Source organism: Platalea leucorodia (assembly GCF_965183815.1).
Source record: "Platalea leucorodia genome assembly, chromosome: 10".
NCBI classification, from domain to species: Eukaryota; Metazoa; Chordata; class Aves; order Pelecaniformes; family Threskiornithidae; genus Platalea; species Platalea leucorodia.
The window spans coordinates 8605737-8723043 of NC_138832.1; the positions used below are offsets into that span (position 1 = coordinate 8605737).

A 117307-nucleotide genomic window follows, 5' to 3' on the forward strand; every position below is an offset into this window, starting at 1 on the left:
AGATTTCAGTGGCAGACCCTGCCCCTGCCAGCTTTCCCTCTTCCACAACCTCTGTATCTGCTTCAAGAAGAGCCTGTGTGGGGTGAGTAGGCAACGGCATATGCATGGCTACAGCTCTGTCCACTCCTGGTCTCAATTGCGGCAGCAGTGACTCAGAGGCTATAGACAATCCTGTTGTCCTGAGCGGTGGAGGGTTCCCCGCTCTCTGTGTGTGATCCCCAGCAACACACAAGCCCCAAGAAGAGAAAATATTGCAGAGACTCACCACAGCGCAGGCGACGGTCCGCAACGGGAAGGATGCTGCTGAAGTTCCAGTACTCTTCCTTCCAGCTGATGGTATTGCCCATGGCGCAGTCCAGCAGCTCTTCCTGACCCATCACACGGTCCCACATTTGGAAGTAGTACAAGCTGCCGATGAAGCTGTTGCTTACCCGCGCAATAAAGCCATCCTTTCTTTTGTGCAGGTGACCCAGCACCAGGCTACCGTTGGGTTTCAGGCACTCAGCGCTGCCAATGGTTTCGGTGTGCACGAGATGACCATTGCAGTAGACCTCCAGCAGTTGTTTCCTGCTGTCCCACAAGCAGCACACGCTATACCACACAAAAAGGGCCTGATCCATCACTATGTCTCGTCTGGTGCCAAAAAGATACAGCCTCAACTGCTTGTTTTCTCCAGAGAGTCCAAGCTCTATGTCATTTATGTCAGTGGAGGTGTTGTTAGCGTCATAGGAAAATGCTGCCCAAGAGCTGACATTGGCAGTCCGGTTTAGGTAAATGCACACCGTGAACTGGCATAGCTGAGGGATGCTGAAGTTGACCAGAGACACATATTTATCATTCCTTCCCAGTAAATCCAGTCTTTCTCCATGCAGATAACGTGTTTCTGTAAGCAAACGGCATTAGGAAAGAGGGTAAAGAAGGGAAATAAAGTGTCACTTCCAAAGAAAAAGCTGCAATATGACCTTGTTTGGGTATGTCCCTGAATGACAATTAAAAAAATTAGAAGTTTCTTCTGTTTCTACTTTGTGCTGCCTTTAAAATTTAATTCTGAGACCACCCACACTAGCAGCAAAGAGAAGATGAGTTTAATTCTGCAAAGGAAAAGTTGAAGACCTCAAGACATGCCAAATAGGAATCAATACAGAATTCAGGTCTAGGGTCCACATGGTTCAGTATCAGGACAGGTGTCCAGTGCAAAGGTCTTGGTTCAGGACACTCTGGGTAAAGAGCTGTTTGCAGGTTTGGCTCCCAGGTGACACATCACATCCCCAACCTTCAGTTTTTAGGTCAAGGTTTCTGCTAAAAATAAAAATCATAAGGACTATCCTTTTCTCAGGCTCTGGAGAATTCGTTGGGGCATCTTTTTTCTTCATTACTTTAAATTATCTCATTATATCTTTACAACCTACTCAAAAAGTTTTGCTGACAGAGGCAACCTCCCTGAGTAACACTAACCACAGACCTACACAGGCAGTGAGTAACTTGCCCACGTGTGGCCCCAGCTCTGACTGCAGAGTAGCAGAGTCGTAGCTGCAATGGCTCTAACTCAGCCAGCCTCGGTCCCTGGAGCAGTTTGGCAGGGGCACCAGCAAGCTGTGGAGGGTCTTTCACTCTGCTTATCCGGGTTTTGCACTCCACGCTAAGTGTCTGTTGTATATCTGGGCAGGAGGCAGCCCAGTGCAATGCTAAGACACATATCTCCATTCTGGATTTGCCATGGTCTCTTACTCAGCGAGTCCCACTGCAGTCACCGCCAGCCACGACAAAGTCCCTTCCCCAGGCACGAATCTCTCTGAACGTGCACAAAGCCGCAGAGCAGCACGGGCGCACAGGCAGCACGCTCAGACAGCAGCACACAGTCACCGAAGGCAGGAGCCGATCTTTCCACCAGCTCCCTCTGCCACCAAAGGAGTGTTTCTGTAGGGGCTGAGGTGGCCCCACGTACACCATCAGGGTGGTAATCAGTCAGACTGAGATTGTAACCCAGGCCCCTCCTGTACAGGTGACCTGCGTCTTTAACTTGCCATTACGCTCACGTGTTTACGTGTGCTTCACTAATTCAGGATATATTTCTTCTAGATAAGAATTGCCATTCTATTGAGCCTTTTATAAGCACATCTAGGGGCTGTTTTTACAGCATTTTCCTCAAATGAATTTAAATTTTTCCAAACTTGATTGCCAGCCGTGCAAATCAGGTATTATAAATCCCCCAAGTCTAACCTGACCAATAAATCTCCAGTGACTATTTGCACTTCTAATAAAGGTTATACATGTCGTGGACTGCAAAAGTAGCTGGCACTTCTCCCCATCTGCTTCACACGCTTCAAATTGGAGGCAAGTAGGAAACGATCCATCCGCAGAGTCCAGTTCTCTGTAGGTGATCAGAAGTGGTGCATTGCTGGCCTAGCGTAACCTTGTGCACTCGAAGCGTAAAGAGAACATTTCTATTACACATAACAACACTCTGCTATCTTTCATGTCTGTCTCAGCTCTAAAATCAGCTCCACTGAGCACCTCAGTGTGTTGTGGAGCATGCACCCACATCCTGGTCTACCTACCACCACTGCAACTCTGCTAAGACGGTGGTTTGCATCTAAGATAATTATTTTTCCCTTGAGTGGGAGCACGTAGGACTCAGAACAGCAGTGTGTAACGTCCATTCGATGGAGGCCCCTGGGTGGGATGGGAGTTTAGCACCTCTGCACTAACACGCCAGCCTCTGCCTTAGTGGGAGCACGCCCTTGCAAATGAAATCCCATGGCCAGTGCTGGGACTGCAGGAGAAGATCTACGGTGGAGCTTTAGGGGTGCAGGGAGGTGGGTGTAGCTACTCAATTACAGCTCAAGCAGTGAGTAATTCATTACGGCACACGAAAATGCAACAGCCATCTTCAGCTGTGCTTTCCAGCAGCTGCAGGGCCCAAAAGGGTAAGAAGCCAGTTCCCATGGGTCTCTCCCAGAGATGGGAATCCCTGTGGGATGTATGACTGGCAGAACTGGCACCCATTCCACGAGTGACCAGAGCACCACTGCACCCCAGCAGAGACACACTGAGAAATCACCCTTTCAGGGGTCAGGCCTTCCAGTGTCTTATAGCAGACAGATTAGGAGCCTCCGGCCAAAGCGGAGAGAAAGTGGGTAAATTTGGCAAGACCTAGACATTAATTCAGTCTTTTTATTATGGAGGCTTTACTTGGAAAGAGCTCATTTTTTTCTCGACTTCACTGCGTGCTGGAAGTGACCCCAGTGCTGCAGGGTGCATTTTAGAAGCATGAATGATCTCTGTGCCCTGCATTGTTCTTGAGGAGGAGTCAAAGAAAGAAATACAAAAGCCAATATAGAACTAATTATTGTTTTGCTGGGATTTACGGTGGAGGGAAAGGGTGTTGAGTGTGTTCATGAAGCACAGCTTACTGTGTTTGACTCAGTGCCTGAATTATTACTGGGGAATTTGGTTCTGCCAGTAGCTTCGTTATTTTCCCAGAACACCACGAAGTGAATAAATGCACAGCTCTTATTTTACAGTGACCAAAGTAAAACTAGAAAAAACCCTACAAAAATGCAGGAAGACAGCCAGGAAGGAAACAAGTGAATAATGAAAAAACCAAGAGGCTTTTCACCTCCAAGCTGTGATGCAACCAAAACCTGACATTTCACTCCTTGCCATATTTTCTCATTTGTACTGACTCATCTGCAGCCCCAATTGAACCAGCATCCCAGGAGAGGGTGTGCATCATGCCCAGACCCATAGGTCTGCAGGCCAACATATGCTCAGGGATAGACAAGGACCCCAGTACCAGTTGCAGTGAGAAGGGAGAGGTCCGGAGCAAGAATAACTGCCGCACTGGGGCAGAACAAGAAGAAAGTGGGCTCTTATATACATATACTGTGTGTGCAAAAATCAGGAAAGCAGCAGACATCCCCTGGGCTGGGGGATGCCCAGAGCCCACTGGCAGCACCGTCCCTGTGGTTAATGCTGAGGGGAATTACTGTACCTGCCCGGAGGAAAAGACAAGCAGCAACCATCAAGATGCAAAGCGCCTTGTCAGAAGAGTGCTGTCCAGGGCCACACATGAACCTCTTCATTCTTTAGGCATGTTCTGAAAGAAAGGTGTTGGTGAGCACCCCCTTACCACATACTTGGCTGAGAAATTCAAACTGCTCCTGCAGTTTGCTGAGATGGCATTCACAGCACAGGAGCCCAGCAGTCCTCGCTCCCCGTGACCGAGCTGAGTCACTAGATCGGTAGTCGCTGTAAAGGCCAACAGCTATACAAACCCTCTGGTTTCTGCTAGTTTCTAAAAGAGATGAGGTTTATGCAATTACACTGTGCATGTTTTGTCCATCTGTCACAACTCTGCAAACCTGTTAGCAGCTTTCAACATGCTTTGACAAAAGGAGTCCATGTCTGAAGTGGTGAAGTTCCTACAAATGTGGGGAAAACAAGAAGAGAAAGCCCTACCAGCGAGGTTAAGCTGGATGTGCTGACCCGCAGTTATACCCCCAGACTCCCGTGGGATGGGAGACCACGGGGCAGCAGACAGGGCAAGAGGCACACGGAGAAGCAGGACACAAGGCTGCTCATGGACAGCACAGTCAGAAAAAAGTATTTGGTCTCACCACTGGGTTTTGGCTACAAATAAACTTTCAGCAGTTTAATTAAGCCCTGGGAACATACTCATGATTGGGGAAGGGCTAGTTGCGGGGTGTAAACGTACGCTGAACACTTAAAGCAAAATCCAAATATGCCACTCTAAAGTGGAAGGAGTTTATCCTATTTTGTGCTTCAGTTTGACAAAAGTTGCTTCAAAGATGGCTGTAGTTAAACCAGAGCAACTGAGTGGACAGACAGCCTCGATGCCCGAGAGCCCCGGACTCACTCCTGGTGCCCTGCACGCTCCTCTGTCGTGCTCTGCTTTCTCTACTCACTTCACCAGGCATCAAAGGCAAGGGCTTATTCTTGGTTTAGGACCACACTGGATTAAATCTTCAGCTACTAATGAGGTACATAAAATGGGTGTAAGGGATGGACTGGATCCTCAGATTGTCTAAGTTGGCCAAGCTCCATTCAGTGGAGTCGCCTGGCTTCACACCAGATGCAGCCCTCGCCTGGGGCTCCCCACTAAGGGTTACTACACTCTGACCACTGGCAAAGTAGAAATTGTCCCTTTGTGTCCAGACATGTAAAATAAACATTAGAAAATTATAAAAACCCCGAGCTAGTAACAACTCTCTCCATTTCCTTTTAAAACTGCACTTTACAAAACTTAGAAAGTTACGAAATGTCATCCAGTTTTCCACTTACTGCTGTGACAACAAATCTCTTCTCCCAGCCTTCTCCTTTATTACTCCAGCAGTGATTCTCTGACTTTCGCAGTAACATTTAAGGAACAAATCATTATGCTCCCAGCCTGTGGTACCTAAACAAGACTTCTTACATATTTCAGGTGATTCATACTTTCTCCTGAAAACACCATAGTCATTAAAAGGTGCTGCTCAAAAACTCACCTCCCTGTGTAGCACAGAAATCAAGGTAGATTTTTGCCAAGTGCTCCACACTGTTTCTTCCGTCGGATGCCAAAAGACCGGTGAAGACAAATATGAAGAGAAAATCAGGTGGGATGTTGTGATGGTTTCAGTAGGTCAGGCAATGAAGAGCAAGTGATTTCTGTTCTGCAACCACATTTCTTAGGTCCTTGAAAACTTGCCGTGACAACAAATCTCTGCTCCCAACCTTCTCCTTTATTACTCCAGCAGTGATTTGTTGACTTTTGCAATAACATTTAAGAAACAAATCATTATGCTCCCAGCCTGCGGTACGTCACAGGGTTGTATTAAGTTTTGCCCAGAACAAAGTCCAGAACATGGAACATTATAAAACACAAATTAGAAAGAAATGACTGAACTGAAGAGTTCCCCTTGTTTCTGATTCAAAAGTGACTGCACTAAAGAACATTAGTTGTAATTTTCCCACAACAGCTGTCTAGCCTCTATTTGTAGTATATAGCACTATAATGTAAAGATCAACCAGTATCTTTCTTCCCTCCTGCAAGGTATTAATCAGTCATTGCCAAGTTTAAAAAAATATTAAATATTGCTTGCTGCTGAGAAAGGCTTTGTGAGTTGAGACCAAGGAGTGAACAGCACCAGGAAGGGACGACCCTGGCTACAGCTTAGATGGAGGCCCAGTCTTGAATTTTGTGAGTTAGCTCTGGAGGGACGAAAGGGTTTGCACAGGGCCCTGGAGGGCTTGCTCCCGTCTGCTGCAGGAGCGTGATCTTCAGTGTTTTGGCAGTGGCTCCCAGCAGTTCAGCTCCCCCACTGGATCTGGTTAGGGACATAAGAGGAACTGGAGAGAGCCTGAACCTCCCAAGGCTGCTTGACACTGCAGTTCGCCCTGCTCCTCCAGACACTCCAGTCTCCAAACAGGATGGAAGCGTCCCTCTCTTCTGCTCTCCTAAATAATCCAGTCATCCATCTTCACCTTCTTCTTGACAAAGCTGTTTCCTCTTCTCAGTTACCCCTGTATAAAGACCCCAGACTTCAGGTTTCTCCCCTAAAGATGACTACAGCACCCCTTAGCCAAACTGCCCCGTGTCCAGGAGCTCCTCTCCTGCCTTGGCTGCACCAGCACAGCCGCTCTCACAGCCAAGCAGCGGCGGCTGAGCACCCTCCTGCCACCCACCAGCCTCAGCCGCCGGGGTTTGTTTTCTTTCTCTTATGGGCAGATCATGTTAATGGAAATTGCTAGGCATGCACTGTTCGTCTCGTCAAACCCATGCTGCGTAGTTTCTAGTATTCACATAAACTCTTGCATGGAGAGCCTTTCTTCAAGCATGGGACTGAACAGGACTTTTCAAGGGTGGGTGCTTCAGAAGTCATCTTTTTGTATCCATCAACTTTTTGTATCCGTTAAACCAGTCTCATGGACTCATGGTATGGAAGGAGTTTTTGCTGCAACCCCAGAGCAACTATTGAGAAGGTCTAGCTGTCCCCTTTCTCTGCTCCCTCCGTCGTCTTCTCTCTGTTTCCCTGTTTGTCAGTTTAGTTTGGTGTTTTTCATTATTCAACACAAGTTGTTTATCATCAGCTTCGCTAGAAATGATTGCAGAAGGTCTGGAATGCCATGTGAGGGCATCTCCTCTTTAAGTCACAGGCAGAGCCTGATCTAGTAACCAGCATCCTGCATCCATTGCTAGTCAAAACTTTCCTGGGAAGTTTTAGAAGAGGACACTTAGGACTCAGAGCAGGAAAAAGCTCTGTGATTAAGGATTACAATGGAACGAAGAGAAGCAGAAAATGAAGACAGAAAACATTCAGACTCACTGGGGCCATTCAGATAAAGAGAAATTTTGCTTTACTTTGGATGTGCGAAGATTTTTGCCAGGAGGTTGCTATGGCGACTTTTCAGCTCTCCCAAACCTCCTCGTACTGTAATTACATCTCAAAGCCTGTGAGCTGGGAATCTTTGATTCTTTGGAGGAAGAATGTGGGTGGCTGACTCTTCAGGATGTTTTTCAACCGGCCATTTTTATTCTAAAACAAAACAAAAAGATTCATATACTTGTGCCTTTAACAGCTGCTTACAGTTTCTATGAAACCTTCTGGCCTCTCCGGCTGCCATCCTCCCAAGACCTTCTTGAATAATTTTTAACTAAAAGGCTCCCTTTTCAGAACACCTCAGTCCTGCATTATGCATCAGCGAAGGTTATTTAGAGGATATTTAGCTCCCAGCTGGACTGCGCTTTCTTCATACCACTGGTGATTTAAATTTGGTCCCTAAACTAAAACGTGCATAATGACGGGAGTATTTTCGCATTTCCTCAGCTTTTGTTATTTACTTCAGTTGTCACTGAGTGCTGAAAAGGCTCTGCAAATATTCTCCACATTTTCTAGTCTACAGATCTACCCAGTTCTGCACAGCTCTGCTGAGATAACGTGCCATTAAAAAAGAGTTAAAACCCCAAATACAAATCCTTTGAATCCGAAACATTCAGACCACTGTTGTTCAAAAGAAACAGTATAAAATATTTAACAGCAAAGGGATCCAGTGTTAAGTTTTAGCCAACAATTGTTACTCTTTTTCTTCAAACCAGAAGCGTCGGGGCGCCTTGCACGGCCAGGCAGCACGGAGACCTGGCGGCACGGGGCCACGTAGAGGGAGGGCTGGAACTGCCCTCTGGACGCTGGTCTGTAAATAACCTGCTTGATCATAAACCATAATCTTGCAACCTTTATTGTAAAAGATTAGATTAGTTCACTAAATAAGGGCAGGAATAGATTAGCAGGGTGTTAATCTTCTCTTTCAAAAACCTTGAAGGACGAAAATATTACAGCGTGGTTTTGGAGGCAGCTAACAGCTAGCCCATACAAACTTCTAGGTTACAAATTGGTTTTAATACAAAATTGACTTTTTTCATTCCTTTTTCATTTCAAAGCTAGGAGAAAATCTTTTTGACCATGATTTATTGAATCCTGTAGTAGGTATTTTAGAAACCTGGGTAAAATCCTTATGAAGTTGTAGGCGTTTAAGAAATACAACTTTAAGAGTACAACCACACCTTCAGGTTTACTCAGGTCCTTTGCTACAGGCTGCTTCTAGAACGGCATATGTTTCATTCCATCAAAATATCCCAAGCAGGTATTTTTAGAAGGAAAAAATTTAAATTTTCTACATTCATTTTTTATTTTTAAGAAATTATACTTTTAAAACTCAAATTGGAACAAGGATTTTGAGTGACCCAAACGAATGTGTTCTGAAACATGTTTTCCTTTTTCTTTCTTCGTTATGTTTCAGCATGAGAAGTGGTAGAAATTTTAATGGAATCAAAATCCTGTTCCCCCCCCGAGTAGTTATCAATGGTTCCTGAAAGAAACCTAGTGTCAGCGAACATTTTGCACCTTGTTTATCGCAGTCTGCTGTGCCATCACCTCACATTGCCTTTCGACGTGGCAGAAGCGCTGGGTGAACTTCCAGAACGTGGTGTTCAACAGGATCGCGGCCGCTCTCTTTCTCTTGCCGCTGCGCCGCAGCGCCGCTCTTTCGGCAGAGTCCCCCGGGCATGGGCTTTTGAATGTCTGTCTGTGCAGCCCTCACTGGGGAAAATACGCCCCAGTTGTTTATCCACTTGCATCCAGCTCATTGCCATGCAATCGCTGAGATGCTACTATCACTTTACTCAGCAGGTATTACAGCTGCAGTAGTAGGTGCAGTGTGCAGTCTCGTATAACCACACATGAGCAGTATCTGTTCACTCTTAGCAGCCCTTAATTTTTTCTCCATGACCACAAAAGACATATCTGTAAAAAGTGCATCTGGACATCTGTTTTGCAGCGCTAAGGACCAGATTGTTGGTCTTTCTGCACCTCTGAAGTCCTCCCAGGTCCCCCAGCCTGGGGAGTCCCCAGCTGGTGTCCAGGCACTGAGCCCAGGGCTATTCCTCTCCCCCCAGCCAAGCACCTTTCCAGACATCAGTGCCAGGAGCGTGGCCACAGCACGCTGCATTTCACGTGAGATTCCTGAGTCACTCGGCCCTGGCCTTTCACCTGTCAAAAATGCTGCGTTATCCCCAAGGATCAAGCCTCACCAACATTTCTCCCAGCAAATTAAGCGGAGAACCTTCTGCACGACCGATGAATCTCTCTGCAGCACCTAGCAGGTGGTGCATCGATCCGGTCTGCTACTGCTGTTACAGCCACAACACATAATTGCTGGAACGGAAAGTGCCACTTCCATGCAACACACCTACACTCCACTCCCCGGCTTAATGGCCCCAGGGTGACTGCAGCACGGAGACGGACACAAATTACAATGTCAATCTCATAACTGATTTTATTAGTAGTGTCGCCTCCTAGTCCTCTGGAATTATGGATTATGAAAATTGCCTTGAAAGTAATTTGATGTTATGAGACTTTGGAACAGGACCTTTATGGCTTGAGTGGTTAATATCGTATTAGACTCACGTTGTGGGACATTTAAGTAATGAAAGAGGAAAGAGAAGGAAAGGTGAGGTAGGTATGAATGGCTGTGGTGGGAGTTTAAAAGATTGATAGATTTGTAGTAAAACCTGCATGAAATGAAGACAGATTCTAAAATGACCCATTTAAACCTGGCTTCTCTCCACAACGTGGTACAATTAAAGACACCTGGTCTGCTCTGAAAGAACTAGCTCAGGTGCACTGCTCTGCACAAGCTGATTTACCACACTTCTGTCTGGAGCACAGGAAAGATCAGAAGTCCCAAGCATATCCAAATGCCTCATCTGAGTCCCCAATAGGGACTCCGATCAAATACCCCCACCCCTGTCACAGCAGTCTTCACCATGGTGAAATGGTGATTGCATTTAGCTGCCCTTGATGAAGCCAGCTTTGCCTTAGGTGCTTCCCCCGCCTTCCCAGGAGAAGGGGACGCTCGTAGACATGCACACACAGACTGGCCTGGGGAGCGGACTGGCAGGTACAGGGCTTTGGACTTGCTGAGATGGAGGGGATATTCCCCACTTTCCCTGAAATCTTCAGTTTTCCCCTCCGGAGTCGCAATCCCAGGCATCTGCCTACCAGGTGATAAGGAGAAGCAGCAGTTCTTTCTGTTGCAAAAGAAACTTAATTAAATACATCCCCAGACACTTTTTACCTGCAGAACTCTGTGACTTTAAACTTTGGCTTGAGAAGCATGAAGACTGGGTCGTTAGAGTAAGGGTTCAGCCTAACTAGACCTCCTAGTAGATGAGCACAGCAAAGATATACAACAACTAGCAGAAGGACCTACAGTCACACACCATACATAGTTATGCAGATAAGCCACCAACACAGCTTTTCTTTTATAAAGTATTTGTGACACATAGGAGGAAATATTTCTTATGCAATTTCATTTATATCTTATTCTGAGCAAGTTCTTGTCCTTCCTTTGTCAAGGGTGTAATCATGTTACAGCCAGGACAAGGCATGCAAGGTCTTAATTACAGTGGGTGAAATTTAAAGAACTTAATTTAACAACTCTGTTAGAGAAGCGACAAACATCCATTGACTTCAGTGGAGACCCCGTTTTACTCATCACACAGAGCTGAACCCTGGCAGAGTAATGCGTGCAGATGTTTGCAAATCATGGGCTGTCTTGGGACCACTGGATGTCACTGTTGCCACACACAAGTTTTGCTGAGGGGCCTTTTCCTGGGCACACAGCAGGTGGCTCTTGCAAAGAAAATGCTGTCATTGAAGCAAGAGTAAAAGCAGCATAAAAGGATGAAAGCTGCTTGTTTTTCAAAAGCAGCATTAAAAAGGAAGAGTAGAACTGCAAGAAACAGGGAGTGAATTTTGCTCAGGGTTCATTGCTGTCCTCCGAGGGTGGCGTAAGCTCATCTCCTTGGGGTTTGCAGCAGCACGAGCTCAGAGCCCAGCCAGACACACAGAGCCCTGCAGAAGGTAACATGTGCCAAGCTGACACATGCTGGAATGAGATACGGATTGCATCCCTGTCAGCTATGCGTTATTGCTTAATGTATGAGCCCAAGAGACTGAAGAGGCTGTTAAGCACAGCTCACGGTACACTGTAATCCATCTGCAGAACAGGAGAGCTGATCTGCAGCATCAGTCCCCCGCCTCTCCTTCAGCTCCTTTTTAAATATGCTGCTGTCCAGATCCTGGGCACATGCATAGTACAGGAACAAAACCAGAAAAACAAACATAACAGGAATACTGTCCAGTGGTTAATAATTTCCACTGTCATTCTTCCACAAGCCAGAAACGCCTTCTGGAAGAAAAGTAAGAACCGTAAGCTGGGCTCAGATATTTCTTAAAGTTACCTTTAGAATCATTTGTGCCGGTGAGACAGAGTCCCTTTTGCACAAGACCACCAAAATTACAAACCAGAGATTTGGCCCTGTGGCTTTAATCTGTGCCAGGTTACAATTTAAATCACCCCTTCCTTGGTAAAATCTTAGTGATATTCATGTAAATATGATGGAATAATGGTTCTCGTCTGAGCCGAACACCACTGTCCAGGCAGGAGTTCAGAAAGACGGGGACCTCCAGAATAGTCTGTAGAAGGATCTTCCTTCAAATTACTGAGGTCTGATTCTTCTCTTTGTTTTTTTCATGCCTGGTGGTTGTGGTTTCAGGAAAAACAATCCTCTGCTCTGAGGACCATGGGACCATTGCATTGGAAACACGGACCCACTCTCTGGCTGTTCCTCCCCACGTGCAAAGGGACTTTCCCTCTTGCCCTTCTCGTTCGATCTGCTCCATCAACTGTGCAGGAGGGCATTTCTGATCAGTGGTATTCCCAGACAGGGTTCCTGCTGGGATTCCTAAATTCTCCCACATTTGCAGCTTCCCTCTGTTGTAGAAGTCGCTTTTTAGCTCAAACAGAATCCAATAGCGTTAGTAGCAAGGCTTGCTAAAGCCTTGGAGGAAAACCCTGATGCTGAGTTTCCTGATAAATGCATCTACATTTAGAAGTTACTTAAAGGCTGCAAACTCACTGTTCATAACTTGAGGATTTCTACATGGTTACAATGCTGCTGGTCAAAACCATGAAAGCTCCAGTTACTCCAAGAGCCACCAAAACTGGGCAGTTCAGCGGTGATAACAGACTAAATATTTCAGACAGTCAGCTGGGGCTGAAAACAGCCCAAAGCAATAGGAAGAAATCTTGTTCCATAATAGTGCATGGACAAACGGCTGCAGATGTGGAAGAGAGCAGCACATCAGCGGCAGGATTTCCTCCGTAGCCACTGCATCCAGCTGGGGAGCCGGAGCTGCCTGAACTATGTGAACTATTCTGCTAGGAAAATACAGATGACACAGAAACTCAAATAGATAAATGTCATAGCCGAGATTTTTTCCACAGCCTGAATTCAGTGTGTCACATCATCGCTGCTTTTCTCATTCCCTGTGGCTGGGGAATCTCTTAAAGTGACAATAACTTTTTCACTAGACATGAACCAAAACCCTGTAAAAGCTTCGTGGTTAAACACACTAGGGTGAGATTCACATCTCACGTAAGTGGATATAAATTTCTCCCTCTGCTTACACTAGACCTGGTTGTGCAGCCAGGGACCCAGACCCCAGGGGCCGTTACCAGCCAACGGCACAGCACGCTGTCACATCACCCTTTGGTTCCCCCAGGACAGACTGAGCTGCTAAGAGGCAACAGCTCTTCTCTGTAACACACCTTACAGGCTAGGATTTATTACTAGATTTTATTTTATTACAAGCAATGCCAGGAGTCTTTTTAGTTAGTCTCCTGCTTACCAAAGAGAAATGTATTTTGCCCATTAATTATGGGTACTAGATGTGTGTGGGAGGAAGAGCTTTTGTTTTCTCTCCGCTCCAGCTACTTAACTGCATGTAGCTGGTGAGAAGGAAAAGCAGTCATGCAGAGGTACAGCCTGGTAGATGGAAACGTTGCTCTGTGGCCTGCCTTGAAGATGCTGGTGATTTTGGTCCACGTCTCATGCAGATAGTGTGCGTCAAACATACAAACTGTGCTGGCAGATCCCAGTGACTCCCCATTTCGCGAGCTGAAAAAATGGACCATGCCTATCCTTTCCCACCAGAATTTCCTCCAGGCTGAGGCTGCAAGTGATCTGCAAAGGCAGAAAAGGAAGATGGTGCCCTTTTGTAGGATGGATGAAGGCCAAAGGTGTTGGTTGTTCTTCAGCTAAATCTCAACCCACCCTCCCCATCACGCAGGGAAAAGGGGCGCGGGGGTGGCCAGCGGGAGGGCTGATGTCCTGGCTGCCAGAGGGCTTCCCTCCCTGCCCGCAACGGCCAGACCACGCTCACAACACTGCCCACATCGCCAGTGTTTGCTGAGGGTGGAAATGGGCTCGTCCTGTGGCTTCGGACTCCTGCCCATGACTGCGGCTGACTGTCTGGTTTATCCCTGCTAGCACGGGGCAAACCTCAGGCAATTCAGGGGTTTGATCCGTTTATTCTAAGTGCATCCTCATGCCATCCGCACTCTGTTCAGAAAAGTTTGATTGGAAATTTCATAAGACACCCCTTTAACTTTTAATTCCTCTGTAAATAGGCAACCGCCTTTACTTAGCAACTGCCTGACTCATTTCCTCTCTGAGCGATCCCCTGGGTTCGCTCGGCAGTACTTCCTCTTCACATTTTCTACATCTTCTGATATTTTTCCTTTTTTAGCTGAGGCAGGCCGTTAAAAATAGCAACAGGATTGCACTGTGTTTTTGTAAAATCAATACTACCACCCCAGAGATCTTCTCAAGCCCTTTCTCAGAATCATTCCGTTTTCAGTTGTATAATTATTGTTAAGTCTTGAGGTGAGAGAAAGGATGCATTTTAGCAGTCCCAAAAAAAATTCTTTATGAACACACAAACTTGTTCAATGTGATTCAGATTTATGTTTTGAAATACTTCTGAAACAATATTGACATTAACAATCTCACCAAAGTAGAAAAAACAGACTTAAGGGGTGAAAGCTTTTTGCCATCTTTGTATTTTCCCCAGATGCCTCAAGGATATACTGGTTTTCGATGCACTCTTCTACACTAGTTTACATTAATTATCACCTAGAACTGTCCTAATACAGAGTTAATTTTTTGCTATAAAGAGAGACCAGAATTCTAGTACATGAAAGCCCAAACCCTGTAATAACTACTCAGTGGAACAAGCTGTGCTGTGCCAATGAAGATCATTTCAGCAAAAAAATTAGCCCTGGTTTTAGGTAAAGAAGGAGTTTGGGATTTACCAGCTATAGTAGCACTGCTTGAAAAAAAAAAAGAAAATTGAAAATAGCAGTTATTTATATTTATGATTATGTTTACTGTAGACATGTCAGCATGCAAGGTGCTGTATGCTCACACTGCACACAGTCTCTCCTATGTAGAGCAGACGATGATCTGCGTTCCTAAAGGTGACCCCGTACCCATTTCAGGGCAAGGACCTTGCTCAGGCTGTAAAGAATAAGGCTTAAATCTGAGACTTCACTACACGTTCAGTAAAATGTCCTTTCTGAAACCAGAAAAGTCGACAGCTAGTGGTATTTATGGGATTGCCATTCATACTGGCAGAAGCCCAGCCTGCGCCGCTGCTGGGTCTAGCCCGTCCTCCAGGAACGGTGAAGGAAGCATCTCTTCCAGGAGCACTCCATTCAGCCTGTCACTGCTCTGGGCAGAAACGAGCCGTGGCCAAAAGTGTGTCTGCAACTCCTGGGGCCCAGGAGATGCTTAAATCCAAACCTCGACCTGAACTCTGCTGAAGGGACGTACCTTCGCAGCCCCTCAGAACATTACATCTGCTCTGCTCAGGGCGTTTGGGAGCCAGCGCTAGCCTTTAATTGCGCTCCCCCAGCTCACTTCTAATTGAATTTTGCTTTAACGTTTGTACATGAGAAGGAGTGATAATTGAAGGGGAGGTGACCCTGCTCGAGTCATAACTGTATCTTCAGCTGATTTATAGCAGGTAATAACCACGGCCTCACTGGGTTGTTCCCATTGGGATGACAGGCTAAAGACACAAGTCAGGTATTTACAATACGGAGCCTTGTTTCCTTCCTACACAGAAGAAGAAAACCAAGCAGGGCTTCTCCTATTCACCATTTCCAAATCAGGGTCATTAGCATGGCCTACGCCCAAGACAGTCTGTCCTGTTATTTCAGGAGTCCATTAGATGACTCCTTTTTTCACTGACACACAAATTTGGCTTGCCTCAAATCCTCTAGCTTTTTACCTTTGCAAGTACAAGCTTTGACATGCAGCCCATTGCTTTGACTGGGAAACCAAAGAGAAACATGGACTCTAAGCTGTCATTACAGAAATAGGTGGTAACTGGTCTTTCTATTCAATTTCCAAGAGCACAGCGGTAAGTGAACCACCAGCTTTAACCAAGTCTGCAGTTGATGTACCCTGCACCACAAATGAAGCATTCATAATTCCTGATTGATTCTGTTCTGCCACAGCCTGCTGGAGATAAATTCCAGATCGGATGCTACATAGCATCCTTCTGTGCTGTATCCCACATTTAGTCACTCCGCACAGGCATGCACCTTATTTCATTTCTAGTGGTAAACCGGGCAGTGTGTTCAAGTGAATGGTTTCTTAAGGGCTGTACTGCATCAAAGGCTTTCAAGGAAAATTGTCCCATGAAAGCAGGATGAAATCTGAATGAAGAATACAGCTTTGTGCTTGTACCACTTCTCTCTGGAAATGAGGTATTTGTCAGAAAAGCAGCAAACAGGCATGAGTAGTTCTCTCTTTATTTCTGCAGGTGGCACCAAGCATTTAGTTCTGAGACATATTTGTTCTTTTAAAGCTATTTTGAATATCTAAAAGATGATCTCTGTGCTATTCTACCAACCCTTCCCATATCACAACCTATATACTAGAATGATGCATAGACAAAGCAATAGGGTCTGTTTTGATCCTCATCCTAGGTGGTGGTGACATTAGCTACACCTCACCGAGGTGATGCAACACTTCTTCCACCAGCTCTGAGTCCCACCTCTCTGTTCTGTGCCAGTCCCCACTCCTATCTGTAGGATTTTTTTTTTACAACCTCATAAACCCCATTTAATTTTTCAAAATCTTAATATTGTATTAGTTTCAGGCCCTTATTCCTCTGCTGTGGTCCTGTGAGCTGGTCTCCACAAGAAGCGCTTCCTGACTGATGAACACCACAGCCAGGCACGGCTGGGATGTGTCAGTCAGCAGGTGGAAAAGTCTCATGGTGAAACCTGCTTTGCCATAGCTTCTCCATCCAGAGTGAAGGGGATCAAAACCTCACACTGACATTAGCCAAGGAGAGGAACGAAGGGCACAGGGGGAGGAATGATGAAACTGTGCAGCCTTCCCTCTTGCATAGGTACCTGTGCAATATAAGGCACATAAATAGGGGTAGAGAAACCACATTATAAGGACATTTAGAGGCAAGACTGTTGTGCTGCACCGCACAGAGCCTCTTGTAGCTAAACACCCTGCTCATCTGCACAGCACATGGCCTCTCTCCTGCTCTGGGACCCCACGTACCAGGCCCAGCTGGTCAGTGGTTCACCCATCAATCCTTGTTGTCTCTGGGATCGCAGTGGGAACCGAGGTGTGAGGCATAGATAGCCCCAGCCAGGGGGAAGACTGGACAGAAGCCAGTGGCATGAGCGAGTGTGGGATTACAGCTGGGGCAAGCCAACAGCTCGCTGCACTCAGGGAGGGGGTATCACTAACCAGTCCCCCATCCCCAGCCCTGCAGTCCTACCCACGCCTCGCACCATCCACCCAGCCTTGCCCGAGCTGCTGCAGGAGGCTGTGCCCTCAGACCCCCGCCACAGGGTCAGTTTTCTGCCGATTTAATCCTGCAGAGACGGAGACACCGAAGGGCTGGTACCGCACGCCTGGGGCACGCTTGCCTTTGGGCAGTGGAGGTCTGCACAGCCGGGTACCGCTCAGACCACACCAGAGCATCCTGCTCCATGACAGCTCTGGCTAACCTGCACGCAAACACCAATTTGGTGAACCAGGGAAAGACCCGGGACTAAAAGTGGACCCTGATCAAGAAATATAAGCTATATATCCTTATTCCTAACCACTTGCCATCACTGTAAAACTTCGGTGCCACAGTCACAACTCTCAGATTTGCAAATTATAAGCTCCCCCACAGCTAGGCCGGGTGCTTTGAGTTTTCGAGGCTCAGTTGGGGATTATCGGTCTTTGCCGGTTACCTTTTTGGGTGCTCCTTCACACAGATGGCCTGACTGGCTGCATTGTGTCAGAACCAGATTGCATTTCACTGCAGCCTTTTGGAGCTGTTACTCTATCCCTAGGCTAACATATCTCCCATACTCGCGTGCAAAGCAGAGAGAGACAGCTTAGTGGCCCAAGCCCAAAAACGTTATGACTTATTAATTTAGCAACGCAGTCTATTCACCACTGGCAGCATTGGCTGAAGAGCAAAATGGGGAAGCCAGATTCATCCTTGACTCCCATGTTTCAAAATAAATGAACCCATCTATAGCACTGTGCAGTCACGCTCAGAGCAACCATGAGCTCCAGGGCTGGACATTGAAGGAAACCACTGGAAACAGAAGATGCTATACCTGTCCCGTCCTCCTCCCGGTCCCGCTCTACAAAGCACTCTGCTGTTTGACTGGATTGTACCAAGGTTTTTGCAGCACGTCCATCACTGTTATATTTGACAGCTATTTGTACTGTGCTTGATTTTCTTAGCTGGGCTATCCATGTACTCAAGGTACATACACGGTAAATTTAGAACCAATAAAGATTTTCCTTGATTTCCTTGTGTCATTGAGACACAAAGTCCCAGATTATTTCGCTTAGGCAGCATTTCTGGCCCACAGCCGAGTGTGCTGCTGCGTACTGAAGCATGTACTTGTTACAATATGTTACAGAAACATTATAATACTTAAAAGGTAGGTAGTGTCTTATAATTTCAAAGCACTGTATAACCACTAACTAATTGAGGTTCATGGCAGATAAGGAACTACCACTGAAAAGTAAGTAGCAGCCAACTTCTTATTACCCTGAGGTCTGAACTACAATAGTTATTTTTCCAGGTGTGGAACAGCAAAATAATTGAGTTTGCTCAGACGCCACTGTACAGTAATAGCTGGCAAATATCAGTATTTAAATGAAAACTTCAAATGGAAACCCCCCACCCCCATCCACTCTTCCACCCCCTCACCAGCAAAAGTTGCACAGCTAAAATGCTTCCATCGCAGGACTTGTCACAGCTGCTTTTCACATAAATTACGCAGCCCCGATACCGCCTTGAGTCAGTGGGGTGCAGGCTCTCTGAAAATCATGCCCCCGGGAATCCCCTGAGAAAAGATAAGGCTACAGACCTGGTAGGCTGAGCAGGTGGTTGTCATACTAAGAAGAAGAACAAGTATTGCTGGTGGAAAGCAAGCACCTCATGCTCAGACCTACCGAGGCACTGGGTGCTTCTTTCTTTTTCATTTCCTATAGCAGAGCAAGCTTCAAAGGGCCTCTGTGTGAGCTGCCTGCTTTGATCCAGTGCTAAAACACCTTGAAATTGGGAATCTCAGATACCAAAGCAGGCGCTGCATCGCCACAGTAAGGCAAAGGAGAATCTTCAAGGCTTTTCAAACTTCTCTCCTTTTTCTCCCTTCACCGGACAAACCACGCAACCTCAACAACACGCTGGCAGCTGAATTTATACACATATGGGTATTATCGCGCTGTGTTCACAGTAATTTATACTAGGCCACTTACCACAGGATTTCAAACCACTTAGGGCTCACCACTGTTGACCTGAGCCAGAAACCCTCACACGTGTAAGCAGAAGTCATGGCAAATAAACTAGTAGAAACTCTATTAGCGATTATATGACCTGTGCTAATAGCAGTCATACCGAAAGCCATTAACTCCCAGAAAACAAGAGCCCTAGAGGTTTCTGTTAGCAGGGTAAGAGGGTTGGGGAGTACCAAAACTGAAGAGTTTGCCTTGAAAAGCTCACTAGAGTATGCGCTCAATGCTTTACTGAAGCTGGCTCGCTGGCTACTGGGCGTTCAGGTGGGTGGCGGTGGTGGTTGTGCATGGCTCGCTGTGCACGGGTATGGGAGAGAATTACGGCGGGTCCTCTTGAGGGTTCTTCTGGAATTAATGTCATTTATATGATCACCCAGCATTGCCACAAAATGTATCTAAAGGATTCCCACAGGCTATTCCTATGTCTCATTTATTTCAGCAATATTTAAATATCTCGCTAGTTTGGCACTTGGATTTCTCGAAGAAAGAAATCTGGCTGTCCCTTGAAAAGACGTAAATAAATGCGGAGCTAGAAGGTAACAGACTGGACAGAATGGATTTCTTGGGGGGGCCTAGAGTCCTGCATGTTGCTGAATCAATAGCCCACAGCACCAATTTACTCATCAGGATGCACTTACCTGTTATATTACACTCGCAATGCTATGAAGAACTGAGCCAGTGCTCATTACAGGCAGCTACCCTGGAGGCCTAATTGCAGAGTACCTCACTGATTGCATTAGAGGGGGGGTAATAACTGATTGGCTGTGCGTGCAAAGTGGAGCTGGCATACTTTTAGCATCTGCATGTTTGGTATCTCTCATTTAGAAAACTCTAGTTACCGTAGACATATAACCTCACATATACCACCTTGGCATAGTCCAGTCCCTTCGGCTGGGGCTGCACGGCTAGAAGGCGCATCCCCTGGGTGGTGGATAGGGGATCCCTCTCTGGAGGGTGCACAGGATAAAATTGAAGAAGGTGCCGCGAACCAACGCAGCCTAAGGGAAGGCCACCCTGACAGAAAAACCGCTGGCCCTCCAAGTCATGGGGGCTGGGCAGGAGGCCAACTACCTCCTCCCGGAAAAACAAAACAAAAAAAAAAAAGTTGCAGAAACGATGAGCATCAACTTTCAAAAAAAACGAAATGGCGGAGATGGAGAAAATCAGTAATGATGTGAGGAGGAGGAGATGGAACTGGATCGGTCACGTCCTGAGGAAAAAACCAACAGAAGACTGCGCTGTGGCCCTTGGGTGACTCCAGAGCACGCAGCCGCAGACCGATTGAAGTGGAAGAACGATGTTCGCGCCTTGTGTGCCTCCTGGCACTGAGAGAATTCAGATCAGATAGTCCAGTCAGGGACATCTTGTTACCTGCCTGTTAAAAAGTGATCATTTTATAATAGTACTTTTGATTAATTAATTTCCTTTTTCGTAAATGGAACATGTCCTTTTTCTGTGGTGGAAAGCCTACTTCTGTTGCAGCTCACAGCCGTATTTTGAAAATTATTTCTGCTAGGAAAACTCTGCATGCATGTTCCCTAGTGCTTGGTGATACCCTCAAACAGCAAAGCGCTCCTTGGTTTATTGCTTTGAAGCTGAAATGCTTTCTTTAGATTTTAATCTTGAAGACTTCCCAAAACTGAAGTTAAATACAGATGTGAAGCCAAAGGAATTGTGGAATGGTTAACTTTTGGGGGAGAGACAATTAGAAAATGCTCAAGGAGAAACCTCTGGCCTCTCTCTTCCTGCTTCATGCCACCGTTCGGAGCTTTAAATGAAGAGTAATCCAAATGGGAAAACATGAAACCTGCTTATGACAGATGCTAGCAATTTGTTATGGCTGTCCCTGCAATGCAATCCACAGTTTCAAGAATAAATGGCACTGCTGTGATTCTGTAGCAGCAACTTCACAAAAGAACCCTACCAGGCAGGGAAACCAGCCGCAGATGGGCTGATGCTTCTGTTTTAAGGCGCTCAGCTCCAAATCTGGCTGCTTATCACTCCTTCCAGAATCAGAGGTCCTGATTTTTTCAGTAGCACAGGTGTTGTTGGGTTAGTGTTTATTAAGAGCTGTATAATGGGTCCAAAATTGACTTTTGGGTTAAATTCAGGAAAAAAAAAAATATGTAAAAAGAGAGTTTTGTTTGTGTAAAATGAGCAGAATTCTGATCAGAATCTGACCCTGCATCTCTCACTATGTGTGCATGGATGTGTGGGTGCAGGGAGGCAGAGGAAATATGTGAGAGAAGTCATAAAAGCTCCTAGATAATGCCTCTAAAGTATTTCTAAGCCGTTGCACAAGTAACAATATACAGAGACTTAAATTCAGACACAAGGGATCTATTTTACGTGGACAGAAGAATACTCATGTGGAATACGCTTACAAAGAAGCTTCTTTAGGCAAAACAAACAAACAAACACTGGAGTCATTTATCTCCTTGCCCTCTTTTTGTGCTGGAATACAGGAGCTTTACAGTGTTACAGTCTAAAACCGTAGCAGGGGCCTCCCGCCGTCCCTGCCGAGTTCGTCTGCAGAATCCCACTTCAGTCCGTTCAGCTGGTCAGGAGTAGAGGGCCCATTTCATGGGAGGACAAGGTAGGGTCTATGGCAAAGCAGCCTGTGAGACCAGGGTTTTTCCAAGCCGTGTAAGAAGACAGTGGGAATTGCCAAAGCAGCAATCTCCAAGCCAAAACAGGAAGGAACACCGTAGATGTCAGTGACAGCTATACTGTTAAAGCCTCTTCGCTAAATACTTTTCTTACAAAAAGGAACTACTCTGTGTTTGCCCAAGCATTAGTTCAGTATGAAATTGGTCTTTAAAAACTGATTAAGTAATCCAAGAGCTAAAATCTTTCTTGATACTGCTGAATAGGACCCATAGTTTTTACCCCATATTGAACTTGGTACGGTTGGATTTATTGAATGGGGAGAGGCAGATCCAGCAGCAGAATTAACAGATTGTAACTCCCAGACAAGAAATGGAACCACAGCTTCTCGACACTGTGAATACAGCCGGCACCTATCTGTGCCAGGATCGCATACGGTCTTTTATTGTGCAGCCCTAACAGTATCCATCTAACACCAAGAGCATCTTTGGCCTCTGACAGAGAGGAAGGCAAATTGGGTGCAGTCATCCTAAAACACAACTTGTTGGTGCCCGCTCCCATGTGGAGGGGAAGGGTCCCCTTACAAGGTGCTTGGAATGGCAGCTAGATGGCATTGAGATAAAGGAGGGTTTTTCAGGTAGGTAAATCCCAAAATACTGTAGGAATTTGAAATTTGGATTAAAGTAGCTCCAGCTATTAAGTGCATTAATAAAATAATTGTTGGATTTTTGAGTTTTGGTGGATTTTTGTTGCTGCTGCTGCTGAAAAGCAGTTTCTGCCTCCTCTTCCCCTTTGTGAGCAGGGTTTTGTAACCGTCACTGCCAGGGTTCTCCTTGGCTGGAGTTCACTTTCCTTTGGCATGGGAACAACCGGGCAAAAGGCTGCACGTTGCCTATACCGAAGCTGCACAGGGAATCAAGACAATGTAACGAGGCTATTAATCTAGGCCTGCCAAGAAATCTAGGAAGAGCAGGTGGCAATATGAAGCAAAAGGTCTACATGGAGCTTGGGAAATGGGAGCTGTTCCTGACAAATCTCGTTCTTACTACAGGCAAAGCCACTCTTCAAACTCCGAGCAAACATCTTACATCAACTTAGGAAAGCAAAGACTTCAGACAAAGCTTCTAGCCTTGCGCTAAGAACCTTCGTCATCATCACTACAACCTGCTCTTTATTTTTACTTCTTCCAAAAGCAGTGAGGCGGTTATCAGGGACTCTCCTCCGCTCTGCCAAGGAGCTTTGAACATAATAAAATTGGCATGACTGACTGCTCTCCTTTTCTGTCCAAGGACACTTCTTTGAAAACTAATCTTTCAAAAGAAGCCACCTTTGAGCTGTTAGAAAGAAAAACAGCTAAGCAGCGTTGAGTTACTGAGAAATATTTTCACGCTCAGAAAACTGAAAAATTATTCTGTATTCTCAAATTTCACGTAAGTACTCACTTCTAGGCAGGGATCAGTCAGAAGGATTTTTAGATCATTACACAGATTTGAGGAGTCATCTAACAGTTTTCAAAAAATGACCTCTCAGTCAGATGCGCAGCACTGTTAGCATAATACCGTAACTCTCCGCAATGGTGTTTTATCTCAACACCACTTGGAACAATACAATATTCATAAAAAGCCACTGCTGGAATATATTATCTCATCAGCATATGATGATAAGATTAATTTGTTTGGTGTTAGAAGTGATAAGGATTACCATATCAGTGTTTAGCTTGTTGGAATTGTATTAGTGCCATTGACAGCAATCACATCAAAATTCTGGATAATTTCAAATGATTCAGTAATAATTACCAAATTGTGCTGTAGGCAAAGGGAAATGCTGGAATCTGCACAGCCAGTGCAGCATTTGTACAATGACTCAGTGTGATGGGATTTGTACCTTAAGAAAATTGACCGAGCTGATTCTCCTTAATCTGTTCTTCGGGGAATGTACTGCTCCAAATCAGAGCAGGACAAGACAGAAGCAAATATAAGGAAAGTATTTTCAAAACTAGCTAGTATTTTCAAAACTCTACAAATCCTGTAACAAATTCTGGACCTGATCTGGGCTCTTTGGGGCAGGGAGTAGCCTACCGCCGTCCCTGTTTAGCTGCTATTACTGGAGGCTCCTAGACGCTGTGGCAATACAAACAGCTAGCGATGACAGCATTAGGTGTCTACACACGCAGCGAGCACTTGAGCACAGAGCGTCTCGGTTTTGTTGAACAGATAAAGCTTCTGCACACACTTTAGGCAGCCACTTTCACAAAATTGGCCCAAGAGCTTAACTTTCATTATTTACTTTGTTTACCATCTTCAGCGTGCTCAACCTAACAGACACACAGGCATACACACATAAATACGGGAACTGTCAATCTCGGAGAGAGCTTCTGCTTGATGGAAAGCCATAGAATAAGTAAGTAGATACATAAATGCTGAAAAGACAAGAGATGGTGAGAACAAACTTCTATAGCCCTATGTTGACCCCAGTAATAACTAAAATTTGGATTTCATGGGGAATATGTATGCTAAAGCAACACGTAGGTGTTATTCTATGACATGAGAACGGTGGGCACGCAGAGGATTACAGACGGGAAAGGAGCAGACCTGTTTCCACATGTATTACCTGTGCATGTTCTTTCTCACTTTATTCCTTTCTGTATAAATCGGTCTCCTGTCCTTACAAAACTGGTACGCAGCAAAGGATGATCTCAGATACGGAACTGCAGTCACGCAGTGAGGCAGTCAAACCTTTTCTGCCGGCTTCCCGAGGCAGCCACATGATCACTGCGCCTTCCCTTGAACTCTTTTATCTTTTGTCACCACTTAGTATGCTCTATCTAAATTTAGAAGGCAGTTTTGCAATCCTTGCATTGAATAATACTTGTTCTGGCCAATAGTCCCAAAACCCACAAGCAGGAATTGTAGAATCACAGAAACCCAGAGCTGGAAGAGGCCCCAAGAGGCCATGCAGTCCCTCCTCTGGCCAGGCCTGCCTCTCTGGGCCGATACTCACCCAGCCACGCATCTCCCGTGGCAGAGCTTTACCGCTTCCCTGCAATCTGCCCCACTGTGCTTTCCTATCCCTACCTGATAATGTTTACCTTAAAAAGAAACATTAATCTTCTCTGATTAAAAACAAGTCTATTCTCTTTTATTCTCTCTGCTTCAGTCAAAGAAAGCAGATTATCACCCTGCATTTGCCTCTTCTTTAGACTGAAAAAAACCAAATCCCAGTTCTTTAACTTTCCTCATTCATCTTCTCATTATTTTTGTTGACTTCCTCTAGATCTTCTCCAACTGGCTTCTATCTTCTAGCGCGGTGCCCCGACAGCAGGCCCGCTGATGCCTTACCACCGCTGCACCGAGCGGAGCACCGCTGTGTGTCCGAGCGGCTACCCTTCTGTCCGTGCTCGCAGGCAGGGCGCTGCCCCTTGCGCAATACCATGGCACTGTTGACTCATCCTCAGCTTGTGACATCCCAGATTATTTTCTGCTCTATCTGCTATTTAGCAAGCTGTTCTCTGTCTTGTCTTTCTGCAATTAACTATTCCTGTCTAAATGTTTTATCTTGCAGCAGTCCCTATTTATCCTCATTTTCTCCTGGACTGTATTTCTAACTTTCAAGATCATTTTGAATGCTAAGCTTGTCCTCTAACATATCAGCAGTGCATATAAACGTTACAGGGATGCTTTCCATTCCGTCGTCCAGGTAACTAATAAACATACTGGACCAAGGACAAATTAAAGGCTTCTGTATCTCTAATATTAAGCAATATTGTCTTATAACTTTTTATCTAAGGAATTATTCACCCAGATAAATACAAGCCAACTTGAGCCACGACTGAGAAATGAGGTCCTCAGAGTAGAGATGTATTAGTAACACAGACTGTTGCAGGTACTTGTCCCAGCAGGAGAGTAATAAACAAGAATGTGCAGTTAAAGCCCATTTGGAAAGAAGATTGGACGGCTACAGTAATTTTCATGCCACCAATTTTCTTTCCATCGGCCGTGGCAGTTACATTCACCACAGGAAACCCGCTATAATCTGTCACAATATATGCCTTACGCTTTTGGATTTAGAACATTTTGAAATACTTTTTCATAATTTTTCAAAATCCTGAGCACGGATATAAATATATAGATACATCTAATTTCCCTGGTTTCTTGTTTTAGCTCTTACTCGGCGAGACTCTGACACAAATGAAGCTGAATACGCATGAACATTTTGCTATTAGGTACTTCAATGATCAAAGCGATTAGGATCTGTAGGCTCACAGAAAATCTGGGGGCTGTTTTTTTTAACTAAAGTCTGAAAACTGTTGTACCAGATTTCAGACTAAGTCCCGTCAAGCACAACATCTAATACTGTGTGACACTGGATACTTTGGGAAACAGGGTAAGAAATAGATTAATGGGTGGGTGCTTCTTCCTCTAACCCCCTCCCTGGACCTACCAATGGCTTAAATATTTTCTGAGCTAGGTGTTTTTTTGTTTGTTTTTGGTTTTTGTTTTTTTTGCATCTGGGTCATCACATGTGCAAGCTTCTACTCGACTAATTTCAGCTACTATTATTTTGATATTTCTTAAACTGAAATGGATGGTATAAAACCCCTGGAATCTCAAATTGCATGCAGTGCCAGGGCTCTATTGATTTTCATCTCATAATGCCAATATGCACCCATCAGTGATTTGCCCTGAAACATTTTTTAAAGGTTTGTCAGAAACTATCACATGAAAATGAAAAGGACAGAAGAAATGACTCTAAAGTTACATTATTCACTTTTCCACAGGGACAATGGAGAAAAGGACAGTCTTTAAAGGTTTAGAATAAATCACCTACTGCAATCAAATCTGCAAATGCTGCAAAATTGAACGATGATTGCAAGTGCTGCTGAAGCCACGCAAGGTCAAAATTTTAATGAAGTTCCACTAAAAATGCATAAGCAGTAATTGCATGACTGAACTGAAAATCTGAGAAACAAGGTTAAACACAAAATAAGATGGAAGTTACAGTTACAATGGCTGAAACATTAGCTCAAACCTTCCTAAACTGCTCATCAGAGAAAAAGATAACACATTTTCCACATTGGGGAGGATTTTGTCAGCTCAGTTCCTGTGTGCCTAAAGATAAAAGATATGCCTGTCAAGCAGTATGTATTTGTATGGAGAGCGGGAAGGGACAATGCCCCACTTCTACCTCAAGAGTCCTTTTCTCTTTCATGCATTTGTGTGTGCTTGGCCTTTTTATTTGAAGTTCACAGCCTCCACTGTCCCACCACAAATATCCTGAGCGTGCAACACTTGGTTTATTTCCCTTCCTGTAATTTATACCTTCTGCTCTGAAGCTTTGCATGTGCAGAATATCAGACGTGTTCAATTGCAAGCACTGAGGCCACTTGTATATGTGTCTGTCGAAATGGAAACCACAGAAAATACCATCTCATTTTGAAAATTAATTTTAGCTGCCCCTTCCATTTGTAGGCGTTCCCTTCAGCAGAGTGGTTCCTCCCATGCCAATTGTCTCATTTTTCTCAGAGGAACAAAAATGGGTAAATAGACACTGACTTCTCTTATTGTACGCTGTGTTAAAGAAATTCTGTAAGTTAAGGAAAATATATGTAACCTAATCAAAATTCAAAGGCACCCAAAACATTCATGAGCACTTTATTTTTACAGATATGGGAAGTGCAGCCTCGTAACTACACGTTACTTATGGATTTGGCAAAAACATTAAAATTACATTCTATCAGGTAGTTTGACCATTTTTTTTTATGACGCCTATTGTACTTTATGCTGTAGTGAACCAACATAAACTATTCTGGTGATATTTTCTGACAGTTATTGATGAAAGGAAGATGGAAAAAGACATGGATAGAGAACAAGGAGCCAAGAAATCTGGGCTGTTTTTTTTTTGCTGTCCTCCTTCCTTCATGACATAACTAGAGACTTTGATGTCAGTGACTCAGTTTTCTCATCTGTAAAATGAGGATAACATCTGAATGTCTCTCAGTGGAATGGCGGAATTTAATTTCAGCACGTGTATAAAGCACATTGAGATTTCTAAGTGGCAAGGTATTATTACTACATATTATAAAGATAAACTTGGGAAATTTGGCACAGAGTGGTTAGGGGTTTTTTCCCCTTTAGCTGCCCTTTTGTTTTAAGTAATAATAATAATTGGCATTCTATTAACACTGAGAGGAAACAGCAGACAAAGAATGCTCTGTACACGCATGCTGAAGTGGGGAAAGCCAACATAACAAACAAGAAACAAAGAACAGGGCAAGTCGGTGATCTGGATATTCAAGTTAAAATGGAGCTCTGCTCTGAATTTTTGTAAGGTTCCTTTTTACTCTCTTGAAACACTACGTGATCTTACTGCTACTTTTTCTGCATTCTTCCTATTTATGGGCTAATTCTGTGGCCCTCTGACAGATAAACTTTCCAGTTATGATTTCAAAGAGATTTTTCTGCACAAGGCCCAAAGAGCCTGCCCTTTAACATGGCCATGGCTGCTGTTTTATCCTCACTCTTCCCAGAGCATAAACCCAGAGGCAAAATGAGAAGAGACTATTCCAGAATTCATTGATGACGAAGCAGGCAGCAAAATAACAACTAGGTGACAAATTCAGGTTAACATAGAACAATATCTGGGAATTCATTCAATGGGGTTTGAGTAATTTTTTTCCTGACTGGCAGGACCACCTCGCCCGTACCCCACTCTTCTTTTGGAAACACGTACAGAAGTGGTGCTTGCAACACAGGACTTAACCCCCGTCCCTGTCGCAAGCCGGTGAGCGCTCAGTCATGCAGCGAGTGCACCTGAACTTGTACATTTGTGGCTGTTTTCTTTTCAATCCAGTGAACCTAAATTTCCATAGGACCGATAAATCCCGGGATGTGCTTCATCTTTAGACCACAGGACACTCAAGCCTAGCAAATTGTCTGCAGCACCCGGCAGCGACAACCCTTGTGAGCTTGTCCAGCTGTGCGTATTTTCCATCGCTTCAGGCCAACGTTTGCTCCAGCAAGGTAACTCCGCTGAACCATCTCCAACTCTCGTCTGTCCAAGTTGAGACTAAAACTTGGTGCACGGTCTGAAAATTTAGCCCGCTTCGCCTTTGTTGGAAAAGTGAGTTTACAGACGGACTGTTTATAATGGCACATCACCCTGGATAGCTGGCCGAGGGCTCTCTCTTTGAGAGCTCCCTCTCGGAAGGCAACTCATCATCGTTAATGGCGGGATAACGTTTGCAGTTGTTGCGGGGCCATAAATTACCCCCCACACGCCAGCCCGTGGGCAGTTGAGTTGTCGCCCTCTGCCTCGCGCGCAGGCCGCAGCGGCAGGGCAGGGCAGGGCAGGGCAGGGCAGGGCAGGCCGCGTCCCGCTCTGAGCCGGCCCGGGCTGCTGGGCCCCTCTCAGGGCCAGGCCCACGGGGGACCATGACGGCTCCCATGGAGGACCACGACGGCTCCCATGGAGGACCACGATGGCTCCCATGGAGGACCATGACAGCTCCCATGGAGGACCACGATGGCTCCCATGGAGGACCACGACGGCTCCCATGGAGGACCATGACGGCTCCCATGGAGGACCACGATGGCTCCCATGGAGGACCACGACGGCTCCCATGGAGCGGCCGTTTCTAAAGGCTTCGATGCCCCTTTCCGTGAGTGTTCGCCATCCGCTGCCCCAGGCGGGCTCTGGGAGGGATGGAGCAAGGGCGGGAGAAAGCAGCCCAGACAGCCAGCCGTATCCTGGGCTGCATCACAAGCAGCGTGGCCAGCAGGGCGAGGGAGGGGATCCTGCCCCTCTGCTCCGCTCTGGTGAGACCCCACCTGGAGCCCTGCATCCATTTCTGGGGTCCTCAGCACAGGATGGACATGGACCTGTTGGAGCGGGTCCAGAGGAGGCCACAAAAATGATCAGAGGCTGGAACACCTCTGCTATGAGGAAAGGCTGAGAGAGCTGGGGTTGTTCAGCCTGGAGAAGAGAAGGCTCCAGGGACACCTTATTGCGGCCTTTCCATACTCAAAGGGGGCTTATAAGAAAGGTGGGGACAGATGTTTTAGCGGGGCCTGTAGCGACAGGACAAGGGGTAATGGTTTTAAACTAAAAGATGGTAGATTCAGACTGGATGTAAGGAAGAAATTGTTTTACAGCGAGGGTAGTGAAAACACTGGAAGGGGTTGCCCAGAGAGGTGGTAGGTGCCCCATCCTTGGAAACATTCAAGGCCGGGCTGGATGGGGCTCTGAGCAACCTGACCTGGTTGTAGACGTCCCTGCCCATGGCAGGGCATGGACTGGCCGGCCTTTAAAGCTCCCTCCCATCCCAAAGCACTCCGTGATTCTGTGAAAGCGCCTTTCGCGCCACCGCTGCTCGCGGCCCGCGAGGCCGCCGGCGCGCGGGGGCAGCCCCGGGGTTCGCTACGTCCCGGCAAGCCCCGCCCGCCGCCGCCCGGCCCGGCCCGGCCCCGCCGAGCGGCCGGGCCGAGCGGGCGCTGCGAGGGGCCGGCGCCGGGCGGGCGGCGCGGCGCGGCGCTGCCCTGCCCTCCCCCGCGGCGGCGCTGCCGGGCGGCGCGGAGCCTGCGCACTGCGCTCCCGCGTCCCCCTTCTGCCCGGCCGGCAGTCGCGCGTCCCGGCGCTGAAGATGGCGGAGGGCGGCGGCGGCGGCGCGGCCCCCCCGTCCTGCTCTTCCTCCTCCTCCTCCTCCTTGAAGGGGCTGCGGGAGCAGATGGGTGAGAGCGGGCGGCGCGGCCCCGGGCCGTGGGGGGGAAGGAAAGGGGGGCGTGGGGGGGGGTCCGTCCCGGCGGGGGCGGTCTGGGGACCCCCGCGCTGCGGCGGCCCAAGGGCACGGCCCGCCATTGGGGCCGGGTGCCCCCCGCTCGCCTTCCGCCCCGCAGCACGCCCGGCCCCCTTCCCGGGGCCGGGGGGAAGGGGCACCGGGAGCGGGATCCGGGGCCGCCGCAGGCCGCCGGGCTTTGTGTCCGGCTGGCGGCGGGCTGAGGGAGAGGCGCTGCTCCCGCCTCCCGCCGCCGGGGCCGCCCGGCCCCAGCCCCTCTCCCCGCCCGGACGGGTGCGGGAGGCTGCGGCGAGTCCTCCGCCCCGCGTCGAGGCGTTAATTGCTGGCTGGGGACCTCTCGCAGCTCGGAGGCAGCGGCAGAGGCGGCTGCAGGACCGCTTCGTTGCAGGAATCGCCCGTTTTTCACCGCTTCTTGACGGTCTGAACTTCTCGGTTCCTGCGGTGGCTCTTGCATTCAGGCCGGCAGCTGTTGCAGGTGGTTTGTCCCGGCGATGTGTCCGATGGCTGCTCCGAGCCCCAAGTGCAGAAGGCAGGGACAGTCTGTGGCATTGATTCCTAATCAAAAGATTTGCTAATGCCTTAAATTTTTTTTTTTTTTTAAACTTTTTTGAACCAGTGTCTTAAGAGCGCTGAAGAAACTCTGCTTTGGTTTTGTCCTCGAGTGTGTTTATGTGCCTATTTATACTGAAGGTCCTTAATAATATCATACTCTGAAATGAGTATTGTGCATGCATGATGTATGTTCTAAGCATAATTTCATGGCACATCTGCACATGTTAGCTTTGTGGGCGAGCCATTAGAAAAGGTAAACATTTTCTTATCCCAGACTTAAAAAAAAAAAAAGGAAAGAGAATCATGGTTTGATCTAAACTAACTAACCTGGACTATGTACAAAAGCTGCTCTGACAGCCTCTCGATTGATTGTTTTCAATGTACCTGTGTAATTACATAAAGAAGAGTGCTGGCAAAAGGTCCTGAATGCACAACTCTCATCTGACAGTCTTCTTCAGTGTGTTGTGTGTCAGAAATATTATTTAATTACTTTTTATTTCTCTTTCAAAATTAAGACAATCTAGTGCACCGGAAGGATAACGATCTGCCAAAAGATAGCGCTTGTCACCTGCACAGACCATGTCTATTTGATCCTTCTCCTCCCTGCTAGAACTGCTGAATTTTCTTTTGTGTATTGGATGTGCTTATACTGTGACTCCTGAGTTTTTCTAAAGACGGGCACCCACATTTGCTGACAGCTGTCATGACCTAGATTTAGTCCCGAAACCAGAGGTGAAATGTTCCTTGAACCAGGCAGCTCCGTCTCGCTTTAGATATGCACATGTTCTAATATGCACATCATGTTAAAAAAACAAAAACCCTCACTAGATCCTGGAAAGGCTAGACCTTGAATTTTTTTTCCCTGAGGGGGTAGAAGTCACTGAACCAGAATCTAAACTTCAATTTACATAGAATGCATTTCTAGCAGTTACGTGCTAGAAGATCAACTCCTTGCTAATGTGAATTGAAGCAGTACTGTCTGTGAGTGTACAGGCCACTGCAGTTCTGCTCCTCACTTCTTGTCAGTAGCACTCCCTCACTCTGGGGAAAGCAAATGATGTTTAGAAATCATCCTCACAATCCAGTGGTTAACAGTGGAATGTGCAAGATAATTGCCACTGTATTTGCTGCTGTTTGGAGAAGTTGTGAGCAGCAACCGAGTCTGATACCGCAGCTGTTCGGAGAAGATGTAGACAAAAAAAAGACAGCAGGAGGAACCTCGTTTGGTCCCACGCTACTGTTCAGCAGGTTCGGAGAGGGACGTAACATTCTGCCTTTCTGAGCTCAGTTGGCTGCGTGGGAAGCTTCTCAGTTCCAAAATACCTGCAAATTAGCATACTTGCACCCAGTTTCTGCTGGTCTGTGGGCAATTCTGTATGTCGCCATCTTAACCTGGAGAACAAACATCTGTGCAAAACAAATACAGTGCTGTGCACCTTTGGCCATTTGGCAGTGAACTTCTGGGTGGGAATCTCACGGTTAAAGACAATAAATATAAATTTGCAGCATCTTGCTGAGAAACCACAGCTCTTTCTGGTAGTCTGACGAGGTGGTGTACATACAGCTTTTGTATAGTTACCTTTTGCATAGGTTCCTCTGTGGGTCCTTACTAGAAGACACTGCTGGGTTCTTGTTCCCTGCTTCTGCTCTCTGTTGCCAGCCTCTTCATACTGGTTTGATCTGTGGCTGATTGGTGCTTGTTAATTATTTTAGGCCTTCAAAGTGTAGCATTCCATGGTGCCACTTGTTACTAACTTTCCGTACCAATGTGGTAAGTTTAAAGAGAATCTTTTTCTTGCCAACTCAAACTACTATTGAGGTAAGGAGAAGGTGTTTCTCTTTCTTTGAGTATCAACTGTAATTAAGATTCTGCAGGCCAAATCATGCCTGCTGTGTCAGTTCTATGATTCCTTTGCAGTAATTTTCTGCTCTTACACACTTGTCCAATCTTATTTCCTTTAGGTGGATGACAAAAAGCAGAATTCGCTACTGCAACTAGAAGCCAGTTAACATTTCTATCAGTGATGCATGAACATCACTTGCACAAGAAACTAATTGTGATTCTACACTGTGAACCAGCAATGCATAAATGGCAGTTGCTTACTCCGTTTTTGTCATCCATGCTTGCTGCTGTCATCCTTCAGGGATGAAGAGGAATTTTTGCTCCTATTCTAATACCATAAGCACTGCTGAGCTTGTTAAGATTTGAGGAGAGGGGAATAGTCAGTTACTTGTGGTTTACCCAGTAAGTGAGTTTTTTCTTGAGTGGTATGGGTAATCAGAATAAAAATACATGTAATTTAGACTGTTGTAGCCTACATTTATTGTTTTATCTTCATTTTCATTGAGATACTAAAATCTCCTATCCTGTCTTTTGTAGTATCAGTGGTAGAGAATGTGTATTTGCGTTTTGCAGAGCTTGGCTGCGCTGTTGCTAGGATTTCATAGAATCATAGAACAGTTTGGGTTGGAAGGGACCTTTAAAGGTCGTCTAGTCCATGCCCCCTGCAATGAGCCGGGACATTTCCACTACTGTATTGAATCACTGTTGTGAAGGTTGTTCAAAACAATATATGAAAATGTTATATGTATATTTTCCTTTCCAAGACCTACGTGATCTTTTGGGAAACCTGTTTCAGGTCATGGGACAAAAATAATGTGCCTTTTTCAACAAATCTAGCTGCAGGCATAATTCCCATGACCTGCATGGCCCAGCCCAGTTTTGTCGGAAGTTGTCTAATAAAATAACAGCTTCATTCCATCTAATCAGTTGTTTCTCCCTGTGTAAGTGACGCTGTCTGGCTTTGTCCATCTTGCCCGGAGCACGGTTCCTGGTAACCTCTTTACCTAACGCATATACACAGAATACTTGGCTGGGAAGCTGCAAGACAAGGAAGCTATTTCTTTGCCAGGTTTCTGATAGCACGGGGGTGCTACACTAAAAGCATCTTCAGCATTCAGCTGTCGTCTTGGTGGTGTTCGTGCAAATGACTCGTACATGTTCCATCTGTGGAGCAAAGGTGGCCCAGTGACTGGGGCATTCAGCTGGCGTTCGCTAGGTCTGGCTTCAGGTTCTTGTTTTGTCAAACTCCTAATAACTTTGGAGAAGGTCTTTAAGGTTTTTCTGTGCTTCATCTTTTTTCCCTGCATGGAAGTAGTATTTACGCTGCTTTACAGAGTGCCAAGGTGATAAATGCAAAGAGCTGCACAGAAATTGGATTCCACGTAGATCCCAGTGGTGAGAGAGAACATTCCCAAGTCAGGCTGAGAACTTAATGTAATTGTAATGGCTATGAGCCTTAATTTCATTTTCTTCTTGTTCATGGAAGTGCAGTAGTACAGAGTAGGGATAATTTCATGCTGATTCATAAAGATGTATGCTGTGTATTAGGTGCTTAACATTTTGAAGATTACTTTCAGTTGTAAGTGGTTTATAAAAAAGGTTTTACTCTAATTTAAAACTTTAAATTCTTGAGATTTCTCCAAATGCATTCAAGAAAGATATCCTCCTTGCTGTAAAGCAAAAAAAAAAAAAAAAAAATCTCAAAACCATATGCATATACAGCATATTTTTGGAAATTTCTTATAGAGAATGTTGCATTCTCTACATATTTCTTCATGTGTTGAAATTACAAAATATAAATTAGAATTCCATGCTTCAGTTTAGATGGAAGTATTAAACAAATAATGACTTGCAAGGATCGCAACTGATGGTACAGGCCCAGACATACTGTGCCTTGTACCGTCCCTAACTGTGCACAGCCTTAAAATGTGACTAGAATTAAGGACTGTTTCTTCTTTATACGTTTGTGTTTTTCAAAAAAGAAAGCAGATAGGAATATTTAAAGTACTGATATGCTATTATTAATTCTCAGTATTTAAAAGTGATAAGAGAGTTAAGAAGAAAAGCACTGAGTTACTATGAGATAAATGGAAGAAATACTCTGGGTTAGTCATAATCGTAAGGGTATCAAATGCTGCTGTCGGTCTAAACTTGGTTAAATAATTGGAGACGCTTGCAGTCCTGTTGTGAAAGGACACCCTGACAAATAAAATTCTGAGCATGCAATTTTAATGACTTCTCTCAATATGACTTATCAGATGACTTGCAATATTTTAAAAACAAACTAGAGACTTCAAGTTCCTGGTCTGCCACAAATAAATTAGCACCATTTAGCTTCCAATTACGCAGCTTACAACCAGGTAATTCTTAATTGATGATATGCTTTCTATGTGTTTGCACATGCCTGTCCAGTAATTAAAACTGTTCAGGATGCTGGTGATTAACTTCTTTGGAGCGTGGGATTCATGGAAGAAAAAATCAAGTGTTGCTCGATGTGTTTTCATTTGAAAGAGAAGCCTCGGCTGCCCTGCATAATGCCTCAGCCATCCACCCTGTATGCCTGTGCTGTTCACAGTGCACTTAAATGGACACAAGAGTTTGCTTTTAAAAAAAATTGGCCAGGTTGCTTGACATTTGTTTTCTTCTAAATTATTTTCATTTTCCAGTCAATTTTGAACTTCTGCTTTCTAGGTGGAGGATCCACAGCTGAAGTTGCCTTTGAAGAAAACAGTTACCACTAGCCGTGTTACCTCTGTCTTTCCCTATAGTGTTTTTTGCCTTCATAATTCACAGGGAACTTTTAAAATACTGTTTTATGAGTACTTAACTGGCTCTTGATTACAGACACCCTCCGTTGTTTAAATGCACTGACCTGAATCTTGGGAGGGAGCAAAGATACTGTAGTGGCCTGTGAATTGCCTTCTCTGGGCAAGTGTTTTAAAGCTTCCAAGTGTTAAAATTCCTCTCCCAAGTCCAAGAGGCATTGGCTATAAGAATACAGAAATCCTGTAGAGACCTTTATCCTTAAAGAACATAATCAATAGAATACATTTATTGATTTGAAAGTTTATCCTCTGCTTAGTTTTGCCAAGAGAATTTATTGAAGGAAGATATTTTTGCAGCACGGTGTTGATCAATGATAGGTAAGTTGTGTGCTGGACATTCACAACTGAGGACGGTTGTTTCCAGACCAGATCAGTGAGTGTCACCTTACTCACTTTCAGATTTCTCTGAAAGACTTTCTGCCACTAGCTAATGAATTAAGCAAAAATATAGTCTTTTTATTGGTCTCTTTTGCTCTTTTATCCTGCTTGGTTTTTTTTACACCCATTTGTCATTTTTCACTTACCCATTCTTTAAGCTCTTTGAGGCAGGGACTGATTCGTGATTACTTTGCTGGGATCTTACATTACTTGTAGTGGAATGCCTCAGAGCTTTCATTTATTAGTTAGTTAGGTTAAGCATACAGTTTTAAGAAAACTTGCAGTTTAATTCCTTTTACATTTTGTACCACTGTGTTCTGCTTTAGCCAGTGGGTTTGCTGCATTGAACACCCTGTGGACTTGTGAGTGTCTTGTAGCACTGTTCTGGTGCACGGCTGTACCGAGTGATTTGATTTGAGGCTGGTCTCTTGGTGGTAAATGCCAACACAGTCCCTCTTCTTCTGAAGCAGAGACACTGTTTGAATGAGCTCTAAAGTTGCCACGAGAAATTCATCAAGTGTAAAAGGCAAAAGCAGTCGTTTTCACTGCTATCATGTAAAGGAACTATTATCCTTCCATCTAAAGAAAGCTCAAAATGGTGTTTTCACAGGGTTTGTCTCAAGTTAGTTGTGACTTGTAGTGCTAGGCTGTGTTCTTTGCTGGCATTGTTTGGGCTGGGTGTATTAAACAATAGCCAGCCTGCAAACAAGAGGACAAAAGCATTTACAGGAACACGCTTCGAGCAAGCAAAAGCAACCAGACCGCTCAGGAAAGGGGGAAGTAGCGGATAGAAGTTAGCTGATTTCCAGCGTTAGGGGTAGCGCATTATAAAAGAAAGAAATAATACAATGGGGAAAACAGATGTGAAAGAGGAGAAGAGAGCAAAAGTTTGTCTTGAAGTTACTTTTTGTAGTGGCTATGCAGGAGTGGGAACAGGAGTCGATTTAGGGCGGCCTCCAGAGTTGGAGGAGTAAAGCAAAGCTAGCCGATTTCTGTCTGTCTAGCTTTTGCCGACACTTGAGCTAGAATTACGGCAGGAACTAACCTGCTCAGTGCCTGTTAGAAGTGGGACTGCTCTGACATATGTTAAGCCAGTGCAATGTGAGGGACAAAACATGTTAAAAAAAGTTTTTTTTTTCCTATTGTACTCCAGGAGGCTGAGGCATTGGAAAGTGTTAGTAAAGAAAGAAAATGATCTGTACAGCAGAGTGGGTACTAATAATCTTCTACTCTGTGTTTAAAACTCCGCCATTTTACCTTTTTTGTCCTGTAGCTGTAAAACCTTTGTCTAATCCTGTCAATTTTGGAGCGTTTAATCTGTACGCACCTATATATAAGCATTTAAGTTACATCACATTACTACATTTCACAGTGAATCCACCTGAAATGATGTATGGGCATATTTATTATATAAACTGCTTTCATTTTAGTCCAGTGTATTAGGATATTTTGGAATTTCCACTGTGCAGACACAGGTAAACACTGATTTCTGTTACGCTTGGGAAGGTTCACAAGGGACTTTTAGTCGTAGTTCATTGCATCAGCATTGCAGTCGGTGTCTAATATATCCTTAAAAGAAATCACTCAAGGTAGATGAAAGGAATTTCTGTTTGTTTTGCAGTTGGCAAGAAGAGTTTGTAGTTGCCAACCCACAGAAACTTTGTTCAGAAATATTCTCTTTACAACTAAAATGCAACCTTAATGTATTCTGGTGGAGAATTTTACAGAAGCATAAATACCTCGGTGCCTTGCTCTTTCACTGAGAAACATAACGAGCGTTCCAGCCTTTCCAAACCTCTGGCTTCCCTGTGGCTGTGTCTTAATAAGACTGTGCTTCTAGACAGCAAAGAAACAGCAGCAATGCATGGCCGTTTGCTAGAGAACGCAGCTGGGACTGTAAGGCTTGTATATCCTTTATGTAGGAAGCATCAGCTCTAAAGAGGGGTCCTTGTGCAGATAAGCTTGGTAAGCACAGTGCAATAAACTGATTAATAGCTAATGCCAGGTAGCGCAGGGAAATGATCTGACTTGCATTAAAGCTTGCAGAGGTTTGGGAATGTGTGAATTGGAGAAGTGTCCCCTTTTTGTACAAATCATGTTGTATTAAAAGGGATGGTGAAAGATTGTGTTCTTTTAAAAAAAAAAAAGTGACAAGTGGATCATGCTGAATGCAAAGCCTTTTGACGTTGCTTTGGGAAGATAAGGAAGAAGAAGAGGGTGGCAAAGGGGAAAGTGAAGGCAGCAGAAAGCCCGTGAGTGAGTGAGAATAGAGTATCTGCCGTGGTTCAGTTTCATTTCTTTCAAGTGGTAAGTAATAGCACACCTCACTAATAAAGAACCCCAAATTGTGAAGCTGGGTTTTTTCCAAAGAAGGGGGTGGATTTAGCTTGTCAGCCCCACGTACACAGTACAGGCAGTGCTTCTTACCAGCCTTATGACGGCTTCTGCAAGAGTTGGTGACATCTCTTTGTCCTCTTCAAGCCCTGTGCTGGCAGTTGGTTTTCCCATTAGGGAGAGAGAAGCGTAACTCTTGTCTGAGCAGTGTGAGCAAGGTTAAAGTAAGAGAATATGAGCGACAGCAGGAATCAGCAAGGCCTCTGTAGGAGATACGTTCACAGTATGTATCACTAGAGTTTGGACTAGGGGTGGTACTCATCTGATGCGGCTGTCCGACAATGGTGTAGCATCGCTGACTGTAGAAGGTTTTGGGAGATGGCTGCCAGTTCTTTTAAGGACAAATTTTGATTCCTCGGTCTGTGCTTATATTACATGCAAGTTGGTTTAGACTGTGTGCTTCCCCTAGGGAAAAGTGTACAGAGATCAACCCACAAATTACTCTAGCAACCTGCCTGGTGCCTCTCTGAGCGTGCCCTAGGCTGAACAAATACGGTAACATGTCTTTGAGATTGCTTCGGCTGTTATCCTTCTAGGTTTCCTTATGAGAAATAAGTAGTGTTTTGTTAATGATGTGATTTTTTTTTTTTAATGTTTCTAGTTCTTAATCTGAATGCGGATGTTTAAGGGTAGGTAAAAACTTATATTCTTGCAAATATGCCTCAAATAATTCATATACTACAAAGGAATGCTTGTGTCAAGCAGTTTTCCAGGGGAATCGATACTTGTGATGAACTGAAGCGATTATCCTAAACTGCCTTGAACATTGGGAAGAAAACCAGATCGTTGTACAGTATTAGCTGCAGAAATGGGCTTAAGGGGAGGAAAGCGCATGAAGGGAATAAAATATGTATCCCATGGAGGGAATAAATATACAATGAAAGTGTGCAAATAGAGTCTGGAGTAAGGATAAGGCAACAGGAAGCTCTTCTGGCCTGCTGAAGCTCAGAGACAGCGTGCGCTGCTTTCTGGAGATCTGTGCGCTTCCCATCTGGTGGCTGCCCAGACAGACCAGGAGAACCATCTGCCTTCCAGCTGGTCCATCGGAAGGTGCCTACTGGGAGGCTCACGGGTTTGGTTGTGGAGCCTGTCAGTCCTTGCAGCCCAAAGATGGGATGTGAGGATCAACGGGGAAAGACAGAAAGACAGGGGAAAGAAGGGAAAAGAGGAGTGCATGCAGAGAGGGCTCTTCTGTTCCTCGCTAGAAGCTTTCTGTGTTGTCCACCTCTTTGTTGTGTGGGAGCATCCTTCTCCTTTAAACAAGGAGTAATAGTATGAAACCAATACCCGATTTTGAAACCATCTAACTGTGATCTTGCATCCGTTTGTCTTAACCCGTGTTAATTAATGAGTGGAAATCAGCTTAAAGATAATACGCAGAAATCTCAAATTCGAATGCTGACTCCCCTCTGCTTTCCTGAAAGCATGTACAAAAATTATGAAAAGAAATAGGATCTGAACACCGTTACTAAAAAGGATTACTAGCAGCTAGACAAACAGTAGCTGCCTGTAGTGGAGCAAGACATAAATGGCATCTTGCAGATTTGACACAGTTTGCTATAAAATCAGAGATATTTGCTGGGAAGTTCAAATTTGTTTTGCTTTGATTTATGGATTACTTACTGGCTTCTTGTTACCTGCTTTAAACTTATTTGAAAACACTTTGATTCGTAATAATGCTTAACATTCAGGAGACCTCCTACCTTTCGTTTCAAAGGCTTAGTCTCAGATTTTTTTGTTTGGTTTGCATAATGAGTCATTAAATCATAAGAACCAGAAGGATTTCTGTGAAAGTCTGCGCTTTCTGCTCTCTTTACTGGTTCAGCACGGAAGAGCGAGCGAGGCGGCGTCCGGCTGGGTCAAAGATAGCGGGAGAGGCAATGGGGTGGAAGCCCTAAACCTTGCTAGGTAGGGGGACGGAGCCGGTTCAGCCCCTAATGAGGTTTACTAAGAACAGCAACTGTGTGGGTCCTTTGACAGTCTTGGCAAGGGCCAAGGGTATTAACTCAGTGCAAGGATTGAAATAGAAATAAAGTTTTATTTTTAGCATTGGTCTCCTCAGGGCATATCAGAAACCGGATCAGCGAAGGGAAGTGCCGTCATGCTCAGCGCAAGAGAGGTGCCAGCGTACCTGCGCGGTTAGCGTTATCGTGAGCTGGAAGGTGAAATTGGGAGAGTCGGCTTTTATTTGGCACGTTGCCTCCCACGGCGGCCGGTTCCTGGTGCTTCTGTTGGTTTGGTTTATCCGTGATACGCTTGGCCAGACACATAGTGCTAAATGGTGCTGAGGGTGCCGAAGGAAAACTGCTTCCCAAATTACCTAATGGTTTTATGTTCCAAATAGCCTTATTTTATTATGCATGAATGCAAATATTATTATTGGCCACATGTGTGGCTTGTACTTTTATTAATTTTAGCTGAAGTATTTAAAGGTAGACTACTGTAAAATATGTACACACATGCTGATCACAAATTATAGTTGTGAAAGCCTTTAGTGACTATTTTGGGAGGGGAAGCTCAGAATAGAAATGAGATTTAATTTGCCTCTAAGAGAATTTTTCTTCTCCAGGAAGCTTCCTGAATGTGTCCATGAAGGCACCCCCCATACTACAGCACGTGACACAGGTTGTAGTGAAACGGTTGTTAACTGGTTTCCCATTCCGGGGTATCCTGATTAATTACGGAAGTATTAGACTTGTTTTACAGAGATAGTTAGATTTTGTGGAAAATTCTTTTCAGTGAAGCTTTTTTCCATAGCAGACTGCTACATTCATTATGGAAAACCAGGCAAAAAAAATTATAAGCATCTGGGCCAAAGAATATTTAAACGTATTAAAAAGTTAAGATTTCTTTCATCATATTAAAGCAAAATAAAACCTGTGTTTTTTAAAAAGTTGCAGAGTACAACAGTATGCAATTCATCTTCTCTTACTGTAGTAGAATGTGGATTTTGAAAATCACAGTTTCATATTGCAAATTTACCATAAAATTGACAAGGGCTGTAAAACCTGTCCGTTGACCTGAGACTTGGTGAAGTTGAGCTCGCACATCCTGGGGGTGTATCTCATGTGATGGCTGTTCCCCTTTTAATAATCTTTTGTTCAGATCCCCAGTTCACTTTAATTCTAACTTTCTGTTAGTTAAATGGATTGCTTCAGTGTAACACGAAGGTGCCTTTAAATCTACTACTATCAAATTTGTAAGCACGTCGTTTCTATGCACATAATGAAGCACTGAAGTAGTGGAGGTAAATACTTTAACTGACATACATACAAAAAAACCCTGACATACAGAATCCTTTGGCAAAGTATTTCTGGACTTTTTTCACCTCTGTGTCCTTTGCAAGCTGTACTGTTTCTGTAACCCACTTTCCTGCAGAACCTCAAGTAATTTTTTGCAACCTTAATTAATTAATTAAGATGAACTGACTAATTGCTTTGCAGATATGACACATTTTTTTAAATGAGTGCCTTCTAATCATGAACATTATTCAAATGTTTGTTTATTTTAAGTGAATAAATAAATACATAATCCCCTACATCCATTATGACTGGTTTGTTCAGCAGGATTTCTAATAATAAAATACTTCTGCAAGTGAAATAACAGGAATGTTGTACCTGTTTAAATTGCAGCTCGCTTCTTACTGTAACTTCATTACAGAAATTTGGATGTTTAAACTTTTGAGAGTTGAGGCAAAATTCCGGTGTTGGTCTTAACTAAACCTGGTGTAGGGGTAGGGTGACTTTATTCTGTTGGGCTCCTTTCCCAGCTGGGCTGGGCTGAATCGGCTCCGTCTGCCTGAACGCCTCCTGCCGCTCCTCCCTTGCTGACGGAGGCTGAAGAAAAGACACGGCTGGGTTTCTGTATTTGTCTTACCTTTAAATGGTGTTTGAAGAAGCTTATGTTCTTGCAGCCTTTGTGATCTGCAAAGGTGTCATTGGATATAAATGCCCTGGCTGTATGTTTTTGCTCTCAGAAAAACCTGCAGTAGGCTGGTTTTCCTCAGGCTGTTTTCACATCTAATTGTGTTGAGAATATATAATTTTGTTGTTCTCCACTCAGTGAATTTTTGGGCTCGATTCCCATCCATGTGAGGTGCAACAGTGTGCAAAGTCAGCTTTTTACCTGACTTTTGGTCTACCTAGTGAAATTACAGTGTGTCCTTTTTTAGCTGTTCTCTCTGGCAGTGGGTAACCTTACCGTGCCGCAGTGTATCTGGTCTCTGACTCGTTTGAGAAGAGCCTCAGAGATGTATGGGATGAAACCGAGGAGGACTTTTGTTTGGTGCTGCAATGAAAAATTAATTCAAGACATGGCAACAGCTGGGGGTGACAATTTAGAGTTGCTGAATAAGTATTGTAATCGGCATTTATCACTGGCATCACACGGGATTAAACACTTTGAGGTGATTGTTCTTGGGCGCAGCCTTAGGGAGGGTTATTACCCTGACACCAGTAGTTGTCATGGCAATGCGCGGAGAGGAGGGAGACTCTGCCTTCCTCCTTTGCATTCTGCGCTCCTCCTAACGGGAAGCCTGAGAGCATTGGCAAAGCTGCCGTCGTCTTTTTTGAAAATGTAACCCCAATTTCTGCTATTCGTCCTTCACGTTATGGTTGAAATCAAGGCACGTTATGCATTACTTTTGTGGGTTGCCTTTTCTGTTTAAAACAGGCGTTGACTTCTGCTTTCTCGTGTTTGGTTGATTGCGTGGTATGTTCTCTTGCTTCTCCCAAAGTTGGGCTGTTCTGTAAGAACCAAGTTGATCTCCCCGTATCTGTCAGCCGTGGTGAGAACGAGGTGTCACTGCTGGAAGGACACTCCTGTTCAAAGCTGCGCAGTAAAATGGGGTAATGCTGTCTTACGGGTTGCCCTGCCGGCTTTCCCTGTAACGCTTCACCTTCACACCCTTAAAGGTGATTAGTCAAAGTGAAAGCTGATACCAAAATAAAGAAAATCTGTGGAAGGTGATACAGTAAATTAGTCTCCCTGACTTCTTAATGGGTTTCGTTATTTAGCGAAATTAATATTGCTAGCATTTCATTTCTGTATGGTTAACTGGGAGTCGTAGCAGTTCACTGCACTCAGCTTGGCGAAACTCAAATAAGGTGAATGGGTCTCTGCACAAATGCTCAAATTACTGTTTTGGAGGCTAATTTATAATTAAAATTTTTTTTTTTTTAGGATCCAGTTTTAGAAGTACATTGTAAGCATCCCTTAATGGTTTACTTTATGCAGCTAATCCACTTTCTGTTTCATGTTATGAAATAATAAAAGGTCTTCATAAACCTTTCCCTGCTTGGGTCTCATCAGAGTATGATTCTACCAGTGCTAATCGAGTATTACATTAATGTGTTCAGCCTGCAAATACATGTGCGGTAGCAAAGAGTTTTTATTATTAAGTGTAAGTCAGACTCATAACTTTGCTAAATATTGTTTTTCTTCTTAGAAAAGTTCTCTAATAAGTTTGATTTTTTTGAAACTCTATAGTCCTTTGCTACGCATTTTAAAACACAAGGCTTTGTAACTGTTGTTTTTACAAAAAAAAGCTGTGCCAGGTCTGAAGTCTCACTCGACAAGTTTTTTCTTCTTACAAGTTGAGCAGTCCCAAGTTAGTTATTTAATAAAAGAATCTGCAACCTCAAATAGAATTTTATGTATTTATTTTGGATATTTATTTCATGAGTTTTGGTTGTAGAGCTTTTCTTAATGTGGAATGATTCTTTCTTACAGTTGCTGCAGCCCAAGCCATAGCAGAAGAAAGAAGAAGCCAAAGTGGCGTTAGCCCTATTGCAGTCCAGACCTCAATAAATATAAAGACAGCAACTAAACCAGGTATAACTGTTGGTCATTGTTCTTAATGAAGTACTGGGTTCACAAGGGAGAGTTAATAGGGAATGAAAAAGAAGTTTGATGCTCTTTCTTCAGGAGGCATCAGAGCATAAAGCACCTGGTAGATGGTTCATAGATTCATTGAAGGTCTGGTTTTGATGACAGACTTCTGCTCTTGACTCCCTCAGAGTTCAGTTGGTGAAGTTGCCTATCTTTTCAGCAGGGCATAACAACAAAGATAAATGATTTTTTGTGCTCTGGTCAGGTTACCAGTTCACTTCTTGCTGAAATCCAAGTTTTTATACCTGCAAAGACTTAAACAGTCTTGGTTCTGCTTAGCCTGCAAACTAGCTGTCCTACAGCGCTTTGAATTTGTCATGACAGGTGAACTCTCTGTTCTCAGATTGAGTTTTCCTAGATTCCTGCAATTCTTGATCATAGGACTTAATATGTACAAGAATGAGGATCAGAGCTGAATTTGGAATAAGGGTCTGTTCTCACACATCTGACTTCTGCTCAGGCTTTCTTTTGACTGTATGCATTGGGCCACTTAATATTGTGTCTGCTTTCTGCTGCACCTATTAAAAATAGTGGGTTGGTTGTTGTGAGGGAATGGAAGGGGGGGAAAAGGAGGGTATTCAGCTTCCTATGAAGTTTTCAGATGACATCTTTAATCTCTATATAGAGTGTGCAGTGCTTTGGTGGTATGTTTGCCTCTCAGGAGGTTCCAGTATCCTTTTGATAGTAAAGACTTCTGAATTTTTATTTAAATTTGAATGTTCAAAATAACTGACAATTATATGTCTTCAATTTTTTTTTTTTTTTTTTTTTTGACAGTGATAGATGGTTCCACTCTGAGAACAGAAGAAAGACAAAGACTGGCCAGGGAGCGTAGAGAAGAGCGGGAAAAGCAACATGGTATTTTCATGTTTCATTTAAAATAGAATTTCCTAAAATGTTCGTCATCAAGGCATAACTTACTCTCTTACTTCTTGTTCAGCTTGCTGGGGACAAGAGACAAGGTCTGCTTTTGGTCTTGAATCAGTGACCATCTGTGAACCTGAATGGAGAAGTATTAGATTTGAGAGGAAAACATTCCAGAGATTTTTAGCTTCTTGAAGCTGTATGTTGCTTCTGACCTTCCATTTCTTAGTGACCACCACGCAAATTTAGCCAATTTCTTACTGAAAGCCTTAACAAAAACACTTCTGAAAGTGAAACTTTTAGCTTAGAACTGCTTCCCATAGCCCTGAAGACTGAGATTTGGGGAGTGCTGATTCAGAGAAAACCAAAAAAGATTTAGCTAGTTGAATGGCTTGATTGCCCTGAACACTGCTTCCCTTGTTTCCTCATACACTGAAATGACTCCTGGATTGAAGTGTCAGCAGTATATGCTTTATCTTAGCAAAGCATCTGAGACCTAGAGAAGAGCAGAAAACTCTTGCCCAGCTTTATGCTGTTTGTGACATGAATCGCTGCGTGTGTGTGCAGCGAGAGATGAAAGGGTCGCAGTATGCCCTGCAGTCCTGGTTCTCCTCTCGCAGCTTGTGAGGAGTGGTGTCTCTCTGACCCGTATGTTTGTTTCTTAACATAAAAGCAAAATCACCCAGGAACGGGAATGATTGTGTTATCCTAGGACAGGCCTAGGACACGTCCTAGGATAGGACAGAGGATAGGACTAGGACATGTATAAATTCAGAATTATTTTGGGGGCCTTACATAGATGCTGCCTGTGCATTGTTGGTATAATTATCTGGTCTCTCGGTTCATTTCATCTGTCTAGCCGCAGAAAATACTTCCACTGTGTATTCAACCACTAGCTTTTTGTCACAGGACTTGAAGCTTCCTGTTCAACTGCGCACAGCTGTTCCTAGGTGGAGGCTGCGGAGAATAGCGACATAACTATTTTGAATTCGGATGCAATAACTGTGGGGTTTTCCCATCTTGTCACTCGGTGCTTTAAATCTTTTCATTATATCTTGTTCTAAAAAAATGAAAATCGCAACGTATAGAATTCTGCTCTTTGATACTCAACTTAATACTTACTTATAAAGACTTAACTATTATGATGGGAAGAAAAGTATATGCTTAACATAGGGTATATGCATATCCTGACATTCCTGTCTAGACAGTAACGTCTAATGACAGGAAAGGTTCTAATTCCTGCCCAACCTGGGGACTCTGTCGTCATGTGCAGCACTGCAAGCTAATCTTGCTGTATGTTTTAGCTTTAAGTGGTGATAATTTTGCTTGGTAGTCTCTTGCCTGTAAGTTGCGTTGTAATATCAATGAATAGTTAAGTTTGATTTTAATTTTTCCTTAAAAATTTACAGCTGCCAAAGAGACCCAAATCCTTGAAAAGGAGAGAAAAGCAAAACTCCAGTATGAAAAACAGTTAGAAGAAAGGCAGAGAAAGCTAAAAGAACAGAAGCAGAAAGAGGAACAACGGAGGGCAGCAGTAGAAGAAAAGAGAAAACAGAAAATAGAGGAGGAAAAGGTACTATGCGTCAAAGTTCTGTAGTGTTAAAGAAACTCCTACATTGTTTTCCTACATTACCGTGCTCTGAAGTGGTGTGAAATAGAAAGTTACAGAAATGGTGAATGTATTAGAACATAAAAATATTTTCCACATCTCTAAAGTGGGCCTGTCCTCCCTCCCCATCCCAGGACTAGCTTTAACTATCCCCGAGGCACTCAGGACTTTAGGAGCTGTGATTGCTGTTTGGCCACTGGTTATTTTTCTTAAGAGCAAAAACCCCACCCCATGCTCCCAGATTTCTAGATTCCTGTTGGTGCACTTTGTAGATTCTGTTTGTAAATCGGCGTGGGTGACAGGTCTTAGACTTCCCTTAATTCTGTGTCTTGCTTCCTGGGAGCCCCACTGTGGCCTAAGAGGCTCACATTCTTTTGGTTCTTCTAAATTACAATTTGTTACTATATGGTGTGCCATTGATAATGTTATCTGTGTAGTTACCATGTGCTGCTTTGAGCTGTGTATTGACTGTTTTTACTTGACTCTTTGCCTTTGCTTTGACTGCACACGGACCAGCAGAGCAGTATCCGAGTTGCAGAGTTCGTTGCAAGATTGATAGAAGCTGAAAGTAGAAATAAATATATGAAGTTATGCCATCCCCTTTGAAGAGTAGGTCTGCTAGTACGTATTAACCGTGATGCAAGTTCTGAAAGGGTCCATTTCCAGGGTGTCAGCAGTAAAAGCGTGACATGCACATGTGCTTTCAGGAGCTAGTTTTAGGAACTTGCTGTGGGTCATTGATGAAGAGCATGTAAGCCTTGGCTGGCTGTTCCCTTGGAGTCCAGCCATTGTTACATTGTTCTAGCAATACATCTTTTTTAACCTTTTTGACTGGCAGTATTCTACACTGGTGTTTGGTTATCTGTAATCAGCTTCTGGGTGTGTTCAGATATTCCATTTGAACTTCATGGAATAGTTTACATTGCTGAAGAACAAGCAGAAATGTTTGGGTGGGCCTTGACTGCAGTCCACTGCAGTATCGTCTCTTTAAGCAACTACTTAAGCAAAAAGCATCCCTTATGCTTCGAGAGGTGTTGCCCCTAAGCCTGTAGTACATTTATTCATGTAATTTTGAGGATGGTGGATATGTTTTAAAGTGGCCACTGGGGTGAATCATCAAGGAAGATAAGGACTAGCCGATGAGTGTTTGATTGGTGTTAACCTTGTCTTTCACTTGGTCCCTGGAGGAAGATGACCTTATACATAGACAGTTTTACGTGAAGAATCCAGCAGGTGGGAAAATAGTGTGCACTTAACCTGTAAACCTTGCTTTCAACCAGAAAGTGAAAACAGATCTTGACTTTTGTACTCTGACATTAGAAAATAATCACTTTAAAGAAGCTAAGCTATCTTAGGGCATTATTTGCCAGCAAGATATCACCTACTCTTGTAAATTTAGTAGGTAGACGTGCATCCAAAAATACATACTCTCCAACATTAATGTTTGGTACTTCAGTCAAGTCTCATTTAGTTAACCACCTTCCTTAGATAACGTAGAAGCAGCAGCACAATAGCAAATACTGTGGAAAAATAAGTGGTTGTCTGCCTAGGAAGGTCTTGAAGACAACTAGCCGTGGCTAGGGTTGAGATACCTGTCTTCTCACAGTTACTCAGTTATTCTGTACAGCCGTGCAACTTATTATGTTGAGCTGATAACTGATTTTCTGTTGTTTGTGGTGAAGCCTATGGCTTTAACTATGACGTTGCAGAGTTACCACACTGCAGATACCTCCATGGAAATATCATCTGCAGATTACATAATGTCTGGGTACCTTGCTGCATTAGGTAAACTCTAGTTCAGGTTTCTTTAACAGAGGGGAAGCGAAGCTTTATATTTCAAACACAAACTTTTACTTGTATCATTTGTCCGTGAACGGAATCCTTCCTCCCTTCCTTCCGAGTTTACTTTGTCCATTATGCACTGCGACTTTTTTAGTTTGTGTTGTGAAATGGTGTTGAAAGAAGGTGAAAGTCTTGTGTCCTCAGGAGGGAGAAATGTTTGGAAAATGAGTCCCTTTGGCATCTTACTGCAATGTATCAGCAGTAAATACTGCTTCAAAAGATCTCTTGGGATATGACTATGCCAGAAGAGAAATCTGTTGTTGACACACGTATGGAAACCTGGCTGCTTATGGAGAAGAAACACTCTAGCATGGTTACAGTTCATCTTTATGCACAAGAGCTAAAGCTCCCACGTTAGCAGTTGCTAGTCCTGGAGACAAAAGAGAAAGCTTCTTTCAGTCCTCTTTGTCCTCTCAGCGGCGGTTGCTGAGGTCTGGAGTTGATTGGTTGTTTTTGTAGTTTAGCCTTCGTGTCTTGCTATTTCTGGTTTCATCATATCTCTCAATGCCAGTATCTGTTAAGACTTGGGTCAGTGTTTGTGTAGTTCTCTGAAAATACAAATAACGTTATACTTGGTATTTTATAATGGACAATTTTTAGCACCTTTTAGAAATAACTTAAGAATATAAATAGTTTAAAGGGTAAGCAATTATTATTGCTGACTTTGGGGTTCATCCCTATTTAGAAAATAAGTAGTGCTGTTCACTGAGTAGGAAATCTGTTTGGTGGCTATTTTAAATAGTAGAATAGATTATCTGTGCTTTAGCTCAACCTAATCATGTTTGCAGTGTTTTGAAACCATTAATTGCCTTTAACATTCTTTGCATGATAGTTTTTGTAACAAAAGCTTGTTATTGGGCAGTATAGGTAAAACAGATTTTAAATTGTACTGGGGGGGGAAATCTATATTTGTCTTCTGGTGTAGCTGTGCTTTATAGTTATATAGCTTCATAGAGGTGTTGTTTGATGATAGGAGCGATATGAAGCAGTTATGCATCGTACCTTGGAACGGAATCAGCGACTGGAAACGCGACAGAAGAGATGGTCATGGGGAGGGTCTGTAACTCCAGATTCAGAGAGCAAAACAGGTAAGCAGCACCTTTTCTAGCATGGCTAAAATCACAGAATATTATGTATGAACACTGGCAGGTGCAGCACTATTCATAGGGACCTGGGCATCCTTTCCTATCTTAGATCTTACAACAGGATCTTCGGGATCTTCTCTTGGGGAAAGATTCATATCTGTACTTGCCCTGAAATGCTGCTTAGACTTAGAGCTATTTTTGATTTTGGAAAGAGCTAGAGAGAAGCCACATGGGAAATCAAACACCTGGCAGCATTGCATTGCCAGCACCCAGCCATCAGATAAGAGGAATTGTATATAATGTTAAAATCATTCTGAATCCTTCAAATGCAGTACACGTAATGGTGTGCTAACACTGATGATAAACCAAACAAAAGAAACCAGTTGTACTGTAATATTACATCTAAAATGCTTTAAACACACCCTTAGAGTTACAGAATGCTCATTATTTGCACTACCAGTAATGGGTAAGGAGATGCAGTGGGCAGTGTCCACGCTTCTCGGAGAATAGGTTCTATTCTAGATCAGGTGATGCATTTTAACACTCTTTAATTTGAGCTCAGATTGTTTCCTATTTCACACAATTTACTGTTTCTGCTTGTAAACATCCTGAAATCAGACCAGCAAATCAGGATTGCAGTGGAAGGGGTCTTTTCATGCACTACTGAACTGGAAGACCCCGCCAATAAGTAACATAAGTTATTGTCCAGGAATAAAATAAACCAAAAAATGCTTCGATTCAGCCTATCTTCCAAATTGGTGGAATTGTACTGAGTGTGTTTGAGTAGAGTCTTCTGTCAGCTTGAGTGTTGACTTTTATTTATAACATGTTTGAAAGTGCTTTGATATAAATGATGATTATGATATCCAGCTTCCCCATTTTTTGGTTAACTTGCGTTGTTTGCTATTTGACCTTGTGACTTAGCTTACAAACCTTCTTCTTCTACAGAACAGCAGACCGCAGATGAAGGTGGAACTGGTGGTATTGATTTCTAAAATGTTCTTTTTCTGTTGTTTCACACTCACTACTAACCTTTTAAACTCGAGTTCTTGTTTCTCTGAAACTACGGAAAACCATCTTCTTATAGATCTTTTCCTGGATCTTGGCCAGCTGTGCAACAAATGTGATCCCTAAGTAGAAAGCAGCCCCCTATGTTTTTAACTGTCCCTCCCAGCTAATTAAACTACAGCTTAAGTCATGGTATCCTGAGGGAATTTTCAGGGAAAGGATATATGCATTTGGGTTTTTAAAGATGACTGGATACAGCATGGGGGAGGAGAAGAGAAATTCTTAGTGGTATATATTTGAATATAAATTAGTTCAGTAGTCTACGCTTGCTTTTTTTTTTTTTTAAGGGCAATTTCGAACCCTTTCATTGTTTCCTAATTTGCAAAAAGTACATGGTAGGGCTTGGTTTGTTTTCTTTTTGCTTTGTTTTACCAGCTATTGAAGTAACATTTGCAAAATCAAATGATATTTTGCTGAAACTTTGTGAAAGGGAATGGGTCCTTTGTGCAGTTGGATACTTTTTCCAAGAAGGGTTTTGCAAAATCAGATCTGTCCAATTATCTAAACATAATTCTATATATTAAACATGTTTTTGTTGGATTTTTGGCACTTCCCAGTGCACAGACTGAGCCATTCATAGAAATGCTTTGGATCACTGATATATTTGTCAGGGCTATATTTTTAATAAGCAAAATTATTTCTTGTAGCTAGTTTAAGATGATAGCTCTCAGCTGAGACCCAGCTAAATCTGAATTCTGAAAATCTGTGCATGCTCGCAGCATTACTAATTCAATACAGCTGTCTCGTAATGCTGACAATATGAGACTTGAAAATGCAATGGAAGTCTGACTGAGTATGATTTAACTACTGTGGCTTATTCTGGCAACACAGCAGAAGCATGTGTATTTTATTTAACTTCTCTCTTGCCTTTCTCTGCACAGCATGAATCCCTAATTTTCTCCAAAATTAGCCAGTTTGACTGGATTGGTTTACCTGTTTAACATGTGTTCCTTGGATACATATATAAATCCAATTACTGTCTGCCACATTACCAAATGTCATTTAACCTTGAAACTAGGAAATCACATTTGCCTTAGATGGTTAGGAAAGCACTATTTTTTTTTCTCCTTTATTCTTTTCTACCTTATCTAGTTTTAAAGCTAAACTTTATAACAAACATAAAATCATGTCCTTTGCTTTCTCCTCATTTATGCGAGGAAATGAGTCTTATCTGTCCTTTTGATCGTGGAGGAAGACTTGAACCACGGTGCTGCTGAAGCACATTAAAAATGAAGTGTCTTCCAGCAAACATGCTCCTGATGTAAAAACAGGCATTTAAGCTGTACCTCATGCATCCTGAAGTAACAGCAGGAGGAGCAGATAAGTTCAGCTACTGTTGATCAGTTTGAATAACTTGGCACCAATTTTGAAAAAAATTGAATGTGGAGATAAACAGATAATGCAGTGTTTGACCAAGACACTTGTGCATCCACGCTGTTTTAAATTTGTGTTCATCTTTATGTTGAGGTTTCAAATGTACAGCTGTCCTACCTGGGCTGGATAATGTGGAATCGTGATGGGATTCATGCTTCTCCTATTTATTCCCATTTTAGGATTGTCCTTAGCTTTCTGGAAGCTTCTCACTTAATTGTTATTTAAAATCTACCCAAACCACATAGAATGCCCGAGTCTAGCCAGCTTTCTAAAAACTCCTTACTTGGTCCCTTTCACCTTATATTTGCATAATTGCTGGAAAGATAACAATTACTTTGTGATTTCTGAAAAATGACACCATATGAGCTCTGCTACATTACGTCATTGTGGCCAAATAGCGCACCTTCTCTAACAGCACATCTAGAGCAAGCTTCGATACAATATTATTTTTCCATCATCAGTTTCTGTGCAGATTTGGGATTAAAGGCTCTGTTTCTTAAAATGAAAACCATTGGGGGAACAGATTTCAAATATTCTTTACATTATTTTAGGACTAAAGGCTTTTTTGTCTATTGTGTTGCTGTGCAAAAAAATATAAAATCAGATACGTTCTTCCATGAACTGGCTGTGTCAACAGTAATATTTAGGAACATCGACTGGTAAAGCAGCATTTGTGGGTGACAGAGGTAGTGTGCTCTGGAAAGTAAACCCCACGTAACTGAAGGTTTCACCAGCCATCAGCATTATGTACAGAATGTGATTCATTGAGACTGCACCAAGTACCCCACTGATGGCCTGAAATTTAAAAACTGATGAAAGCCCCAGAGTCAAATGTTACATTAATGACATTGCTGTCAGTGCTAAAATGAAATATGCAGGGTGTGGGTCTGCCGAGAGAAATGGCAGGGCTGCGTAATAAAGCATCCTTGATGACAGAGTCCTTGTAAATGAGGGAGGTTTAGTGATGACTGCTGAGCAAAACTAGACATTCAGGTGCATTTGTAGTGGAGACGTGCTATTAGAATAGAAATTGGGCTGCTGGAGTCTCTCCTTTCTAAATAAAGAGCTTTCTTGTCCTAGTAGAAATTTGGAAGGAACTAAGAGACAGATAATCTTATTTTATTTAGCCTAATGTTATCCAGCCTCAGATAGGCAGTGCTCCAGCACCCTCTCTCAGTGAAACACAGAAGCTAGGTTGAGAGCTGCTCTCTCTAATAGTGATTTTTCTTAAGCTACCATGTTTCCCAGCTCCTTCCCCGATTGCAGGCCTTGCTGCGTGGCAGTCATGTGCTTTATATGGCTTTGCTGCAGTTTGTTTTCCCCCTTCCATTAAAAACAATACAGATGTTTGGTGTTGTGTGGGACTCTGCTGTATGCTTTTTCCATTTAGAATCCCTTGACATAAGTAATTTAACTTCCCCCCAAAATACAGAAAAGTACTTTACCTATGTAACCAGACTACCTTACTCGAGAATATCCTGTCTGTCTTCTAAAGCTTTTTTCCTCATGAATTGTCCAAAGCTTTCAGGTTTGCAGAAGCTATCTTGTGGTTGAGGTAGGGAAAAAGTTGAGGCCATCTGATCATATATTTGCAAATGCATTGGTCAAAAAAGCATTGACTTCTTAAGATCTTAAAATTTTCTGAAAAAAGAAGACTTAAATATCTGTATGAATAGCCTTTACCAATTAGGTTTTTTTCAGTCAAGGTATCAAATGGGATATTAGCTCATGCCCTCACCACTGCCCTCTGTTTCCCTGTAAAATAGAACCTGATACTGTTTTTTGTCTGAACAATCGTATATAGACTGTCATTTTTCCTTTTGAATCTTCTAGTAGAAGTTTCCTTCCTTGTCTCTTTACTAAACAGCACAGCCCATCTCCAGAACTTGTAAACTTGCTGGAAAAGAATTACTTTGCTCAGTGTAGTTTTCCTCAAGGCAAGATTTAATTTTCCGCCCTCTGGATGATGAACCAGAATCTCAGATTTCATGCAAGTGCTAATTTGAATGAAGAGAAATTTGTATGAAGCATCTCCACGATGTCTGGAGGCCTTTGACTTGCACGCTTTGAGCTCTGGCAGGAGCCAGGCTTTCTCTGTAAGAGCAGACGCTAGAGGGTAGTCTTTTCCTTTGAAAACACCCAAATACATGAATTATGAGTTTCCTGATTTTCGTATATAAAACCTCTCAAGGCTGTTGTAGTTATCCCAGTACTCTGGCCTCATTCACAAAATGCCTTTTTTTTTTTTTTTTTGTTATGTTGGGAAAGTATCTGCTAAGATCAGATCTTCATTTCTTAACTGGATTCAATAGATCCCCCTTTCTCCCTCTTAGCCTCTGGGGACTTTGTTCTTGTTCAGTGTGACAAGAACTTGCCACTTTTGTAGCTTCAGCTCCAAAATTTGGTTTTTGCTTGACATGGTTTTGCGGGAGGCCCCTGGCTCAGGAAGCCTGGGTTGGGTGCGTGGGTCAAAAGTACGATGCAGAGGCAGGGCTGTCCATAGGAATCCTTATGTCCTGGCTCTTGCTATAAGGAGCTGCTATAGCATGCTGGCCAAATGGAAAAGATGCTGCCTCTGTGGTGAGTAGAGCTGCTTTTTCCTTTGGTACTTATGCACTAATGAGTTCACATTAATCATCTTTGCTGTCCAGTATGCCAGCAAAATCGATTACTTGTGTTTGATGTATAGAATTTCTTGTGTTTATTATGCTGGTCTGCATTACTTTGTGTGCATTACTGTTTTCTGCTTATTGAGTTTCCATAGCAACAGGTACATGCTTTTCCAAGGCTTTCACACTCTGGAATAGTGTTCATCCTGAAAGTACGTTATTTGAAATTAAAAAGCGGGTATTTATCTGGCTTGTAGTAAACTTGAAATTTTGCCATGTGAGATGTGATTTGTATATGTATATATGTGTGTGTGTGTGTACACATATAAAAAGATAATTAATGCCTCTTCTGGCAATGTTTGTCAGAAGAGTTGCAAAATTGATAGGAATCATGAACTTAAGGACTAGCTTTCAGAAATTTCTAAAATAGTCAGAGCAACCCTTGGGAAGTAGTCAGAAATAGGAATGCTTTCTTGCCTTTCCTCAGGCCTTCCTTTTATCCCTCCAAAAGCATTTATTTTGTTTTGGTTTTGTTAACTAGTGATTGAAAAACTGCTTTGACATACCAATGTGAAGAAATTATTGTTATTCAGCTTTTGTTGTTACTTTCTCTGTCTTGCCAGTCTCTTAACAGCACACAACCTCAGTAGCTTTTGTCTTCACGTGTTAGGAGCACAAGGTTTAAAAATCACCTGTTTGCATACATATGCCTAAAATCTTGGCATCGCTCCACTAAAACTAAATGCCTTTTTTGTGCACGTTACAACTGGTGCTAATTGTATCGAGTCTGTTCAAAGCGGGGAAAAAATAAAACCTGTGTTTCTCATGAAGCAAAACTGGAAATAGCTTTCAGGATGTAACACTTCCAAAGTTAGCTCACAGCAATGTGTGAAGGGTTCTTCCTCAGGTACCAAGATGAATTCTAAAGTAAGCGCTTCTTTACACAGCCAGCAAGCGATCCACCTCCACAGCAAACCTCAAACAGACAGACGCTGTCATGAATAAACGGTTGTCATCATCTGCAGCGCTTTTAAACGCTTCTGATCGAAGTAAGTGTTTGCGTGTCTGCTGGTAGCAGGTGTACTGCTTCACTGTTATTTGGGGAGGAGACAGGAGGTGGAATGCTACTCCTCTTCCTCCCTTGCTCTGTAACTCACTTCATATTTTGATCTCAAACGCATTTCATGCAATTTGTTAATCCAGCTTGACTGTTCAGGGCTTTGACCCAGTTGATGTGATCTCTGTTAGAGGAGAAGAGTAACGGTAAAGATTGCTGTTCTTTTTATTTCTTTTATTTCTGTAATTGTTTTGCTAAAGTCAAATCTTGGTGAATGATTGATTCACAAATCATTTCACATCATCTTTAGGGGTTTGCATGGCTTAAATCACACCCTAAAATTTCAGCAAAATAGAAATAGTGCAAAAATAAAGTTTGCCTTGTTCTGTTAGACAGTTTCCGTCATTTGATTATGTGTGGGAAGGAAAAAATCAACGTAGTTTTGACATCTTTCTGTTGTGCCAGTCCTGTACTCCACAGACACACACTTTCTTTTTAATATTAGAATCCTGCTTTAACCAAATAGAGAAGGATGCATGAAAAACTCTGACACCTGTGGGAGTTTTTTGGGTGGGAGGAGATTGTTTTGTTTTGTCCTGGAATTCTAGCATGATTATAGCCATAGTGTGCAGTTCTGACACCATTTCCTAGCCCAATAAATTAGTGTAATCTTGATACTGATACCCAAATTATGCATTTCTTAAACTATTAGTGCACACCACTGCTTGCAAGCATTCTGGGTTACTTACTGTGCCAAGGAATAGAAATGGCCTGGAAGCCAACTATTTCTTTAATTTTTTTTTAAGGGTTTTTGAGAGAGTTTGCACTCTAAAGATCATCTACCAATTTCTGTGGCTTCTAGCCTCATTTTGAATTGCAACTTCAGGGCGGCTGAAGCTCCTGACTGCAGTGTGTCATGTTTAAAATGTGCACCACCCAAGTAGTCTTAACAGGGATGCAGAGGATGGGCTCGATCTCTGGTTTTCTCACTCTCTGGTAAACCAGTATGTGCAAGTCTCCTCTCTGCCTCCTCCCCTCTGCCCTGTCCTGATACATGTAAGCTACTTATAGAGAGGAGATGCGAAACAGACCTTATAGAATGTTACGTCAAGGTCACACTGTAAATTATAGCAATCTGCTGTCTCCATATTAAAAAAAGAAATAACAAAACACAAGGAATTGTCCTAATCTACTGGTTAAGAAAAAAAAAAATTATTTGCATGAGCACATAGCAGCTTGTTTTAGCCTACGATTTCCTTGTGGGGTATCTTCCCGGTGTTTCATAGGACCTGCCTGTATGCCAAATGTTGTATTTTTTTCCCAAAATGAAGAAAAGCATTAATAAGCTAAGAGCTGTTTAATACAAAACCAAGTTCAACTAGGTCTATGCTGCAGTGTTCTGTCAGTTTACAACCTTTGATGAAATGAGCTGTGCCAGAAGAATCCCTAACGTGGACACAGCTAACAGGGATTTTGCTGGTTCACGTCGGAAGGTGATGCAGCAGAAAAACTTGTACTCATACCCTGTATGCCTGGTAGGGGAATCAGTGAATATATCTCTACTGGCATAGCTGCAGGGGCTCTGAGTCACTGGAGACCGCTTGTGATTTAAAATGCTATTTATATATCACGTGTCTGCAGGGTTCAGCTCTGGGTATGAGTCAGAACCAGGGCTGTAAAGTACAAATTAAGCCGCTAACAAAGGAAGTCACTAATTATCAACTAATTGGGATTGCTTTCAAACTTACTGTCATACCTTGAAATCCTTTGCGAATCCTTGTTCGCTTTGGAGGAAAAATTCTCAGGTGGCCTGAAACACAAGAAGTTTGAACAGGACTCCAGTGATACAGAGGCTGACTAACTGACTGGTTTAGATCACCACAGCAAGTTAGAGCCAGTCTATGCTCTTGATCTGGCACTCAAGAAGAAACGGCTGTTTGGTAAATGATGGCTAAATTCAAAGGATAGAAAATGCAGTCGCAGAATTAACCACTTTGCTTCTGCTGTGTGTATGTGCCTGGGAAGGTGGAGGAGCAGAATGCGGAACTGGGAGACGATTCTCCCTGGATCAGTGGAGTATTTAATCAGCTGTGGTCTTTGTTAATTCTGAGCTGAGCACCTTGTTTCTTGCTCTGACTCATACAGAGTGGGAGCAATGGCCTTTTCCAATTATTTATTTAAAAAGGCGTACAAGGATGGCCTTGGTAGGTCAAACGAGGTCTGTTGAGACTGGCATCCTGCTGCTATGATCAGTAACATACAGGAATATAAGAAATCATGCTTTATATAGAGTAATTCTTCCCTGATCCAGTTTTCCTGCTTCTGAAGGATTCATGCTATAAAATGACTTAATCACTTCTCTGTGTCTTAGGGACGTGGGGCAGGTGTTGGAGGGAGCTTTTAGGCTTTTCAATAAAATTAATCCATGCGCTTTCACTTCCAGGTACCACAAAGAGAAGCGCCTCATTAAACAGACTGAATAACAAAGTTCCTCTACATTCTCAGCAGTCAGCCCTCAAAGGTTCGCAGGTGGAACAGAAAGGTGCTAGAAACCAGTTTGTTTTGAGAACTGGGAGGCAGTAAATGGGATATTTGAAGTTGACTTTAAACCATGTCCCAGTTTCATTATAAATGTTTTTACTCAGGCTTTCACTGCTGTGCATGTAGTCTGTGGACTGTGGCATAAATATCATCATGCACATTGCAGTGCCAGATACTGAGTAACCGTGTCTGTAAACCAGCCTTATTCCTCTGAAAAGTGGAAGGGTGGGGGGACAGTAGACAAATGGTAGCCAAACCATTTAACTCATGAGAAACTAGTGCTTCATAATGATAGATCGGTGGTTTTAGCTGGTTGGCAAAAGCAAAGCATGGGAATGGCAGTTTAGAAAATCATATGTGTAAATATCTTGTTAAAATAATCTTCCTTACGCTTGGTCTCTAGGAGGAACAGAAAAGAAGAGGAGCACATCTTTGAATAGAATGAGTAGTAAACCCCAATCCTCTCCAGAACTAGAAAAAGTGAAAAAGGAAGAAAAACCAGGTGGTTGTTTCGTAAAGCTGAATATTTCTTGTTAAAGCCATTCACAGTAAAGTTGGGATAGGCTTACTTTTACTAGTTTCCTTCGTTCTTAAATTTTTAGGACTTTTTAATGGCTTTTTAGTTATCCAGTGGTAAAGATAAAATTGTAAATGGTAAGGGTTACATTTCTCCCTTTGGACAAAAAAGAAATCCTGTAAGAAGGACTTTGACTTTGTTAAATGGCACTGTAAGTAGACGGCAAAATGTCTCTCTGCTTAAGAGAGAGAGAGAGATTTGAAAGCTGGTAGGCTTAAATGTTAAGATATAGTAAAAATGTCACTGATATATTCACTTCTTAGTTAAATCTTACCTTTACTTTTTAAGCTCTCTTTCACTATTCAGTTTAAAAGCAACTTCTCTGTTCCTGCTGCTGGCCTAAACTTTGTGCATGCAAATGAAGGAAGAAACATGTTCTCACGTCGGTCTCTTTTGGTCTGTGCGTTCCCCACTGGGTTACAAATAACCTCTTTTCTAGCAACTCTTCCTAAAGCTGAAGACTAGCAACTTTTCTAACATGTTTTTCCCTTTGAGTTAACAATTCTGAAACTTTCCTTTTTAGCAGCTCTTGCCGACAGTGGAAATTATATTCTGCTTCAGAATCTTTCCTGTATGGGAGGGTGATGGGTGCTGTCCATGTGAATTTGTGTGCGCAAATGATGCCTGACAATAACCGTCCACTGACTTGCAAGTCTTCTGTTTATTGCGTCAGAACAGCCTTTCCTGCAATCTAGAGAATATAGCTCTGAAGAGCTGGGTCAGAAACTTTTCATACTTTGACTGACTTCAGCATTCATCTCTGTTGTATGCGTGCCAGTCTTTGCACGTTAAAATGATTGGTATTAAGCAAGCCAAGGACACGAAGTGCAACATAAGAGATTGCAGTGTTTAACCCTTCTGTGCTTTTAGTTTGGATTTCCCTCTCCATGACTTCAGTATTTTTCTTCCCAAACTGTTATGATTTGCAACAATGCTCACAGTCGTCCTTTGCTTTGTACTGCTTGTCTTTTTCATTATATGATTTCATGTTGGATCCTTTTTGATTTGTTCCCATCATTTAGCTCGTCGCTCCCAGCTCAGTCCTCTGGACAGTAGCGTAATCAGTCGCCTCCTCGCCCCCACGCAGGCCTCCTTAGCTAGGAGTAAAAGTGCTGCTACATTATCGGCTGATGGACAAGATCCCTCAGGTAACAGGAGGGCAGCAAAGCCTGAAAGTTTTATGCAGTTGCTCTTCAAGCAAGAACTTACATGATAGTCACTAACTGTGCTACACTTCAGTATGAATCAGCCAGTTAATATATGGTTATGTGTAATATTACTTATCCAGTATTTTCTTTGGTCAGTAATAACCAATTCATATGCTTTGTTGCATGTTTACTTTACAAAACCATAGAATAATACTGGCTTTTAAACTCCAGTGCCAGTTTACTTGCTCTGCAGAGAACCAGATGCTGGTGTTCATTTTGGGTTTTGTTTGTGTTGTGGTTTTTTTTTTTTTTTTTTAACTGACAGAGATCTGCGTTTGGGTGAACCCTCAAATGAATCCGAAAGAGAACAGTGCTAGGAAATGAAAGGGAAAAAACCCAAACAAACATGTAATTTCAAAGGAGGCTGAAAGGACTAAGTGCAAAGCTGAAATTTCTTTAGGGGGAGAAACTCTTGTAGGAACATGACGAAGGGGTTATCTTAGCATAAGTACAGGGAGCCCTGAGCTGGCTTCACTCAGGCTGATTGTAGAAGTAGAGGCATACTAGAAGGAGAAGATATTGTAGAGAAACCCTGGCTGGCTCAAGCAATTTTATATTGGTCCAGACTGAGCTGATAAGCCCACACTGTGGCTCAGCTTAGTACTAGCGCAGGAATCCCTGCATCGTGGGCAAGCCCTAGGTGCATCCCACATCTTATAATTATTGGTTGTAATAATGCCCCAGTAAATGCATATCTGGAACCAATGTGGAGTCCTTTCTCCTCTCTTAACCTTACAACTTGCGTTCCCAGTTTTGCTTGTTTCCTCTTAAGTATGTTATTCCATCTTTTATTTTTTATCTTATGCCACTTAACTCGGTCCTTGTTGGTAATGGTGACATTTCTACACTGCTCTCCTTGTGTAATAATCAGTTCTTACTTTTTTGGTTTGTAGTCAACGGTCATATTTTTGCACACCTATCTATGTGCCACTTTTATTTTACCATGAATATTTCAGTTCATGTCATGTGGGGAAATACCATCTTTTTCACTGTTACTGACAGCATGTGACTTATTCACTAGTGCTGAATTAAAGATAACTTCTACATTTTTATCAGTTTACTTAGAGGTACTTTCTTCATTTCATTAGAAACGTACCTGTGCTTTAGCACAAACTATGCACAAACAGAATGCAGTTCTCCTTGCACAAGTGCTGTAAATATAAAAATAAAATGTATTTTCCGTAAAGTTACAAAATTAAGTGCTGGCATCTGTCACAACTTATTCAGGCTACAGAAAAATCCAATATCTAGTTTCAGAAGTAGATTTTTCTATCTATGTATGCTTATCCATCTACGATTATGTTAGTGAAAAAAGTCTTATGTGTGAAGAGATTGACACTTCAGGTAGGAAAGATATTTTAGTTTAACAGTTGACCTTTTTCTCTCCATAGGTTTCTTTTACACCACTTATTTGGATTTGTTAATGTGGATAAAGGGCACGCATAAATAGCAATAAAGGGGTCAGAGAGGGAAAGCAGAATGTTGCAAAAATGCTTATTTCACAAGAAAAGTTTGTAAAGTAATGCTCAGATTCCTAATGTAATGCTGCTCTATAAATACTTTTTGAAAAGAAGGAATATTTCCCCCTTGAGTATGGGGGAAACATGCTTAAAATTTGAACCTGTCATGAAGAACTTGTAAAGAAAGATGCTAAGCCATTAAAACTGAAGTATTTGTGATTAGATGCAGCTTGACTAAAATTAAAGTAATGCTGGTGTAGTGCAAATTTAGACGTTGTTTGGAAAAGCATTTTATTTTTATCTACTCCAGACTGCTGCTTTCAGAATGGTTTTATTCTTGGTGCTGTTGCTTCCAAAGTACTAATCGTGTGGTGGTGGTGTCTGTCCCCGTGACCCATTGCGATGTGCACTGCCTGTTTCTCTGTACGGTTTCTAACACACACAATCTTTCTTTCTCTCTTTCTCCCTCTTCCTTTTCTCCTGTTCTTATGCTGTGCACTTGGTTCTCGTTTTGTCTTGTCAAATTCCTAACTTTTATAGAATCTCACCTCTGTCCTCGTTCAGCTTCAGCCAGTTCCATCAATTCCCCAGTCCCAACTCCTAAAGTGCCCGTGCGCAGTCGTAGCATCGACAGATTGAAGTCCTCTGTATCTTCATCTGATGCAAGTTCACCAGATTCAACCCAGGTTTGTTGAAAATCCACAGGAATTAGGTTTTTATTAATTGGGGGGTTTGGAACAGCTCAGGATGGGTGAGATGCTGTTTCAACAGTTTGCTTGTGTATTGAAATGTTCAATAGCGTTTGCTTAAAAAAAACAGTATTGAAATCAAATTGGGATTTTATGGTCCTTGATCTCTCTGGTATCTTAAAGGCATATTGTTTGCTGCTTATGGTTCCCAAAGTTTAATTTAGGTAACGTATTGACTGGGTCTGTGTTTTGGAGCATAAAGGAAATGTAAAGTACATCTTGTTGAAAAGTTGTATGTTTGTTGGGGTAGCAGCTCAGCTGTCTGTAATGTATTCCAGAGAGTGAGCATTATTTTGGTTTTATGTATCTTCTTAGAAATCAGAGACAGAAAAACCGTCCCCAGGTTCTGGTTTAAGACGCCCTCCCTCGCCTTCTGTGTCTGCCCGTAGAAGATCCCCCTCTCCTGCTAATTTGGTGAAGCGTCCTCCATCCCCTTCTACAGTTAGGTATGTGTCCAGGTTAAATATCTTCTTTTATTCAGAACAAAATGAAGGATGTTTCCTGTCTCACAACAGCTGTGCTGTTACAATTTGGATGACCTACACTATGCCATGTTTATACACATAAGGACTTCATTTTTGGTCCGATTTCTCTTTTCCACAGTAGGGATGCAACTCTTGAACCTATGTCTCTTCTGTGCAGGCAAAATACACCCTGATTTTCTGTACAGTCTGTGCACTAAAACCAACAGGAAGCATGGGAGCTTCTGAGTAAGCTGATCTGCCTGTATTAGCGTAGGAAGTTTCTTGGATCAGAATCATAGGGTTCATCCTTGATGTGGAGTAAATGGAGGTCTGGGCTAGCAGACCTGTTTTGACGTTAGCCCACAAGTAGCGAGTCCAGGTGCACAGGGTATTTTGGAATCCTGTATTTGAGTTTTTTGAGGAAAGCACCAGTAGTTTGTGGGTGGATTTATTTTTAAAAGTGAGGTACATAATGTAAACTACACAAAGTAGACCGCTGTCCTCAGTTGCATGTTTGAGGTGTTCAGTGTTAGCCCTGAAAAATATTCTTTATTTCAACAGACAAAAGACTCGCCCACCTTCACCTAGCGTGTCAAAACAAAGGCCACCATCTCCTACTCCAGTCTCTAAACCGGCACCCATCCAACGTCCACCTCTCACACCAGGTGTTATAAACATTACCAAAAAGAAAACTGAAGCAGAGAGCAAACCAAAGGATAAGAGCACAGAAGGAACAGGACAAGAGCAAGGTGCTTCACCAGCCTTGGACAGGGAAGCGGTAGCAGCTAGCACGAAGACCAAAGAAGGTGGGTGTTTCTCAGTAACTGACAGACTCTTACTCAAGACATCTCCGGCGTGTGCTAGGACTGGTGAGATAATTCGTTTGTGAGGCAGACTGCTGGAGGGTAGGATGCTTTAAGGCAGAAGCTGTTCATTGCTGATTATTTGTACAACAATTTTACATGGTATGACTTTTGGGTGTGGATTTTAGTGCAGTAGTCGGTTTATTTGACTTGGAGATTTAAGTCAGGAGCTTTCGATATTACTGCTTGTTCCATAAGAAAAGCAGAAATCCTGTTTGCCTTTTGGACTTCAGCCACGCTAGCTGAGAGATCTACTAGCGTAGGTTTGCAAAGTCAATAGTTAAACTATGCAAAGGTCTTTCAGTCCAGTTGGTAGCTCTTAAAATTGCTTGTGTAGAGAGACCTGCTTGGAGTAAAAAATCGGCTACTGGTGCATCACAGTCTGAGAGCCAGTTTTCACAAAGCTAGAAGGCTGCCTCGGTCTTTATTCCAGTGAATGTATAATCATTGCTGCCTCAGGAAAAAGTGGGCAGTTCACAGGTCACACTGCGAAATTATCTTGGTAGACTAAGGAGAGCCATATACCGGATAAGCAATTAGTCTCCTAGTCCTCTTCATCATGCCAAGTAAGTGCAGCCTCTGTCCCTCTTACTGGAAGAATGCCATCTCCAGAACAGAATCTGGGGGAGCCTCCTGATGCGGTCTGGCAGGCACTTCTCTGTGGAGGAGCGCTCGGGGGAGACTTAACAGGAAAAGGAGGGATCTCTGGGATTTAAACTACAGCCAGTGGGCAGTACTGGGGGTGTCCTTCAGACACAAGGTAAGTGGGAACATAGCTTGCTGCACATTACTGCATGTACGGTTCCTGTTGTGCATTCCTCAGCTGCTGCAGTTGTCTGTTATTTCTGAGGCTCTTCCTGACACTGCTCAATGTTGGATGTGACGTAGTGTTAGTCAGCTGAAGAACTCATGTGTGGTACAGTTCTCTGAGCATGCGTTCCTCTAGAAGGAAGCCGGGATGTCATAGTCAAATGTGGATGTTTGTATGAAGTTGCACATCCATCTTCGGTGTCACATCATTTATCTTTGCAATCAGAATGCCCATCCTCGATGCGCTACATCACTGTGATAATTGTATTGCATGCCTCAGAGGGGGCATAATCAATTGTGATCAATGTCATCGGTTGGTTGAAACCTCCATACCAATGTGTCCTGCTCCTGTCCCTTCCAGTTGCTGTGGAACAAGACGACCTGTCCTTGTTCCTTGGATGCCCCACCTCTTTCCTCTCTACACTGACTTCTGGAACTGTATCAACCCAGTTTATCTGTTTCCATTTTATTTTATTACTAATCTCAAGCTAGTCATCTTTGTAGTGATTCATATTGGGGGGGGCTGTGTGAAGCTCTTTTTCTTTGACACGTAGAAGATAAGGAAATAGTGGGCATGTTCTTCAACATAGAGATGATTTCATTTATCTCTTTGCCTCACTTAGCAATATTGCAGTGTACCAAAACATTCAAAATCTTTGTTCTCAAAAAGAAAAAGTTGCTTTCAATTTTCAAGGCAATTTTCATTTCACACGTCTGTGTAGGCAGTTCACCCTGTGGGCTGGTGCAATGCCGTATTCCAGACAGCTTCTGAAGTCAGAGCGCACCAGTGAACGGCATGTGGCAAACCAGTCTCTAGGTCTTGTAGGTTCAACCTAATTTCAGCTTTGTGCTCTTGTATCTTCATACCATCTCTTCTCTTTCAAACTAAACTTGATTGCCCGTTGCGGACAGACAGCAATCAAGTTTTTGTCTTGTTTTTTGTGTCTTCCTACTAAAATATACTGTTCTGCAGTAAAACGCTTTTTATTTTTCAGTGACTTGGAGCAGTTGTCATTTCTGGCAGCAGCCTTTCGCAGCTTCTCTGAGAGTTAAAAGGCTTGTTTCAACTTAAAGCATAAGAAGTGCTCCTTCTTGAGCTCTCACCTTATGCATGATGCTCCATGATAAACTATCATGGAGCCTCACTTTTTTATATCTGGGTAGTGAAGACTTTGGAATATGATTCCTAGATTGACTGTGAATAAATGACTTGCCTTGAAATGTGTTGGAATCTTCCCTCCATCCAACTAATAGTATATTTTACAATTGTTCTGAGACATTTCTCTTGCCTGTTTCCCTCTTTCCCCTTCTGTCATGAAAAGGTCCTTTGAGAAAAAGACGGTTCTTATCAGGAATGACAGTGGGAGTACAAGGAAAACGGAGCTGAGTATATAACACTGGAAGAATCTTCTTAAGGCATGTTAGCAATCATGTTGGGAATACATCCTGCCCTCTGGAAACAGACTGTGCAAGGGGTGCATGGAGACGAAGGCACTATTGAAGTAACCATATGGGAAACATCAGTAAAGCTTCAAAAGTGAAAATGCAATGGGAAGGTCCCCCATAGACTTGAGGTCTCCTACCCTTCTTTGGGTTTTATGCCTCCTGTTCTTTCCGTACCTCCAGTGTTCTGAATCGTTGTGACTGATTTTCTTCTGTCATTTTCAATACCAGATATTCGTCGTATTTCAAGCTATCATTAGCACGTTATAACCCTATAACCTAAAAGCCAAAACCCTTTAGGCTTCTTGCTGAGGATTGTCTTATTTAGGTTCAATTTTGAGAGGGGGAAATAGGTTAAACCTGACATTAAATGTCAACCAATTTTGATACAGCTGAGATTCCAGTAGTGTTAAAATAGGACTGCTGCGTTGGTTGCTGTGCAAGTGCACAACAGAAGGTAGCCTCTGCTGTAAAAAGTGACTAGTCTAAACTGGCAAGACACTCAAGTGGTGGTGGTGAAGAGAGGTGTTTTGGTTTCTTCATGGTTGTATACTGGCAACACTCAATGAAACCTCCCTCCTTTTCTTTAAATAAAAAAGAAAGTTGCAGAATATAGGAAGAAAAGCACATGCAAGTGTTGAGTGGGCAGATCCTGTTAATGGTTCTTATGACTGCAAAGGAGTGGTCTTTCCTGCTCAGGGAGGAGGAGGAGTTGACTTTTGACTGAGTTCGAATTTGGAACTGTCGCAGCTGATTCTTGCTTGTAGCAACATGACTGCATTTTCCCCCAAATCAGAAGCTATGTGTGTTTTGGGGAGCCGCTTCTTTTTCGGTGTTGGATAAATCTAAATATTAGAAAACTTTTCTGTGACTGCACTCCATGAGTGCTGGAATGCTTTTCCTAGGACTGCAAGAACAATTTTCATGCACGAAACACTGCCGTGATTCAGCTGCTGAGGGTTTACTCTGTGTAATTATGCCCTACAGCTGCAGGTAGCGATTACGTGTCCATGGCTTTTAAGCAGCTTTTCAGGTATTAAAGTTCCTAATGATGGCATTGTGTTTTGAATGATTTGTCTTTAGGTCAGAAGCAAAATAACTGATCAAACCCTGATGTCATTGTTGATTAAAATTACCTTGACTTGAAGGCTTTATAAATGTTAAGCAAACATACATGTGCTGATTTGTGAAATATTAAAAAGAAGAAAGGCAGGTCCTCACCAACATTATGATGCTATTGCTCTACTGACACCAAGAGCTAATTCTCTGCATATTCGGATGATGAGTTCTTAAGTCACATTGAAACAGTAATATTTCCAGAGAGTGGGAATAACTGATAAAAAATCAGAGTTCTTTCAATAGATATTGAGAGCAGCTGGATGGCAAGGGTTGGTTTTTTTCCTAGCATTAATTTACGATAGTATCTCTGATGTTCAGACACCATAACACCAGGCAGGACATGAAGAAACATAAACTGCAGGACTGTATTAATATCTGCTAACCTGGTGGTTGGAGCTGTTTTGATCTCCATGTAAATTGGAAATTGATTTGTTGCTAAAATGTGTAGAAATATGGTATTACTGAAGTCATTAGTATGTGCCTTCAGGGCCAGATAAAATGGTGATTATTTGCACTCTAAGATACCCTATAAATATAAAGGCATGAATGTTAATGTTATGAAACAAGAGAAATCAAAAAAATTAATATTTCTTCTTCAGGGTCATGTGCGTTCAGTTTTATTAGAAGGAAGTTAAGTGTATTTCCTAAAGCAGTATTTTTTTTCAGTTTTCTTTTAACTGTTTGTAAGTGTTCTAGAATAAACATCTCTTTTCAGAAACATGTTTTTAGGTACTGTGGTAATTGGAGAATATCTTTAACTGTATCATCTGGAACATGGCTGGATCAGTGTAGTTGAAATGAGTTGTTATTTCAGTGGCAGTGAGATATTGTGGCTCTGCATCTCTTTAGGACTCCCCTTTGGCGCTTGTGGGCCTTTAGATACAGGATATGCTCGCTGAGTGATGAGCCCTGATCGAAAAGATAGTGGGTCAGATGGCCAAAAGAAAAATTGCATCTCACAGTGATAATGTCTTTCTTAATTTTAAGTTACTGGGGCTTTTTAACAGCAGTTTCTTTTAACCTTTGCAGAATCAGGTAGCAAAACAGTAGCAGGGACCACCACAGCTGAAGAAGCTGCTAAAATCTTGGCAGAGAAACGACGTCTAGCACGGGAGCAAAGAGAGCGTGAAGACCAAGAAAGAATTCAGAGACAGGAAGAGGAAAGGTAACGATTCAGGAGAAGGAAGGGATGCTTTCAGTGGCGGGGTGTGCTTGGAGTGGACACTCCAGCTCTATATGTTTCCTAGGCTTTAATTTAAGTTCCTGTCAATCGTAATGCAGTTCCTGGAGCAGAGACAGGCGCTAGCACCATTCGAGACAGGACAGGTTGCTGTGTGTATCATTAATCTGTATCTCAGTATATATGTAATGCATATCTGTGCAAATCACCGCTTCTTTTTCCTTCCAGTCACCAGTGGCGCTTTTATTTCAAAACTAGAATGTGCTTTTTACACCACTTGTGTTTGTTTTGTTTGTGTTTGTCTTGAAATAGTCAGCCTCTCTGTATTAAACTTTCCTTTGATGAACTCAGGCAGTGGTTTGATGGTACATTAAATCTCATGTAAGTGATATGAAATCTGGATCAGAAATGTTGCAGCCAAGTAATTCAACGTGAGAAATCAGTGTGCATTTGGTTCACTGCATAGAAGTTGTTAAATTCTAGACTTTGTGCTGACTAACTTTATTCTAGATCAGGGGCCACCTGTCTGTGCTTCTGTGAACATGATGGAACATCAGATTTTGTCTGTTTTCCACTCATGGGTATAAAGCTCTCATAAACTTGCATATAGTCTACTATAGATGTTTTATCAGAAATATGTCATCAGATCTGTTGTGTACGTCTGCAGGATCTGACAGCGTACACCTCCAGTATATCTCTGGAATTCGGACTATAGAAGAAACAAGTCTTCTAGGAAATCGAACTAAATTTATGTTTGACAGTGATTAAAAGCTTCATTCATGTCATGGATGCAGGTGGTATTTACTAAATAGTTGTCACTTAATCCACTTCTCAACCAAACATTCCGTTATTGGAGCAACCTGCTCCTGCCTTGACCGAATCAGCAAAGAACATTTATGTACTCGTAGATAGTTTCTTCCAAGTTATTTTGCTTTTTCTTTTGCCTGGTCTGGATGGTGGCATTTGTAAATCCACACCAGAAAGTATCTTTACGCAGTTATTTTGTGACTGGATAACTTCGAACTCTCTTGCTTTCCTAGTCTGTCTCATGTGCATGCATACTTTCAAAGAAATAAATATCCAGTTGATAATCTGTATCTTGGAAACACTAGAATCAGAGAAGAAGAAATGGCCAAGAGAGCAACTGAGGAAAAAGCACGACGGGAGGAGGAGATTCGCAAGGAGGAGGAAGAAAAGAGACTGGCTTATGAAGAGCAACAAAGACAAGCTGAAGAGGAAAGGATCCGCCGAGAACAGGAAGAGCAGGAAAAACTTGCAGAGCTTCAACACCAGGTCTGCTTATCTGTAGGCTCCAACCGTGTTCCTCGTACAAGCTGCTGACGTGTTTTTGAGGGGGTTGTCTTTGATTTTTCTTTCACAGAATGGTTTTGATAAATCTCTGTCAGGAATGATGTAAAGCAGAGTTCATCCTGTCTGAGATGGATTTGAGAATGTCTTGAAGTCCTTTCCTTGCCCTACTCTGTGTGATTCCTCCCCCCCCCGCCAAGATTTGATAAATTCAAGTGTGGGGCAGAAGCAGATATTTTGGAATTTTTTTTAGCCAACTGGGATGCTATTTTGCATATGTAAAAATATTTGTACTGAGCCCACTTTACCAGCTTACTGCTACAGATTATAAGGAGGTGGTGTGTCTGGAAAGTCATCTGGCTTGCTCCGATTCCTTTAAAATAAAGATTGGTAGTGTTGCCAGGTCTGCTTTTCAGGTTGCTAAATAGTCTTCCACAGCTAGTATCTGTGTACCTTTACAAAAGCATCCTTCTAACTGAAGGGAGCTGTTTTGCAGAACGTGGACTTACTTTAAATGAGATTAATTTTGAAAATGAAAGCAGTTTTACAATTAAATTCTTTGTGTTTGAAGAGCTGTATCTTATGGATAGCATTGACATGTGTCTGAACGTTTCTTTAAAAGCTTGTTTAAGTTCATAACAGTTATTCAGAGTGTCAGCTATGCTTCTGTCTTCTTTCCAGTCATACTGGAAAAGATTTTCCAGTGTAGAAGGAACAGAAGATGTTCAGCACCAAGTATCTTGGTAGTAATACCTGACTGCCAAGATTTTTAAGTTAACTTTGCCACGTTTAGAACTTAACTGATGTCTTGTTACTTTATAAATTATCCTTCTTAGACAAATCTTCATCCTGAAGTATAGTTTGAACCCTGAGTAGCTCAACAACATTCAAAACATTTGCATAATCACAATATAGCCATGCACATCGTTTTTCTTTTCAGATCAGTTTCTGAATGTCATAGTAATATATATTTTATGTCTGTAGCTGGGTAATTGGCATTTAGCTGCAATGTGTGGTAATATTCAATAGGGATTGTCTGACGTTCCTGTCTGTGTTGAAGCAGAATCTCTGTAACAGCTCTGCTTTTGACTTTTGGGAATGAGTTGTGCACTGGGTGCTCTATTATTTTTGTTTTCGTTCCAGAGAGAAGAAGCTGAAGCAAAAGCTCAAGAAGAGGCTGAAAGACAGCGGCTGGAAAGAGAGAGGATTATGCAGCAAAATATGCAGGAAAGGCTTGAAAGAAAAAAGGTATACTATTTTGAAAGCAGAGAGGTTTCTCAGCCTCAAATAGTGGTTGCGGTGTTAAACAGGCAAACGGTCTCAGGTGCATTTAAGTAGAAGTAGTGTGTTTTTTTTAGAAAGCCAGCTCTGGCTTGTGAGCTTTAAAAATGGTGAATAAAGTAGTAAATGTATGAAATATAAAAATATATTATGATCAGTGAAAATTTAAACCAAAATGCTGAAATATAAACCTCTGTATGTCACTGCAAAATATTTTCCCTGTTTTAACAGAGAATCGAAGAAATAATGAAAAGAACACGAAAATCAGATCAAAACGAATCCAAGGTACTTTTTTGTTTGGATCTGTATAATGACAGAACAGGCCCTTCCCAGAGAGCGCTTTGCCCTGTATCCTATCTTCCTTTGTTGCCCTGACACAAACTGGCCTTCACGTGCAGTGCAAAGTTCTGGTGCACCAGAACAATTTTCAGTAGCTTCCCTTTGCACATATTCTTCCGCTTCGCTTGTTCTGACAAAAAGTCTGATGCGTTTTTGTTCGACGCATATAGAAACAATGTGATCTGGCGTTACCACTTGCAGATTGGTTAAAAAAAACACTGGTTAGTAATGGATTTTCTTTTTAATACTGTATGCGTTCTGCTGGGGCTGTTTTCCCCAGAAAACTTTAATTCCTGGCTACATCTGTTTGCTTAAAGCAAATCTTGGATGCCCCTTGGATCACTACAGTAAACTGGACATATTTTGTTAATGTTATGCTGAGGACTAGTTGTTCTTCTCTGACCATTCAAAGACTCAAGTCTTCATATAGCTGAAAATTAATCCATATTTAGCACACACTTTGGAGAAATGAGGGGAAAAGGCACTCAGGAATAATTCATAGGTAGGAGATGGAAGTGGGTCCCACATGTTCCTTCACAGGCTCCTGCTCAGCAGGAGCTGGGTGTTGCAGGGTGACCTGATTGTCTGTTAGCCTTTGGACTAGTGTGGCCTTACTGCTGGGCACAGAGTAGTCCTGCATGGGAGCTGTGATTTGTGAAATGCTAGAGGGTAGTGAGTTATTCCGAATAACACTCCGGCAATTCAGTTGCAGAATGAAGGGAAGTCTGCCTCTGAGGCTATGGAGGGAGAGGATATTGAAGAGGAGGAAGAGTTGGGTCTTGAGAAGACTGATCAACCAGGTAAGGAAACTTGATGAGTCAGGTCTAAGTGGCAGTCAGTGTCTCAGTGATGTTTAAGCGTTGTTAAAAAGGTCACCCACGTAATAGCATTGTGATGATCCAAGATGCAAGTCCCAGAAATGCCAGGGAGGCTCTCTGCTTGAACAGAGAGAGTAGATTATTGCCTGTTCTGTACCACAAGAGACAGTCAAAATGATTAAATGCAAAAATTATTTGAGTGAAATGCAGGCAGCATGCTTTCATTTTACAAATGTATTTTTAAAGATGGAAAACAAATTTTGTGTTGTTATAGGCAGCTTGTCTATAGAGAAACAAAGCTGTTGAAGCCAAGTGCCTCGAGTTTTGGCTAGGAAAGGTCATTTTGGCACTTGGATTTCATTCATTTAGAATAGCAATTCTGTTACTGAAGCTCTTTTTTTTCTTTTTCTTTCTTTTTTTTTTTTTTTTCTTTGTTTTTTTCCCCCCACTTTCAGGAAAGCTAAATGGCATTGACTTAGCCCAGGAAGTCAAGGGGGAGGCAGAGGGTTGTTTAGAGACTGCACATAGCTTGATCTCTACGGAATCTGAAGAACAAGATGTGTCAGAGTTGAAGGCCAGTGAAGTGTTTATGAATGGAGGCGATTTGAAAAGTGATGAAGGGTCTCTACTTGTTACTGAATTAAAGGATTGCAGGTGAGTCTGTGTAGGTGGCTGCTTTACTGTCAGAGCAGTTCTCCGTCACACTAGAAATCTCTCTCTATGTTTAAATTAAATTTAGTGCTGTATGTAGCATTGCCTCAAATTCTGCACCCCGCTAGCTTTGTGGTATTTCTCCGGCTTGCTCCAGGCGTGTGGTGTGTGCATGCTGTCAGTTTACTGCTTCACGCAGAGGCAGTTAGTTCAGGATAATTGTTTGTTTAGATGGCCCCACGTTAACAGTACTGGCTTTGCTAAGAAGTGAGACGCAGAGCCAGAGATGCGGCAGCGTTACTCATAAAGAACAGCATTGGCTTGAAATCTTTTCCCTTGAAATGGCTAGCGGTTCTTTTCATTAACAAAAGATTAAACAAGAGGGAGGGGGACAACACTGAAAAGGAAGAATAACCTACAGAAAACTCTAGAACAGTTTCAGTTGTGCTGAAACACCAGATGCAACACAAAAGCCTCCCTTAATGGGAATTTTTTTAGTATTTCAAATTTTATCTTTTTGAACATAAAGCATTTCCATCTACTACTGGAAAATCTGTCCTCTGATGCTTGTTCCATTTGCTCATCTAAATGCTAATGATGTAGAAATGACATTGTGAACTCTTTTTTTTAAAGTGATGATAAATTAATCTCATTCCTCCAGTGATGGAATATAAAGGCATTTTCATGATCATCTTAAGAATGAATGAAAATTGATCACTCTGATTTGCGTTTAGATTTTGAATCGGTTTTAAATATTGCTAGTATACTGAGGCTTAGTTTGTGTTTAAAAAGTCTTAACTGGAGAAAAAAGGAAAAACGCACACTATTAAAATAGGGTTTTAATGGTGCAGGGCTTTAAACTTGTTACTTTCTTATATCAAATTTCTGGAGCCGGGCCTTACCTGAGAGCTACTAGTATAGTAAAAAACAGCTATATGTTGGTGAGTCATTGTTCTCCATTGGCTCTCGGAGGGGAGATCCTGCGTGGCAGCTGGAGGAGCTTGTCTGGGAATGCCCGTCAGTGCTTTGCAGAGTATGCAGACTGCTAATTGGCTGGCCTGTAATCAATTAAAGGTTAAACACGCAGAAATTGTAATACAGGTATCCATTCCTTTTTTTCCTAGCCACCCTGCAAAAGAAATGGTTATCAATGACTCCGTGAAGCTGGGTGTTAACGAAGCTGATCATACAATTGGACTTATTCAGAATCTTAATGGAAAATCTGGTTCGTGGACTTTTGAGGAGTTTATTGACATTGGAGTACATTCCAAGTCAACCAAACTGAGCTCGGACAGCGTCTCTGCTGGTAACTGTAATCAAAACTTGAATGATGCTGCTACAATACCTTCTAGTCCCAAATTGGCTTTTGAGGAAGATGGTGCAGTGAATTCATTGACCAAACCTATAGATGCTTCATCAGGTAATCCAAGCTGATTGATTTCCCTATCTGTCTCTTCCTCTGGCTAGGTAATTAACTTCCTTGCATTTTACTCTCCTTGCCTTAACTACAGCTTCTTATTTCCAAGGCACTTTTTCCAATGTGTAGACCGGAGCGAAAGCCCTTTCTTTAGCGCTTGTAACTTGCATTCTGTCAAAAGGAGTCGCCAACTGATGCCTTTTTAGGGACTTGCTCTAGACAGCAGCTAAGGCCCACCATTAAGGCTCTTCCAAAGACACAGCTGAGCCCCTGTGAAGCTCCTGTATCTCCTACCAGCACTCAAGCCCATCTGTTGTATTTTAAGCTTCTTCTAAGATATCTTAAATGGCACATGTTACTTTTGAAGATACTAACAGTTTAAAAGGTGTCTGATGTAACTCTACAGACAAGACCTTTCCGCTCCTAGGCATGTTCTGTAACTTTTTGATGCTGACCTGCATGGTCTTACAAGGGCTCTTCAGTCTCTGGCAAGGTATTAGCTGTCCTCTCTACTTACTGTAGAATAGTCTTCCACTTCACTGAGGCGGGTAACACCAACCTTAAATTCCACAGACGGTTGTGTTGTTACATTTTGGGAGGAGTAATAAAGCTGCACACGCAATATTCTGAGTTTTCCGAAAGAAGCAGGGCTGCATCTGAAGCCACGTGTATTTGAGAAGCCAGACCTTGATGCAGCGCAGCATAGCGTGTCAGAGAGGCTTCAGTAAGCTAGCTGATGTAAGACTAAACTTCTCTGGTGTTGGAGCTAAACCCCAAATGGACATACTCACAGCAGGAGATCTCTTTCCGTGAGATGAATGACTGTGTGAACAGTTGAAATGAATGGTAGTGGAAAAAACAAGACTTGCTATCCACATTTTCTTTCAGTGATGTGTAGCACTTTTTTTGATTAAAGTGTAGCACTTTTCTAGACTGAACTGTTTCCTGAGTCTCCTCTGTCACTCTGCGTCTTGTGAATTTTAGTCCCACGGACATAGCGTTATTGAGACTTTCCTTGAGGCCACGACTAACCGGGCCATGGGAATAGATGGATTTGATGTGATACTGCTGATCACATTTTGTTCTGATGAAAATCACCATTAACTTTTTAGTGAAGAAAGTGTTGCCTTTTAATTTTGAACTTGAAAATGTTTAGACTTAATATGGGTTAAGAATTATGTACATAACTTTGCAAACTAATATTCATATATAAAAAAAGAAAAGCTACTGTGCTGATTTTGGACTGTAAGTAACCAAGTGGTTCTGTGCTCACTCCCTGGATGTAGACTCTTGACAGTGATGATAGACGTATGTGCCATACACACAGCTATGATGGTTAAACGTTTTCTTCTCTTTGCTCTTTGGACAGAACTGTGAACACTAGAGACCTGGAAATAATCTGATTGATTGCACTTCAGTAATCCAGTGTTTTACCAAGTACCGAAGGCCTTGTTTTGAAACGCTGCTTGTTTACCTTTATCCATCTTCAAGTTTGCAAAAAAAACACCAGGGGAGGGATGACAAACTTCTAGATTTGCACCTTGAAACATTTCAGGGAAACTATTGTGCTGATGTTCCTGTTCCATTTGTTTAGCTAATTGTTAGATAAGATTGCCTTGTTTAAATATCACTTGTTTCCCTTTTACAGACTTTACAGTAACCTGTTTGAGTCTTTTGTTAATTTTATTTTCATATCAGTATCAGGTAGAGCAACGTGCCATCGGAGGCTCCCCAGTTAGCTACTGGCCAGATGTTGCATATTCCTAAAATGGCACTTGATGAAATCAAAGGCTCATTCAGTGTGTGTTAAAGCTGAACTCCCTTTGTCGTGTTCTAGAAAACCGCTGTTACTTGTTGGTTCACGTGCTATTTGAAAACGCAAAATTGACTTTCTATCTTCAATTTTGAATGGAGAAGAAAAATTCCTTGTTTTCTACCGTGAAAATATTGGCAGTTCCAAAATGTAGTATTGTACCATCGCTAATATGTTTTAATCTGTTGGAAAACATCAAAACATTTTACAGTATATGCACTAATATATTACAAAAATGTTGAGTACCTAGGTATGTCTGTCATAGTGCAGTTTAACATGTCATGCTTTTAAAAATGTTTTCCTTTTGAATTACTTATTTAAGTTTATCTACACTCATGGAAGTACTATTTTATTGTGTACATAACAGTATTAGACCACTGAAGTCATGTTTTGTTCATGTTAATTATTCTAAGTGTTCCTGTTCTAGCTTTATAACGGTGGCTGCAAGCTGCATATATATTTCCCGTCCCCTAAAGCCTGCATTAAGTAATCTATTTAACCTAAACTTGCCTGCTTTTTACAGCATGAAGAGATTAACTACGCATCTTCTGAAAATTGCTACTAAAAGTAATAATGCAGTCTTGTTCTTACGTCTCCTGTAACAGATATACTGGATAAGTGATTACTGTAAAAAATAGCTGTCTCAAATCCTGCTATAAACCGCGGGCTGATGTTTCAAATGCATCATCCACATGGCAGCTGTCTTTTCAGCGGTTAAATGCAAATGGTTTTGCTGGAACTAAGCGTGTTCTTTCCTCGACATCGCAGTTACAATAGGAAACCCTCAGCCTTCTTACTCTCACTGTTTGCTATTCAGGATACGGTAGAACTGTTTTAGACTTTAGAGCAGTGCCTTAGGTAAAAAGAAAAATGTATTTTTGTATGATAGCTGTTTCATTCTGGCAGAGACAATCATTCTAACAAAAAAGATGCTGATATTTTTCCTGTGCTGATACTATTTGTTGAATGGTCTGTTACAGCTCTATGTAAATATGTGCGCACTGTTAAATAAACTTTGCAGTCGAACAACGCTTTATTTCTGTAATGCTAAACATTACCTTACTAGGAGTCTCCAACCCCTTGCCATGCTGACCTGCCTTGAGACGCGCTCTGGTGCCGCTCTAACTGCTCCACACTGCAGATTCCCAAAACTAGTCGCCTCTGTGGCAGCTGCATTCGTGTGGTTGGGAAGGTATTTGTACTAACACCTTCAGACCTTGCTGCGCGTGTACACGCCGGTGACGTGTTCATAACTGTTGAATTCTTTAACTTGCTTTTCACTATAAGCCTTTGCTTTTTACTTGTAGCGCCAGCATCTTCATGTTCTAACCGTGAGTCTAACAGCGCTCCCTGGCCCCGGTGGAGCAGTGACCATCAAGAATACAGCAAGATGCTGCCGTTTGCTTTTCTTGTGAGGGTTCTTTGTTTCTGGTAGGTGCTTGTGAACGAAAGGGAATGACTGGAGCAGCATCCAGTTAATAAATATTTCTCTATGGTATCAACCACTGCTGTGAAAAAAAGACACTTAAACCAGCATTCAGGTTGCTGAAGGGCAGTAGCAGATCTGTGTCTGGACAGGGGCTAGGCATATGTTCTCCAAAGGGCTTTTTCACACAGGCTATTCTTGGCAGATGGTCTGGTGTCAGTTATATATTAAAAAAAAATTAATTAGTTTATGGAAATTGTTGCTTTGGTCCTCAGATGTTTAAAGGCGCTGTGGCAGAACAGCTGACTCTGCTTTGCCAGTATCAACGCATCAGACTCGATTGCAGCAGCTCAGCCATGAGAGGTGTCAATCGTGTAAGATGGCAAAATGAAAAAACAATTTTCCAGACTGTAGGACTCCAAGCAGGCACTAGTCTCACTTTTATTAAATCATAAAACATACACTGACAGGATAGGAGAGCTATCATCGTCTGAGCTATTTTTAAGGCACTTCTAAATGCGTGTGCATTTTGTTGTAGTTGAACAATTTACTTCTTGTTAATGGATTAATAGTTGTATATATAGACAGCCTCATTTAAACAATGATGTAAAAAAAGCTGATGAGCAAAACTTTTGGGCAAACCATGCGGAAACCAAGACTAAAATAAGTTTATGGAAACTTAACTAAAGCTAAATCGTACTGCCAAAACATTGTTATATGTAAAATGAAGCCATTCCATACACTTGCTGCAGTTTGGTGTGGTAGGGTAAGCTAAGGTATTTATTGTTGTGCTGCTATTACGGGTGCGATGTATGTAATGTACCTGTACTTGTAAAAGCATAATAATGGATCTGTCTGATCCCGGGTGCAATCTTTGCATCTCTGTTTCTGAGGTGCATGCCTTGTCAAACCTACTTCATTTAAGTGCCAAGCTTTAAACCAGACAAGTTTAAAACTAGTTTTGTTTTAGTTTAAGCCACACGCGGATTATGTAGTATGTGGATCTCTAATGCTAAATGTAACGGCATTTCAAGCCTTTACACTAAGAGTTACTTGGAAGCAAAGTTAGATTTTTGCAACGCTACATGCTATCATACTGCAGGAGCTTCAAAAGTCAAACCCAGTATACTGAGGCTACTTTAGTTTTTATACTAAAATGGAAAAAGTTAGACCGTTTTAACATGCAAAAACCTGCTCCTTTACCAGGACTGTTTTGGAAAGCAGGGCTCTAAAATCCATTTTACAGCAGTTGCTGTCTGCTCCTTACAGTCGTTTGGGACACTCAGCACAGTAAATTTTTCCATTATGGCAAACAAAGCGCTTGTTGGCCAGACCACGGGCACACTTTGTGCATTTGAAACAATAATCGTGCCAGGATTCATCTTCGTAGTTAACCACACTGGTTCCTCTTCCAAATCCTGCTAGGAGAGAAAACAATTATAGGACGGCGATAGTAGCTTTTCCCGTGGCTGGGCTAGCCCACCAAACAGCCGATCCCATTCTTACTGCCTCCTGTGCTTCTGTAGTCTTGCAGTTTTGGCTAGTATTTTGGGCATACAAATACAGTCTGCAACTCAACCCCCGTGATAATGCTCAGTATTACAGCTCTTCCAGAAACAGGCAGGTTAGCATAAGGCTTGTGTGGCCTGTCTCTGCGATAAGCTTTTTCCCGTGGATCCTTTCTCCAGGAAGCAGTCAAGCTGAAGGAAAGATCAAGATGTAGAGCAAGGATAGGTTGGGGCTGAAGCTCTGCCTCGTTGTTACGGGCTCAGATCCATGCTCTAAAATGCAGAATAATGGAATGCAATTGCCATGGGACTGGCAGGATAGCGCCCACAGTGCAGGGCTGAGCTTTGCAATCCAGTAACTGTTACATGTGAAATACATCACAAGTGAAACGAATGTCACTTGGGGGCAATAAAACACTGCTCTTTTTAGACCTAGAGGTTCCTAGGCTAAGCTATAGGTGGGGACAGTCCTAGTTGGGGAGGTTTTGAAGGAGGTATATTTGAGGCGTGCAAAGGGTGAAGAGCTCAGTTACTAACTCAGACTCCATCCAACGAGAGCACGTGGCTTATAGTCAGATCACGGGTAAATTGCTGGGGTTGGGCTTGGGATACTAGCCCTGCTTCTGGTGTGAGCAGCCTCCGAGCTGCCCGCCTTTGGGGATCGCTGTTCTGACCTTAAGCACCCGCTGCCCTCAAGCTGCATTTAATCCAACATACCTGTAATAGGATTCTTGCAGCCAGCACACTTCTTGGCAACACACTCCTTGTAGCATTCAACACAGTAAAACTGATCCTCTACAGCTGTGAAGCGCTTCCCGCCCAGTTGCTTCTTGCAGTTGGAGCAAATGAAACACTCTGAATGCCAAGGCTGTTCCTGGTAAGTGAGGCCTCCAGAAGTGATGGGCTAGGAGGCAAAGAGCAGAGATGTGTTTCAGAATCAGTAGGGAGGCAGAGGGGCGATGCAGGCATGGAGTGGAGGGCAGGAGGGCTTTGTCATGGAGAAAATCTCTTGAAAGTTTTCATTAAAATTAAATAGTGCAGCGCACTCGAGTTCCTCTAGCCTGAAATCCTGCATGCCCGGAGCTTTCACAGTAGTTTATTTTACCTGCAGTGACTCTGCAATTCTACACTAATCAGTTGCAAAAGTTGTAAAACAGCTATTTTATAAAATACTGGTTTACTGCTTGAATACACAACATCTACTAGAGAGCTCAAACCATCACCAAAGCAAGTGCAAGGCCAGAGCCCACTTGGTTTCAGCAGAGTTGCCATCAGACAGCCCTACAGCCCCAGCTCAGATCCTGTAACGTGCAAGAACCATTAGCTCTCGCGTTACTATACCACCAGCTGCTGGCACCAGTATCTCAAGGAAAGAAGGTAAGCATTGGTATAGCTCCACCATGATCTGTCTACTGGTTCACTCTCCTAGCTTCCAAAAGACACGTGAGGGCTTACGTGGGAGGACTTACATTCTTGCATTTAGCACAGGTCTTGGCAAACTTGTGCTCATGGCAGGAGACACAGTAGAAGTCATCGCCCTTGGGGAAGAAGCTCCCAGATCCAATCACTTGCTTGCACTGGCTGCAAGTGAAACAGTCCTTGTGCCAGACCATCTTCTTGTACTCAACATTTTGGTCTCCTACAACAGACAGAAATAACTCGTTACGTGGGATTTCAGGCTTGCGACAAACTCCCCGCCCTGTGCAATGCAACAACAGACCTGTAGGCAACACCTGTCCGTACCTAAGCCCAGGACTCAACTGTAACGTGGGCAAGGGATGAGCTGTTAATTTCTGTATCTGACTTTAGCCAGGGCCTTCTAGATTTTCTTAAAATATTTGTCAGGTGGGTGCCTGAGCCTTTCTGAGAAGAGGACCTTGATCTACAGAGCAAAGCTTTTGGTAGAAATGGTTTAAGACTAACGACTAAGGTGAGCTATCCACATGAGGGTTAACTGCAAAGCAGCCTTTCACCACTTGCATGAAATGGACAGGTGGGAGCAACAGTCAAAGCTTGCACCATTGTGGGGTGCTCCAGCCTTCCGCTGCGATGCCCGTACCCCTAACGGCAACCTCCGCAGCTTGAGAAACCTCCATGGTTTTGCCCTAGAGCAGAACTCGGCAGTCGTACCCGTATCACCGGCACCCGTACCTGCAATGATAGGCTTGAAGCAGCCCTTACACCTGGGCGCGTCCGCAGTGGCAGTGCAGTTGCTACACCAGACCTTGTTGTTCTCCCTTAGCATGAAGGGCTCGTTGACCAAGGACGTGTAGCACTTGAAGCAGCGGAAGCAGCTGTCATGCCAGTAACGGTTCTTGAAATGCAGCTCCTGGAACGAACAGAAATGGAGTGAGCAATAAGCCCTTCCCTCTGGCTGAGCAGCCCTAAAACCAAGCTACAGCCTTGGCAGTAAGCAATAGATTTGTTAGTTCCCAAGCATGCCTGCATTCAATGGTTGGAGGTGCACCTCATCAGCAAGCAGTGAAGGCAAGGACATTTAACCAAACTCACTGACACACAGGGTTTAATTAGAATCACATTCATTTTAGACTTTCAGGGTAGCAGGAGATGCCTCAAACCAACAGCTTTGGTTTTGAGGTTCTGTAAGCATGGGCTTCTCTGGTTGTCAGGTTCCCTCCCGGTCTACATTATTATTGCCGTAAACACAAAGCAATAAACATTTGACCAACTGACAAAAATCAGACCCTGGGTTCCCAAGTGCTTTGCCCAGAAGATGAGTTTTCAGCATGTCCTCCGCAGGCTGGATTACCTGCAGTACTCTCTTCAGGACAATTCAGCGTTTGCAGCAGTTTATGTGGCTGGATCTAGATCCTGAAATGAGCTCCTGTGCAAAAGCAGCCCATCGCGAGCACCCCTACTGCAGTGCCCCCGAGCCCCTGGCTCTTTGCCCAAGGAGCACGTGGCCCATCGGCCAGAGGACTCGCAAGAGAACTTGTTTTCACACAGCAGCTCACAAACAGACCAGAGCCAGCAAAACAAATGGGAGGGTGATCAGCATCTCACCTTGGAGTCGGCTCCGATGGGTTTCTTGCACTCAGTGCAGGTGTTGGCACAGATCTTCTCGAAGCACTTGACGCAGCAGTGGCGGCCCTCTTTCTGCACGTACTTCTTCCCTTGCAGAGGGTCGCGGCAGTAGTGGCAGTCGAAGCGCTCCGACATGGTGCCCACAGTGTAACTGCCAGGCCCTGCAAGAGGAAAGAGGGTGAAGTTAGAGCACTGAAGCCCTGGTAACTGCTCCAGCTTCTTTGGTCTGTGCAAATGAGAAGTATCAGGAGATGGCTCAGCAAGGAGCCTGTGGTGGGGTCACGCTCCTCGAAGGCTGGTGGGTAGAGAAAGCAGCTTCTGTGCCAGCACTGTTAGAGCAATTTTGCTCTCGGACAGCTCAGTGGTTTACAAAACACGACAGCTCTCTACCAACTGCACTGGCATTCTCCAGGTGCCTCCAGCTTTGCCTTTAGGGTCTAGGTTAGGCTAATGAACCATCGTGCTCAGGGATGTCAGGAGACAACTTGCATTTGGTCGCAGCAATCACAAACTTGTACACCTGCTAATGAAGGCAGCTTGGATGTCCCCTCGCAGGTCACAAATTGCCATTAGGACAGAGAGACAGAAATACCACGAAGTCTCAGAAAAATGCAGGCTACGCAGTAAGGCCATGCGGGCCGGCTCCTGGCTGGGCAGTGGAGCTCAGCAAGCGCAGGGGCCGCCCTGCCTCCTGGAAGCGCTGTGCTTGCCGCTACAGTTAACATAAGCAACGCATTAGTAACACAAATATTTTCAGTTCCCTTAATAGCCATCCAAGATACGAATGCTAGATTTCTGCCTACAGGGAGGCAGGATGGGCTCTGGCCAAACACAAAAAGGCAGCGCCCTGCCTGCCGGGGTCCAACCCGCTGCGAGCGCCACGCTGCAAAGTTTGCTCGCTCTGGGAGCTCAGCTGCTGGCGAGGAGAGCAGAGTCCCACACCAGCCTTTCCCCACCACCTTCCTAAGAGGAAGGGTACTAGACTGTTTTACTTACATACTTCACGTCAAGCAAGGATAACGATACCCAGTCACTCACTGAGAGCCACTTAGTTCATTACGGCCGGGCCCACTGCAGGCCTCGGCGAGGTCCGGGCTGAGGCGTCGCATGATTTGTGCAGAAATCACCGCCAACCATGAGCGGAGCAGAATAGTTTCCATGTTTCCAGCCTAAGCCCGCAGCCAGCTGCAGCCCTCTGAGGCCTTTTGGGCCAGATAGTTGTGCAGCTTCCAGCTGCCTCCTTTCACCGGGCTTTCACATATAAAGTCATCAGGAAAAAACAAGAAAAGATCTCCCTACATGTAAAGATACTTCTTCAGTTTATGCCAGCAGGGCTCTGCCAAGGCAGGATGTTCCACCATGGCCAGAGAGCCAGCGCATCAGCGGGCGTGGGGGCTCTTGACCAGAGGATTTTCCACTTTGGCCGGTGGTGCACGCTCACGCTTTCTCCCCAGACACCCGCCCGGTCTCAGCCTCCCAGACCACTTCTGCTGACGGCTCCCTCCATTTCCCTACGCCCTTCCTCAGCCAGCAACGCTCCTGCGAGGGGCTGCAAAAGCTCCGGCAGGGTCACACAAGCCCATGCAGTCCCCAAAACACCGCTCCATCTCTGCCCCTGCTGCTCGCGGCCCCCAGCACTGCCGAGCCCCCTTTCCCCTGAGACGGCCAACAACCCGGGACGCAGCCTTGAACTTTCTGCACCATCAGCAACCGGACGGGAGACGCGGCAGCGGTCTGGCAACGGGGGCTGCCAAGAGGAAATTTAATTATTCTTTTCCTGATAGAGCTGCAGCGCCAGCACAGGACAAGAAAGGGAGAAGGACGTGGTCAGACAATATAAATTGCGGCTGCTCCCTGCTGTGAAGTGGCAGTCAGCACCTTCATGGCGTAGCCTCACCTCGGAGCAGCCCACCAAGCCCTGGAGTTGAGGGGCTGCTCCGCTGCCTGCTCCTGACGGAGCTCGGCGGCACAACAGCCGCTGCTTCCAGCCATGCTGCTCCAAGCCCCAGCGCAGCACCTTTATACACTGAAACAGGGCTTGGGGTTTTGGGGGTGTAGGGAGGGTGCATCGTTCCCGGCTGTGCCCTCATGGCAAGGCAGGATCAGCGGGACCCCGCCGGGCTCGCCCTCAGCTGCAGGGTGCTGCGCAGTCAGGACTGCCGTGTCGTTAGGGCACGAGGACCTGTTTACACAGCTTTTTTTTGGATGCTTGCCCACCCCAGTAATTCTAGATTTACCATCAACTGCGTGGCCCAACCTGCCAGCACGAGAAATCCCCACGCTGGCACGGGAGCCACCTGGGGCCAAGGGATCGGTGCTGCCGCCTTTGCAGCAGAAGCACCAGTGCAAGTGCACCTCGCCAGCCGGGCGCACATCAAACCCCACAGGTCCTGAGCAGGGCACAGCCCTGCCCGGCAAGCCCAGGCACCACAGCGAGAGGTGAGGGTGGCTGCTGCCTTCACCATCTCCTTTGCCGACCCAATTATTTTTTTCTTTCAGAGTAACGTGCTGTTGGCAGCCCACCACGAGCAGCCCCAACGCAGCCAGCTGCAAAGCCCAGGGAGGTGCCTGCCTGCAAACGAAGGCTTTGCTGTTATTTCAGCATCTTCTGCCTCGTCCCTGGGTTCAGGAAGCTGCTGGACAGGCAGCAGAAGATGCTGGGGCAAGGAGACAGGACTCACGCTGTTACTTTGCAGATTTTGAAATCCAAGAGTCATCTCACTGTCTCCTCTTTGTCACCCTTTCAATAACGTCAGGTCAGAACAAGTTGGAGCATTTCTCTTCCAGAAAGCAGGACAGATAGTCCTGGAGAGGAGCATCGCACAGGGAGGCTGCAGCAGAGGTGGGGACCAGGTTCACACCCTTCCCCTTCCCCTAAAACGTACAGAAGCAGGCTGGAGGCCGAGCCGGCAGGAATTGCGCCTTGCCAAGGTCAGGAGACGGCCATGTCCTGCTGACAGCTACACCAAGGGTTGTGTTTGTACTGGTTTAAGTAAATGAAACAAATAAACAGCTGGGAAATGTGGAAACTATGTGAGCCACAGCCAGCTCTGCAGAGCTTTATCAAGCAAGTGGGTTTAATTTAGAAGAAATGCAATTGCACAGAGTCCAGGGCAAATGGTATTGAAACATCCCTGATCTTAGGTTTAGGGTTGCTTTCAACCAGAACACGTAATCGTGAACATATGGCTCAGGGAGTAACCTAATCCTGTGTTCCCATGTAACACATCATGCGCTAACGTGAGAGACACATTCATCGCAGCAGCTTTGGAGCTCCACAGACAATCAACGCTGGGCCTGGCAGCCCCAGGAGCTGGGGGTACATGCAGACATGCCAGCTTCTGCCATCTCATGGACCAAAAAGCCCCTGTCATACGTAGGCATGAATTTGCTTCCAGCTTTCCCAGGAGCTTTCTGCCCTCAGCAGTATCATCCCTGATCTAGACCTGGGAAAGGCACCTCTGCCCCCTTGCCTGCAACGCAGATGCACTGACCACATTGTCCCAGCAAACGTGCTGGCTGCTCATGGTCTCTGCTCACCCGTGCCGTGCTGAGAGCTCACATCAGCCAGACCATCTCCTACCACCCTCCCACGGGAGCAGCCCACCCAGGGGCTGGTGCACGAAAGCCCCGAAAGCAGCCGGTAGCGGCTGTGCTGGGACCACCAGATCATCTTCCCAGAGCGGAGCAAATGTCCATGGAGACTTAAGAGCTCTGCTGCCCTGGGGAAAAAGCATTTAGTTTCCTACTGCTGCTCCCCTAAGCTGTCCCGTCCCTGTGCACAGAAGGTAGACAGAACAGATACTGTGCTCTGAAAAAAAATGAATGTATCTTCTAGAGCCTGGTTGGCAGCAGATCATGGGTTTGGGGATGTTTATCTCCTTAATAACCTGTTCACCCTCCAGCTGCACCACGTCCCCACAGCTTAACTTTCCAGAGCTTCCAGGTGTGTTAACCCTGGCCTGTCTTTGCTGTCTGGAAAATAGGCAAGTCATGAAACTAAGGGCACACTGGAACCATGAATCCTCCTCGCTCTTCCTTGGGGCCTTTATTTTTGTGCACGCCGCATAGCTTCCCTGGGCAAGCTGTGCAGCAGCTGTTGAGCACGCGGTAGGGATCACACCAGCGGTATAACCATGCCGCAGCAATGCAAAACTCGGTGCTCAGGTTAAGCACTCATCAAACTAACCCCTAAAACCGTAGGTGCTGTACCTTTGTGCTTCGTTTCACAGCGGTGTGCTTAAAAGGGCAACAGGACACACAGGCGTTGTAGCTTGGAAGTTATTTGAACACAGTTTCTTTGGCTGTATGTTTACAACAGACTGCAGCATCTCTGAGCTGACAGCCTGGTCAAGTGTCTCCTGTTTAACCCCGGGAGCATCACGTACCCTGAGGACATGCCCTGATCCAAACCCCATTTCTGCTTGACGCTGGAGCCACAGAAGGGGAAAGCATGGACAGACTGCAACTATTCCAACGTCCATGCGCAGAGGGTGTTCTGCCGGAGAGAAGCAGGTGAGAAGAGAGAACGCAGGCTGCCGGGGAGAGGGGTAAGTGCAGTACATGCCCATCCTTAAATAGCCTAGAGGACCCTCAATAAAAATAAGAGCTCAAGAAAAATCCAGCAATACTTCCAGAAACTAACTCCCCTTCAAGCAAGCTGTCCCTCTCCCACCAAGCCTGGCAGGGTGCTGTCTAAATGTAGCTCCCTGATGGATTTGGCTACAGCTCGAGGGCGGCTGGCCAGACCAGTGGCCTTCTCGAGTATCGGAGTGTTTGGCACAAAGACCCACTGGAATTCAACCCTAACATTTACCTGACCACAGAGGTGCCAGTTAACCACTTGTCCCCAGAGAGCATCTGCTGCTTTTCCAAAGCAGCCCCTCAGCCCTTGGACAACCATGTCTTCCATCTTTCAAATAAAGATCTCAAATGTTTGGGCTCTACCAGCTTCCACGCACCTCAAGCCACGCTGACACCATGCTGTGGAGCAGCCACAGGGCTGTGGTCACAATCAGGGCTACGTCTGCACCCCGCAGCATGGCAAGCTGTACGATGGAAAGGAGGGTACAGACCTAAGAAATGCCACCCCCCAAAAGCTATTGCATGGACCCAACCCCATGGCTCTCCTGTCCGTTCCTGTCTCCCATGGCCCCTGGGCTGGTTCCTCCCAGTTCAGGCGACCGCAAGGCAGCATCACAGTGGTTTGCACAGCAAATGGAACCGAAGCACTCTGCAAAGGGAGCTGAAGCATAGCTGATAAGCAAAGCACTTAGCACAGGATATGTGTTAATGTCCCTGGGGGATGTGTTTAAATGTGATAAACCACCAAGGAAGAGCTTGAAGTGTGGTCTCTAAAAACAACCAGGGAAACTGTACTTAAACCTTACAGACTATTCTGCCACTTAGGAAAGAAGATGAGGCTGAAGATGTTAACCCGCTGCCCTACGCACAGCTGCATACTCTATGGCAATATGGAAGGAAAAGAGCAATTGCTTTTTGACTCTCCATCGGTTTTATTTTTCTCAGCAGACTGAGCACGCACAGCCCCCGTACTGCCAGGCACTGGCTACACCTGCCTATTTCAGCTCCGAACCTGGCATCCCCCGGTCTGTCACCTGAGTTACTATTCTCAGCGTTTCTCTATGCAATGTCGCGTGGTTTGCTATAAATACCAGGGAATACCCTTAAAAGAAGGGTCCCGTTAATCTGAAATGCGAAGCGACGCTCAGGACTGCACCTCAAGGTCACTGGCACGCTGCTCTGGACAGCGAGGAAAGAAAGAAATCACTTGCAGGTCACTTTTGCTGGGAGAGCTGGCAGTAACGAGTGAAGAGCTGTGCTCTCCCGCTGCCAGGCTGGGGCACGTGCGAGCCTCATACTCTCTAATTCAAAAATTAGTCTGTTGATAAAATGGAAGCTTCTTTATTTAGAACAAGAACGGCTCCAAGTTCCTCAGGCAGTTGCCAAAAACATTCCCTACGGCCCTATTGCCACCATGTCTGAGCACATCCCAATCATTACTAAATCTTCACAGTTCCCCAGGGAAGCAGGGACGTGCTATTAAAAAACACACCGCTCCAGCCCTGCAAGCGCTTGCCCCAGGGCTTGCTTTTGCACTTAATACAGGGCTCAGCTAAGGCTAATAAGGCTCCCAAGTGTGCAAAGGACTACTGCCTGGAGTAAGTCTGAGCACTTAGGCAGAGTTTAAGCAGTGAAGTTCAAACCTTTCAAAACAAACCAGATCTGCTAAAGCAAAAAAGTCCTGTTCAGCAGCTAACTTGCTCTGTGGCTGCCTTAAGCTTTGACCTTTGAGACTCCTCAATTATGTTCCCAGCTATGCACAGATCTGCCCCCACCTCAGTAGCTGGGTGCCCTTCTCATGCCCGGGGGCCCCCAAAAGCCAGATGCAAGGCCTTCTCCTGCTGCGGAGGATTCACCTCCCCGGGGCAGGCACTACGGTACCCCACTGCAGCTTTCCTGGAGAGCGGGGCTCCCTATGGGATGCAGGAATGAATGCTGCGCTATAACTTGTTGGTGGCATCACTCCAACCACAGCATCTGCTCAGAAGACGCTTCAGCATTTTATATTACAGCACAGCATCAAATCCATGGGTCCTTGCCCAGAGAACACCTCCCTGAGGAAGATGAGAAAGAAAAGAAAGGAATAGCTGGGAGTACAATGAAAGGATGCTACAGCATCAGTCTCACGGGTTGAAGTTGAAAAACAAATGTCTTCTTGCATTTTAATTTAATAGATTGCTCTTTTTAAACACCTTGGAGATGTTTAAAGATGATACCACAGAAGCCAGATTTTACTCAGAAAGGTACATTGCATAATGTATATCTGTGTCACACAAGCAAATCCTAAGCAGTTACATGCCGTGCAAGAAGCCTCATGCTCGTGCCTTGTCCTGGGAGGCTGAGCGTGAAGTTGAACAGCACGCTGCGACTTTCCTCCCCAGTTCTGAAGAGGCTCTATGTTCCCAACAGAGCCTCACAAGCACCGCTGTCCCCAGGCTCCTGGTGTGCGGCAGCTCGCTTTGAGCCCGCGGGAGCCGCACCCCAAAGTTGACACCCGCTCCCCAGGCATGCCCACCCCTTGAGCTATGTCTCATCAAGAGATGCAATGGTCCTGCCACTGCACATTGTGATTTAGGGCTGTAAATACATGCTGGACACACACAAACGTGGTTAGCTTCTCAGAATCGGATAAGCTTTTAATAATCCCAAAGAGCTTTCCATTGTCTGTAATTGGAGGGCTAGAGGAGATTAGTTATGGATGGGAAGACACAACACATCTGCATGCCACGGGGGACATGCAAAACACACTCTCAAGATCCCTGTCAGTGTTAATGGGAAGGAAAAGTTAACGTTTTCCTGTTACTGGAGAGGGTCAGCCCGTTTGATCTACACAACAAACACAGAGAAGAGGGAATAACCGCAAACCTCCCACCAGAGCAGAGCAAACCATCTGGGTTTACACGCTGGGCTCCTGCACGCTCCTCTCTGCGATGGGTTTGCCCTGCTGACTGCAGGAACTGCCATAGCATTGCTGCGAGGAGGAGCATCCTCCCCCGTTTTCACCTAGTCTTCCTCAAATAACAGCTGAGCCCCAGCCTTCCCACAGCAGCGGATACAAAAGCACTTACCATCCAATGCATTTTACAAAATAGATGAGGCCACCACCACCGCCACGCTCCCAGCACCAGTCCCCCACACTGGTTATAAGCCCGTTTGCCATCGTTAGTTATAGCTGCAGATTGCCGAGGCTTAAGATCGCATTCAAAAGAGTTATTTTGCTGGTGCAGGAGCCTGTTAGCAAAACCTGCCTCCCCATTTACCAGGCACTGCACACAGAGGGCTTCTCCCACAACACCCGGCAGCACATCTGCTTTACCTGTGTGCCTGTGGAAAGCCATGATTAGCAGCCCAAAGTCACCGGCAGCCCCTTAGGTAACAGAGTTCACAGTCTCTTGGCCGATTAGGAGCTGCCCCTTTTGATAACATACATTTAAACGGAGGCTATTAATATGGACGGGACTCCTACCAGATGTCCACTCCCCTCCCCAGAGATCACAACCTTAATCCCCCTTGAAAATTCTTACCATTTTAGGTGATCCAAGGGAGAAGAATAGGATCCAGAGACCTCTAGGTCTCTGTAGGCAACATGTAAATACCTGCCCGGCTACTCAGCACCCAAATTAGTCCCAAAGGCAGAGTGTGCCTCAGGAACTTGACCCCATGCTAGTACTATTTGGCCTTGGCTTTAGAGCTGGATTGTGTCTCATAACAGTCCTGAGCTAAATTACAGACCCAACGTTAATTCTACGCTGCCGTTGCTGAAGGGAAGAGGGCCGGAGGGGCTGCGGTCCCAGGAACCCGCAAAGGGCTGTCCCCTGGCTGTAGGGCCCAGAAAGGACGTGAGTTGTACCCCCGGGGACCCAGCTGAGAGCCCACAGCAGTACCAGAAGATACTTTCATGGGTGGGTTAGACTTGCTTTCAACCTGAGGGTCAAGCTGAAGTTTTATTGCCAGAAAAACTACCGTACCTGGTCCTCCTCCAGCTTTTACACTAAGGAAGCTCAAAGCATTAACCATCCAAAGTGAGCAAGTCCATGAAGAGCAGCACTTAGAAAGCCAGGTTTCATAATTACAGGGCTTCTCTAGCACCTAACACCATGGGTGGGCTCGTTCCCCAGCACGTGGCTTAGAGAGAGCACTGGCCGGTGTCTGTCCTCATTACTCAGGCGTCCACAAAGCTCCCTGGAAGACCCCAGCTCCGCGGCTCCAACCGACCTATTTCCACCCGAGTCACGACAGGGAGCGGAGGGAGCTCTGGTTCAGGGCTCGCTCCCACGGGGACACGCAGGCTGCGGCAGCTCCACGGCCGCACGCTTGCTCCGGGTTCTGCAATTGGCGGCGGCGGCAGCGGCGCACGCTTGGGGCCGGGGGCCAGGGACGCCCGGCTGCTAATCCCGCCTCGACACTGACTCACCGCATGGCCGTGGGAAAGTCAGTTAACCTCCCTGACAGCCACTGGGAAGAGCCAATGTTTATCATTCCTTCCACGGAGCCCATCGTGGTGGTGTCTGGCCTCCCAACAGCAATTGGCGTCTTCAGCCCGAGTGGCCCTGCTACAGCCAGGAATGAGGAACATCTCTGCTTCCCACTTGCAGACGTCCCAAGAGCTCCTTGACCGCACACACATGGCAGGGCGCACACAGCCTCCAGCCCCAGCAACTCCCTGGGCCTTTGCACCCATCCGAGGGCTCCCAGGGAGCGCACGTGCAAGGTCAGCATCTCACCAGCATCCTGACATCTCCAATTTTCCAACATGGCCTGGAAAAAGCCACACTTCACAGCATGCCGTCCCAAAAGAGCGCAGCATAGATCCACTTGCATAGCAGATTGAGGCTGGGAAACACGCTAAAATACTAGCACACTGAAACACTTTGGCTAGGAAAAAACTAATGTTATTCTGCCCTAGCTCATCTATAAACTCAAGCAAATTGTTTGCATAATTCAGATGGTAACAGGAACCCTAACAACTGGTATTTTCCTGTGCTAATCTTGCTGCATGCAGTGTAATATTTACAGACATGAGTTCATTTTTGGCAATGCACGTAGAGCTTGCACCATTAACCATTCTCATTCCTTTCTACTTCCCCACACAAAGCGCTGGCACGGTCCCGCTCGGCGGTCATTTCCTACTTCCCCCAGAATACCCTCGTATTTCAATGAGAAACGGTAACCTTTGCTCCCTGTCCTAAAAGGCGGAATAGCATTGCTGGGCAATGTCAGCAGCTGCCACGTCCCACCCCAGAGGCGGCTGCAATTCAGCAGTGGTTTGACAGCATTGCAGAGGCATGTGGGCAGTAGGGACAGACACTTCGGCCATCAAAATGTTTCACACAAACAAATGCATGTGTGTTTGCAGCATGACAACAGGCACGGGCCGGAGGAGGTGGGAGGGAAAAAGCTTGGCCAAAAACCAGGAGGATGACCCAGCATCCGTGCTGATGCTCATTAGGCTTCACCATGAAACTCCCTGGAGAAGCATTTCATGGCACAGCTCGCTCTGCAAAGCCTCTGGTGGTTCCCCAGAGCAGTCTGTAATAAAAAGGCCATTTTGTTTGAATTTGTGGCCTCCTGGGCCAGTGCAGCAGGGACAGGCTGGGGAACAAGCCTTGCTGAGAGGACAGGGCTGCTTTTGGTTTCCTGGCTGGCTTTAGCCATATGACCTTGGACAATTCCCATCTCCCCAAGCCTCTCTTCATCCGCATAAGCCCAGGTGATTAACCACATCAGTGGTGCAAGGTATAGCACAAGTGCCAAGGAGGGATATCGTTGCCCCGTGAAACGGCAGGGAGCAGAAACCTCCAGGGAAGAGAGTGTGCTGCAGAAAGGAGGTGTGCCAGCCCTGTCTGAGCCCTTCTCTGCTAGCAGGCACCACGCACCGCAGGTCCCAGATGAAAGAGTGCTACAAACACGTCAGTGAGCGCACAGCAGGGCATGCAGGCTTGGGGTTTCAGGTTTTTAAACATTAAACCTGCCCTGTAGGTTTTGAGAACTCCAGGGAGCTGGTCTGGACACACAGAGCCCACCGCACAGGTCTGCCTGCAAAGCGGCATGGCTGGGGCATAGTGTCATCCACTCGGATAGACAAATGATTCACATTGTGGTTTCCAGAGTATTTTCTTGCCCTAACAATCCTGCCAGAAAAGGTCTGGGCGTCTCAGTTTGCTCACACATCCTGCTGTCACTCAACGGGCAGAAAGTCCTAAATAGAGCCGGTATAACCCAGGCATTGATGAACTATTAGTCACCATCATCAAAGAAAGAAGCAGGCAGCAGTAAATACGAGCAGGAGGGGAGCACCTGTCCACCTCTTAGGGTAACGCTGTACCTTCTGCTTCCACACACTCTGCTTCACAACGCACAGTAAAGCTGCACAGAAAAGCACACTAGCCATTCACCGGGCTCCCCATAAAACGAGAGCCCCATATTGCTCCCACCCACCGTTTGCACAAACGCTTCTTTTCCAGTAACAGCACAGCAGATTCAGGGTTTTTTTTATTTGAAGTCTATCTTAGGTTGCATGCAGTGTGTGTTCTCCCACAGCAGAGAGCACTCCTTCTGCCCAGCCTATTGCAGACACCAGTTAAATTTCCCTTGGCTCTTCTGAGGCAGACACGAAAAAATTTTTTAAAAACTTTATATATGTATAAATATATATATAAAAAGACAGAGTTTGCAAGAAGCCAACCAATAAAGGAGTTGGGCTTAAGAGGAAAGAGGAGACAAGAAAAAGCCCGCCTTTGCGCTTGTGGCTGGCCTGTCAGTGGGATGGAGGAGGCAGCAGCCCCACTGTCGCAGGAACGCCGGGCAGGTTTGGGAGCCAGGACTGACACCTGTATCAGTATCCCGTGTGTTTCCTGCTCCCAGCACTGGCTCCGAACTGGTGAAAGGCACTGCAGAGCCGTGTTTGCAGACCGTCCGGAGAGGGCTGCCAGGGGATGGCCCCTGCTCCCCCCGCGGCCAGGGACCCTGCGTGCAACCCACGATCCATGAACTAAAATGGGGAGTTTCCACCTAGTCTTTTCGAAGAGCGGAAAAAAGCCAGTTCAGTTCAAAAGCATACAGTTTCTCCTTAAAGTATCACAAAAATGCTTCAGAAGATGCAAAACCTGGCTCATTTTCCCCATTCTGCACACAAGGACGTGCCTCCACACCCCTGAAGTGTCCTGCAGACACTCACATGAGCACAAAATGGAGACACCCCGCTTCACTCGGGATGCACCCGCATCCAGAGCAAAGCCAGCAAGGACACCACTGCAGCGACAGAGGGGATGAAGATACCAGCCGTAAGGGAAGCCCCGTGCCCTCAGGCAACCAGCCCAGAGGGGATGGTGGAGAATGAAATGGGCAGCACATGGTGAAGGCACACAGGGTGTTTTCCTTCCTTCCATGCTGAACTCCAGCCCGCAGCTCAGTCAGATCTGTGTGCTGAGCCTTTCAGTGCCAACGGAAGCTTTTAGGGTCCACTGTGGAGGTAGGGATAGAGGAACTGGGAATAGATTTATAAGGAGGCGGACACAGGCTGGGTAACTCTTCATGAACTCAGATATAGTGTGAGTAGGAACAAAAGGGGGAAAAGAAGGAAGGATAAGAAGAGAGGAAAAAAATAAGGATGAGGGTGTAGTAACAGACAGGAAAGAATGGTCAAGAGATAATGGAGCTGAAAATAAAGGCATCTGAAAATAAAGGCATCTGAAAAATAGCAAAACTGGGAAGAGATATAAACCAGGTTTTTCCCATCTGCCTCCACCCACAGGCTGGACTGTTTCCAGGACTATTCCCATGGCAGCTCCAAATTTATTTCCCTGCTGCCATCTGCTCTGCGGCTCCCCTCCACACACGCTCCCGACTGGCACTTCTTCGCGTCACCTGTTGCTGACATGGCATACCTCTGGCTGCCACTGACAGCCAAGTGACACCAAGGCTTGGGGGGAGCGCCTGTGCATAAATCAAGAGCTGCTTTGTAGACCCGAAGCTTTGTTCGGCTCCTGTCCCCGCTCCTGGCTACGTCAGGGTTGGAGAACAGAAGCCGCAGCGTGGTGGGGCGCAGGCACCACACAGACCCATGGCGGCAGCCCCAGGACGTGCGGGCTCTGGAGGGGACTGAGGCGAGAAGAGGCTGCAGCAGTATTAGGTGCTGCACAGGAATGGCTTTGAATCAGCTGAACCGAGAAAGTCCAGTTCCTCCTATCTCTGCCCCCTCCTCTCTGTGGCTCTTTCTTATGTTACAGAGAAGATGCCATGTCTTCCAGCAGCAAGGATGCTGGGTGCCTGCTGTGGTCTCTACAGTTACATTTAGACATTCAGTACAAGCTCAAAAAGGGACAGTCAGTCCCAAAAGGCTGCAGATTTATTTTCTTTTTTAACCTCTTAGAAAGACAAATGTGTCTTAAATGCACTAGGTTAAGCATGGGCCATGTTTCTCTTTCCAGCTCTGTCTCCCACGTCCTTCTGCCTTGACTCAGTTTGCAGGCAGCAGGCTGGGAGGCTCGGCGGGCTGTCCGCAACCCCCTTGCGTGAACTGCAAGGTGGAAACGACAGGTCTGAATGCGCCTGGATGTCAGCCAACCCTAAGGAGACACAAAGACTTCCTTTGCTCCTCTTGGGAGAAAGATCCGCATATGGCATGCCAAGATTGGTCTGATTCAGATGCCTTGTAAGAGCATCAAGCCCATAACTGGGCTAAAAAGCCTCAAACACAGCATTCACCTCTTCCTTCCCAGCAGTCCTATGGTTGCGTCGGGCACAGACCCACCCAGCAGTGCCCAGCGATGCTGCACAGTTTGAGCAAAGCAGCCGAGGGTGCAGGAATGAGGCGTGCAGCATTTATCAGGGAAGATGAGCCAGCAGGCACCAGGGAAGCAGCCTGCATGTCTGGTTACACAGGAGCAGTGAGGAAGGTCTCCAGGTTAGCATCTGGGGGCCCCAGCCATGCCATGCTCTCATTCACACTGGCCAGACCCCTGCATTCAAAGCTGCCATGAGGAGCTCTGGGGTTTCTGCTCACCGCAACGCCCAGAGCTTTGGCTGCAGAGCTCCAGCTACGCAGCGCTGTGCCCTCAGCGGCGGCAGGGGTGCGATGCCTCTCCATTGCCAACAGGACTTCCACCAGAGCTGATGTGGTCCTCGGAGGAGCCCTCCCTGGGGCCAAGCAAGCTGCACCACCACTCCGTTATTCCCCAAGTTATTACCCCAAAGCTTCACACTTTGGAAGGCAGAGCTCCTTAGGGCGATCCTGGCTGACTGCAGGGGTCTTTCTTTGTTCAAGTTTAGATGCAGTCACGTGAAGAAGGAATGACTGTTGGAGGCAAACATGAGGCAAAGGTTTGCCAGTCATGGCTTTTCCCTCATAGCTTAGCCCTGGCTTCAGAGCTGAGAAAAGTAACTTAAGCCCCCATCAAATAAACACTGCACTGATCCCAGCCAAGCAGCATGGCAGGAAAGATGAGGGCTAACGAGCAACTTACAGCAATATAATCTTACCATACCCATACAACAAGTGCTCATGTCGGGGCTTCACCAAGTTGTGAGCCATCACTGAAGTAATATTTCACAACCTCCATTACACTCTCTGCGCTCCTAATTGCTTTCAATTACTTCTCATAGGCACGGCAGCTGGCTGAGCAATGCTCTCCCCCAGTGAAGTTAAACAGCTCACTGTGGAGAGCATGGAAGGAAGTTCATCTACTAGTCTGCATCACTGCTTGAAAGCTGGGTCATTCACCTTCCCTGGAAATCTACTCACTATGAGTCAGAAATTAGCAGCCACAACACACATGCTCTCCAGCATCCCCCGCACGGGTTTCCAGTAGCCCTGCCATCCTCCTGAGTTCATTCAACAGGACCTGGCAGCAAGAAGGACTTTCAAGGCGGGCGCTGCAGGCTATGCCCGAGCTCTTCCTCTGAAGGCTGGGAACGTTTTTTGGTGTGATGTTTTCTAGCAAAACATCATGTTCCTGGGAAGCTGCTGGGCAAACGGTTCTGCAGACCTCCTTCCTCTGCCCCCATGGCACAGTGGGCCAAGCCAAAACCCCACACAAGAGGTGCTCTGCAAGACCAAGGAGCCTTGGTGTTTCCCCTTAAAGAGCTTCATTTTCAGGGGAGGAGAAGAAAGGGCTGTTTGTGGATGGACTGTGATTCTGGCAAAACAGCCTCCGGAAATTCAGCACATGGGAGATGCTGAGAATAGAAAACTTCGGCTCAGGTGGTCAGAGATGGGTAAAGCAAAGGCTTCTCAGAAAAGGGCTGGGCAGAAGCACGCTGCCTGGCTAAGGGTGAAGACAGGCCACCGCTTCAATGAGAAGGACATGCCCTTCCGAGCATTGGCATGCCAGTTGGTAAGACTCCCTGGCATCCAGCAGACCATCAAAGCACTGCCTGAACTTGGCACAGGCCCCAGGGCCATGCCCTGAGCGCTGATTTAGAGCTGACAGAAGCCAGCCCTGGCGTGTGGGTTTAGCAGGACAACCAGCCCATTACCCTGGGCGCGGGACAGTCGCCTCGAGCAAGATTAGCATTTGGCTATCTACACCCTCAGTTGTTAGACAGCACTGGTGGCTGAAAGGACCAAATCACCCTTCTTAGGTGGCCATTTTAAAAATAACCTTTCCCAAAGCCCCACAGTGCATAACCCTGTGGCTGTCTCGGCTCCAAGAGCCGAAGGAGATCAGCTTGCAGGGCGGATGGGTATTTTTGGGCACTCTGACTAATTGTCAGGACATATGCTGGGCATTCTTTACAAGGAAAAACAAAGCTGCAAAGTCCCCTCCAGCGAGGCCTATGGGGTTGGATTAGTCACAAAAGTTATTCTCAGAAATCTCTGCTTTAGGAGGGTTTGATTTCATTTCCAACTTCAGATCAGTGTGTTTTAAAATGGAGGAAGGGGTCAACTTCCTCGCACCCTGACACAACAAGGGCTCAGCCAGGCTGGGCCACACTGCACCAACAGCAACCAGGGCAGGAGAAGTGAAAACCCTTCACCTTGGAGTGGCTTCAAATTCACAACTGCTTTTTTGGCACCTCATCACATGGGCACTCGCTGTCTGCGCCAGGGCACGTGCTCCAGGACAGTCTGGGGACGTGCTCCAGGACAAGCATGGAGAAGACACCCACTGGAGGGGGGCGAGGAGGCCCACAAGCACCCACTCACTTGTAAGATAGAGCCACGGCGTAGCTAAGACACCTCGCTCTGGTCCTGCGTTATCACACATTTCCTCTGCTGAAACAGATGCCATTTAACTTTCCCCTTTGCCCTGGCGCAGCGTGTGGCCAGAGTTTACTTCAGCCACCATTCATGATAATATTTTGCGAACCAGCCCATTGAGTCTCTCGTTAAAGCCCTGTTCATTTAACGACCACACATCACCCTGCTCAGCCAGGCTCTTTGCCCCTCTCCTTTTGCAGGGAAGTTGGCACCCTTGCCAGACGAGGAGACCACTTGCACTGATCCTACAGAACTTGCCTTGGCTGCTCTTTCCCAAACTGACCTCCAAGAGACTAAGGACTCAGGCAAAACCAGAGAAGTCAGCCAGACTTCCAGAAGAGCCTGGAGCCCTGATAAAGGAGTATTTTGCCAGCCGTGTCCCTCTTCCCCCCTCCACGCTCAGGAGTGAGGGACTCCCAGCTCAGCAACTCCAGAGCCTCCATGCGCTGCAGCCAAATGTGAAGTCCCCCTCGGAGGCCACGTACCCTGGGACGAGCAGAGACCGGCTGGTTCTTGCAAGTTCATTTACCACAAAAAAGAATTGATTTTAAAAGCAACCTGATTTGTTTGTTTGTTTGTTTGTTGCAGTTCCTTGCTGCTTGTCCTCCCCAAGGGCATCTTTCACCAACCTGAGCACCTCAACAGCACTTCACTCATATACCAGTTTAAGCCAGCACTCATCCAGCTCAGTTTCTCTACACTTATTTAGACAGCAAATACAGCACCTGTGTGCAACATCTCCACGACACCCTGGGACACACAAGCCCAGAGCAGCCCATGTTTACCCACCACCGTGCAAGGCCTGGGTGCACTCTGCCTTTCAGTCCAGAAGCTGGGTTTTTTGGAGCCCCACTGCTGTCTCACTCCTGCCGCTGGCCCACGCACTTGTGCTTTCCCCTTTCCCTGGCATATATCAAACCTTGCTTTTTTCATTCAGCAGAAAGACTGCACCAAAAGCACACACATCTCAGGGTGACGAGAGCTCTCTGAAGCCTCCACCAGTGCTTTCTGCATATTTTCCCCCCTGAGCTGCACCACAATTTCCACTGAGGATAAGCGTTGTCAATTCAATTTCTAATAACGGCATTAAAATGTATGAGCCATTTCTCTGGAGTCAGGGATAATATTTTCAAAGTGCCTGTGTGACACAGGAATGTAAATCTCATTTTTCATAAAGTGATAAGGATCCGAGGTCTCCCTGGAAATCATGTCAGATCAGAGCTGGGCAAGGTCTACACTAAAAAACATTCTCCATGGGGTTGGTTAGAAAACATTGATTCTCATTTTATTAAAAAAAAAAACAAACAAACAAAAAAAAGAGGAACAAATATCTTTAAATCTTTCATCAGAGTTAAGATTCAATTTCAGCCAAAACCAGAGAGACCAGCCCCAAAAGGCGCTCAGCCCCTGGGCAGGAGCCCAGCCCTGGTTTGTGGCATCCCAGCTGAGTGTCCTCACTTGCAGGACGGAGGCTGTTTCGGAGGTGGGAGGCAGGGGAATTCTCCTCCCCATAACACCCTCCCACTCTTGTTTTTGGGTAACCGAGCAAAATCTCAGTTGCTTTTGTGTCTTTGGAAGTATTAAGATCAGTAGACTAATACTTGGCCAGAGACAGTTCAGCCCAAAGCAGTATGGAGAGGCAAGGTTATTTAAGCTGCTAAATTTAATTTGCCTCCCATTTGCTGAAACAGCAAATACCTTCATCCCCCACCTCCACAGGGATGGAGCAGGGTGCTCGGAGGCAAGAGAAGGTCCCCTCTCCTCTCCCATGCTCCTGCTGAGGGTCTCATAGCAGCACTGCACCTTACAGCACTTCTGTCCATGCTCACTCCTGGAGCAACGGGCAAAGTCTATGGGCTGTTACATTTATTAGACACAAATCTTGGAATAAGAAAAATAAGATACTTAGAAGAGTGTTTGGTTTTAAACATAGAAATAAACTAACTGGAGTTGGTACAACCATTTATGTGTTTGATTAAGCCATCCTCTGCTCTGTGGCTGGATCCAGGCCCAAAAAATGATTTTGTTTTCTTTTTCAAGTAGCAGCGAGACAATAAATTCAGGGACAACGAGTAACGCAGTCTGCAAAGAGAAACAGCCCTTCTCAATACAATTCCTGCTAGCTGTCAAACTACTGTCCAAATCAAACTGTTAGAGGATCGGCTCCATGTGACAAAAAAGCAGCGCTAATTGCACACAAGTGCCAGAGCAAACTGTCAAAAAGCTGAAGCAGATGTGAAACAGTGGCTTGCTTTCTTTTAAAACCAGCTCGTGCAGCCGCATTGCGTGAGAGCCCACAAGCACCCGTGTCCTGCTGGGAATGCTGCAGGACAATGGGGAAAGGGTGAGGCTTCCAAATCATCGAGGACTTTTCCTGCAGCAGCAAGGACTCTGCTGTCCCTTTGATGAAGTTAACACCTCTTGACCCAAATTGTCTTCTCAGCTCTGCTAGAGCAAGCCCAGTAGCAAGCCTTGCTTGCTTTATGCCAGTGTTGAGCAAGGTTAGACTTGGTCCTGGCCGAGTCCAGGATCTACAAAGTACAGCAGTGTTTTTAGTTGCCCAGAGACAGCCAAAAAGCAAACATGCCTTGATACCAAGTAGGTGAAAGACTGCAGTGGGGACACGCTGCTGGGGGAGGAGATGAGGAAGAGAGACATTGCAGGCCTGCAGGAATGCCTGTCCCACTCCCAAACCCTAATGCCCACGGCTCAGCCCCGCGATGGAGAGGTGACATAAAGGAAAATCAAATACCACATGCAAACAGTTCACGCACACGTTAGACGTGCTGTGCCTCATCTCCAAAGAGCTGCTGAAAGGAAAAGATAAAACGCCATGGAGCAGTCTGTTAGCTGCCTGCCAGCTCAGTTATGGGCAATACAGGGGACATGGTGGAAGGAGCTGCACTACACAGCAGAGTCGTGTGGACTCAAAACCAGCCATCGGGATGGCCCAGGCATGCCGCTAAGACCACCAACAACTCTCTGCCAGCTATAAAAGGCAAAGGCATGCAGGTGAACTCATGCCTCTTTCACCCAAATCTCACTTAGTTATAACTCCGCACATTAAAATCGCTTTCTTCCAAATGCCGACATACTCCAAGTATTAGGGTTTGATGAAGCCCTTCCCTAGAGCTGATGGCTGAATGCACTGGTGGCTGCGACAGAGCTGCCTGTGATGCTGAGGGACGTGGTCATGTCACCAAAGCATCTCCCACATGGCTCCAGAAAGGAGCTGGAAGAAATCCACCCACAGGCCTGGAAGGGACTTGCAAGAACACAGAGACAGATCACTCCATGCTTTTAAAATTATAATAAAAGCCTTCCAAAATACAAAAATACCCCTGCTGAAACCTTCATCCCTTGGTCCAGAAAGCCATGAGGTTAATCCAAAAAAAAGATTGTGTTTTTGCATCATGTGAGTGGGTTCATGGATCACATTTCAGGGGCTCAGCTTTTGTGCTGCATTTGTGCTGTTGATAATTGTTATCTGCTTTCAGTCACTGGTAACTACGTCTTAAAAGATTCGGTGAAATCCATCAGTGGACCTCTGGTAAGTGGCTTATGCATTGCTTCATCAAGACAGCTGCCAAGTGATATGCTGATGTATTTCTACATCACTTCATGTATTTGATAACTCAGGAATGGGGAGCAAAAACCAAGAAAAGGGAGCAGCGGAGACCGGTGCCACACCTTTGTCAGCCTCCCCTCTGCAGCACCCTAGGTACTTCCTCCTACAGACAGACTTTTTTAGTTAAAAATTTTATTTCTTCAGAAAACGTGAATTTATTGAATGCAAGTACATCTGGAAACATCGCCTTAGCAGAGAAAGGTGCGGGATGCTATCGGAGCCCTGCCTGGACCCCTTCTGGCTGGGCTGCCAAAGAGACCAAGGGCAGCACAGCCTCCTTGTCCTGCCTTTCCGACCGGCACAGCCAGCAGCCCTGCAGGAGCCCACTCCAACCCCAACCTCCATCACCCAGGCCTCGGTTCTGCAGCAGAGAGCAAGAAAGCGATCTTTCTGCTCGCAGCGGCTGCTCCCACGCTGCCTGCTGTGCCCTGGCAGGAGGTGACCCCAGTGGCTGCCCAAGCGCAGGTCCTCCTGACACCTAGTGTCGCCTGCGGGCTTATTCCTGGGAGCAACTGCAGGGACGGACAGACACAGAAAGCTGCCAAACCCTGCCACTAGCATCAGCCCTTCAAAAGTCAAGGCCTGATCTACTTAAACTGGGGACACTTCACGGTGAAATAATGGCAGAGCCCAAATTTTCCAGCTCCTGCCCCAGGGATGTTGCAGAAGAGGGTGAGTTTTTTCCAAGTCCTTGCTCCAGCCCCTGGAGCAGCAGCAGGGGAGAGGCTCTGCCCATCAGACACACCTATCTAACTAGCTGTTTAAAACTAGCCCCTATCTAAAAGCCAAGCATCTGTTTCCCCCACAATCTTTGCACAAGGAGAGGTTTCCAAGCTAGGGGAGATGGTGTAGGAGGCCACCTCTGCAGCAACATAACCCTCCCCGGGGCTCTTCAGCCCACGGTCCCACCAGGAATGTCATCACCAGGAATTGTAGAAGCCCAGGCTCAGCAACCAGCCTCACGCACCATCCCCTGCACGATCTCATTTACAAGGCAAAAGCTCTCTGGCAAAACAGCTCGCACAGCGTCCAAATGTCGGTGGAGCAGACAGCGTTACTGGCGCTGGCTCCCTTTCCATCCGGCTGCTCCAGCTCAGGCACCGACGCTGCTCAGAGGATGAGCTCATCGCTATTTCAGGTTGAATTTGCACTTGGCAATCTCCCTGGTAACCAAAACAAATTACTCATTGGTTTATAACAGATTTATTGGTTGTTTCTTTCAGTGTCTAGTGAAGTACACAAAGAGCTTCACCACATCATAGCACCAACGCAGCCTGGGGTAGAAGAACGCGGGGGACGGTATTTACAGCCATTGCTATGGAGATGGGCTGCATTAGCACTGGAGGTCAGAGGGAAAGCTGACTTCGGGCCTGACCCCAGCGACATGAAACCGAGAAAAGGAGGTGCAAGGCATGGCCTTCGCTCACACACCCCGCAGGGGACCCTGCAGGGTAAGCCCCTGCCATCCCAGACACGTGTTACAGCCTCCTCCAGCACATCAGAGTGACCAGGGAGATGCTCTTTGCCATCCTCTCCAGCCAGAGATCAAAAAAATCTTTCCCCAAAACAGATATCAGGAGGGTCTGACACTAGCATATCCACTAACACCAGCCATCATCAGCTTCATTTCACATGTCAGGACTATGAGGACACGGGACAGTTATAGGACTTGCTGCTTGTTTATGTTCTTGGGCAGGAATTTCCTCCCGTTCATCATCACGCGCATCAGCACAAAGGGCACTGAGAAGCCAGGGAAGCAGGACTAACCCCAAGGTATTTGCCTGCTCTGATCTGCAACGTGTAGAGTGCTTGAAAGAGACCAGCGGTGTCCGTTCTTCTGTCGCACCTAGACCTGAGCCAAGATACAGCTCAGAAGTTGCCCAAATCACCTCTTACATTTAATAAAGTGTTTGCCTTTTTTTTTTTTTACTGAATCTGTTTTTGCAAGAAAGAAGAACTCTACCCTGACCAGCTCAATCCAGCAAGCTGAAATGTTGGTCAAGATATGTAATCCATGGCTAAGCCCCCAATCCAGCCTTCTGAAATGAAAGCAGGCAGGTTGCGTCCCCTACCGCTGCAAGAAACGCATCCAACCACAGAGACAGATCCAAAGTCAAAGTTTCCACCTTCAGCTAAAAATCATTATGGTGATAATGGCATAAAAGAGAAGGGAAGATTATGGCAAGAGGTGGATGACATGCTCATGCATCCAACAAAGCAAATCTGGACAGAACTAAACAGCTTTGCATCCCCACCGAGTGCCTTTGTACCGCTGCAGGGTGAACGTGCGCTGCTCTCCCGTCCTGCTCCGATGCCGTCACCTGGGCCATTTCCAGAGGCAGCACTGAAATATGTTATACATCAAGTGGCATTTACCTGGCAGGCTGTCCCAGAGGGAAAGCGTGACTGGCTTTCAGTCGGCAGAGCAAGGGTAGATAGGAAACAGTATTTGCATGTGTTGAGTGAAATATATAGCTCTGTGTATTTTTAAAGTGAGATGAGACCAGAGAGAGAGAGAGAGAGATTCTTGCACCCTGGACTGCTCATTACTGCCTCTCCTATGGTACTGTCAGAAGCAAGACCACATCAAGACAACGCTTAGAGATCACTGGGGAATTTTTAAGTGGAAGCAAATCAATAGGAATTACTCAGATTTCTGAGCGAGGACCACACAGCCCTGTGCTTCTGGAGGTGCTGTCTGTGTTTGCATTCCCTTGAACCACCGCCTGCCCTGCGGTTAATGCTGTCCTGAAGAGCAGGACACGGTGCCAGGCCCCCAGGATGCTTTCAGGATCCTAACACTGCCTCCGCGGGCTGTTCATCTGAACAGGCGTCAGCCAGAACGACTCATCCAGCCCATCCACCGGATTAGGTAAGTCACGCTAGAAAAATCTCTGTAGTACCCAGCAGCAGCGCGAGTGCACACAGCTGTCCCAGGGCGGCATGTCTTCTGGGATGCAGGCAGTCCTGGGGATGACACACCTACAGGGTATTTTAAAGAGCTCTTTGCTATGTCAGTTCAATGAGAAAAGGGGCAAACCAATAGGCACAGAGCAAAGTGGAAAAGGCTCAAGAGTCCAAAAGTGAGAGGATAAGACAGAAGCTGGAAAGGCAGACAGGCAGTGCCTCAGAAGGGACTAATTCCAAAGCTTTGCTCCAAAGTTTATTATAGAAAAGAGCAGATAAGAAAGGCGACTGATGGTAACAACTGCCAGGGGCAGCCAGTCCCAAGTTAAACAAACAGCAAATGCCTTGCAAGTAGCCTGCCAAGTCAGAATGGTTCCCACAACTTGGGGCATTTCTTTAAAAGAAAGTACATGATTTTCTCCCACCCCAGCATCCTATGAGCAGTGGGGGAACTATATTTAGGGTGGTTTCATAGTTACTCTTACGGGGATCTTCAGTCAGAGACCACTGGAAGCACATGCAAACTGAATATTCCCAAATGAAGGCATTGGGGAAGAGCTGGGAGCCAATTCCCTGCAGGAAAGCCAACTAGCAACCACTGTGGGCTGGACCATGAATTTAGTGTGATGAACCACTTCTATTTTTCTTAGCAAAGGAAGAAAGGCACGTCCAGCACACTGGTTCATAAGACAGTTTTGGAGGATTGAGTGGATTTTTCGCTGTCTCTGGCCAAGCAAAACAGTGAAGAGCAATTCTTGCTCTGCCAGAAGCTCTAAGTCCTCTGCTGCTTCGACACTGGTATAACGTAAGAACCCTCACATACTGGGGCAGCTGCTTCAGCATTAAAGCTAGCTTGAAGAAAAATAGGTGGATTATAGACTCCAACAGGAGTCCCTCAGCACATCTAGCACATGCAATCACTTGTTAACAGTGGTCTCTTAAACCCATCGTTTCAGTAGACACTACCGGAGCCAGCCATCATTTGATTTGAAGCTCCCCCTATCTCAAAGCATCATAAAACACGAAGGTCTCTGATGTCTTGAAGACAAGTGGGAGGATTTTCCAGGAGGGAAAGCTTCCCTGTTTTATTTTTTTTAAGCTATTTCTCCTGTTCTTCCTCCCCACCTACATCACAGTAGAGACATCAGAACAGACTCCTTTCACTGTAGCTCTGCAGTTCAACAGGTAAACTGGCTCTGAAACATTTTGGTCCAAATTATTAAACCTCAAGCTATAGCTGTCAGGCAGCCTCCTGTGAGGCAGATTTTCATCTCCTCTTTTCCACTCTGCTCTGGTTTCCCCTTTCCAGGGGTGGAAAGATGTTAGAAACAAGGAAGCCGAAAAGCCACCCTGCAGTGTTTGTTCCCAGCAGGAACAGTTTTTTCCTGTTCTTCATTAGAGGTCTGGGTGACAACTGGTATTCCGCATCTGATCCCAACAGACCACAAATGCAGCCGTGTCGCAACACTTTTACTCCCTCACAGTTAACGCCTGTTGACTGCCTACTCAAACGGGCGGCTCTGCCGAGCAGGAGAAAGAGAGAGATGCATCCCAAATTACATGAATCGCTAGGGTCACCTCAAGGAACCAAAAAAGATCAGGCGCATCTGTGGAACAAGTGGGTCTTCTGAAAACACCAGTCTGAAGTCAAGAGGGTTTGAATTTCCCATTTACAAAAATAATGCAATTCTGTAACAGCATCCAAACCAAAATTGTAACTCTGCCTTAAAGTTTCCAGTCAGGCGCACAGCAAAATACCAGCCCTTCCACTCTGGGCTGCAGCTCCATCACTGTCGGGAACCCTGTCCTGGCTCTCCAGCCTTTTCCAGGGCACTCTCTAATTCGGCCTTTTTTGAAAGAGTGCTTCCTCAGGACCCTGCCTGTCCCATTCCAGCGTGGCTATAACGCAGTCCTTGCCCTGCTTTCGAACAGCTCCAAAGCCCTAAATGTCGTTTTAACCCTGTCCTGCCTTGAGACACACACTCTATTTGCCATCTCTTCAGAGGGAGATAAAAAAGCTGGAGAAGCACAAGAGCATCCGTCCGTCCATCTGTCCCCCGGACAACACCGCACTCTCTTGCTCTGACAGCAGGAATTTGCCCTGGCAGCATTCTTGGCACTACATGCGCCTGAATCACTCTGAAAGCGTCAAGGGCCAAATCCTGCTTCAGTCCATGCTGCAGGGACATGCAGGGAGGGTGAAGGCTGCCCCGCCAAGAAGGCTTTTTTGTGGCTTTCCACATACCAGCTTGGAGCAGAGCAAAACCTTTGCGGGAAATACTTTGAGCAGCAAAATGAGTCAATCTCTGGTAGGAGAACTTTGGCTGCAGGCCTGGGGAGGGTGAGCATGTGGTACGCCCAGCACCTGCATCCCCTGGGGCTGAGGGCAAGAAGCTGGGACAGGGCTCTGCTTTCCTGCCACCCTTTGCACCCTGCCTGTTTTGCAGGGCTCAGCAGCACCCACCCACGGGCTCCCTCCCAACACGTAGACCTCATTTTAGCCCAACTTTGTGACTGCCGCTAGGCACCGCAGGACTACTTCCCTGCGCCGAGCAATTCCTAATCCTTTAAGGCGGAGGGCTGGCAGGGAGAAGCGCTCATCACAGACCAGCCTCGGCCTCTCGGCTCCGATCCATTCCCACAGAAGCCAGCTGGGGTGACATCCCCAGAGCTGGCTCTGGGCTGCCTATCTACAAAAAGCCCCAGTCCAAGCACACCAGGGAGTCGAAACACGCTGGGCTATATGGTGTCTCTGAACCCCAGGGAAGCCCAAGTGCCTTTGCTCCTACACCCAGCCAAGCGGCTGCAAGCAGGGTTATTACTGGACCCAGGGATAAAAGAACTGAAGGCAGGATATATGGCACAGTCCTTCTAAAACCATGCTACAGAAGTGGAAGCATGCGTTTATTTAAATAGCATTTAATCTTTTAGAGTCCTAGTGTCTCAAGAGCCATCTGCTTGAAACTCCTCTCCAAATCAGGGTATCTAAATGAAACATGAGGTCTCTTTCTTCTTCCCACACTCCCTCTGCCAAAATCACACATGAAACAACTGATCTCAGACATTTCTGCTTTGTTATTCTCCCTGTCTGCATCTTTTTTTCATTTCTCTATTACAGAAGAGATCCCAATGAATCAAGCTGAAGAATTTTGACTTACAATGCAATTTTTATTATAAAATCACAGGTCAGGTCTGGGAAGGTTTATTGTACAGACATTATTTCCATTACCTGTTCAAGCAAGAGTGATTCCACATAGCTAAAGTTACAGAATCACAGCCGAAACCTCAGGTTTGCTACCTTTGCACTCCTACATGCAGGGCACAAGGTGACGATGGCTGGGGATGACGAGGGTGAGAGGCGGGCACCGGCTGCGTGGCTCGGGGCTCCACACATCTGCTGGTGACACCTGCATCTCAGTGTGACCCCAGAGGAAGCCTGGCAGCAGCCAGAACTTGCCCATTGCCCTCCGGGAAGCTGCTCTGATTTAGGAGCATACCCAAAGCCTGAGCAAACTTTGCACATTGCTGGTGGTGAGGCTTACCTTGCTGCATTTAACGCCACTGGGACTTCAGGTCTAAGCAGCGTCACAAAAAGGGAAAGTGCTAAACATAGGCTGGACTGGATCGTCTCATCAGCAAAGATCAGAGGACTTTTCCAAGGTTCTTTAAGGAACTGACACCTAAATCCCCCCAGTGCATCCTCTGGAGGGGGAATAAACTTAGAAGGACATCATTCACACAGGCTCCTGCTGAGGGGACAATATTATTCCTGGCTCACATCATTATTTTTCTCCACTGAAGCACTGGAAGTTTCAGCCATGTCCCAGCTCCCACCCAGTGCTAGGAGCTGGGTGTACTGACAGCGAGTACGTGTTTCCAAGATGGAGACGGGAAGGTGATGACAGCTGTGGTACCCAAACCACACCAAAGGAGCACAAGTTTCCACCAGCATGGAGAGAGCACAGAAAGGGCCGTGGGATATCCTATAACACAGAACTACCCTCTTTTCACATAGGCAGTACACAAAAGGAAGTAAATTGCTTCTTGGGGGCAAGGAAGGCAGTTACTTAAAGCTTTTGTTATATTCTAGTGCAATGGGTGTGGACTGTAAATCATATTCACAGGATATGGGCTTAGATCAGAGATAAAGTTCATCCTACAGCACCGTTCCCCTATTCATGGATGCGAACAGGGACCTGGCAGGGCTCTCACCAGCTGCTTCGTACCATATGTCTGCATTTTCCATTCATGGTACAGTTCGATGGAAAGGCTGCTTCCGAAATAAAGGCCAGCCAAGATGGGCTGGAGAGTGTTTATTTTCAAGTGTTTGAGTACCCTAAAAGTTGTTTCCTTTTGAACAGCTGCCATTATTTACATGCAGGCAGAGAATTATACCAGCATACGTGGAGGCAAGCCATCGTTCACAGCAGGGAATAACTTCTGTTAGAAACACTTCGAGAGCCCGATCCTACAGAGCTCCCCCAGCCAATGCTCCCCAAGAGCAGCGCAAGTCAGAAACCAGCTCTAAAAACCCAGCCCTGAACTGGTTCCTCAGAGCTGCAGTCCAAAATCTGAGCAGTTAACTTTCTTTTGCACTGAACTCTTGGGTTTTTTGGTTTGTTTGTTTGTTTTTTTTTCCACTTGTGGTGTTAGCTCCGAAACACCTAACTCACATTTTTTCTAGGAGGTATTAGTCAAGAATGAATTTTTATAGACTGAGTTCTCTAAGGAGAAATTAAGAACTGGTTTGTATTCAAGAATGCTGTACTTGGGAGAAAAAAAAAACCACACAGAAAAGAGGACGGTGTTGTCACTAAAGTGAAGTATGTGGATGCTTTTATAATTAAAAAAAAGTTTAAATTTTAAAGCCATATTTGGTTTCTTTATCAGCTATTTGCTTTGTACATCATGGCTTAAGAATTTAATCAGTTTCCTTTCAGAAGTTTTCCTGTTGTTGTTTTTAAAAAAAAAGCTTCTTCTCTAAACAAGGGAAAAGAATAATTGGTAGGTGGATTGTCTTAATCATTCCCCCCCCTTTGTGTGCTAGAATTCAGTGATTTAAAAAGCAGCCATTTCTAAACCACAGAGTAGCTCCTGCTTACTCAATACAAACTGGACCAGTCACACCCATTAAATTATCTTTTGCCTAGTTGCTAAAGAAAAGATTAATGACAGAAACACCCATCTTGCAAACACATGGGCAAATAGTTCCACTCATGCAAGCGATTCCACAAATCTAGATGGATACAGGGGTGCAGTATGTGTATAAAGGTGTTTGCATTCACATGGGCACAGGTGCAAGCATGGCTTGTCAGAAACTCTGCTACTGCCTGATATTCCATAATATAGAAAGAAAGAGGAAGATGTGATAATTATTAGGTAAAAGCTTGCATTTCCATATTCCCCAATTCTGTTACCACCAGCCTGCTCCCACGATTCAGAGGGTATCAGTCCTCACTTTCCAAGAGCATCACATCACCTGAGAGCCCACGAAACAGCCACTGCTTTAGCTATTTCTTCCCCAGCTGTCATTAAAAGCTTTAAAGAGGCACATCTGATCACCTGCCTAGGAAGGCACACAGCTGAGAGCTCTTACACAGCTCTGCACCACTGCAAACACTCCCTGCACACCCACTCGGCTGGGAAGCAAAGAGAAAAGCTGTATTTATACCCCAGTGGCTGCCTGTAATTTCAAAGCCCCCACCTTCCAGGAGGGAATACATGTATCAGAAAAAGAGGATGCAAGAGAAGTCAGAAGCAGGAATTTATCTAAATTCCGCCCCCAAAACACCCCATAAAGCAGAGGCAGTTTCTGAGGTTAACTCAATGATCCATGAAGAAACTGCTTGCTAGAAAGAGCATTTTAGAAGTACTTTATACACCCACAGACTTCCCATTTCCCCCAGCCCTGCTGTCAGAAACCCTTCCCCAGCAGAACAGTGACAAGCCCGAGAAAAGACCCAGCACAAGCCCTGCGCATCTGAAGATCTGCGAAGCACAGGATGCTGAAACGCTCCCTGCCTGGCTCAGCGAGATGATGCTCGAGAGGGAGAGACAGAAGCATGTGCTTACTGGCTGCCGGAGAGCCTGGGAGCTGCTGCGAGGCGGCTGCTGCCCGGAGGAGGGAAGGGATGGACCGAACTCTGCGTGCGGCTGTGCAGAGCACCTCGGCAGCGGGACGGAGGTGGGAGCGCTTCGGTCCAGGGCCGTGCGTCCAGCCCCGCAGAGGCAGCACGGCTGGGCTGGGGTGTCCAGCTGGCGGGACAGCGGCTGCTTTGCCACTTATAGCAGGGAGGCGTGTTGCAAAAAAAAAAAAATTAGTCCAGCCAATAGCACCGTTCCTGCCTGGGGAGCAGCTGGAGGGGGGAATAGCCTGCTCCTCCCAGGGCCTCTGCATGGTCCATGGGGGGAAAACCCAACCAGTGACGGCACTTTGCCAGCATAGCCATTCCCCTGCTTCCCTGCAACAGCAAAGCGCTGTTACTGGGATCCGTGGGACTCACCAGGCTAAGCAAAGCTCTGCTACCCCCAAAGTGCTAGGAGTCGTGCTCCCAGACTGTTTCACACATAGAAAACGCAGCACAAAAAACTTTGTAGGCAGATTTGTCGCCAGCCTCCCGTCCTGTCCGAGCTACCCTCTCGCAAAGCTGAAGCTTTTCCTGGCAGCTCTGTTACAATATGGGTCACCTTCAGGTCCATAGACAGAGTTTCCAGGACAGACAACAAACAGAAGGGATGCATTTCAAGTCAGCAGCCTGCATGGAGGGAAGGAACCCAGCTGAAGAGAGCACAGCAAATATGATGCCAAGAGAGGAGTATTTTCTTCAAAGCAGACACGAGAAAAAGTACTATCAGGTAGCAAGTAATACCTATTTTTAAACAAATCTGCTTGTTTGTGCTGCACCACACCAGACAAATCTGACAACATTCACGTCTGTTTTCTTTTCCCCCCTCCTTTCTCCATCCCTTTTTTTTTTTTCTTTCCTCTTTTCTGCTCTTGTATCTTCCAATTTTGTCCTACTTTCTTCCATGCTTCTGCTATTGGATATGTGGTCCAGCAAGCAATTTTGGTTTTTTAACAGGAGGTGCTGGTGTTGGAGCTCTTGCACTACAAACAGGCTTTTGTGGTGCCTTGGAGAGCCACAGAGCTTCTGACTAACGGCAGGAGAGGCTGGGCATCCTGGTGGGTGTGCTGGATACACCACTGGTATCCCTGGAAAGCAGATCATTACACTTGGGCCAAGGAATTTCTGTTTGTTCAGTAAAACAAAACAAATATTGCATCAGAGCAAACAAACTCTCTTTACAAAAACATTTGTATTTCTGTGTGTCTCTATTCTTTTAACAGGTAAGTCCCACAGATTCTTCCAACACCGCATCATCCATATTAACCACGTTCCTAGCAGGGAGGAGAACATTGGGTTGCCCTGAGGTTCAAGGCTCAGACTATCATCACTTGCCAAGAGCAACTTCAGGCATGCATAAAATACAGATGTGAAACACCAACATTATTTATCATTATGGACTGAAGCTTACATTTGATTTTCAAAGGAATCCAAATACACATTTCTAACTCGTTTTTCCAACAGCTCTCCCAACAAGCATAAAACTTATTTACCATCAGCAAGAGCTTTTCTCTAGCGGCTGTCTGTAACCAACCATCAGACCAACAAGAACATTAGCAAAACGCCTTGCCCCCGAGGTATGATGTTGCTTACATGACTGCAGCTGCAGACCTTAGGGACTCATGAGAAATCACAGAGACTGAGACCCCTCAAGGATGGGACATTCAGACTGGACATTCCCAAGTAGATAAATCAAACCAAGAGCTCCAGGAGAAAACAGAATTGTAGCGTGCGGGGATGTAAAGACAAACTAGGTGTTGCGCAGCTGTAGGAAAATGTCACCAGGGGCAAGTTACTCTGCAGCCACCTCCTGCAGGGTTTCTTCCTTCCAAGGGAGGAGCCTTCCTGCTTCTGGCTGTAAGCAGAAGTAGGAGGACACAAGAGTAGCAAGGGCCCTGCTCCAGGAGCACCTGTACCAGTGGGGCTTAGTCATTGCCCCTGCCACCATAGGAGTATTTGGGGACAGACCCTGCACCTTTCCAGATGCATCTTGGAAGATCACAGCCACGCTGTGCTTCTCTTGGATGCATAAGTGTGCTAGTAAGCAAACAAGCCTGACAACAGGTATCTACAGCCCACCAGCAGCGCAATAAGCATCCCATGTCTGCAGGGAACATCATCAGGCTGCTATCAGGATCCTCTGCCTCTTATTTAAAATATAAATCTTCCACATACAACACAAACTAGAGGTTTCACTGCCAAATCCCAAACACCAGCTACCATCAAAAACAACTGTAAGGCAGTATGTATCTGTCGGCCTGATAGAGTAGCAGCTAAATAACGAATAGATCTGTTGAACGTGCCTCTCACTGATTACAGCAGAGCAAGTTGTTATTTGAGTAACTCATTGCTCTCATCGGATTACAGCTCAAGGCCTGATCCTACACTTGCTGCATCCTCCAGATCCCCTTTGGCTTCCCCAGCCAGCCCCAGGGGCACAACGTCACATCCAGAAAAAAGCAGCAGAATAAAGGTCTGCAACAGTACGTGGCACAGAGCAACTGCTCTACCCCACCTTCAAGATTGCTGCTGCTGACAGCAAGTGAGTGTTTGCAGGATCAAACCTTAAATCTGCAGACTTATAATGACCAGTATACCTGACAGAGAAGAATTTAAGCACTCTTAACCTCGTGCATATCACAACAGTGGCTTTATTCTGTTTGGAAAAGAACAGAAGATGATTTAGAGAGCAAGGACAGCACTCGACTAGAGCCAAGGAAACGACACTCGAGCGTTGCCGTATTACGGATACAATATAGCACTATAAAAATCTCTGCCAAAGCATTGGATTAAACAAGAATAAAATGCAAGAATGACACAACTCATTTCAAAGGATTGAGACAACTCTGAGTCAACCCCATGCTATCACCATTGCTTGTTAAGGAAGATAATCAGTTACTGCACGCATTGATTTTTGGCAAACACAATAAATTTTAAAAAAAAAAAAAAGGACTCCAATGCTCCAATATATCGTTGACTAGTTATCCAAACAAAATGAACTATGAGCAGAAGCACTTAAAACTGAGTTGGTGGAATTACTCACTCAATTCTAACTGCAAGGAAACTTTATTTGGAAATGGTGGAGCTTGCAGAGCCATGCAGGGAGGCTGCTCTACAGCCACGCACTCTGCAAGAAACCCCACGGAGCAGGACGCTACCCCAAAGGAAAGGGCTCACCTCAGAGCATGGGCTTGTCCACGCCGGTGAAGAGGGATGTGTTTTGCATCATCCTTTGGGTCTCCATGCTGTTTTCATTAAATCACCCTGCAGCCACAGAGGGGAGGAAAGTTCTTCCACACAATGGGGCCAGTTTTTGCAAGTTGATGCTCTGTGGAAGGAAGCCACATGCATTTTGGGGTGAATCTATGCAGAATGACTTACACATGCCCCTTGGGTGGGTTTGGCTGTCCTCCTGGTTTCCATGTGCCAGGCTGGGGTGACGTACCCCACACATGGTGTCCCCAGGCCAGGGCTGACAATGCTATCAACCGCCCCGTGTGAGGGGACAGGGCTGCCCCACTCACCTGGCCCCTGTGGGACACGGCAGCAGCTCTCCATGCAGCTCTCCAGGGAGGACCTTCCCGCACAAGCCCTACAGAGCCCTCCCGCCCTCTGCTCCCGTACCTCAGCCCTTCCCCTCAGCTGCCCCCACTCCCTCCTCAGCTCCAGCTGAGGGCAATTACCACTCCCCCTCATTAACCCTCTCCAGATAGACCTCCTTTCCCACAAGCAACATTGCCCCTTTGTCCAAAACAGCCAGGAAAGGGCTCTTTTTTCCTTCCAAGATTGCAGCCTGAGGGATGCAGCCATTTTGCAGAGAAGGCACCATCACAAACCCTCTCATTTCCCCATCTGCACCAGCTCCCCAGGGTCACTGCCCCATTATTTGCCTAATTGAGAGACTTTGTCTGTATAAACACAACCACCTCCTCCCACCAGCCTCCAAGAGTGGGAAACCTTCTCGGCGGAGGCAGTCACACGTGCTGGGTGCACCCATGCTGCTTCTGCACCATCTATTTGACTGTCCGTGACTCCATGCAGAAGCCAGAGTCATGCCCTGGTTTGGGCTAGTTGTTTTCCCAGTGGCATATAAAGCACCCATGGCCCACACAGGGCTCCTGGACAAAAAGCTGAAAGGAGAAGAGCTGTACTGGAAAGCTGATTTCTCAAGGCCTCGGTGATGGTGACTCCTCAAGCCATCCTCTGACTTCTCCAAAGGCTGTTTGTAGCCCCAGATGCACAGAGGGAGACGGAGGGCCCTGCAGTGAGGCATTTCAAGAGATCCAAGAGAAAAGGAGTGAGGAAAAAAAGAAAAGGAAAGAGATACGGCAGCCTCCACCCCCCTGAGCTATCCCATCATTTTGTTGCCGTGGGGGATAACTTGTGGCCAAATTGAACGCCCGCCCTGCAGGCAGCTGGGGCTCACCTGTGACCGGCTAATTACCTCGCAGGCCATGAGCAAAAAGTCTCCAGGCAGGCAAAGTAATGGAAAAGCTGAAACATTTCAGAGTCATTCCTCTCAGGGAGTAAGTAAGGGTGGGGCTGCGCGGGTTTTTATAACGGTGTGGTTAAAACATCAGTGATGTAAACCCTTTTTCCATGGAGTTTAAACACATAATGTGCTGCTTTCCAAGTTGATGCAAACGAGAGCATTGCGACCTGATGGCCATGTACCATAGGGGTGCTGCGATCCTCGGAGGGGAGCAGCCAGGCTGCCAAGTGCACCTCTGCAAAAAACAGGCGTCAGTCAGCTCTCTGTCTTTGCATCCACTGTAATTCTTCCTCTCAGAGTGGTTTGGAAATCATATACGTGCATGGGAGTGAGGGGTTAAATTGCTGCTGAGGGGCATTAATGGATTCGTCTTCGTCAGTGGTTGTGCAAACCAGCAAAGGACAAAGTAGGAAGTTGTGAATTGGGCAAAACAGTAAGACACAAATAAAAAGGGGTTGTGGTTGTATTGGGTGACATGCATAAAACTACTCAGCTTTCCACCTTTTAGTGTCAAAACATGTCTGCAGCATAGCCCTACAATACCATCAGCAAACCTGGATCAATGGACCAAAAGAGATTTTAAAAAATGGGACAGTCACCTGCTGAAAGACCACTATCAAATAAGCCTGTGAGTAATTACAGTGACTGTGTTATTCAAGGCATCACCGCTGCTCAGATTTTGCTGAGTGACACCAGAATCTGCGCATTGAGAGAGGATCTAGCTGGAGATTGTTCCCACCTTTAAAAAGCAGCTGCAGGGATGGCTCAGCTATCAGATTAAGAGGAGCCGCCGTGCCAGCCCGCTTGGTGTCCTTTGGCAGAGGCCAAAATGCTTCTCCCAGTACAAGTTGCTCCTCTCGTGCATGGAAAATTACAAAGGTGACTCCCATTTATAAAAGATGATGTACCCTGCAAAAAGGGACCCATCTGTTGACTCTCTGGCCCCAGCAAGGTTACAGTTTGAAAAGGCAACAGAAACAAAGGTTTCCAACCGTCTTTCCAGCAACAATATAAGTTTTCCAGGAATGTTGGCAGCGGTCACAGCTATTTATCTGCAGCCTGCAGGGGGCTATTCAAACACGCCAGGTTTTCTGCCAAGGGTAGGGCTTGAGGTTTTCTGCTCCACGGTCATTTGAACCTCAGCGTTTCCGTCCACATTCACGCGCCGGGTCCCGGCATCGTTTCCGCTGCCTGCTGGATCACAGGCAGGGATGTGGGAGCAGCCGGCAGCTTGCGGCCACGGGCATCGCTCCACCAGGCACGCACCCATGGGACACGGTAGCCCTGCAAGCGTGCACACCTCTGCCTCTCCATCCCCACGCACCAGCCTCGTCTGGTCTCATGGTTTGTGTAAACCCTGTCTAATCCTGAGCAAAGCCCACAAACTGAAGCAGGGGGAATAGTCTGGGCAAACAAATAACTTTTTGCTCATGCAGAACTACTGCTATGACTAAAATTTTTCAGCCACCGTCTGCTGAAGTCAAGTAAGTTTCCATTGACTTCAACAACTGCTGGGTCACAATTTGCTTAAGTGCTTCCAGACTTTGGCCCTTCCAGCAAACACCTTGGCCAGCCGTTCAACAATAACAGAAATCCATCAAATATTTGAGTATTTGCAGAAGCAAAACAGATAAAATTTGAGATGAGGTTTGGTTCTTGGTCTTTATCTTTTGGTCACCTTGGTCATTATCAATTCTTAATTACTGAGTGGGCACATATCCGGAGGGATTTAACAAACAAAGGATTCTAATAGCAATGAAGTGATAGCTACATAATATAAGGTTTTACTTTTAACAGAGCAAAGGGATTTGTGATGGTATGTGTTATGAACACCTAAAACATGTTTATCTTTATCTTACTATACATAATTACCCTAACAGTGGTCTTTTTCCTTGGTGTCAAGCTCACCAGGAGTTTCATGTTCCAGATTTGAAAAGATGGCTTCCAGTCATCAAACTGAAATTAGGCTCCCTTATTAATTTTCACTTTAGATTTTAGTCTTGGAAAAAAGTTAATTCAAGGTACCCACAGGCTAACATAAGTGAAATAAGTGTTTTAATAGCAGAGGAGGTTTTTGAAGCATGACAAATTTCATTTTGCTTGAGTTTGCAGCTAAAATCAAATCAATTAGAAAGCCGAGGACCATGAAGAAACACGTGCAACTGGATTAGATCATTGCAATGAGCAGGAGAAGCGATAGGCAGAGCATGGACTGGAACTTACAGCGTTTGCCTCCAGCTCAGGGGGCCAAAATTAAATTCTTCATCCTGGTACAAACTTCTTGCTTGACTTTGGCTGAGCCACGTAACATCAGTCCCTCA

At 45.2% G+C, this 117307-nt stretch overlaps 2 protein-coding genes across 9 annotated transcripts; one reads left to right on the plus strand and one right to left on the minus strand.

The window, feature by feature from the left end:
* Nucleotides 1-30448: 30448 nt before the first annotated feature.
* Nucleotides 30449-77820, plus strand: MAP7D3 (MAP7 domain containing 3). 7 transcript variants are annotated; one of them, XM_082323029.1, is made up of 21 exons: nucleotides 30449-30576; nucleotides 44364-44465; nucleotides 45300-45380; nucleotides 46796-46959; nucleotides 49811-49925; nucleotides 50871-50903; nucleotides 55921-56022; nucleotides 58474-58572; nucleotides 58975-59073; nucleotides 60171-60296; nucleotides 62357-62502; nucleotides 62881-63011; nucleotides 63591-63835; nucleotides 68294-68429; nucleotides 69557-69737; nucleotides 70896-71000; nucleotides 71265-71318; nucleotides 72079-72172; nucleotides 72646-72844; nucleotides 73966-74261; nucleotides 75628-77820. In XM_082323029.1, exons 1-21 carry the CDS (start codon nucleotides 30489-30491, stop codon nucleotides 75633-75635), a joined length of 2604 nt encoding a protein of 867 aa, XP_082179155.1. In that variant the 5' UTR covers nucleotides 30449-30488; the 3' UTR covers nucleotides 75636-77820. The 7 variants fall into 7 exon arrangements, with proteins under 7 accessions (XP_082179155.1, XP_082179154.1, XP_082179158.1 ...); XM_082323028.1 differs by lacking the exon at nucleotides 75628-77820 and having other exon boundaries at nucleotides 73966-75477; XM_082323032.1 differs by lacking the exon at nucleotides 75628-77820 and having other exon boundaries at nucleotides 62381-62502; nucleotides 73966-75477.
* Nucleotides 77821-77914: 94 nt separating this feature from the next.
* Nucleotides 77915-110538, minus strand: FHL1 (four and a half LIM domains 1). Of its 2 annotated transcripts, none has more exons than XM_082323036.1 (6): nucleotides 110442-110538; nucleotides 82030-82211; nucleotides 81157-81334; nucleotides 80475-80644; nucleotides 79723-79909; nucleotides 77915-78915 (listed from the first exon to the last, which is right to left on the minus strand). In XM_082323036.1, the coding sequence occupies exons 2-6, from the start codon at nucleotides 82183-82185 to the stop codon at nucleotides 78761-78763; spliced, it is 846 nt and encodes a 281-aa protein (XP_082179162.1). In that variant the 5' UTR covers nucleotides 82186-82211; nucleotides 110442-110538; the 3' UTR covers nucleotides 77915-78760. The 2 variants fall into 2 exon arrangements, with proteins under 2 accessions (XP_082179162.1, XP_082179161.1); XM_082323035.1 differs by having other exon boundaries at nucleotides 77915-78918.
* Between the last annotated feature and the right edge of the window lie 6769 nt (nucleotides 110539-117307).

Excerpts from the sequence above, each read along its gene's own strand:
- MAP7D3 (XM_082323028.1), top strand. The coding sequence starts at position 30,489 with ATGGCGGAGGGCGGCGGCGGCGGCGCGGCCCCCCCGTCCTGCTCTTCC. Across the intron at positions 71,001-71,264 it reads AAAGGCTTGAAAGAAAAAAG|AGAATCGAAGAAATAATGAA; the intron begins GTATACTATTTT and ends CTGTTTTAACAG. Across the intron at positions 71,319-72,078 it reads CAGATCAAAACGAATCCAAG|TTGCAGAATGAAGGGAAGTC; the intron begins GTACTTTTTTGT and ends CCGGCAATTCAG.
- FHL1 (XM_082323035.1), bottom strand. The coding sequence starts at position 82,185 with ATGTCGGAGCGCTTCGACTGCCACTACTGCCGCGACCCTCTGCAAGGG. Across the intron at positions 81,335-82,029 it reads CCATCGGAGCCGACTCCAAG|GAGCTGCATTTCAAGAACCG; the intron begins GTGAGATGCTGA and ends TGTTCGTTCCAG. Across the intron at positions 80,645-81,156 it reads CTTCAAGCCTATCATTGCAG|GAGACCAAAATGTTGAGTAC; the intron begins GTACGGGTGCCG and ends TGTCTGTTGTAG.